Source organism: Trifolium pratense, linkage group LG4, assembly GCF_020283565.1.
Source record: "Trifolium pratense cultivar HEN17-A07 linkage group LG4, ARS_RC_1.1, whole genome shotgun sequence".
NCBI classification, from domain to species: Eukaryota; Viridiplantae; Streptophyta; class Magnoliopsida; order Fabales; family Fabaceae; genus Trifolium; species Trifolium pratense.
The window spans coordinates 10,688,504-10,831,059 of NC_060062.1; the positions used below are offsets into that span (position 1 = coordinate 10,688,504).

Genomic DNA, 142,556 nt, shown 5'->3' on the forward strand with positions numbered 1-142,556 from the left:
TGTTGAAAGTATGTTGTAATTGTTGCTGGTTTGATTTGGCTATGGATCTTAGCGTTATCCTCTTTCTCAGTTTCATATCAGTGGCTTGTTGCCTTGTTTGATGCCTATTTGCTTAAGGCACAATACTATTTGGTCTTCTGATATTGATTCTAGTTGATCCATTGCTCTTACATACTGATGATTGTTTGTTGGTATTTGACACATACTGCACCATACAAAGTTTTGAGCTACTGTTAGAGCATGGCTGAAGGGTTGGTTTTGAATATTCTTTGAAATATGGTTGTATCAGCTTATTGGAGTTGGTTATTTTTGAGTTGCTTTGCATCTTTGTCAGCATTGGTGGTAATGACAGAGATTCTAACAAAAGCCTTATGTGGATTTTGCTAAAGGAGCTGCTTTTTTGGACTTGAAGTTGGTTGACCTAGTTGGTTGCTTGTGATTTTAAGGACTTGGACATCATGATGTTTGCAGCAATGCAATTTTAGATTTCATTTTTTTACACAATAAATGTTTAGAATAACTGTACTTCAAACTCAAATTGGTAAATTTCCCAATGTTGAGTTTGAGGGAGGCTGTTAAGAATATAGATAGTTAATCAACTAGAGTTAGTTGATAGGTTACCAAGTTGGTTAGAAGATTAGAAAGTTAGTTAGGGAGTTAGTTACTCCAAGTAGCTCTATAAATAAGTCACTCTATTGTACATTTTACTCATTCTTTTATCAATCTATATTCATTCAATATGAATTCTTATGAGTATTATCCTCATGAATACTCCTATGCCCTCTACCTTGCTTACATCTATTATCTTCATCCCTATGATTCTATGATTTCTAACAATTTCTTATGTGGATTTGCTTTTGGACTTTATTGGCATTTTTGTAAGTATTAGTTATGAATCATGATTACAACCTATCAATTACCAAACACGACACTGATATTGACCTAGAGATATGTAATAATTTGAGAAAATGGAAGTGATTGAATTTAACTACATATATATTAGTGTCTGATGTTGGGCATCTAAAGTGTCAGTGCTACATAGAAGACTACAAACTATGTAGCCCGATTTTAAGATGAGATTGCATTCTCTGTTTTGAGTTTATGGAAATTTGGAGCAGTTGCTTTCAGTTTAACCTTAATCTATGTTGATTATAATAGTTAGTTAGTTAGCTTGTATTTGGAATCATTAAGAAATGAGTATGGGGGTAGTCGTGTTTGTAGTAATCCTTTGCCTTGTGAGAATCATCAAGAATACTTCCTGTTGTGTAAGAAGGGGGACTGGGAAATGGAATGAGTGAGAATAACCTTCACAGAGATAAAAAGAGGTTGAGATCTTGAAAGAAGCATGAGAATCGGTGAAATGAGAAGAATGAAAGCGAAACATTTGTGACTCGTGAGGATAAATCTAGGGTATACCGGTCCTTTGTAAAATTTAAAATGTCAACAAAAATAAATCTAGCCAAATTTGTAAGTTTGTCTAATGCATAGTTAACTTAGATGGATTTCCAATCAATGAGTTTCATTTATCAGGTACCTCATTTTTTGTTTGAGGAGTGCTAGCATCACACTCTTTAATTCTTATACCAACTGAATGTTGGTGCTTTTGGATTTTGAATAATTCACTTAATTAGTCTAAAAAGATTTACTTGGTGAGTCATGATATGTAGTGTTGCTAGCTTCAATATGTTTTTTTTAATATAATGTGTTGCACATTCCCTTGTTCTTAATAACTTTTGTACAAGGCTTACATATGCGACATTGGTGCTTCATAAGCTTGTTTGGAATTTTGGATATCTGATGCATAGTGTCTTGTCATTGTAATACCTATATACTTTTTTGCTCATTTAAGTTTTTTGACCTTGTATTTTTACTATGTATGATGTATGATTTTATTTTGCTTTTCAATTTGTTAACTTTAGTCATTCAGTTTACTAGTTACATCCATTGTTGTCTGATGATGAACCTTCATCCATATTATGTTTCTATTATTAATAAATTATTTTTAGTAACAAATATTGCTCACTAAATTTTTGTTTCTTTTTATTCGTTTTATTTTCTATGATTTACTTTATTTATTAACGTTTAGTCATTGTTTCATTATATGCTTTTAAAGTGTTGAGTTTTGATATTGATGTTCTTTTGCTTATTACCAGTTCCCCCATATGTTGTGGGAGAAAGTGAGTTGGAAGCTTCTAAAGAGGGACGCAAGCTTGCAAATTTCAAGTATGCTTGTATTGGATACTCTATCTACCTAGACAACAAAGATGCTTCACCTGACTCGCAAGACAAAACAGCAAAATTGCCCTTTTGCGTTGGTCTTGAGGTTTTATATCTTAGCCTCTTTTCCCTTGCAGTTTATCTTTATGAAAAACTATGTTTATCTAGTTTCAAGGGTATTGTTGGGTGTTGAGACATATCTTGTGTAATTTATTAATTTATATAACAGTAGCCAGTATCAATTTGTTATGAGGACCAAGTATTAAATTTAAGGTTATGACAGATGAAATAAAATTAAAAAACTATGGAGGGTGAAGGTTGGGAGGAGTTTTTTACAAAAGTAAGAACTTCCAATATTATTCCAATATATACTGTGGTCCAAATTTCTAACAGTATTGCACATGTTTCAGGTGGTCTCAGAGGTGAATTCTGCTACTTCACCTGTTGGCCAAGTTCCTCCTCATGCTCATAAAACTAACGGTATTAAATTTCTTGGTTTTTCTTTGTTTATACTCCCGTATGTCATTTCCTGCTTTTTCAATCACTCCTCATTAGCTTATTAAAAGAATCACAATAGTAGATTTAAAAGCCTCAGCATATTTGCACAATTATCATGAAGTAACTTATCCCAATATGTTAAGAAGCCGTGAATTGTGCATGCAAAGTCATAGAAGCAGTAGGGCATCTTATATCATATGTTGACTGCCTCTAAAGAGCCTTTCTATTTTGTGGTTTTTGGCTGGCTCTTTTCTCCAGAACGTGAACATGCTATCCGGAAACCTCCAAATACTTCAGCAGAAGAATTCTTAAACAGGCAAGCACATGTTTTCAAAAACATATTTGTTAAAGAAGCATACATGTAGTCTGGAATTAGTAATTCTAACACCTCGTTCTAAACCCGCAGGTTTCAAAAAAATGCTACCCTTGTGGCATACGGTGTTGTAAAAAACTTGAACAGAGTGGGTAACTATGTAAAAGATACCCTAGACGACATTCTGTATCGGCGACCCAAATGAAGCTGGCCATTACAATTTCTTCGCCGACAAGAAATAATTTCAATTCTACACATTGGCCATTTTGTCAATTTATTATTTGTTATCTATCAGTTTTTGCCACTTACTACTAAGTTATTAGTGCTGCTTTATCAAATGTATATTGTGTGAACAATCATAATAAAATTACATGACCATTCCAAAGTTTATACTAATTATTTTTCATTTTGGTTAACCCAAAGCTACTGAGTAAGTTGATTATGAATTTAATCAAAAGTCACATAATTGGGAAGTTACATAATTTTGTAAAAAAAGAAAGAAAAGAAAGTTACATAATTAGAAAATTCTATAACCGGCTATTTTGTTGTTGTAGCAAATTGTGGCCATTACGAGTCGGATTGAGATTGGATGACTTTGTGAAGGGAAAGTAATGATGATTGTAGTTAGGGGTGATCGCGGTGCGGTTTGGTTCGGTTTTGAGCATAAAAGTCATCCTAACCGCGAGATAAAAATGCATGCGGTTCGGTTTGGTTCGGTTGATTTTTAAAAAGTCATCCAAACCAAACCAAACCAAACCAATGCGGTTTGGATCGGTTCGGTTGGTGCGGTTTAAAACATAACGATTGTACCGAACAATTTTAAGTATAAAAAAAAATAAAAATAAATTGAAGTTCCAAAATAACATTGTAGTACCAACAAAAATTATTTATCCAAAATAACATTATAGTAACTTACAATTTCAAATATATAAAAAATTGAATTTTCAAAATAACATCACGGTACCGATAAAATTTGTTTATTTAAAATAACATTACAACACCAAAATAAAATTTCAGTACAAAAAATAAAAACAACTTGAAGTTTGATTAATTTGGTCGACTGACTTGGTAATTGGGCATGTATATTGGAATATAAATATATTTTCTTTTACGATATTGGAATATAAATATATAATAGTAACTTAATGCGGTTTTTGCGGTTATCCGCGGTTTTTGCGGTTTTGCGGTTTGCGGTTCAGTAAGAAAGCCATCCAAATACATCCAAACCAAATGCGGTTTTTGCGGTTTTCGGTTTGGTTTGGTTCGATTTGCGGTTTTACTTTTGGATTGGTTCGGATACGATCACCCCTAATTGTAGTGTAATTTAAGGTAATTTATGAGAGAGAAAGGATAATTAAGATGAGTGATACAGTAACATAGTTGAGAGATTTTACTCACCAAATCCTTGCCCATTATGAGTCAGATTGTGCAATTGTCCATTGATTTTTTGGCAAAATATTTCTTATTACCTCTGCCTCATAAAATCTATCAATTTTATGTTTTTATGTATGACTTGCGTGTTAAAGAGTAAAATCATAAGTCAAAACGAGTTTAGATGATTTCACCCCGTAAAGTAGTTAAATCATTTAAACTCACGTTTTCACCTACTGCAAAATATTTAAATTAGTATGTTTTCACCTAAGGTAATATCATATAGTATTTATAAAGGCTATTTTTTTTTTAATAATAGTACATGTCAATAATTAGAGGAGTAAAAATTTATGACACGTACTTTTTCTAATAATATTTATTTTTCAAAAAATAATGCATTTTTTGGTACAAACTTTTTGTAATAATATACTTCATCTGTTCTTTTTTATAAGGTTCGATGAATAACCATTAATATATATGGTGTATATTAGAGATCAATATATACATCAATTATTCTAAAAGTGAATTTTCGCTTATAGTAGGAAATGGAGGGAGTACATTAATAGTTAGAAAAATAATAATTTTTAGTAGTTGTGCGTTTTCAACAATATATCTTTTTTTATGCATGTGTGGCAAAATAAGAAATTGAAAAAAAAAAAAAAAACATGTGATAGACGAAACATATAAGTAATTATATTTTAATAAAATAGTAAAATATTACAAAATTTTATGCAATCTAGATATAATAAGTTGTTTAATAAACAATAGATGTAATAAAGGTTTCGTAAAAATAAAATAACGGGGGTTAAAATTTACAATACATCACTTTATATTTCAATCATATATAATAGTCATTCTTACATTACATGCATGATTTAAAGAGTCATTTAATACGTGAAAAAAAATGAAAGAGATATTATTATTTATAGGATATATTGATGGATATATATAGTTTTTGGTGCTATTTGTTGAAAAAATCAGGACTTTTAGACATGTATATTTTCAACCAACAATCTTTAATATTGTTCCTTCAAAAAAAAAAACTTAATATCGAAATGCATGACTATGATCATAATTAATTCATGAGAATGAGAGAAAATCAATTGAATGTGAATGATCTAATATTTAAAATTGATTTTTTAATTTAAAACAAATAATATATTAATTTTTTATATTTTCTTTAATTAATATTCATAACACTTAAATTTCTAGACTAAAAATAAAATTCTTAATTTCAGAGATATATATGAAGTAAAATTTACGAACTTAGAGTCGAGTTTATGTTTCGATTCCATCTAGACGAAGTGAATTGACGTAAAAATTTGATTCTGACAACCTTGTTACAAACTCTACCAAATACCCAAATGACCTTTCATCTCAATAATAAAAAAAATCATGATAAATTTTTTGATCTCTTCGGACAAACTCAATTTGAGTTTTTTATTTTTTATTTATCTAAATAGAAGCGTGTTTATGCAAAATTAAATTTTAAATTTCTAAAAATTCCGGCAAACTCAATTCAAGTTTTGCTAGAACTTGGAATAGAAATGTTTTCAGAAGAATAACTATTCACTCAATCTTTGTCTAACCATCTTTTTGTTTCTTTGCATAAAAATTAAATAAAAATCTTTTGTCTAAACATCTTTTATTATTCTTTTTCTTTTAGCGTAGTATCTTTTTGTTTTTACTTCAAACAAATCCTTATGTCTAATTCATAACTTAACCACAAAAAGAATCCAGCCAAGGCTTCTACAAAAACGAGCATCACGTCCAAAAAATAAATAGAAATAGTAATGGTCACGTTATATTCTTTTTTATTTTTTTGGTTTACAATATTAACAATGCAAATTAAACCTAAAATTTCATGCATACTATCTAAATCTCTTATTATTAGAACAAACCTAAAGGTTTTGGTCACGTTATATTCTATCTCAGTAATAAACAAAATTGTTTCATACAAGTTTTCTCCAAATGGATGTTCTAATATTCTATTCCACTAAACAATTTTACGCAACAAGTCAAAAAGAAAAGTCACATCATATCTTTATCACACTAGTAAATTACAGAAATACTAGTAGTAAATATGAACGCAATTAAAGAGGAAAAGATTTAACACATTGTTGAAAATGCACAAAATTTTGTGATGAAGAAAAGTTATAAATAGAAATGCAATTCATTTATTTTGATTCTTTGAGAAAGATATATATGTGCCTTAATTCCATTTTTGTTTCTACAATTAAAAAATTCCATTAATTAAATGTAATTGCATCACAACAATGTACAAAAACAAAATGTAATTACACACCACCATTATCCTATTCTTAATACGTGTCTATCTACCTTCTTATGAAAACTATATAAAAGGGCACAAAATAATGTAACATTGGTAACAAAATTTCACGTCAAACTCAAACCTCTCCTTAAGTCTTTGTGATAGCAACAATGAGTACAAGTGTTTTTCTCACTCTTCTTTTCTTTTCCCTTTGTTTCATGGTTTCTTTTTCTCATGCGCTAAACAATGGTTTTAGTGTCGAACTCATTCACCGCGACTCTCCAAAATCACCACTCTACCAACCTACTGAAAATAAATACCAACGTGTTGTCAATGCCGCACGCCGTTCCATCAAATTTGCCAATCATTTCTACAAAGATTCCCTCACAAATACTCCTAAATCAACTGTAATTCCCGGTAAAGGTGAGTATCTCATGAGCTATTCAGTTGGTACCCCACCATTTAGGTTATATGGTATTGTCGATACCGGTAGTGACATTGTTTGGCTTCAATGTGAGCCTTGTAAAAAATGTTACAACCAAACCACTCCAATATTTAATCCTTCCAAATCATCAAGTTACAAAAATATACCTTGTTTGTCTAAACTATGTCAATCTGTGAGAGATAGCCCTTGTAGTGATCAAAATTCTTGTCAATATTCTATTACTTATGGTGATAATTCACATTCACAAGGAGATCTTAGTTTTGAGACTCTTACATTGGAAACCACCACTGGCCGTCCTATTTCATTTCCTAAATCAGTGATCGGATGTGGAACTTACAATACAATGTCAGTTAAGACTGCAAGCTCTGGTATAATTGGCCTTGGATATGGACCATTGTCTTTTATAACACAATTGGGATCATCAATTGATGGAAAATTCTCTTATTGTTTGCTTCCATCATTGCTTGTGTCAAAAACACTTGAGTCAAACATGACAAGCAAACTCAATTTTGGAGATGCCGCTGTGATTTCCGGTGATTGTGTTGTGTCAACTCCTATAGTACAAAAAAACCCTTTAGTTTTCTACTATTTGACATTGGAAGCATTTAGCGTTGGAAACAAAAGAGTAGAATTTAGAGGGTCTTCAAATGGTGATGAGGGTAACATCTTTATTGATTCAGGTACAACATTGACACTTTTACCAAGTAATGATTATGCTAATTTGGAATCAGCTGTGGTAGAATCGGTGAAACTAGAGCGTGTTGACGATCCTAATCAAGATTTCAACTTATGTTATAGTGTTACATCGGATGAATATGATTTTCCTTTAATCACAGCACATTTTAAAGGTGCAGATGTAAAGTTGCATCCTATTAGTACTTTTGTCCCAATTGCTGATGACATTGTTTGTTTGACTTTTATCTCATCAAAAACCGATTCAGTATTGGGCAACTTGGCTCAGCAAAATTTGTTGATTGGTTATGACCTTAAACAAAAAACAGTGTCTTTTAAGCCTATGGATTGTACCAAAGTTTAATGAGCGTTGTAAACTTTCCTCTTTGAATCTATAATAAAATAATTTGCATTTTATTTAATCTCTTTTATATGTAGGTTAGTTGATGGAATTTCACTTGTAAGTTGTAACGTGAATAAGTGGGGTTCAAAGTTTTTTATTTATCAGATAATCTTTTTAATATCAAAGTAAATTCACCTTTGATTTTAGTCATCATATTATTTCTTTCTTTTTTTAAAGGAACTTCATAAGGATGGATGCGTAGAAACAATGCCATAAGAGTGTTCTTTTTCTTTTGATGCTTAGAAACATGGAGACTAGTGAAAGGTTGTTCAAATAGTATTTTCCAGAAAAACTTTACGTACACCTCAATTTTTACTTCCTACCTCTATAAATCCTACCAAATATATACCCAAATTACCTTTCATCCTAATAAAAATAAAAATAAGAAATCATGATCAATCAATTTGATCTCTTCTACATACTCTAACTTAAGTTTGTTTAAATAGAAATGTGTTTCGGAGGAATTAAATTTTAAATTTCTAAATATTTCGGAAACTCGACTCAAGTTTGCTAGAACGTGTAATAGAAATGTTTTAGAATGTTGTGGAGATTTGCAATGACTATATTTACATTCTTAAATTCTTAAATTTAAACCCTAATTTCTCTTCCCCCAAATTTAAAATCCCTAATTTCTATTCTCCCCAAAGTTTCTTCAAGCTCAAAATAGAGATGATGAGTGTTGGTTCTCTATATAATAATTCAAAGAAGGATCTCAAACATGAACAAAGTGTGGTGTCCGAGAAGATGTGTTATTTAATCAACCTATATTTTACTGATTAATTCTCTAGTTCTCAGGCGAAGAACCCCCTCCCCCGATAATTCATAGTTCAGTTGTAAGGTAAGTAAATTCTGGCTAAAAATTGTTTCCACTGGAAATTAAAGTTCTCTCTAACAATTTGTCCTAGGAAATCTCATTAATCGCTTAAGCTCAATGTCTTGGTTGACGTTGAATTTTGCAAAATATATCTATTGTAAATCTGTATTACCATAATTAATATCAATAGAGGAGTGCTAGCAACACACTTTTTAACAAACACACTCCAACATACTCTCTTTTATTGGTTAAAATTTATATGGGTCTCATAAAAGGTATATGGGTCCACATTTTTTTATGGGACACATGTGAATTTCAACCAATAAAAAAAAGTGTGTTAAAGTGTGTTTGTTAAAGAGTGTGTTGCTAGCATTATTCAATATCAATATAGTCCTTGTTTTAATGTTAATGCTATCAGAGTTGGCCCCAACTATTTGGATGCTGCTTAAATATTAAAATTGACCTATAATAAAAAAAACATAAAAAATTTAAAAAGAGTCATTAAATATTTAAATTGTAAGAAATATATAAAAATTATTATCATATATAACATAAAAAAAAGACATCATAATAATCAATGATTAAATTTGATGTTATTAAAAAAAAAAAAAGATTAAATTTGATGCAAAGATTGAAATCCTCTAGTGGTTGAGTTTTTGAATGAGTTATATACGTAATGGTTTCAATTCTCACGAAAAAAATTGCAATGTGGGGATTTGGACTAAAAACTTCGCTCACAAAAATACTAGTCTTCCACTAACATTTTTTTTGTCAAGTAGTCTAGGGGCTAGAAATTCCAACTTAAAAGTAAATAAGTGGAGTGTTCGAGGTTCGAACCCCGACTCCTGCACATATTGTGCGATGTCTCTACTAACTGAACTAAGTTCACGGGAACCAATCTTCCACTAATCTATTAATGTACATATGATATTTTATGTATATTGACAATATATAGCCATTATTATTGGACCTTAATATTTTGAGGCCTACAAAAATTTTAGACCCGATGCCGCCGCACATATCTGATTAAAAATTATTCTTACCAGGATTTAAATTTTAATTCTCTCGAATGAATAATCAGTGATTGAGCGAACTCATTAACTACTTAAAGGTTAATTCAAAGACTAATTAGTTTATTTAATCTTATTTTCTTATTAAATGTAGCCGAAAACTTTGTTACAACTTTGTTACTATTGTCAAAACATCTTTTGTTTGCTTTTTTGCAGGAAAATTAATAAAAAGCTTTTGTTTCTAAAGTATCTACTACTGATGAGTGATAGTAACACCGTAACACTCTTTTTGTTTCTTACTTCAAAAAATCCTTATGTCTAATTCATAGCTTCACCACAAAAAGAATCCAGCCAAGACTTCTTCTACAAAAACGTTATATTCTACTCAGTAATAAACAAAATTATTGCATACAAGTTTTCTCAAAATGGATGTTCTAATATTCTATCCCAAACTAAACAATTTTATGCAACAAGTCAAAAAGAATTTATAAGTCACATGCATCATATCCTTATCTCATTAATAAATTACATAAATACCAATCTCCTTATCCAAAAAAAAAAAAAGACATGCTCTCGTTCAAAAAATTGACAGACTAATTTCCTACAGGCAGGTATATATAGTTCTCAAATTTTCAAATTGTTTAATTCCTCTTTGATTTTTTATTTTTTATTGTTGAATTATATATATATATATATATATATATATATATATATATATATATATTAAAAAAAATTCCTTACCAAAAAAAATATATTAAAAGTTTTATTTTATTTAGAAATTTTTAACGTGTAATGACTAAAATATAATTATAAATTTAAAAATTTCAAGATAAAAGTAATGAAAATTTTAACCAAGAAATAAAATTTTGAACTCATTTTATTAGGAGTATTTTATAATGTTTTAAATATATATAAAAAGATAGTTAGAAAATACACATTGACTTAATAAAGAATAAAACATTGTCGTTTTTTTTTGTAGATACATATAGGTCATTTTTTATGAGGACGAAAAGCATACTCAGTTATAAAATTAAATAATCCTTAACCACTTTGTATACAACTAGAGCCGAGAATACCAACAATGAATTATCCAAGTGATCAGGGTTCGATTCTTAACTCATGCATATGGAGAAGATTATGTTGGGAGGGGGAGAATCCACCTTGTGTGCCTCACAGATTCTCCGACGTAGATTAGTCATCACTAACGGCGGTGGAAACTTCGTAAGATTATCATGGTAACAAAAAACAATCTAGAGCCGAGAATAATAATAATGAATATATATATATATATATATAGGGGTTTTCTAACTTAGACCCTAGTTAGGTCTAAGTTAGCAAGGTGCACCTTTTGAGTTGGACCAAAATACTCATTCTTTTAATTTTTGAAAGAATAGAGCAACAGGGGCATTTCTGTAATTTTAATAGACGTGGATCCAGTGTCGCGCGCGTACGGAAGGACCATGGTTACAGACCGTTGATTTCCATCAGACAGCCAAGATGTGATCTCATTAAGACTGTCTGATCAATCAGACAGCCCAGATCATCCTGATCTATCAGATCATCTTGTCTGCGCCACACTAGATTATATGCTGGAGAGAGAAAATTTTGCTTTTGAAAAAGGCAGCCACGTGTCAGCATATGAATGGGTCTGCGTGATTTTTTTTATTTTATACTTTAAACTCGATTATTTCGTCGTAAATTAATTTTTTATTTTTTATTTCTTATACCAAAATTCATAATTTTTTTTTCTCTACAAATAGAGACTTGGTTCGTTTGATTTGGACACCGAAAAAAAAACGCAATTTTTCACTACTTTAAACTCGATTATTTCGTCGTAAATTAATTTTTTATTTTTTATTTTTTATACCAAAATTCATAATTTTTTTTTCTCTACAAATAGAGACTTGGTTCGTTTGATTTGGACACCGAAAAAAAAACGCAATTTTTCACTACTTTAAACTCGATTATTTCGTCGTAAATTAATTTTTTATTTTTTATTTTTTATACCAAAATTCATAATTTTTTTTTCCCTACAAATAGAGACTTGGTTCGTTTGATTTGGACACCGAAATCCTTCTGAAACCATTTATATGGTAGAATGGTTTCAGAGAGTTGTAATCTGAAACCATTTTGCTGGTAGAATGGTTTCAGTAAGTTGATTACTAGTTATTTGCTTCTGAAACCATTTAGCTTGTAGAATGGTTGCACATAGTTGTATTCTGAAACCATTTTACTGGTAGAATGGTTTCAGTGAGTAATTTATTAATTGTGTTTGCTTCTGAAACCATTTATCTGGTAGAATGGTTTCAGAGAGTTGTAATCTGAAACCATTTTGCTGGTAGAATGGTTTCAGTAAGTTGATTATTAGTTATTTGCTTCTGAAACCATTTAGCTTGTAGAATGGTTGCACATAGTTGTATTCTGAAACCATTTTACTGGTAGAATGGTTTCAGTGAGTAATTTATTAATTGTGTTTGCTTCTGAAACCATTTATCTGGTAGAATGGTTTCAGAGAGTTGTAATCTGAAACCATTTTCCTGGTAAAATGGTTTCAGTAAGTTGATTATTAGTTATTTGCTTCTGAAACCATTTAGCTTGTAGAATGATTGCACATAGTTGTATTCTGAAACCATTTTACTGGTAGAATGGTTTCAGTGAGTAATTTATTAATTGTGTTTGCTTCTGAAACCATTTATCTGGTAGAATGGTTTCAGAGAGTTGTAAACTGAAACCATTTTGCTGGTAAAATGGTTTCAGTAAGTTGATTATTAGTTATTTGATGAGATTAAGGTAGTGAAAAATTGGGTTTTTTTTTTCTGTGTCCAAATCAAACGAACCAAGTCTCTATTTGTAGAGAAAAAAAAATTATGAATTTTGGTATAAAAAATAAAAAATAAAAAATTAATTTACGACGAAATAATCGAGTTTAAAGTAGTGAAAAATTGCGTTTTTTTTTCGGTGTCCAAATCAAACAAACCAAGTCTCTATTTGTAGAGAAAAAAAAATTATGAATTTTGGTATAAAAATTAAAAAATAAAAAATTAATTTACGACGAAATAATCGAGTTTAAAGTATAAAATGGAAAAAAATTAACGCAGCCAATCAGATCATGACACGTGGCCTGCCTTTTTCAGGAATTTCTCTCTCCGCGTCATCAAGCAACTACCACGCGCGGCTGTCGGTGCGTGTGATGCACGCGCGCTGCTTTTGGCCACTAACACGCTGCCACGTGTCCTGGGGGGGGAAAAAGAAGTGGGGGGTGCGTGTACTGTTGCGTAAAATTACAGAAATGCCCCTGTTGCTCTATTCTTCCAAAAAATTAAAAAATGGGTATTTTTGTCCAACTCAAAAGGTGCACCTTGCTAATTTAGACCCAACTGGGTCTAAATTAGCAGCCCCCATATATATATATATATATGGGGTTTTCTAACTTAGACCCTAGTTTGGTCTAAGTTAGCAAGGTGCACCTTTTCAATTGGACCAAAATACTCATTCTTTTAATTTTTGAAAGAATAGAGCAACAGGGACATTTCTGTAATTTTACATAAAAAAAAAACATAACAACACGCGCCCCACCTTCTTAAACAATTAATAGACGTGGATCCAGTGTCGCGCGCGTACGGAAGGACCATGGTTACAGACCGTTGATTTCCATCAGACAGCCAAGATGTGATCTCATTAAGACTGTCTGATCAATCAGACAGCCCAGATCATCCTGATCTATCAGATCATCCTGTCTGCGCCACACTAGATTATAAGCTGGAGAGAGAAAATTTTGCTTTTGAAAAGGCAGCCACGTGTCAGCATATGAATGGGTCTGCGTGATTTTTTCCATTTTATACTTTAAACTCGATTATTTCGTCGTAAATTAATTTTTTATTTTTTATTTTTTATACCAAAATTCATAATTTTTTTTTCTCTACAAATAGAGACTTGGTTCGTTTGATTTGGACACCGAAAAAAAAACGCAATTTTTCACTACTTTAAACTCGATTATATCGTCGTAAATTAATTTTTTATTTTTTATTTTTTATACCAAAATTCATAATTTTTTTTCCTACAAATAGAGACTTGGTTCGTTTGATTTGGACACAAAAAAAAAAACGCAATTTTTCACTACCTTAATCTCATTTTATTGTTTACTAAATACGTTACTTGTGTGTTGTAAACTCAACCAACTCACTGAAACCATTATACCAGGAAAATAGTAGATAATATTCTGGAACTTTTGGTATATTTTATGAAATTTTTGGAGACCTGAAACTATTTTTAGTTAATTAAATGAGATAAAACGGTAATTAAAAACTAATGTTTGCTTCTGAAACCATTTAATTGGTAGAATGGTTGCACATAGTTGTATTCTGAAACCATTTTACTGGTAGAATGGTTTCAATGGGTAATTTATTAATTGTGTTTGCTTCTGAAACCATTTATCTGGTACAATGGTTTCAGAGAGTTGTAATCTGAAACTATTTTGCTGGTAGAATGGTTTCAGTAAGTTGATTATTAGTTATTTGCTTCTCAAACCATTTAGCTTGTAGAATGGTTGCACATAGTTGTATTCTGAAACCATTTTACTGGTAGAATGGTTTCAGTGAGTAATTTATTAATTGTGTTTGCTTCTGAAACCATTTATCTGGTACAATGGTTTCAGAGAGTTGTAATCTGAAACCATTTTGCTGGTAGAATGGTTTCAGTAAGTTGATTATTAGTTATTTGCTTCTGAAACCATTTAGCTTGTAGAATGGTTGCACATAGTTGTATTCTGAAACCATTTTACTGGTAGAATGGTTTCAGTGAGTAATTTATTAATTGTGTTTGCTTCTGAAACCATTTATCTGGTACAATGGTTTCAGAGAGTTGTAATCTGAAACCATTTTGCTGGTAGAATGGTTTCAGTAAGTTGATTATTAGTTATTTGCTTCTGAAACCATTTAGCTTGTAGAATGGTTGCACATAGTTGTATTCTGAAACCATTTTACTGGTAGAATGGTTTCAGTGAGTAATTTATTAATTGTGTTTGCTTCTGAAACCATTTATCTGGTAGAATGGTTTCAGAGAGTTGTAATCTGAAACCATTTTGCTGGTAAAATGGTTTCAGTAAGTTGATTATTAGTTATTTGCTTCTGAAACCATTTAGCTTGTAGAATGGTTTCAGAGATTTGTACTCCGAAACCATTTTTCTGGTAGAATGGTTTCAGTGAGTTGATGTAAGGTAGTGAAAAATGAGATTAAGGTAGTGAAAAATTGGGTTTTTTTTTCTGTGTCCAAATCAAACGAACCAAGTCTCTATTTGTAGAGAAAAAAAAATTATGAATTTTGGTATAAAAAATAAAAAATAAAAAATTAATTTACGACGAAATAATCGAGTTTAAAGTAGTGAAAAATTGCGTTTTTTTTTCGGTGTCCAAATCAAACGAACCAAGTCTCTATTTGTAGAGAAAAAAAAATTATGAATTTTGGTATAAAAAATAAAAAATAAAAAATTAATTTACGACGAAATAATCGAGTTTAAAGTATTAAATGAAAAAAAATTATCGCAGCCAATCATATGCTGACACGTGTCCTTACCTTTTCAAAAGGCTTTCTCTCTCCTCCCATCCTTCACACCACGCGCTCTTGTCGGCGCGTGTGATGCACGCGCGTGGATTTTGTCCACTAATAGCGTGACACGTGTCCTGGGGGGGGGAAAAGAAGTGGGGGGCGCGTGTAAAATTGCAGAAAATTACAGAAATGCCCCTGTTGCTCTATTCTTTCAAAAATTAAAAAAATGGGTATTTTTGTCCAACTCAAAAGGTGCACCTTGCTAACTTAGACCCAACTGGGTCTAAGTTAGCAGCCCCCATATATATATATATATATATATATATATATATATATATATATATATATATATATATATATATATATATTGTCAAGTAGCCTAGTGGCAAAAATTTCACTTTTTAAGGTAAAATAGTGGAAGTGTTGTGGTTCGAATCCCGGTCCCTATATTTTATATTCAATATTCCAACTAACTAAGTCATGCTCACCGAAAAAATGAATATATTGTTAATAATAATAAATATATAGTTTTGGTGAATTTGTTAAAAAAATTTATGTGAATTGGACAACAAGACTCTCACCAGCGTGACCTCAAGAATATCATTAATTATCTACATTCTCAGTCTATAAAAAGGCACCAAAGAAAGTAATATTTGTAACAAAATCGTCAAACTCAAACCTCTCCTTAAATCTTTGTGATAGCAACAATGAGTACACATATTTTTCTCACCCTTCTTTTCTTTTCCCTATGTTTCATGGTTTCTTTTTCTCATGCACTAAACAATGGTTTTAGTGTGGAACTCATCCACCGTGACTCTCCAAAATCACCATTCTACCAAGCTACAGAAAATAAATACCAACGTATTGTCAATGCAGTACGCCGTTCCATCAACTTTGCCAATCATTTCAACAAAGATTCCCTCACAAATACTCCTAGATCAACCGTAATTCCAGATAAAGATGCCTATCTCATGACCTATTCAGTTGGTACCCCACCATTTAAGTTATATGGTTTCGTCGATACCGGTAGTGACATTGTGTGATTTCAATGTGAGCCATGTAAAAAATGTTACAACCAAACCACTCCTATTTTTAATCCTTCCAAATCATCAAGTTACAAAAACATACCTTGTTCGTCTAAATTATGCCCAAGTTATACATCTTGTAATGACCAAAATTCTTGTCAATATTCTGTTACTTATGTTGATGAATCATATTCACAAGGAGATCTCAGTGTTGAGACTTTTACATTGGAATCCACCACAGGTCTTCATGTTTCATTTCCTAAAACTGTGATAGGATGTGGAACCAACAATACAATGACGTCATCTCAAGGAGCACACGCAAGTTCTGGTATAGTTGGCCTTGGAGATGGACCTCTGTCTCTTATAACACAATTGGGATCGTCAATTGATAGAAAATTCTCTTATTGTTTGCTTCCATATGAGTCAAATACAACGAGCAAACTCAATTTTGGAGATGTCGCTGTGGTTTCTGGTGATGGTGTTGTCTCAACTCCCATAGTAATAAAATTTGCATTCTACGTTTTGACATTGGAAGGATTTAGCATCGGAAACAAAAGAATAGACATTAGAGGGTCTTCAATGGATGTTGAGGGTAACATGATGATTGATTCAGGTACAACATTGACATTTTTACCAAGTGATGTCTATGCTAATTTGAAATCAGCTATAGTAGAATCAGTGAAACTAGAGCGTGCTGATGATCCTAATCACGCATTGGACCTGTGCTATAGTGTCACATCAGATGGATATAATTTTCCTCTAATCACTGCACATTTTAAAGGCGCCGATGTTAAGTTGCATTCTGGTGGTACTTTTGTTCCAATTGCTGATGACATTATTTGTTGGGCTTTTTTCTCATCTGATGATTTGGGCCCCATCTTCGGAAACTTGGCTCAACAAAATTTGTTGGTTGGTTATGACCTTAAACAAAAAATTGTGTCATTTAAAGTGTAAAAGAGTGTTGTATACTCTGTTTACTCTTCTTTGAATCTATAATAAAATGATTTTCATTTTAATTAATCTCTTTTAATTTCAAAGTTAATTCAGATTATTTAATCACAAGGAAAGTTCAATCACTGTTACCCATTTTGTCCCTTCCCCTATTAGTCTTACTGTAATGTTGCAATACCACAAGCCTCAAATCTCTTTTTTTTTTTTTTTTTTTTTTTTAAAGTTGACGGGGATGAAGTTTTTTTGCAAGATTAATTAAAAAATCAAAGACTGTTACACTATTATTAAATATAATAACAGTAAAAAAATACTATTATAATTAATATCTTAATTATAAATCTAAATAATTCTAATTCTACTCTTTTTTTTTCCACCTAATGTGAATAATACAATTATTTATGGAAATATTATTATATTACAATAAAAAAAAATCAATTCCTATAAAACAATAGATTATAGCAATATATCTATCTATATTATTTCTTTTTAAACTTTCACCAAGTCTCATTCTTATGCTAGGATTAATATGCTTATTTGACATACCTCTATATAAGCTTCACATACTTTCTTGATTTCCTCAAAATGAAAATTCTGTGAAACTACAGAGACCAAAAACATATTTAACCCAATTTAAAATAATACTCCCTTTGTCCCTCTATCCCAATATATAAGACATATTTTATAAATACACAAAAATTAAGAAAAATAGTTTTTGCGTTAAATTTATCAATAATATATCTTCTCTTTTCAAAATTATCTTTCAATTATTAAGAAAGACAAATATTGATCTTTTGCTTTTCTTCATTTAATTAAAGACATTTTTGTGAAAATTTAACTAATGCACTTTAAACTTTGAAAAGGTTCTTATAAAATGAAACAAGAAAATTTTACAAAAAAATCTTATATATTACGGAGAGAGTAAAATTAAGTGATTAAATTTAAGTGGCACATCAGCCTAATTAGGATGCCTGAGACGAATTTAGTGATGATTAAAGACTCTATCATTGTCTAGACATCTTTTATTTCTTTGCATAAGAAATTAATACATTAAAATCTTTTGTTTCTTTGCATAAAAATAAACAAAAATCATTTGTTTCTAAAGAATCTTCCGATAAGTGATACTCCACTTTAACACTCTTTTTCTTTTAGTGGTTGTATTATTTTATAAATCCCAAGTCAAATGATAAAATACTTAAACATATTGTTGGATTAATTCTATAATTAATCAATTACAAGTTGACAATAATCAATTAATAAACTATTATTAATATAAATTACGGTATATTAATTGTTATTAATAAGCACTTATCAATGAATAGTTTGAATCATTTGATTGAGTTTTGTCTCTGGATGAACCATAATGAATTGAACCATTCAATTAAGCTTAATGAGACTTTTTTTCCTCATCTGTTTAATTATATAAACGTTATTTCATCGGACCGTTCAATTATATAAACGTTATCTCCCATTAGACGTTTTAACATAAGATAAAACATAACTCTCTAAATCTCTAAACGAATTGAGAATATAGTCAACTCTCTAATTCATTGGATAAAGATACACAACTCCTTTCCTTGATACAAAGTAGATATATTATAATTTTTCTTTTAAAAGTAGTATCTTTTTGGTTTTTTACTTAAAACAAATCCTTATGTCTAATTCATAACTTCACCACAAAAGAATCCAGCAAAGACCTTTTCTACAAAAACGTGCATCACGTCCAAAAAATAAATAGTAAATAGTAATGATCAAGTCATATTCTATCTCAGATATAAACAAAATTATTTCATACAAGTTTTCTCAAAATGGATGTTCTAATATTCTATCCCACTAGACAATTTTATGCAACATGTCATAAAGAAATTAAAAGCCACATGCATCATATCCTTATTTCACTAATAAATTACACTAATACGGAGTACTTACTAACGCACTTGAATTGGTATAGCAGTGTTGGCTTAAGTCCTTGGAGTATGCTTCTCTCAAGGTCTCAGGTTCGATTTCCCTTGATGCCAATTTTGGTGGGTTAAATTCATATAGAGCAGAAAAAATAACTTTGGCTTTAAATTGGCCCCGCGGGTCGGTGGGTCCTGTGACCGGATACCAATTTTAAAAATTAAAAATAAAATAAGGAGTACATACTAAATAGTGCAATTGCCATTTTCAACATTAAAAATACAAGAAGTTCACAATAAAAAGATAACAAAGTGTACAAAGCGCTAAAGAATGCCAACAATCAAACCCCCTTTAACCAAAACGAACACCTAGACAAGATAAAATGAGGTAAACCACCATTCATTCAAATTGTAAATAAAACATTTTTTACGAGATTTCAACCACCACCGAGATATAATTTTCACCTTATCAAAAATCACCTCAATTATATTGGTACTTCATTGTGATAGCAAAAACTCTATTATTTTATTCTTTTCAAATGTTCAACCAATTAGCCAACCACACAACATGGATTCCCAATGAACTTCTTTCTCAAACACAAAAGAATTACAAAATTGCAAAGAATAATTCTCCACAACATTTGGTAACGACCATAAATGTCCACCCAAGTCATAATTTTAATCCAAAGAAATTGAGCAAAATCACACATTTACACATGTTTGTTAATTCTTGTCACACGAAGTTCCAAAGTTTATTTACCGTAATATGATATGAGTCAACAATTTAATTCTTCTTTTTTTTTTTTTGACATTAGTCCTCCTAAGGAAAGTCCTCCAGCAATTTTTAATTCGACCGCGAAATTAAAAAAAATTGACAAAAACTTATTTCTACAAAAAATCGAACATTTTAATTCTTTATTGATGGAGTCTATGTGTTTTTTTTACAACGATTCAATCTTTATTGACAAGAAAATAATATCAAATGTTGGATTTTCACAACTAAATAATACTCCCTTCGGTCATTTTTATAAAGAACACTCCGGAAAAAAAAATGGTCATTTTTATAAGAAATTTTGACCAATTTTTAAATGTTTTAAATATTTAATTTCATTTATGCCCTTATTTATTATGAGATAAAATTTAAAAATAAGTAAGTTAGTTAATTAAATGTAATTGCATCAAATGGAAATTACACACCAACCTATTCTTATATGTAAACGTCTACATATCTACATTCTCACCAAAAGTCTATAAAAAGACACTAAAAGAAAGTAAAATTTGTAACAAAATTTCACCTCAAACGCAAAACTCTCCTTAAATCTTTGTGATAGCAACAATGAGTACAAGTTTTTTTCTCACCCTTCTTTTCTTTTCCCTTTGTTTCATTGTTACTTTTTCTCACGCACTAAACAATGGTTTTAGTGTCGAACTCATTCACCGCGACTCTCTAAAATCACCGCTCTACCAAGCTATAGAAAATAAATACCAACGTGTTGTCAATGCCGCACGCCGTTCCATCAACTTTGCCAATCATTTCAACAAAAATTCCCTCACAAATACTCCTAGATCAACTCTAATTCCAGATAAAGGTGAGTATCTCATGACTTATTCAATTGGTACCCCACCATTTAAGTTATATGGTATTATCGATACCGGTAGTGACCTTGTTTGGTTTCAATGTCAGCCTTGTAAAAAATGTTACAATCAAACCACACCTATGTTTAAACCTTCCGAATCATCAAGTTACAAAAATATACCTTGTTCTGCTAAATTATGCTCAGATTGTAATGACCAAAATAATTGTCAATATTATATTTCTTATGAAGATGGATCACATTCACAAGGCGATATTAGTATGGAGACTCTTACATTGGAATCCACCACCGGTGTTCCTATTTCATTTCCTAAAATCGTGATAGGATGTGCAACTAACAATACAATGTCATTTCAAGGCGCAAGTTCTGGTATTGTTGGCCTTGGAGGTGGACCTGACTCTCAGGATCTCATAGCACAATTGGGGTCGTTAATTGATGGAAAATTCTCTTATTGTTTGCTTCCATTGTTTCTTGAGTCAAATACGACGAGCAAACTCAATTTTGGAGATGTCGCTGTGGTTTCTGGTGATGGTGTTGTGTCAACTCCAATAGCAAAAAACTACCCTCCAGTTTTCTACATTTTGACATTGGAAGCATTCAGCCTTGGAAACAAAAGAGTAGAATTTGGAGGGTCTTTAAGGGGTGAGGATGAGGGTAACATCTTTATTGATTCAGGTACAACATATACAATTTTACCAAGTGATGTTTATGCTAATTTGGAATCAGCTATGTTAGAATTGGTGAAACTAGAGCGTGTTGATGATCCTAATCACACGTTAAACCTATGCTATAGTATCACATCTGATGGATATGATTTTCCTCTAATCACTGCACATTTTAAAGATGCGGATGTTAAGTTGCATTCAATTAGTACTTTTGTTCAATTGCTGAAGACATTGTTTGTTTTGCATTTATCCCATCTGATCGGACTGATCCCATCTTCGGGAACTTGGCTCAACAGAATTTATTGGTTGGTTATGACCTTAAGAAAATGATGGTGTCGTTTAAACCTATGGATTGTACCAAAGTGTAATGAGTATTGTAAAATTTGTCGACTCTTTGAATCTATAATAAAATAATTTGCATTTTATTTAATCTTGCATAGTATCATAGATAATTTACATTTTATTTTATACACACAAAAGCTCAAATGATTTGGTATCAGCACCATTCCTCTTAGTCTTAATTACTGTCACGTTGCAATACCGCAAGCATCAAATCTCAATTTTTTTTGTTTTTAAGCTGATGGGGATGAAGTTGTTTTGCAAGATTAATTAAAAAATTAAACAAACTATTACACTAGTATATATATAAGGGTAAATAGTGTTATACCCCCTGCAAAATAGGCGAGTTTTGCGTTACCCCCTGCAAAATATTTTTTTGAGATTACCCCCCTGCAATGTCAAGATTCTTTGCGTTACCCCCCTGGCTCAACAAGTGGGCATATGACATGGAAGAATCTTGACGTGGCATGACACATGGAAATTAATTTATTTTTTATTTATTTTTAATTGCCAACTCATTAATTAATGTGGGTTTTTAATTAAAAAAATGAAAAAAAAACTTAAAAGTTGTTATATTTTTATGAACTTACTTAAAAGAAAGTTTTTTTTTTTTTACTAAAAGTTGTTATTATATATATATAAAAAAAATTCTTATATATATATAATAACTAATAATAGAGTAAGCAAAAAAAAAACGAATATGAAAAAAAAACTAATAATAATAATAGTAACTAAAAAACTAATAATAATAATAATAATAATAATAATAATAATAACTAATAATAATAGAGTAACCAAAAAAAAAAATACTGCAATCACATAGTAATGCAAGAACAATCGCTTTGCCCTAACCCCCAAATTGAAATTGAAAACGAAGAACAATCGCTGCATATGAACGGAACGAAAAAAAAAAGTTTCTTTAAATAAAAAAATTTCTTTAAAAAAAAAAGTTTCTTTAAAAAAAAGTTTCTTTAAAAAAAAGTTTTTTTTAAAAAAAAAAGTTTCTTTAAAAAAAATGATTTCTTTAAAAAAAAAGTTACCGTAAAAAAAAAAGTTTCTTTAAAAAAAAAAAGTTTTTTTCATTTTTTTTTAATAAAAAAAATAATAATTACTGAGTTGGCAATTAAAAATAAATAAAAAATAAATTAATTTCCACGTGTCATGCCACGTCAAGATTCGTCCATGTCATATGCCCACTTGTTGAGCCAGGGGGGTAACGCAAGGAATCTTGACATTGCAGGGGGGTAATCTCAAAAAAATATTTTGCAGGGGGGTAACGCAAAACTCACCTATTTTGCAGGGGGGTATGACACTATTTACCCTATATATAATAACAAAAAACAAAAACTATTATAATTAATATCTTAATTATAACAATCCTACTCATTTTCACCCTAATTTGGCTATGTTTGGCAAAAATAGCTTAAGGCTGAAAAGCTAGCTGGTAACTTATGGTTAATGACTGATGGCTGATAGCTTCTAGCTGATAAGCTGATTGAAATGTTTGGTAAAATTAGCGGTTCAACTGACTGATAAGTGTAAAATGAAATAAAATGACATCTTTAATTCAATAAAAAAAATTTATCAACTTAATACTATTTAAGATACTTAGAATTTAATTAATATTTTAAGTTTTTTTTTTTACAATATTTTAAGTTTATTAATTCAATAAATATATCTTTCAAATATTATTATTAAACTAACTTTTATATTCGGAATTTTTTTAAAAAAATATTTTCCTTTCGGTTGATATAATTTATGAAAAAATAACAACAACAAAATATATTCACAATATAGTATAATGGTTAATTATAGTAAGATACGTTGTTTCAAAAAATGTTATAGTAAGGTACGTACCTATGAATTGATAAAAAAATAATACGTTTTAGCCTTCATATTTGAAAATAGATAATAAAGCAACGTTAAAACATACTATATACATATGTGATTTTAAAAGAAGCAACGTTAAAACATGCATTTACTTATTTTATTTTAAATTCTAATGATAATAAATTACAAAGGGTAAATATGGATTTTCGTTAAAATAATAAGAGTAAAAGAGGAAGAAAAATGAAAAGCTAAAAGCTATAAGCTCAGAAGCTACTTGAAATAACTTCTGAAAAGAAGCTAAAAGTCGGTAAAATAAGCTAAAAGCTCATTCTGAAAAGACTGTTACCAAACAGATCTTTTAGCTTATAAGCCATAAGACAAAAGCTAAAAACCACCTTTTTTGACTTGCCAAACAGACACTTTAAATAAAACAATTATTTATCGAAATATTATCGTATTACAATAAAGGAGAAGAAGTCAATTCCTATAAAACAATAGCTTATAGCAATATATCCATCTATCTATATTATTTCTTTGTAAACTAAACTTGAGTCTTTTAGTGAGTCTCATACTCTTTTGCAAAATTTAAATTAATAAAATCAAGTTATTGGATTTAAGTGGCAGGGCCGACCAAATATATTACAAGGCTTGAGATGAATTTAGTGATGAGATATTTTAAAGTCTATAAAAGCATTTTATTAAAATTATTTGGTTTTTGTTTAATATTTTTTTTAATCGCTAATGAAATCAAATTAATTAATAATTATTGAGACAATATTTTTTTTTTAATACAAAAAAAACATTAAAAGTAATTAAATTATTGAGACAATATTAATTTAGATGAGATTTTGTTATTTTTAACCCTAAAATTATTAAAATATCTCAAAATATGAAAGATTTGAATGTACCAAAAAAATAATTAAATTGAGGCCTTTTGTTAAATTGGGTTTTTTTTAAAATATACTTTTGGAGGCATAAGACGATTGTCTAGGGACCTTACCTTTAGGTTGACCTTATCAGGTTGACCTTATCAAGTGGTTAACCAGTTCCACCAAATTAATTAAAGGTGGGATCCTAGCCGAATTTTGGGTTACCAATGGAATAAAGAAAATACCAAGACTCAATTTACCTAAGAGTTCTTTTAGTAGATTTTGATTCTTAATTACATTAAGAATTGGGTTATCAAAATAGAGGGTTTTGGGTAAGATGTTTCGGAGGAAATAAATTGAATATCAAGAATGAATTAATCATGCATACATTTTTTTTACTCAAATTAAATGGATATATTATATATTATAATTATAATAATTACATATTAACAAAAGGTAGACGGACAACAAGCTACGCCGCTAAACCGACCTTTTTGGATAGCAAAACTCAATCTTTGAAAAACTACATTCATCGACCTTTTGAAGGAGCTTATGCATAGTAATTAATGTTGTGTCGTCTCTACAATTATGTAATGAAAGAGCTCTAGGCGACACAACATTGTTATGCATGACCTTTTGAACTCTGTTTAAAAGTTTACAATCTTTGGTGCTAGAAAGCCAAAAGTATCAAATGTTATCTTGGTGTAAATTTTATGTTTAAGGTCATACATTTGCATGGGTACTGACATGTAGGTTATGTGTATGAATTTATGGTGTTGTCGAGTTGAACAAATTCGCTTAGCAAACGGTTAGTTGGCTTAGCGAGTCAATTGTTCAATTTTCTAGGTTTTCTTTTGTGTCCAGATCGTTGAATGAGCTACATGAACTATGCGGAATCCTCATGTTTTTCCAACATGTTTTGTTCGTTCGTGATATGTAACCTATTCGTTGCAGCATTGTAGTCTTACATTTTTAGCTATACATTGAAGTAATTCCTTAATATAAAGTATAAGATTACAGCTAATGCTACGATGGATCACCTTCATAAGTGGTTCATCGTGGTCAAGTGATCAATATATATAATTATAATGAATACAAATTTTACAAAATTCACGATTGGATTGAAAGTTTATATCATATAGATCATCCATAAAAAAATTTAGAAAAAATGAAAATCATTTGATATGTTATATATTGAGACCTGTTAAGATTAACGATATTTAATAAAAACTCATAGACCGTCAATCTTAATGAGTTTCAATTACATATCAAATAATTTCAAGTTAAGTAGGACGTTACTTAGAATGATTTTTTAAAAAATGAATTATCTATACCATATAAGCTAGGTACAATGTATCTAGAGATTCTAAATAAGCTAAAATATCCATTTAAAAAAATGAATTGAATTACCTACCATATGTAATAAAAAGGTGAAACTTTTCAAAAAGATATTCTCTCCGGTCCTTTTTATAACAAACAATCCACTTTTTAGATTTATTATAAAATTAATGTATTTAGCCTATATTATAGTTCAGATACATTAATTATTAAATGAATCTAAAAAGTCAATTGTCTCTTATAAAAAAAGACCGGAAAGAGTAACCGTGTAAGCCACGTCATAATGAGTGTGAACATATACACAAAATTTGGCTATAAAATTAACCTTCTGCATGCACATCTCATTTCAAAGAGTCATTATTACTTATTCTAAAGTCACAAACACATACATCCTTTTATTCCCCCTTCTCTCTATTTTTCCTTCAACCATGTCGAACCGCCGTATTGAAAAGTTGTTTCATATGTGTATGCTTATTGCTGAGTTGCATCAGCTCAGCAAAGAGCTAGAATGCGAGAGAAAGTATAGTAACGAGCTGAGTCATATATCCAACATGATTGTGGCGCCTGAGAATCAGTGGGATTATCTCATTGATAGGATGACATTGGCTGAACTTCAATCATTCAAGATGGTTTTGGTGGAGTTAAAGAATCGTATTGCTCGAGATGCTGATAGACATGCCATTCAGGGTGCTCCTACCCAAACTAATCCTTAGATATGGATTAGATCCACCTTAGATGCCCATAACTATTAAACTATATTTATAATATATGTTTTATGTTTTTTTTTTTTGTCTATGGAATTGTAATGTTATTGCATTATACATTATTCAAATAAAGGGCATCATATTTATTTATATTATCGTATCTCTCCGAAATTTTATTCTTTTAAAGTCCAATAAATCCATTTCATTTCTTCATCGTTAATTTAATTATCTAGTTTGAACTACTTCAAAATTACAATCTAGTTAATATATATCTTAATAATAATATCTTCATATATATATATATATATATGGTATTTATTATGAATATATATATATTCCATTGGTTCACTTGTTCATAATTGTCTATTCATAATAAATACCATATATATATATATCAATGAACACATCATTATACCTTTATAAAATTTAATACATGATGATTTTGTGCATATACTACAAAATTTTCCGATACGCATATGAAGTACATTTTTGTGAATGGTATTAAATATTTAGTGGTCAGTGTAACACCTCAATTTCTACAAATTCTAATTTTGATGGAAATCGGTGATGTGGCGTGGTTATGTGTGTAGTTGAGTGTTTTTAATTGTTAATAAGAATATTAATTAATTAGAATTTATGAGTTAGTGTGGTTTGGCCTAAGTGGGGGAGGTGTAGATAGTAGGCCCAATTAGAATTAAGGGTAGTTTGGTAATTTGGTGAAAAATTAATTTGAGAGTATATAAGTTTGATTCTATGATGGAATTGGGTCATTACTCATAAGTTGTGAAGTCCCGATACTCCAAAAATGGTGAAGTATTATGTCTGATACGTACTCGATACCGATACTCGTTCGATACTCTCTGATACACGTATTGAAGAAGTATCAGAAATTAATATTATTTTTTTAAAAAAATATAACCGATACATGTCGGATACTTCTCCGATACGCGTATCGGAAAAGTATCGGACAATTAATGCTCTTTGATGATGGAAACGTAGGAAAGAAGACTGATACAATTCATGTTTCATAAGTATTAAATGTTAAAGTATGATGTTACCAACTATGTCTTTTTTGGGTAGTACGCATTTTTTTTATAAGCAAATTGTTAGTATATTATATTGTTACGTTAGTTTTTCTCACTTGAACCCTGAATCTCCAACTCGTTAACCCTTAGCGCAACTAGCTTAACCAGTTGAGTTACCCATCTCACTCCCCTTTTTTGGTAGTACTTAACTTAAGATATGTAATTGTCACTTGTCTGCTCAATTTGAGTAATTTGAATGTTAATTTTTTATCATTATCGATTTTAGTTATGTTTATATATTGTGCATTTATATATATATATATATATATATATATATATATATATATATATATATATTTAATTTTAAATTTAATGTTTAAATAACGTATTGCAGTCGTATCTTACCAGAAATTTTTAAAAAATTCCCGTATCGCCGTATCGATGTCGTATCGTATCAGTATCGTGTCACGTATCGAGATTTTATAGCTCATAAGTCATAACCTAAGATTAGAAAGAAAGGAAGAAAGAACGAATGAAAGGAAGAAAGAAAGCAAGAAAGAAAGAGAAGAAAAGAGAGAGATTTCTAGAGAAGAAAAAAAATATAAGAGAAGTCATTTCACCTTCCTTCTCCTTCTTTTATGAGGTAAGGGAAGTTTTGTTTATGGGTAGAGTAGGTTTATGAGATTAGAGAGTGATTCCATCTCTCTCTCCCAAGTTCTCTCATTCCTCTCATAGGTGTGGGTTTTGCAATAAAACCTTTGGGTATAAATTATTGCTCTTTATTTTATTGTTAATAATCTTGTTGATGCTTTTAATTTCATGAAATGAATCATATGATGAAATTCATGCTTGTTGTTGTTGTTCATTTGGGTTTTGGGGGAAAATGGGTTTATGTGATTATCATGGAATTTGATGAATGAATCCTCTATGTTTTGTGATGATTGTTGTTGGAATGATGTTTGTGCTGAATAGAAAAGACACATAAGCACACGTTTAACATTTTGTTGAGGTTCAAATATCATGGGTGATGATTAGGGGAGCTTTTGGTCAAATGGGATTCAATGGGTTTTTGGAAAATCAAAGATTGAATTTTTATAGTTTAAGAAAAACTGTTTTCGATAAAGTCTGAAGCAAAAACGTGAATATTTGACCCCTTTGTGCTCTGTATTGGTTTTTGACGTCAACATAAAATGTTGTAGATATTTTCCTTAGCTTTCCAACTCCTGTTTACGCGTCTCAATTGGATACTTGTAGCTCAGGTTATGGTATGTGCAGTGAACGGGTCAAAACATGCAAAATTCTGCTGGTGAGTGCTGCGATTTCGCCCCATGCGAAAATGGTAGTTCATGGAGCCTTTCTTGTGTCGTTGGACTCATTTCGTTAATCCTTTATGATCCCTAATACTTAGGCTACCTATCCCTAATCATTAGATGAGTTTAGGGAAGTTTAATTCACTATTTTTCATGATAAAACTTATTGATTAAATATGGAGGGTTATTTTGGAAATAAAACAAAGTTAGTAACCAATAACTAAAGTATTTTGGGAAGTGTTAGAGAATGGATTTGAGTGAGGTTTAAGACTAGCTAATAAGTTTTCTTATTCTTATGATGGTGATGATGTGTTATGATTGGTTGAGTAACATAATTGTTTATTTATGAATTCTATTGGTGTGTTAATTGGTGTTGAATATGTGCGAACGATTCATGTTTGATAAATGAACAATTGATGGTGAAATATATTTGGCGTATGTATTCTAATTAGTGTATGAATCTTGTTGATGAGTTTCATTGATGTAATTTAATGATGAATCTTATTGGTGTTTGAATCCTTTTGGTGTATTAAATTGATAAGTGCAATGTTATAAATGATAGGCTTAACTGTACATTTGATCCCTTACGTTTATTTTAGGTTTCAATTTGGTCTCTTACGTTTAAAAAGTATTAATTTGGTCTCTTACGTTTATTTTAGGTTTCAAGTTAGTCATTTCCGTCAATTTTGTCACATATGGCAGTCAATTTGCATACGTGGACTGACACGTGGCACTTTGACACGCTGACACGTGTACTGTTCAAACAATGTTAGTGACAAAACTAACGGAAATGACTAACTTGAAACCTAAAATAAACGTAAGAGACTAAATTGATACTTTTCAAACGTAAGGGATCAAATTGAAACCTAAAATAAACGTAAGGACCAAATGTGTAGTTAAGCCTAAATGATATGTTAGATTTCGGTAATATACCTCTGAAACTATATTGGTGGTGATTGGATTAAGTTATCCATAATTATTGGTGTTATATTTTTATTTTAATCTAATTGTTGAAACTTATTGTTTTGTCTATTTCCTTTTCCATAGATGAATGTATAAAAGTGGATGAACATGGAACTCTGTGAAGATATATTATCAAAATCTCTTTAATTGGGACTGAATTTATTTCAAGAGAATTATTAATTATACATGGAACTAATATAATTGAAATTATACTACGGGTATGTTTGGTAACATAAATAAGCTAGTTTATAACTTATTATATGAGCTTATAAGTTTGTTTCAAAAAATTAGAGGTGTTTGGTAACAAACTTTTTTACTAGCTTATAGCTTTTTTTCAGATGCTATTTCAAATAGCGTTTGAGCTTATAGCTTATAGCTTTTTACACTTTATCCTATTTTTACCCTTTAATTTAATAACTACACACTCTAAAAAAGAAACTACTCACTATCAATTATATCATTTTATATTTATTAACCACTTTAAAAATTAATTTTATCAAACACTTTAATTTCATCATAACGTAAGAAATTATGAATAATTATTTTATCATATTATATTAACTTAAAGATAACTATTACTTTAGCGAATGAAATTATTTTAGAAATCATAACAAATCAAGGTTTGAGATTAGCCGGATTGCATCCAGCATTAAATAATAAATAAATAATAATGAGGCATATTTAATTATTTGTAAAAATTAATAAACCAATTTCCACGTAATGTAAGAAATTAAAAACGATTATTCTTAACAGAAAAAATTAACTTAAAAATAATTATTACTTTATCAAATTAATTTATTTTAAAAATCACAATAAATTAAGGTCTGGGATTAGCTGGATGGCATTCGACCTTGAATGATAAATAAACAATAATGGGCAATATTAAATTATTTTCAGAATACAATAAATTTCCATACATCTAATGTAAAAATTTTAAAATAAATTTTTTTCTAAATAATTTAACATAAAGATAATTATTTTATTTTTTTGGTACATAAAGATAATTATTACTTTAAAAAATAAATTTTTTTTAGAAATCATAATATATCAAGGTATGGAATTAGCTGGATGACATTAAACATTAAACGATAAATAAATAAACAATGAGGCATATTTAATTATTTGCAAAAGATAATAAATAATTTCCATACATGTAATTAAAGAAATTAAAAATGATTTTTTTTATCAGAATATATATTAAGTTAAAGATAATATATTCTCAGCAAAAGAGCACTGTTTTTTTAACATTGATTTAGCTACCATATAAGCAATGACAAATGAGATTTGATGAAAATATCTCGATCTAGAAAATATTTTTATGTAGCTAAAAGGTGCAGCGTTTTAAAAAAGCGTTTTAAAAAAGAGAACCGCATATATTAAGCCACGTCACAATATGATTAATATAGAAAACATTTGGCTATAAAATTACTCTTTTAACATCCTATTTCAATGTGTCATTCCTCAAGTCACAAACACATTCACTCTTTTATTCTCTCTTTTATCTTTTTGTGGTTCAGCCATGTCGAGCGAAAGGACAAGCCAAGGTCGCAAAAAGATTGTGATAAAAAAGATGATCAATGAGATCCACTTGCAAGTGACTTTCTCAAAGCGTCGTAGTGGGCTCTTCAAAAAAGCTAGCGAGCTTTGCACTCTTTGTGGTGCAGATGTTGCACTCATTGTATTTTCTCCTACTAAGAAGGTGTTTTCTTTTGGGCATCCCAATGTTGATACGGTCATAGATCGTTATCTCTCGCTTGTCCCACCTCAAAACAATAGAACCATGGAATTAATTGAGGCTCAACGTTGCGCCAATGTGCGCGAGCTCAATGCTCAGTTGACTATGCTCAACAACACACTGGACCTCGAGAAGAGGCGTAGTGATGAGCTGAATCATATGCTCAAGATGAATCAGGCTCAGTATTGGTGGGCTTGTCCCATTGATGGGATGAACAAGGTTCAACTTGAAATATTCAAGAAATCTTTGGAGGATTTGAAGATACTTGTTGCTCAACAAGCCCAACGGGCTCAATTCTTTGAGACACAATTCTTTCAGAATCCCTTGTTCCACCCTGAATTGTTTGGCTTCGACAATATGGGAGGCCAAGGAGGATATGAACCCTCTGGATTCTTTTGATCTGAGGGTATAGATCCATCTTAGATGCCCTTAATTGTTAAATTATATTTTTAGAGTTTTGTGTGTTCATGTTGTTTTTATTTAACTCAATTACTGCACACAGACTTAACTAGTTTCATGTATGTGATTTAGTTAAGACTGAATCTTAGTGTTATTGGGATTTTTTTTTTTGAAGGAAGTGTTATTGGAATTTTTGTTGTCTTTATTATATGTATTTGGAATTGTAGTGATGTTGCATCATGTATTAGGACATCTTATTTATTTATATTTTCATATCTCTCCAAAATTTTGATCTTTGAAGTTTAATGAATCCATTTCTTTCCTTCATCATCTTTTAATTATCTAGTTGAGACTTTTTCAAAATTAAGATCTAACTACTATATATATATATAAGGGTAGAGCTGTCAAAACGGGCGGCCCGGCGAATTTCGGGCCGGCCCGATCGGGCTTCGGGCTTCGTCGGGCCGGGCTAAAAGCCCGGATAAAAAACGGGCTACCAAAATTAGTGTCCGAGCCCGGCCCGGTACGGGTAGTCGGGCTTTCGGGCGGCTCGGTTTATCTTTTTTTTTTTTTTTTTTTTACTTTTAGTGCTCAAACTCAACTATATAAATAACATTAATAATTCTCGCGCGTCCTATTTTTTACTCATCCGCTATAAATATTATATAATTCGCGCGCCGTATTTTTACTAATCCCCTATCTACGAGTTTCTCGCGAGCCATATTTTTACTCATCCACTACCTACGAGTTTCTCGCGCCCTATTTTTACGCATCCGCTACTTAGGAGTTTCTCGCGCGTCATATTTTTACTCATCCGCTACCTAGGACTTTCTCGCGCGCCCTATTTTTACTCATCCGCTACTACGAGTTTCTCGCGCGCCCTATTTTTATTCATCCACTATGTACGAGTTTTTCGCGCGCCCTATTTTTACTCATCCACTACCTACGAGTTTCTCGCGCCCTATTTTTACGCATCCGCTACTTACGAGTTTCTCGCGCGTCATATTTTTACTCTTCCGCTACCTACGACTTTCTCGCGCGCCCTATTTTTACTCATCCGCTACGTACGAGTTTCTCGCGCGCCCTATTTTTATTCATCCCCTACGTACGAGTTTCTCACACGTCCTATTTTTACTCATCCGCTACCTACGAGTTTCTTGGGTGCCCTATTTTTACTCCTGCTACTTAAGTAGCGGACGATATTTTATAATTTATATTACAAACTAATTTCAAATCACCCGAAATAAATTATTTATATTTATATTTTATTTTATTTTTAATTTTAATTTTTTCGGGCTTGCGGGCGGCCCATTCGGGCTAGCCCATATTTTAATCGGGCTTTGTCGGGCCGGGCTAAAAAGCCCAAAAATAATTCGGGCTAGAATTTTCAAGGCCCGAGCCCGGGAAAAAATCGGGCTTGGCAGGCCGGCCCATTCGGGCTAGCCCATTTTAACAGCTCTATATAAGGGGTCTTCCTCCCAATCGGAGGTTATCCCTTTGGAGCAACACAATAAATAAGGGGGTCTTCCTCCCAGGTATATGAGATCACACGATCAATTTTCTAACTTTCTATAGAGGAATGCTAATTTCTATTATTTTATTTTATTGACTATTTTCTATTAGATATTAACATAACATTTTTTACATTAAAAAAACATATAAATTCAACTCAAATAAAATAGCATTTCATCTAAAACGAGTTTACATTTGTACCAAAAAATAAAAAATATGACAACCTTCAATAGATTGATTCAAGTGGTGAAAACTTCGTATAGTTAATGAAAACATTATTCAACTCTCTATCTTTCGTGTATGAAAAAAAATTCAATTGGGAAATGAAAACTCACATTATGTGCCCACCAATTTTTTCACGGAGATGCTAAATGGCCGTCGAAACTTCATATACTTTTTTTTTTGTTGATAAATTAAGAGAATAGCGGATATCAAAGGAGTTCTAGAAATACAAATTAAGGCACACCTAAGATCTTCATCGTTTATCATAGTCTCATGTAATAATAATAAAAAAATGTTTAAATACATAAAAACTGGTGATACAAGCAGGTGATACAAAATATATAAATCAGCACAAATTGAATCATCCTAACTTCTAATTTAACCTAACCGACAAAATAGAATATCTAAAAGAGCGAATGAACCGACCGTCAATCCGGAATCAATCCATGTGCCCATATATACTTATAACATAGTGCCTCTGATCTTTAATATAAGAAAAATTTAAGTAAATTGCATAACTAATGTAATTAACTTATATTATAAATCAGATAAATTAATTATTATTTTTTGACAGGTTAAATTAATTCCTCTTATTCAATAGAATAATGCTAGCAACACACTCTTTAACAAACACACTCCAACACACTCTTTTTTATTGGTTGAAATTCATATGAGTCCCATTAAAAAATGTGGACCCATATAAATTTATCAATAGAAGAGAGTGTGTTAGAGTGTGTTTGTTAGGGATGGCAACGGGTGCCCATGGGTGCGGGTTTGACACTTACCAAACCCACACCCGAAATCATCACCCAAACCCAAACCCAAACCCAAAAACTGTTCGGGTGGCAAAACAACACCCACGCCCACACCCATTGGGTTCGGGTTTTTTCCACCCAAACTCAAACCCGCATCATATTTGAAAATAATTTGCAAATTTAAGAAATTAAATTCCAACATAGACTTTGAATTAAATTACAACTAAAATTAAGGTCTTCCAAGAAAATTCAAACATAGACTTTCAAGAAAATACAACATAGACTTTCAAGAAATTAAATTACAACTAAAATTTAAGGTCTTCCAAGGAAATTGAGGGAGATTATGGGGGTAATTAGGTAATTATAAAATATTTCGGGTGGGTGTATGGGTTTCGGGTGTGGGTTTGACTAATACCAAACCCACACTCATATTTTTGGGTGTCACCCGAACCCAAACCCAAACCCAGTCAAATCGGGTTTCGCCCGTTGACTTGGGTTTGGGTTCGGGTGGGTCTCTCGGGTTTGGGTTTTTTTGCCATCCCTAGTGTTTGTTAAAGAGTGTGTTGCTAGCCCTCCTCTTATTTAATATATTAAAAAGTATATATAATAAAAAAAAATTAAACAAAAAGAAGAAAACAATAACAGTTCATCAAAAAAAGAAAAGAATACCGAAACAGAGTAAAAAGGTTAAATTCGGAATTCCATCTTCTCAACTGAATCATCATCGAATCTCCAAATCCTCTCAATTCCAAAAATTAGGGTTCAACATTTTCACAATCCCAATTTCAGCGATGAAAGAAAGTAACGGTAAGAACAGTATCGAAAAATCAGATCAAGATCAAGATCTAGGGTTATACTTTTTGGAATTGTGTAGTAGAAAAGTGAAAGAAGAGTTAAAAGATTACAACGGTGATGGTGATGGTGATGATGATGAAGAGAAAGAGGAATCACCGAGCGAGCTCAATACTATAAATAGTTCAGGTGGTTTTGTTGTTGTTGCTACGGATAAACTTTCAGTGAAGTATACAAGTGTTAATCTTCATGGTCATGATGTTGGTGTTATTCAAGCTAATAAATTTGCTCCGATGAAAAGGCTTGTTTATTATTTTGAGATTTTTGTTAAAGATGCTGGTGTTAAAGGTCAAGTTTCTATTGGGTTTACGTCTGAGAATTTCAAGATGAGAAGACAACCTGGGTGGGTAATTTTTTTTTTTTTTTGATAAATTCTGTTTATTTTATTTTCAATTTTCATTTATGGTTTTTAGTTTTAATTGGAAAATTTGGGTTGTGTTTTTGCTCTGTTTAGTTAGAGTAGCATTGTTTGTGTGGATTAATTTTGATGAGGATATGTTTGTAATTGATTGGTTTGAGCTATGAAGCACGGACACCGATACTGATACATCGACATCGACTCTGATAATAATATTATTTGAGAAAAATACATAATTTAATGTAATACGCATTATTTTAGAAAAGTACATAATTTAGTGTAATCATATGTGTTAGTGTCATACTCCTACATATGTCTGATGTTGGGACGCGGTTAATTTGAAGAGTGTTTGTGCTTCATAGGGTTTGAGAGAATGCTTTCTGTTTTTATTTCATGTTTTCTCTTTCAATTGGACGTTTGGCTTGTGTTTTAGCCTTGTTTACAATAATATTCTTTGTGTGGATCAATTGGATGACGATGTGTTTTTTAATTTACTTAGTGTTATTGTTGGTGTCTGTGAACCACGGGTGTAGATAAATTACTCTGATAATAATTTCAGAAAATAGAAGTGATTGAATGTATCCACATGTGTTGGTATCGTATACTGATATGGGTCGAACATTGGAGACACCTTCAATTTAAAGTGTTATTATTGTTGTTGTCTACATGATTTGAGAAAAGGTCTTCTATTTTCATTTCTTGGTTTCTCTTTCAATTGGAAGTTTAGCTCGTGTTGTAGCCCTGTTTACAATAACATTGTGTCGATTAATTGGATGAGGATTTCTTTTTTGAATCAGAACGAGGATATGTTTTTAATGTACTTATTGCTATTTTTGATATCTATGAACCACATGCATAGACATATGACTCTGATTAGATTGCCTGCTTATTTTCACTATGTTTTCCGTAACATTGTTTATGTGATTAGATTGTTTTTAAATACGTTATTGTAATTGTTGTTGTGTTTTGATAATAGGTGGGAGGCTAATAGCTGTGGATATCATGGGGATGATGGTTTCCTTTATCGTGGACATGGCAAAGGAGAAGCTTTTGGTCCAACCTATACCACTGGTGATATAGTTGGTGCTGGAATTAACTATGCTTCTCAGGAATTTTTTTTCACGTAATCTACTTGTTCCTTTTCTTTTTCCCTTGAATCCTTTTCAGAACCGTTAGGGTCTGTATGTAGTTTGAGGATAATTTGTTTGTTCCCTCTTTGAAATTTTCATTTCCTTATGTTGTCAATTTTAATTGAAAAACTGTCCTATTGTTTCCATTTCTTGTCTGTTTTCGCTGTTTCATGCACATAATTTGTGAACAGAAAATGAAATGTAAATGAGGATTTGAGAAAAAAATAAAATCAAAACAGGTCGATATTTTTATTTATTTATAAGTAAAAGGGAAAACAAGAAACAAAGATTATCAATGTTTTCACAAAAGTAACTTGCCCTTAGTTTTTCATGTGGCTGCATGTTAGCAATGCCTTAATTTTGCATGTTAACAAGCACTATCGACTTTATTCTACGATTGATTGATCTTTTTTGCTTGTATACACAATTCTTCCCATTTGTTTTGATGACAATATCATTTTTACTTCTTTTGTTTGATGCCAGTAAAAATGGGCAAGTTGTTGGCACAGTTTACAAAGACATGCAGGGTCCCCTTTATCCAACCGTTGCTGTTCATAGCCAGAATGAAGAGTATGTTGTGCTGCTGTATTGTTTTTTTGTCTATTGGACTGGCTGCATGCTTATTTATTTGAGTTATTTATTTATTTTACAAATTTATAGTTAGATATCTATGTTCAGTGTATATTGTAAAGCAATCTATCAGATTTTATTAGTCAATTGCATTCATTTTTTTTTTGTTAATAAAGGTAGAACCTTGTTATTCAATTTTCACACAGACTGTGCATGTAGTTTAACTTCCAAACACCAAAATGAATCATCATTTTCTTTTCTCATCTCATAAAGCTGAACAAGTGTGTCAATAAAGGTCTTCATGGTATGTGAAAAATTTAAGGAGGGGAGTGTAATTTCTTCTGATGTTTAATTTATCTGATGTTTAATTTATCTGAGAATGACTCTTCTAGAGTGTGTTTGGATGAGGAAATGTTTTTAGGTAATGTAAATTTTGAAGGGATTCAAATTCTTCTATGTAAATTTAATTGTTTGTATAGTAAATTTGAAGAATTTTTAAAATGATGGGAATTTATGAAGTATTTTATTCAAGATAAATTTAGAGAATTTCAAATGACACATATAAACTAGGAAATAGTCCATTTAATGAAATAGCCCATTTGAATTTCATTAATCTATACAATGTGAATGTCAAAGTGGTTCTTATTATCCTTTCAAGTTTTGCAAGATGGTCCCCATATTTTATTCAATATTTCAAATAGTCCATTTAAATTTTCAAAAATTGCAGCTTGGTCTGTATTTTTCAAATTAAAAATTTGACCTAAAACTTTTCAAATTTATAAAAATATCCCAAAAAGTTGACAATAAAGAATTTTATTAATCTATCTAAACAAAAAAATTTAGAGATAAAAGGAATTCAATTGAAGCATTTGAATTGCCTAGAATTCTAAATTCTCTAAAATTTACAATTACATAATCCAAACACTCCTAGATTTGACTCCCAACCTTAGCAGTTTTATTTAATTATTTTTAGACCGGGCATTTTGATAATCTGCATGCACTTCTTAATACATGCTTATTTTTCCCTTGCTACCATTTGAAAGGTTTTTCGAACAGTACTTCTGTTTAATTTCAATTAGCAGCTTTTTTGATTATTAGTTGAGGTGTTTAATCTTTCAGGAGTGTATTTCATTTATCTCTAACAGGGTACATGTCAACTTCGGGCAGAAACCATTTACCTTTGACCTAAAGGTAAGAACCTTTTTCTATATTTTGTTTATCCTTGTGTATATATCTTATCTTACAGCATGCTACCCTACTTGCTAATGAAATAACAGGGAAAATTTGTAACTTCGTATTTAATGAAGAGGTCAAACCTTTAAATTTATTTCCAATCCAGTAATTGAATCTAAGATTAAGATAATACTAGGGTGGGATGAGAGATTCAATAATTTCTATGTGATTTTCTACTTCCACTATGATCAATGTCACATAACCTTTTTGTTTTAAAATTCACAAAGTTTATAAAGACTGTGCAATACTGCAATATACTTCTCTTTAAGTCTTTATCTCTGTTTCTCTTAATTATTTATCTTGTTGAATTAGGAATTTGAAGCTCAAGAAAGAATGAAGCAGCAAGTGAAAATAGAGGAAATACCTGTGGCACCAAATGCCAGTTATGGGTGAGAGAACATTACACCTAACAATTTTGTTATTAAACCTCGTTTTTTATAACATTTTATATAGATTAGTTTTGTTAGTATTCAGTTTCAGTTGTTTTTAATCTTAATATAAGCTTACTATGAGTTCTTAAGGCTCTTTTTGTTTAAAATTTAGTGCATATTTCTGTTTTATTGTGCACAGCTTTTCAATGTTCATATGGCTGTTGGGTGCTTATAGTAATTTCATTAGTCAAATAACAACGTTCTAAATATAACAAGTGAATATCTGAAAGTGTAATATGTGGTTCGTAGAAGCTCAGTGATCTTCGTAGTTTGATAGTGCCAAGTGAAATCGAGTTAAAGTACAATGGGGGAGTATTTGTGAAGTGTCTGACATGAATACATGTTTGAAATGAATATGACTATTATTTTGAAGTGTTTGTGTTTGCTTTATGGCTTTATATTTCAGTTCCAAACAGTGATCATTAGTGTTGAAATGTTGAAAGCGGGAGAATAGACAGTGGAGTAGCAGTATCTCTCAGATTGAGTACTTTTTATAGTATGGTCTAGAATCAGATCCTATGTTAATAGAAATTTAGCTGACAAACATAACTAAAAGAAAGATGAATCACAAAATCTAAAATGATTTAAAATGTTACATGACTCAGACTGCTTTTATTCTCTGAACACAGACCATGACATAAATTCAAATATTCAATGCAGACGCAAAAACTTAGTATATAGTAATTTATAAGAAGCCTTTCTCTTAGGCTAGGGAGGAGGACTCCAATGTTGCATGCTGTCACTTTTTGTGCTTTATGAAGGTTTGAAATTAACCTATTTCACCTTGGCTGTGTGATATTCATGACTTTTTTGGGAATTAATACTAATATAACAAAGTAATTAATATGTATTAATATTTCTGAATTAACATTGCTTGTTGCCAGAATTGTCCGTTCCTACCTGCTACACTATGGCTATGAAGATACATTGAATGCATTTGATGTGGCTAGTAAGAGTACAGTTCCTCCTATAAATATAGTGCAAGAAAATGGTATTGATGACCAGGAAACAACGTATGCATTGAATCACAGGAAGACTCTACGGCAGGTACTTGTTTTTTTCACAGCTTTTGGGTATCTATCTATAATTAGGGAGAAAGACTTGCTTAGGCACGACACCAAATATGACGTGTTAGGCACACATACATGATTTCAAAAAATTTGAAGTTAAAATAATTAATTAATATAAGATGATGTGACTAAATTATTTAACTTCTATTTTTGTCTTTTTTGTGTGTGTGTGCCTAAATGTATTATATTTGGGGTTGTGCCCAAGTAAGAATTACTCATAATTAGGATAGGAAACAAGGGAATGGTAGTAGGAATTTTGTCGATGTTTTCTGAAGTATGTAAAATTAGAACTCAAATTGAGCCTTTTCCTGGTATATACATGTTGAATGGGAATGTTCTGATCCAGTGACATGGAGCTGAAAAATGAAGAATTTTATTGTGTTTGATTCTTAGTTTAGACCGTAAGGTTAACAATTTCTAGCACCAAGTATAAAAATTAAAAACAATATTTCATTTTTTTTCTTCGTATAATTTTGTTGATTACTTTCAAAATATTTCCATCATCATGCTCCAACAACCATTTTTGCTTGTAATCATTGTTGCTGGCACTGGTCAAGATTCCTGTGGTGATACTAATTATGAGTTTGATGTTGGCTGGCTAGGGAAAGGTTATGCAGCAGATTACAATACCTTTTATGTGTTTTATATTTAAAAGTTTTAAAATACAAGCTAAATGAGTCCTCTTACAAGGGGAGTCCCCAATATCTTGATAAAGAAGTGTCATTACTTGGTTTGTTAGAACCGTCAAGTTATAGTGTCTGTATCCTATCAAGTAGTGCCTGTTTTGTTATTGATAGGCATTTTATCATTGCTGTCCTTTGTTTTATTCTCCCTCCGGTCCTATATATAAGAGAAAGTTTATTTTCTAGATTCATTGTAAAGTTGATGTATCTAGACAATAATGTTGTTGTCTAGATACATCAACTTTACAATGAATCTAAAATGTAAACTTTTTCTTATATATAGGACCAGAGGGAGTAGTTGGTCTGATATGCTTGCTGCATACAGTTGCTGATTTACGAACTTACATGGATTACCTCTTTTGTTTCAATGAAGCTAATCAGGGATGGGGAGATTGATGTTGCATTTGGTAAATTGCGTGAATGGTATCCCCAGATTACTGAGGTGGGTTCTCAGATTTTAATGGTTGTCTACAAAGTTGTTTGTATCCTGGCTCTAATATGACTCCGATTATACTGATTATTATAATTGCAATTAAATCCACCACGGGGTATTATGCCATCTATAATTTGTACTAGAATTTGCTTCCAGAAAAATCCTAATTGAAGGAATCTTTGTAGTGATTGTTAATTGTGATGTTCTGTTTTATAGTTGGAACCATAATATAATGGAAGTTATGTTGTGCTTTGTTATCCTCTGATGGTGCTTTTATGGAGTTTAAGAAATGATCACCTGCAATATATGGTGCTTTGTTGAATAAGATCTTCATGTTAAAATATTTTGATCCTCTAATTATATCTCAATTTTTTTCCCTTTTATGTAAAAGATCCAAATATCATAGATCAAATTATATACAAAATACTTGATTTGACATTTCTCCTTCATCTCTCTTTATTTACCATGTGTCATAATCATAACAATCAATTCTGGTTACTGCAGGACAATACATCAGCTATGTGTTTTCTGCTTCATTGCCAAAAATTCATTGAACTAGTTCGGGTATATTACTTTTTTATATACTTTTTTATATTTAGTTTTTGGAACTATTGGAATCCTGTCCTTTATTCTTGTACAGAATTTGTATATCTGCAATTAGACTTCTGTTTCTTTAACATTTCTTAGCTTGATTGATATTGTTTATTTTTTGTTTTGTTAGTTACTCATAAAATTTAATCATAAAATTTAAATTTGTCATAGTCGTATAGCTTTATATATAAATTGTTTAACTTTAAGACCTTGATATTATTGAATGTGATATTTAGGTTGGAGAACTGAAGGAGGCTGTCACATATGGAAGAATAGAATTGTCACGGTTTTTTGGGTCGCCAGTCTTTGAGGAGTTAGTTCAGGTGTTTTTTTCTTACCAATAATTAGTACTATAATCAACTCACTACCGATATTATAATCATTCTAATCTTATATCCCATTCGATAAACATGTGCAATTTCATCTCACTTCATTACAATGCGAGTTAGGATTGTCCAAGGTTATATCATAGTTTTTGTTTTGCATGTCTATGTTTCCTGTTTGTCTAATAATTGCACGATAGTACATTTAACTTGAGATTCTTTATTCTACTAGGAGTGCGTTGCTTTACTGGCCTACGAACAACCATTAGAATCTGCCGTAGGTTATCTCCTAAAAGACTCGCGGCGTGAAGTTGTAGCAGACTCGGTAAATGCAATGATATTGTCTACAAATCCCAACCTGAAAGAAACGAAAAATTGCTTACACTCTAATCTCGAGAGGTTACTAAGACAGCTCACTGCGTCTTGCTTCGAGAGACGATCATTGAGTGGAGATCAGGGAGAAGCTTTTCAACTTCAAAGAGTGCTTAACGGTGGTAAAAAGAGCTAATGCCTACATTTCTATTCATCTTCTGACTCTACTGTTCATATCACCCTTTTGTTTGGTTTTAGAACAATGCCAAATGATCAAAATTGATCTTAGGGTCCCATATACTGTGGAGTCCCCATCTATGTACATGTTGATTATCTTTTTTAGGGAGTGGATGGTTTGTGTATATTCATGTAACCTTGTAACTTTTTCATAATAAAAACAATGGAAATTAGATATTGTGAACTATAGCTATGATTTCAATTTTTAAAAACAGATGAACATGTTCTGGTGCATATCCAAAATTATGTATCATTAGTACAATTGACTTGTTCTGTTGGCCATTCCTAAATATGACTACTCTTTTTTCTTTGTGTAAATTTGTAATTCAATTAAGTTATTTTTGTTCCAAATGATAGCTTCTTATTTCCACTCTTTATTTTGGTCATTTTTCTGTTTTAAATTTTAGTTATGAAATTAAATTGGCATCTCAAGTGTAATTTCTTGATATATTTTCTATATACAATTTTTGAAATACAGATTCTAATTGGTTGACTAATTATCAGAGTAATATACTAATATTATTTAAATAAAACTACATAAGTAAAACAACATATAGCAAAAATAATGATAAAAACATCAATAGTGATAGCAGAAACAGCTTGATCACTAAGCTTCATATTCTTTCCACCAAGTCTATCAACCATATCTGGAACAGGTTCATAATTGATCAATTCTACCTCATAAGGATCCTCAAATTTAATTTTCAATTTCTCTTGTTGACGACTTGCAACCTCTTGAGCTAGGGACCAATCATAAAATCTTCTACTTTCATCATTGCTGAGAACAGTGTAAACCTCTTTTAATTTCATGAATTTTTCTGAGGCTGTTTTTAGAGGGAGTGAAGTTGTGTCTGGATGATATTCCTTTGATAGTTTCCTGAATGCTACTTTGATTTCTTCAGCACTAGACTCTGGTGGTACTCCTAAGAATCTGCTTGTTTTCATCATTGTCATCATCGATTAATCTATTAGTTTTGTCATGTCAACAAACATTTCTAAGGAAACAATATCTCTGGCAATTGGCAAATTAAGCAAGCAACTAAGGTACACTTTTTTTTATTAAGAAAAGAAAATTATCATGCTTCATAATGAAAAACAGAATTTAATAATAGTATCTTGACTAAAGTATCTATCTCTTAGTGGGAGGCCCCTTATGATACGGAGTTCGGCCATAAGATAAATAAAATTTGACCAAAAATTATTTCAGTCTAAATTTGATCCTCTAGTTTAGAGGTGGACGACGGAGTGTGTTTTCTTTTGCGCCAAAATACAAACCCCGACGCTGAATGCGTCAACCAATTTATAACTTGCTCAAAGCGCACTTGCATGATACTGATGATGGTTTTTGTACGGATTGTGTTTTGACACATGATATAGAATGACTCTCCGCAACAAATTATCTAGGCTCTTGCAACCAAAAACCAAACATGCTAGTTATACAGTACTTTTAATTTTAAGGTTCTCATAACAAAAAAGAATGACAGTCAAAGGTGTTCTATAATATGCCAGTAGACTTATGTAGGATTTTCAGCCACATGACTAAAGTGACAAATTTAATGAAGATAACTAATACAAAAAGGAATGGTTGCAATGATTTTGGAGTTCTCACATGTAATTTGACAATTCACCAGAAACAGTAGTAACTACTAACTAACACAAACATATATATATTTCCTCAAATGATTTTTACTTTTTATTTACTCAATTAAAAAAAAAAATAGTGCAATTTTTTAAATGTTTTTCATGTTGTCCTTCACTTAATATTTAGTTTTTGTCTACTTTTTGAAGTTATAATAAATTTTGAAAAAATTATGAATTTAAAAAAAATCATAAGTACTAGTTGTGAATATTTTAAGTAAGATATAAAGAAACTCACTCATAATGAGAACCTTGAAAACTAAGCAAATCAGCAAAATCTTCACCCAAAAGCTTCTTAGGTTGTTTCACATCTTCATTTGTTTGTTTCTGTTTAGTGTTACCTCCAATCCAACCTTCATCTTCATTTTCCCAATGAATTCTTGTGTCAACTCCAGATGGTGCTTTTTGGGGTCCTTGAGAGTCCTTAGAAGCATGAACTTGTAAACTATAGTGAGAGTTTGTGGATTTTGTTATCCTAAAAAACCTTACTCCTTTTATTGTTTTGATGTTTCCTAAGATTGGGTTGAATAATAGAATCTGTGGAGAAGGTGTTGTTGTGGAAGCCATGAGAATGGAACAAAAAAGAATGGTTAGATTTTTGGGAAATCTTAGGATACAGTTCATGCCCCATGTTTTGTTCTGTTTTTTTGTGTGGTTCACACTAAATTTGGGGCATGGATTTTGTAATATTCATTTTAATTATGATGATTTTAACTATATTTCAATATAAATTATGCGCGCAGAAAATACGATTCACACAAAAAAAATCGCTAAATCAATTTTATAGAAATAGAAAAGAAAGAAGAGATGTTGTGAAAAATAATACCGTGGTACAATAAAGAAAAAATGGAAAAATGACGTGGAAAAAAGAGAAAGTATTTGTTCAAAATATTATGAGTTAATTAATTAGTATATGTTTGGTTTCAATTCTAGAGAAGACAGAATTAATTCTAGACGTGTAGAATTAATTCTGGTTTGTTTGATTTCTTAAAAGTAGAATTGATTCTGCTTCCAAAATTGATTCTACTTAAAAGCTAAAAATCATAGCTTCTGATTCTAGAATTAATTTTTACCTTCAAATTCTTTGTTCAACTAACTTTTATATGAATATACACAAACATAAATCAATTCTATCAAACTCAATTTTATCTCAATCAATTATGTCAAACAAACACATAAGAATATCTCAACTAATTTTTCAAAGAGATGCAATATTTCAAATAATTAACATATCACATATAAAATGTAATTGATTTCATATATATATATATATATATATATATATATATAATATGATTTTTTCTTCTTCTCAAAGTTCAAAGTGCAAGAGAGCTAACTTCATCATCTTTCCAAATTCCTTCCTTGAACTTATGCCATCTAGAAAGCCCACAATCCATTCTTGTCCGCTCACACATGATGCATGGTTTTTCCATGCAAGTTATAAATTGACGCAACTTTGAAGCCTTTTCACAGATAGTATTACGATCAATATGACTACTAATGGGTACCACAAAATAAGAATGTGAAACGTTGAGTACTTCTAAATATTTTAGACTCTCTAAAACTAAAATTAGAGCTTCCTTTACTAACATTGAACATCGAACACTCAATACTTTCAAGTTAGGGAGATAGGTAACAAGAGACAAAGCAAATCTGTTATCTAAACGTCCCATAACCTTGAGTTCTCTAAAGTTCTTACAATTCTTTGAAATTTCTTGAAAAACATATGTTGGATCTTTTAGGGGAGGCATTGTCATTGACTCTAGATCATTCCAACCCCTAATAGCCTTTCGCATTTCTACTTTCTTGATTCTATTCCAAGAGACAAAAACTATCCGTCTTACAAGTGGACACCTGTCACAAGATATACAATACAATTATTATCTAATTTAAATAAACTAAAAGGTCTTAATACTAACATAACACATTATATCATTTTAAAATTACTTGCTAACTATCACACTTGATTGATCTAGTGGTGTTGACTTGGGTCCTCGGACTATACTCTTTTAGTGTCAATTTCGGTGAGCTAGTCTATACAGAACAAAAATATTCAGACTTTAAGTGGGACCCCGTAAGTGGACAGTCGGATTAGTCCCTCGAATTAGTTCGTCCTAAGACCGAATACTGAGTTTGTTTTAGTGCAAATATCTACGGTCGGCTATCAGAATTACTGTGACTGAAAGTGATTTATCAAAAGTCACACTCAGTAATTTTTGCAAAATTACGAGGAATCGCCGTGATTCTGACATACTCATGATATCCTAAATTTAGGATATCAGTGAACTAAACTCTTCAAATTGAATGAAAAAAAAATAAAAAACTCTTCAAATAATATATATATACTATAAATAAGAATTAGAATTAGAGATTATTACATACCTTCTAGCTATGCAGCTGAATTGATCATTGGACAAAAACAAGTTGTAATGAAAAAGCAAAGTCTTGATATTCCCTTGACTGAGATTCAATGCAACAAACAACAATTTATATAAAAAATTGTCACATCGAGAATTAACCCAAACATAAGGCTCAGATTTAGTCTTAATAAAATCAGATTTCAACATAGAAAAATCAAGTGTTTCCCATTGATCGTTGTTAGATTTACCCCATGCTCGAGTAAAATCAATAATAGATGAAGTTGATTCAAACATATCATCGCAATGCTTAAAAATCTCAATGAAAATATCTTCGTTCAAATTGTTCAAATTTTTCATAAGAATGTTCGATGTTGTTGTCACGTCGTTTTCTACCCAATTCCTTCCCGTTTTTGCAATTTCCATATTACCCAAAATTATAGCCAATCGTTAAACGCTCTAGTAGGGATTGAAGCTGAATTAGGGAGAACCACAATTTGACCCCGCAACTACGATTGAAACAAGACTGAAATCACTTAATGTCAAAACTGACATCTAAATCAGATTAGATGTCCAGATTAAACCAAAAACTTATTGTTATAAGTTTGAGCCAAAAGATATTCTAAGAAGTTTAGGGGGCGATGGTGATTATATAATGAACATGACTTATAATTTTTACCTAATATAGATATCACGAACAAATAACAAACTTTATTTTTTTTTAAGCAATAACAAGATGATTTTGTTTTTTTAAAAAAAAGATTTGGTAAGATAAAATTTATTTAGCAAAAGAAAACAAGTTTGTTATTGGATATACCAGTAGATATGTTTGTTTTTTTGAAAGGTATACTAGTAGGATTATTTTAATTTCAAATTTTCAAACTAATCTAGTTGATTCGGCAGGTAAAAATTGATTTTTTTTTAGTCAAAAAATTTGTTTTTTTTTGTAATGACCAACATAAATTATTAGACAAAAAAGAAAAATAAATAATTGTTCACCGAATCTTTTGAATATTTGTTGTTTCAAAATCTTGTGGATAATACCCAATATATTGATTGCATCGGATATTTTCTGATATAGGGTTGGATAGGTTTTGAAATTAAATAAAAATTGCTATGTAATGCCTAATATATAACAACTGAAGTTTTATTTGTTTTTCTTTTTCTAGGCTATTTTTTTTAAGAATATTAATTTAAATAAGTGTTTGAATATAAAGAAGATTAGCTAGGAGTTCCATCTTCAAAAGTTATATTTAAGAATATGAATCTAATCTACTTTTTTAACTCACTTTTTTATATAACAATTGATTAGTTAAATTACATTTCGGTGGTTGAAAGTCTATAATGTGAATCTTGATTTAAACTCTTATGTGGTAGTTGAACCCTTTTGTTTGTATGAGCATCGATTAAACTTTTTTGTTTCTGTTGTATTTGATCTCTTGCTGATATATTCCATTTTTGCTTGTTAAAAAAAATGATGAAGTTATACTTAAGAATAGAACTTTTTTGTTTCTTATATTTATAGAGAAGGAAATACTTGTGCAAATAGATTAGCTAATGCAGATTTTTTGGTTGATGGGTTAGTCTGGTGGGATTAATTACCAAACTGTTCTAGAGAGTTTCTTTCGAGATAGAGTTGGTTTGCCTAATTATCGTTTTCGCTAATATTATTTTGGTGGGTTTGGTTTATGCCCCCCACCTTTTTTTTTTCTTTTTCATTTTAATAATACTTTTGGAGGGTAGGTAAGGAGTAGTAGTGCATTAGGATGCCAACATAGTTTAAATGTTGATGAATTTATATAACAACTGAACTTATATTTAAGAATATGAATTGAATATACTTTTTTATTCAAAAAAATTAAATAAATCTAATCTATTTTTTTTAAAATAATAATAAACTTTTTCTATAGTTTATTCAATCCAATCTTTTTTCTTTTGTAAAATATTCAATCTAATCTGCTAATTGATGTAATACACCAATATAATCTTTCACCGAATCTAAAAAAACAAAGAAAACTCTCTACATTCAACAAAAGGAAAAAAACTTCCGAATCTATAAAATTAGAAAAAGAAGAAATCATTAATACTGTAATATATAGTGACAAAATTTAAAATTTGGCCCGAATTTGAACTCAAGATTCTACCCTTCTTCATATTTACAATATGAGTTTTCTTTTTATAAGCAAAAAATAAATTATAAGGAGTACATTAAGTGTACCCAACGCTTATAATTCACAAAAATATCATTAGATGCTTTGTAAGCACGTTACCAGAGCATTACACCAATCAGAAAAAACAAAATAGAAGTTATTAATTCCTATTCGACCTATAAACCAAAATCAAGAAATAAAAATATATAATCCACTAGGGAGGACGCATTAGCCAAATCTCCTCGAAATATAAGTTGTTGCTAATCAAATTACATGACATCTCTTTCTTCTTATTTTCCAATAGCGAACCAAACATATTAAAATGCTTCCAACCCCCCTTCTCCGTAATTTTTAAACAGGTTTGACATAGCTTTCTTACCAAAACTTTCAGGAAAATTGGTGAAAAAGTATGTTACTTGCGACGTTTCCCTCTCCCCATTCTATCGTTGATTTGTTGCGATATCAATCCTGGGTTGAATGTTGTCTCTTCTTATCTTGTGCCTACATGAAAAAAATTATTTAGCATGAGCAAGATTGTAAATTGCGGCTGTGTTCGAGGCCATATTAAGAATATTGTGATTTCGATTGTTATATTTGCACTATAGATTTCTGTCGTTACACTGTTAGTTAATCATCAAATTGAATAAATCTTATTAAAATTATTTATACTATGATATATAATAACTTAACTTCTTATTATTTTCATCACAATTTCATGACTTTAATTCTTTCTTTTTTTTTAAAATTTTTTTTTAATGAATTTGCTTCTTCGGAAAAACAAATTAAGTACTAAATTCAGGCCCTTTCTATGCAATGGAGTTAGTTGTGGTTGTTTCTCTGATTTTAATTCGCTATGTCAAAAATAATTAAAAATAGTAACAAACACTATTAATACTGTTTTGTCGTGGCCATTTTGGCATTATTGAAATAATGAAATATTAACACTACGAGAAAAATGGTAATTTTGCAGATGCAAAACTCATGTGAAATGCATAAAAATTCCTTTAAAAAAATACATAATAAAAGATTAATTTTTACGGTTACGCGCAGAAAATATAATTTTCACTAAATTTTAATTATCTAAATTATGGCATGGCCATTTTTCATAAGTTTTGAAAATTTCTCCATCCTAACAATTGCCTTTTGTGAATCACTAATTCCTTAACCTTAATTACCTAAGCTACAAACTTGTCATATAGTTGGATGCTTGGAGAGACCAAAGAAAAATATTCTCAATAAATATATAATGGCAGCCGGCTTTGGCCTCTTTTCAACCATGCAAGTTTGTTACAACTAACTAAAGTTACCCGGTGGTTATTCAAAATCATAAATCGTCCAATAATAAATCTAAAAAATAAATTTTTATTTATATTTTATCATGGAGGAAGTATTTGTTAAAATTAAATATATATGCCCATTCCTTCAAAAAATAATACAATAAAGACATAAAGCATGAAATTAAAAGCTTATAATATTGCTGTATTATTAATATTCCAAATTATTATATATATAATTATTTTATCACACATATATATTATTACAACATTATTATTGAAATTTAGAAGAGTGATCTTTGTGTATATGTGAACAGATATATTCACATCACATCCATTATTTAATCAGAAGTACAAAGTGGAGTTCCATCTGCTGTGTAAATGGTACAACCAGTTGATGCAAGACAACAATTGCATGGTGGACTGAGGTGTTGATCACCTGAAGAAGTGCAAGTCATATATGAACGTTCATCATAGCAAAATTGGGGACAAAATTTTTGAGCATCAACAGTTTTCAGATTGCCTCCCAAAAGAATTGCACCTGGATCATAAATACAAAAGTTATATTTTATTATTTGATCAATTTATTTTTAGAAAAAAAAGGACTCAGAAACAATTTCACCAAATAATAGGTTTCAAATATCTTGAGCACATATTAAAATATAAGAGAAATATTTAAAATAAATTGTCTCAAACATAGGGTGCGTTTTATCTGCCAAAAATAAAGGAACATACTGGACAATTTTTGTTGTACTCTGTGTGATTTGAAAACTGGTTTTGGGACTCGACAAAATAGTTAACAATGGATAGGACTAAAACAAGAATTTTTGTCTCTCACTGAGAACAACTTTTTGTCCATAGTACAACTATAAAAAATATAAAAATATTCATTTTATTTTCAAATATAATAGCTCTATCTCTCTCCGATACAACTTTGTCATGTCCTATACTCCCTCCGTCCCAATTTGATTGACACAGTTGACTGTTGTGCACTATTCACACATGTTGCTTTGACCTTATATTTCTACTAATAAACAAAAATAAATATTAGCATATAAGATGTTGTTTGATTCGTCAACTGCTGGCTTTCTCGGAAGGTTTCTGTTGAGGGAATCTATCCCGTAGGCCCAAGGAAGGATTTTTATAATTTTTACTATTATACAATTAAAATATTAATCGTCAAAGTTATGCATCGGCATGCGTGAAACAGTCAACTGTGTCAATCAAATTGGGACGGAGGGAGTACTATGTTATTATGTCATGTACTATTCTATTCAATACTTGTTGTTTTGCGAATCAAATTCAGCCTACTTATTGAAAAATTAATTTATTGCCCATCCTAAGTTGGAGAAAAAAAAATTGTTGACTTTCTAAATAGGGACCAAAAAACTGATTTTGAAAAAAAGGGAAATTAAAAATGCATTAAAAATATTAAAATAGGAAGACCAAAAACGCATTTAAGCCATAAAATAAATGACCAAATCTCAAAAAAAAAATCTAGATATACTAGTGATCGAGATGTTTGCCTCAAGTTTGGGACATAAGTACTCACAATCTTAGGGTTCAATTTTAGTGTAATAAATAACCACAAATTATACTATAAATTGCTAAGACTACTTAAAAGAATATAAGAATAAAAAGAAAAAAAACTTTTTGTTGAAAGGAAGAGAGTTGATGGGTTTTAAGATTTACCACAAATGAAGACAAGAAGGATGGTCTCAACCTTTAAAGCCATGTTTGTTTGCAACATTGGTGAAACTTATGTCTCATATTTATAGCAAAAAATAATACTACTATAATAGCATACGTGTACGAAAGGAAATCATGTGTTGATTATTTATATTTTGTACAAAAGTCAAAACACGTACGTATTTTTTTCATTCTTATATCAAAGGAACCACTTTGGGCAATTCATTCATAAAGTCATTTTCTAATTTAATTTTTGTTATTAAAGTTATGATTTGTCTAAGTAAACTATATTTTTTTTTTGTCTATAATGAGTTTTTTAGTTTAGTATAGTAAGAATTTAACTTTATAAATTTCAATTTCAATGGACAAAATTCAAATCCATGCATATTGTGATTAATGTCAATATTATTTTAGAATTTTTCCTTTCAAATGTATTTTTGTACATTATATTTTGGAACTATTCTATCACTATCCGTTGTTAATGAAAAGTTAAACTCAAACAAATCTTGATAGGTCGGATTTGTTTGTTTTTGACTCAATGAAAAATATTACTAGTAGCTTGTAGAGAAATTAAATTAAAAAAAGACAATACTTAAACAGAAAAGTCAAATTAAAGCCTTCACACATAAGGTTCTTGAAAGAAATTAAATGAGAGTTTGGTTAGAGTTTTTTATATTTGAGAAGTCAAAGAAGGAAGCAAGTTCCACAAAGTGTTCTCATCATACATATGAAATTAAAGGTGTACCATTAAATTACTTCGTCTCTATCTCATTTTCACGCGACGCCCTCTCCTTTTAAGACCATTAACCTACGGTGATGGCCGACAGTGAGTTGCCGGCCACCTCTCCCTCTCCGGGACACTTCTCTATTTTTGAAAGGCTACTTCTCGTCTTAAAGAAAACCAGGTCACATTAAAACAACTAAGAGATCTTTTTCTGCAATGAAAATCATCGATACTAAGTTGTGAAACAAGATGATATTAAAGTCGATTTTTAGCGGATATAGCGTGATTGTTTACATTGAAAGAAAAACCAGTGCAAGTATTAGTTTATATTCTATTATTGATGATTTCATATGTCACTCGGTAAACGTAGAGTGTTATTTTAAGGTATGTAATATTCTAATAATTGACTTTGTGCTTATTACGACTTAAATTTTTATATACAATATAATTTTTGTATTTAATTTAAATAATATAATTTATTTTAGTGGCCACCCTTTTTTTTCTAGTTCCGCCACCGAACATAATGACATCAAAGAAAATGATTTTGTCTTTACTTTTAATATTTGAGCAAAATCTTTAAATAGTTAGCATCGACTATATATTATTATACTCCCTCCGATCCTAAATATAAGAAACAAAACATTTTTTAATTCATTAAAAAATATATGTATTTGGTCTATATATTAGAGTGGGTGTAGCAAGTAAGGTTGGCTTACGTGATGAACAATCTGTAGAGTAATTAAGGAGTTGGCAAAATAGAAAGTCCAATTAGTTAGGCACGTGCCAATAACTTGTAGAAGACTTAATAACTAGTACAAATTTACAACCAGCCTAAAATGTTTTCGTTTTTTCTACTAAAAGCTGGACAACAAAATAACCAGTATTCGTCAAAAAAAAAAAAAAAAACCAGTAATAGCTTCTTCTAGCAACGTGGCAAAATGGAGATTACAATAGGATGAATTTGATCTCCTAAAAAAATACTCCTTCCGTTTTAAATTACTTGACTTTTTAGGAAGAAAAAAAACAAGGAATTAAAAAAGTGTATTTTTGCACCTTATTTTCCTATTATACCTTTATTTTAATTCATCAATATTTTTTTTTGCACACACTTTCTCTTTCTAATAAATTTAATATTTTATGTACCAAAAAAAACTTAGTAAAAAAAGCAAAATACAATAAAAAAATTTAAAATAAGGAGGGTATAATAGACAAAATATAACATAAATTATCAAAAAGACAAGTAATTTGAAAAAAATAAAATTTTCTAAAAAGTCAAGTAATTTGAAATGAAGGGAGTAAGGATTAGTCAAAATAATTTTAGTTGTATTGTGATTAATTTTAAAACTATTTATGAGAATTAATTGAAATTCTTGTTTTTATTTGATCACATGGCAATTATTTGCCCTAAGTATAAGTTGTCTAAAATATAAAAATAATATGTTATCCACCAAATACTGTATATGAACAATACCTTAAAAATTTGTCTGCGATAATTTGTTCCGTGTTGTTTGGTCTAATATTTATCTTTTTGCAAATCAAAGAGACTCATAGTGTTAGAGTGACATATTGAATAAATAAATTTGTTCAATGTGATATTTAAGATAAATGAGTCTATCACTTGATAGACTAATAGTTTGAATAAAACTATTCTCTTGAACTTAAGTCCTAATAATTTAGGGTTTTATTAAAAGTTAGGCCATAGAAAAGAATACCTATAAAATAAACTACAAAAGTTTGTTTTTTTTTAAGATACTACAAAAGTTGTTTTTTTTGACGAATACTACAAAAGTTGTTAAACTCGCGAGTATTTGTAAACTTATGGAGAGTCCATAGACTCAATTAATCAATTTGTAGTTTCAACTCGTAGAGTCTATGAAAAATAAAAAACGGCTTTATAAAATTTCTATAATGACACAAACATAATTAAACACTAATTATTATAACATAAAATTTTGTTTAAATGCAGTTTTATTCCTTTTATTTTGATTCAATCTGAAATTTACTTCCTTATTTTAAAATTTGAAATTTTAACCGCTTTATTTTATAATTCTTTGAATTTCCCCTATAATATTTAACTAATTCTTTAAATTTTACCCTCCTATAATATTTGAATTTGAATAATTAATGAGATTGATAATAATACAACACATCAATATTATAGGGAACAAAATCTAAATATTAAATAGTAGCAAAATAAAATTTCTCTTTATTTTTTATCACACATACATATTACAACATACTTATTGAAATGTAGATGACTTATTTTTGTGTCTGTGAAAAGAAATTCACATCACATCCATTTTTCACTTAGCAGTACAAATAGGAGTTCCATTTGCTCTGTAAATTGTACAACCAGTTGATGCAAAACAGCAATTGCATGATGGAGGGACATGTTGATCACCTGAAGAAGGGCAAGTCATATATGCAGCTGAAGAATCACATATAAACTGGCAAACTTTACCATCAACAATTTTCAGATCATTGCCTCCTAAAATAATTGTACCTGGATCATAAACATTTGATCAATTTATTTTATATTAAAAATATTAATTGCACAAACGGATTATTTTATTTTTGAGCTTATAGTTTATAGCTTATAAATTTATATAACTATAAACAATGTGTTTGATAAACATTTTTCAAAAAGAACTTATAATTTATTTTTCAAATAATATTTTAAGTAAATTATGAGCTTATAGCTTATAATCCACCGCCATCATGCTACCATTTCAAACACATGTAAACACTTGTCAAGCCATGCAGCTTTATCACCGTTTGATTAAACACTTGTAAGCACATGTACAGAAAAATTGAAATGTTTGTTAAGGTAAGCAACTTCGAAAATTTTGGTGTCCCAAAAAAAAATCACACTTGTTGAAATCACACGGTGAGTTTAGTTTGTTTTATAGGCAATGACAGCTGCCATGAATTTTAATTTTTGTTTTAAAACTTAGTATGAGACCTTATGACCGACTAATTTAAGGGAACTAATCACACCTTGGCCCACTTGCGGGAAACTCATTTAAAATCAGAGTTTTTTTTGCTCTGTATGGATTTAGCCCACCGAAATTGGCATCAGGGGGAATCAAACTTGAGACCTTGAGAGAAGCATACTCTAAGGACTCAAGTCAACACCACTAGACCAATTCCAAGTGGGTTTCAGCTGCCATGAATTAATAAATAGTTGGTGAGATGAAGTTATGGTATTGGTGGTCCACCGAAAAGGATATGACGAGTAATAAGGTATATGGAAATCAAACGTCTCTTTGAGAACATCCGATAAAATTGGAACAATACAAAGAAGATTAATATACACGCGTAAGGATGACACGCACAATTGAGAAATGGTAAAAAAAATTAAGTTTATGCTTGTAGGTAGCGCACATTCATGAAATATTCGGGACAAATATTTTCGTGAGGTTCAACATTTCTTTTTTATTAAACTTTCGATAATAGTTTTTCAATTTTAAAATTGAACTTTGTAGTCCTTCTATTTTTATATTTGTTGTAATCTTGGTTTTCTATTTTATTAAACTCACAAAAATAGTCTTCTTGATTTTAAAACCGAACTTTGTAATCCTTTTAATTTGATCAATTTGATGTTAAAAAAGGTGACTTTCAATCTTAAATATTACAACAAATCATCTTTTAAAACGCCAAAAATCAATACTTTAAAAAAACATAGATTCAGACCAAAATTACAACAAATATAAAAACAAAGACCAATAAATTTAATTTTAAAATAAGAGAACTGTTGGCTAGTTTACCTGTGTATTTTTTCTCATTTTTTAAAGCTCCAAAATGTGTCATTAATCAATTAGTGAGGATCCAACGGAATTTTTTATGGGGAGGTGGTGTAGAAGATAAAAAATTGTGTTGGGTAAAGTGGGATCAAGTCTGTCGAGCCAAAGAACAAGGAGGTTTGGGTGTAAAGAATTTAGAGCTTTTTAACATAGCTCTGCTTAGTAAGTGGAAATGGAGGTCTATTAATGAAAAAAATGCAATTTGGGCAGATTTATTGCACTTTAGATATGGCTGTTTGCCTGCTATATTATTAAGCAGTGAAGCAAACTTATCTTGTTCGAAGGCCTCTTTATGGTGGAGGGATGTCTCTAGTGTAGGGGAGTCTATCATGCACGGCTGGTTTCGCTCAAATACAAGCTGTATTGTGGGTAATGGTTCTGACATTAGTTTCTGGAATACACAATGGCACGGCAATTTTCCGTTAGGAGAATTATTTACTAATCTTTTTGCAAAAGAGCTGCGCCCGAATTCTTTGATAGCCGATAGATTGTCTAGCAGCAGAGAGGGTTTGGTGTGGAAGTGGGAGTGGCGCGACGTTCTAACGCAGGAGGAGGAAATTGATTTATTAAAGCTTAAGGAGCTGTTGGTGGACATTAATTTGAACCCGAATTGTGCTGACAGGTGGCGATGGATTCCAGGTGATGCAGGTTTGTTCTCGGTCAAGTCTTGTTACAATTTTCTGGTACAATTTGTCACGGTTGAAAATCTTAATCCATCAATGTTGGAAGCTGTTAAAAAATTGTGGAAGAATGACGTGCCTTCGAAAGTGAATGTTTTCGGTTGGCGTCTTTTATTAGAGAAATTACCAACGCGGGATGCATTAGCTTCTAAAGGTATTATCACAAATCCACATGAAACTTGCTGTGTCTTCTGTTTTAGGCATGTAGAGGATTGCTCTCATATTTTCTATCATTGTAAGTTTTCTCAATTGGTGTGGTCTGCCATTTTCAAATGGTTGGGTTGTAGTATAACCATAGGCGAGGAAGGATTAAATCACTTTTTTAAGTGTGGTGATCTTGTGAAGGGACATCGTGTTCGACATTTGATTTGGTTAACTACCAATTGGTGTTTATGGAGATTGAGGAACAATGTCATCTTTCGAGGAGAGGTGGCTGATGTATCTAAGTTGATCGATAATATCACGGCAATTTCGTGGATTTGGTTTAGTGGAAGAGCTGGTCGCAAGTCCACCTTTTCTTTTGCGGATTGGTGTACTAATCCTATTGCTTGTTTACAAAGCATTTAATCTATTGACTTGAATTGTAAGGGTTTGAGTACCCCTTGTACTCCTTTATAATTCAACTTTGCTTATCAAAAAAAAAAAAAAGAGAACTGTTTTTATGAGTTTGATAAAATAAAAGTACAGAAAATACAATTAAGACTATTAAGAAAGAAAAGAGAAAAATGACTGAAATGAGGGATCTCTCGTCAAAACCCCCACAAAATGGCTTAAAATACCCCCATAAAACAGCGAGGTTTTTTGTAGCGGGAGTCCCATATAAAAAATAATTGACCAGATCTCAAAAAAGTATATCTAGATAAACAAGTCATATGTTTGCATCAAGTTTGGGACAAAAGTAGTCTCAATCTTACTCAGGTTCAAATTAGTGTAATAAATAAACACAAATTATATTATAAATTGCTAAAACTAATTAAAAGAATATAAGAATAAAAAGAAACAAAAACATTTTGTTGAAAGGAAGAGAGTTGATGGGTTCAAGATTTACCACAAACGAAGATAAGAAGGATAATCTCAATCTTCAAAGCCATGTTTCTTTGCATCACTTTGTGAAACTTATGTCTCATATTTATAGCATAAAATAATAATAGCATACATGTATGATGTATGTGTTGATTATTTATTTTTTGTCGTAGCAAAGTCAAAACATGTATTTTTATTTATTTATTTTAAATTTTTTAGTATTAATTTTATAGTTTGCAAAGGGAATAAAATTCTGATAATCTAGTTGATCACATAGGTTTATCTGCCAACTCTGCTCCCTGAGCCGAAAACTTTGTCCAACGCTGAAAGTTCTGGAGATCTTTCTTTCCTCTTTCAATTGTCTCTAAATGTAAAACAAAGAGTAAAGAGACGAGAGTAAGTTCAAGAATATGATGTAGAGCCTCTACCCCTTAAAGAGGATTAAAAAGAGCATCTAAATTATGTTGCACTTCTTGTAAGTTCTAATCTTATGTCAAGCGCTCGTATATATTAATAAAAAAAAGAACAAATATATTTAGAAAGAAGAAAAAAAAAGAATATTAAAGACACAAAGCATGAAGTTTAAGCTTATATTAATTTTTTTTATTTCCATATTACAATTTATTTTTTATCACACATATATTACAACATGTAGAAGACTGATTTTTGTGTATGTGAAAAGAAATTCACATCAATATTTTAATTAGAAGTACAAATAGGAGTTCCATCTCCACTGTAAAGTGTACAACCAGTTGATGCAAGACAACAATTGCACAGTGGACTGAGGTGTTGATCACCTGAAGAAGGGCAGGTCATGTATGCTGAATCATAGCATATTAGAGGGCAAACTTTACCATCAACAATTTTTAGATTGCCTCCTAAAATAATTGCACCTGGATCATAAACACCTAAATTAGATTTTTATTTTTTTAATTTGATCAATCCATTTTTATATTAAGAAAGAAAGCAAAAAAGAATTCAAATAAGGAATTTTTCACCAAAAGTTGGATTTCATCTTGAGCACATAAGTTTAATTTATGTTTCAACTTGTCCCTTATGTTTAAAAAGTTTTAAGTTGATTTCTTATGTTATTGATGTCAACATAAGTTTGTCATTTTTTCATAAATTTTAAGTTAATTTCGTTAAATTTTGAGTTAATTTCTTCTAAAGGATTCACATCTCATAAGTCATTCGTGTACCCAAATCTATTAGTCATGTAGACAATTTAATAATTTTCCAAAGCATTCATAACTATTTATCCAATTCAATTTGTCAAATTGGGTCGATCGAAATTGGTTAATTTAGTCGTTTTTTTATGTAAGAACTCTTCTCTCCCGACCCCCCTCATTTCTTTTCTACCCCCAAAAATCTCATTTTGTCCCTTGTGGTTTGAAAAAATTTTGCCAACAAACTTCGGTTTTTACGAACCGAAGTTTTTAAACATGGAAAAAAAATTCGGTTTATATAAACCGAAATAACATATACCCCCCAAAAAGAAGAAAAATTTATGTGAAAATTCGTGTAGAGCTACCTGTGGTAAATTTAACATATCTCTCTGAATATAAGTCGTATGCTAATGATTTTTAATCTAGTGTAAAGAAGACAAAATTTACTACAAGATTGACACCGGAATTGTTAAATTTCATTAAGTATAGTATGAGAAAATCTACCAGTAATTTTGAGAAAAGTTTCTGCTCTGTTTCTGTACTAGTACCCATTATTTGGTCAAACTGGACCAATTGGATAGTTAACCCTCAAAACAAAATTTATATTTGTATTCTTGACACCCTAAGCTTTCCAACGAGTGATCGTTTACTCAAACCGGACATCGTTTAGTATTTCAAATAAATTGTGTAATTTGAGGGTCTCATGCAGAATTTATGCATGAAATCTGGAAAAAAATTGGAACACAATATTTCGGTTTATATAAACCGAAATTTTTTAGCATGACAAAAAAATTCGGTTCGTATAAACCACAGTACCCCAAAGGCAAAAATGGAAATTCAAGAAATAGAAAAGAAATACGGGGGTCGGAAGAGAAATCATCTGTAACCCACCTCTATGGGGAAGGACTTAAAAGATCCAATCGTCTCAAATTTAAGGATCCCTTAAGAGATTTTAATTCAACACCTTAAAATTATAAGACTCTTAACCTTGAACAAACACCTCGTGTATGCCAATAAGGATAAAGAATATTAGAAACTAACAAAATAAACTTGTGATCAATTTAGTACTCCCATTAAATTTGGGGCATAAGGTAGTCTCAATCTTAAGCACGGTTACTATATTTTTATCTCTATAACAAATTTTACAATAAATTGCTAAAAACTACTTAAAATAAGAAGAGACAAAAAAAATTGTTATAAGGAAGAGATTAGATAGTTAAGATTTACCACAAATGAAGACAAGAAGGATAGTCTCAACCTTTAAAGCCATATTTCTTTGCAACACTGATGAAACTTATGTCTCATATTTATAGCATGAATAAAAAAAATAATAACATACATTTTTTATTTTACAAGAAATAAAATAATAACATACATATATGAAAGGAATCATGTGTATTTGATTATTTATTTTTTCTAACAAAAATCTGAAGTCTAAACTAATTAATCACAAGCATTTAAGGGTGTGCATGATGACGAAGATATTCGAACCCACCTTGTGTGATTCGAAGGTTTCCCGACAGAGATTAGTCATCGCTAACATCAGTGGAAACTTCGTATTAATATCATGGTAACCCAAAAAAAAAAATATATATATATATATAGTAAACTATTATATTTTACCTTATTTCAACATCTCTTTTTTTTAAAAATATTTAAAATAAAATTGTAGAACGAATGATAACTATTATTAATTAAAGTGGCTCAAATAACAATTTTACAATTGTTTTTAATTTTCTTAGATAGTTTTTCTATTGTTATTTCCCTTTCTAATTTAGAAACCCTGGTTTCAAAGTTTTATAGAAAATGTAGCTAGCTTTTCATTATGTTCTAGTCTACCTTGTGAACTTATATAATTATATATGTCATGTCTAACCGTGACACATATATCTATAACTTTTACTACTTGAATTAATTCGTCTTGGCGATGTTGCCTTAGTTTAAGGTTAAAAAAATTTTCGGATTTTTAGAGTACTTACAAAAATAATTACATTTATCTTTCTCTAAAAGTACTAATGGGACTCGAATTCAGGACCTCTCAAATTCAAGACATGTTTTTTTACCACTAAATCAAGCCATTGGTGTTTATACGTCATTCTTTGGATATTAATATCTAAAAAAATAAAAAATAAAATAAAAACCGATTATACTTAGCTTGGTCAAGAGTGCTAAGAAAATTGATTTCGTCTAATAAATTCTTTTAAGCTATAGTTTCGTGTAAGAGTACTCTACACTCAATCGGATTCACACGATTCAATTTAAATTAGTCTATAATGTGACTTTTTTTGTTGACATTTTCTAAATCAATTAAATTACAATTAAATAGTCTCCAAAGATATCTTTGTTCATAGAAACTGCGAGATTGGTCCAGCACAAGAGAGTGATAGAGGGAATGTAGATAAAAAAAAAAAAAACTCATTTACAAAGCTTAATGACAAGAAGAATAGTCCCAATCTTTAAAGCCATTTTTGTTTGCAAAACTTGTGAAACTTATGTCTCATATATTTATAGCATAAGAAGATAATATTAATAACATACATGTATGAAAGGAAATCATTTGTTGATTATTTTTTTATGGATAATCTTTCTTGTGTTGATTATTGAATAAAAAATATACGATGATGATGATGAAGATAAGATTTTCATTTGTTGAACAATAAAATATGATAAAAAAAATAATATATATGAAGCCAAAGTCATATCAACTGATTAATGAGCTTAATTAAAACTAATACACTATAATAATTTAATGAGTCTTCCAACTTTTAGATTTCATTAAATATATTGTACTCTTTTTCCCTTTTCCTTGATTTTATCTCTTGGGGTTGTCTAGGAAAGGTTTTTAATGAGGCAGTGATAGGTTCCTTGTATTTTGTTTTCTTGGGTTTTGGTCTAGTCCCCCAAGTTTGTCTGTTTTTCCTTTTTTTTTAATAAATTTATTAGGTGATGCAAATTATAGGTGATGATTATGGGGTGTCAAGTGCCAACATAGTTTAGATGTCATAGTTATCATGTGATGCCTATGCACACTAATGTTTTATAAAATAAATATAAAACTAATACACTATGTAAAAAAAATATTTATGCATTAACCTTTTATAAAAAAATCATTTTTTTATTTTTGAATCAATAAAAAAATATCATTTCAAATCTTGAAAATTGCAAAAAATAATGGTCCGTCGGAATTATTCTAGCACACCTCTAGGGCATGTCTATACGATGGTCTGCCGTAGATCTATAGACTAGTGTGACCCGGTCCAGAGCAATATTGGACTTTGGACCAATTCAAAACAGTTTTCCTCCGAGCCTTTAGCCGGAGGCCAGGATGTTTTCTCTCCCGACCCCCCTCATTTCTTTTATACCCCGCAAAAATCCAATTTTGCTCCTTGCGGTTTGAAACGTTTTTGCCAAAAAACTTCGGTTTATATTTACCGAAGCCAAATATTAGACCATTTCGGTAACTGCGAACCGAACATTAGCGTTTTCGGTACACAGAAAACGAACGTCAGCTTGTTCGGTACCTGCGAACCGAAATGTGATAGATTTCGGTACGTTGGTCGCTGGAATTAGGCCATTTTCGGTAGCAGTTTACCGAAATAATTGTTTTGGTACCTGCGAACCGAAATGTCCCAGATTTCGGTAAGTGGTTACCGAAATTTATCAGCATGTCATATTATTTCGGTTCGTATAAACCGCAGTACCTCAAGGACAAAAACGGAAATTCAGGAGGTAGAAAAAAATTGAGGAGGGTTAGGAGAGAAACCATCGGAGGCCAGATACAATACAAGTAATGTCGTCATATAATCGTTCTTAGTCTCGTGTAAGAGGGTCCACACACTATTTTGGATGAGGCGGCATCATTTTTGTGGGTCTACCGTCTACATATATTGTCTAGTTTTGGCGGCACTTCTTAGTGAGAGAGCTCACTTGTTCTTCTTTGAGACTGGCAGTACACCGAAAAGAGGTAGACAATTAATGGGAATGTGTTTTGGACGTAACGTGCCTTGGTAATTGTCTTTGGGATCAGAGTCTGTCAAGATATTTCATGATAGGCATTTTGGATCGTAGGCATATTTTTAACACCGCTGCATGACCAAACTTTTGAATCGTAGGCATTATCAATTAAGTTAGAAAACAATTTACTATCTCATCTAAACACTATTGGATTATGTATTTATATTTTAACATTTACTATCTCATCTAAACACTATTCGGTTGTGTATTTATATTTTTGTTGGCCTTGTTTTATGACTTCTTTCCTGTAGCAAGCACCAGGTTTAATTTGTATTCAATGATTGAACCAAAAAAGAATGAAATATTAAAGAAATAAAACATGAAGATGAAACTTGTAGCTGTTGTATTTTTTCATATAGTACAACTTATATAAGGGGCGGAGCCCTTCATGGGCTGGACAGGGCCATGGCCCGCCCCAGAATTTTTAATATTTTTTCATAGGTATACTATTTAGCGGCGGTTGTAAACCCCCGCTAAATAGTCTGTGTAGTTTGTTAAATTTTGTTTTGCGGGGGTTTCAAACCATAAAATCCAGTATTCTTTAACAGGTTTTCATTTTACGGGGGTTTCTAACCCCCGCTATTCTTTAACAGGTATACTATTTTTACTTTAACAGAATTCTTTAATTTATTTTTTTAAGCATCCCTTCTAATTTTTTATTGTTTAATAATTTATAGATGTCTTAAAATGTGTAATTTATTTTGTCGAAGTATTCAAGTATATTTTTTTGGAGAAAAAAGTACTCAAATTTTTATTTAAAATAGAGTTTGTGCATAAAAATTCATGTTTGATCAATCTTTTGTTAAAAAAATTTAAATTTTTGTTAGAGAGAGAGATGCATAATATTATAAACACAAATACAAAAACTAATTAAAAAGTATGAAGTTTACACATTTGACATAAAATATATTTCATAATATATTTTTAAAATTTATTTAATAAACATGTTAATGGTCCACCTTTTAACTATTTTTGAGATATCCATACTAGACAGACTCTCAATATGATATGTCTTTTTTTTTAGTAATTTCTTTTGCATATTCGATTTATATTTGTAGCGGCCCGCCCCAATTTTTCGGGCTAGCTCCGCCACCGCTTATATTATAACTTATTCACATCACATCAATGTTTCATTAAGGATGATCAGCTATTCAGCTCTACAAATTAAACTTCCATCGATTCTGTAAAGTGAGCAGCCACTTGGTGCAAAGCAACAGTTGCATGGTGGTTTGAGGGGTGTTCTACTTGGTGGGCATAGCATATATTCTGGAAAATAGCACACCTCTGGGCAAAATTTTCCTTCTGCATCAACAATATCCATATTACCTCCCAAAAGAATTGCACCTAGATAAAAAAACAAAATAGTTAGACAATAATTTTATTGAACGAGAACGCTGATCACCCTCACGCGGGAAGATGAACATTTAAACGCGCTGAAAGGGTAGCAACGGGATATAGTTAGACAAAAAATGTTATAATTTGATCATATTGAGACTTTAGTCACTAGACTACTTGACAAAAAAAAAATGTTATTGTTTGCAATTAAAGCAAACAATTGCAAACAACCACTTCATCCGTTTCTTATTAAATATCGTTTTAGCATAAACAATTTCAAGCAAGATAGTGGGACTGATGTATTCTTTTTCAAATTCTACCTTCATTTAATTTAATCCATCATTTACTTTATCTTTCTAAATAAATTTAGTATATACACACTTTTCTTTTTCTTTTTTCTTTTTTGGTTTTCACCATCAATATCTTGCCCACTAGACCTCTAATATCATTTGGGATCAGTTTTGGCATCAAGTGGTTCCAGTCCTCTCTCGGTCGCAGATGCGAGGATCGAACTGTGATACTCCCTATCAAATTCAGCGCCAACCACCAATAGACCAACTAATGATTGATAATTAATACAATTTTTTCTCTCATTAAATTTTATGAAAAATGTGAAGTGAAATTATTGAGAAAGGGTATAATTAACGAATTATAACTTAAACTATTAAAATAAAACCGTTATGTTCTTACACTCAAGTGAATATCTCATCGAAGTTTAGGCTTTATCTTGAGCATATTTTAAATAGATTACAACAATAACAACAAAATTAAACTTGCGAGTGAAAATAAAGCAACTCTCTTTTGTCGGAGGATTTATAACTACAGATGACAATGAAGAGAGTTTGGATACAAATATTTAAGTGAATATTTAATTCCATATCAGCAATGGCGGACTCAGGAATTTTCTCTGGTATTCTCGGTCTTGATTAAACTAAACAAAGTAGAGTATAAATAATAGATTTCCATAAAAAAAAAAGTATAATAAATATTTTTAAAAAAAATTAGAGGAAGAACCAGAATTGATTCAAGATTTACCACAAACGAAGACAAGAATGATAGCTGCACCTTTCAAAGCCATTTTTTTCAACAATGTTGTATTATTTTTTATGAGAAACATTGTTGAATATGTCTCATATTTAATTATAGTGAGAAATAATTATTATAAAATACTACTTATTTAATAAAAAAATATTATTTTGTCCGAAACAATTTATTACAATGAAACAAAATAAGTATAAAAAATTGTGGTAATCATGTTTTGTCCATTAACATTTAGAGAGAGAATCAAACCTCCTCGTCGCGGCCATTGTGGTAATCATGTTTTGTTCATTAAGATTTAGAGAGAGAGAGAGAAAGAGAGATAGAAAGAGAACGCAATATTACACACTAATGATTTATAGAGAATGTTGATGAGTGGGAATGGTTGTCAGATCCTGAGGAAGGGTACACAGTACATGGCACATATATCTTGTCCCTAACTGGTTCAAATGAGACTGAGAGGAACATTCATGGTGACCTCATTTGGAACAAGCTAGCTCCAACGAAAGTGTCTACTTTTGCATGACGTCTTCTGAGCGACAGGTTACCTACGAAATATAACTTATTTGCTCATAAGTGCCTTTGTAACGACTCTTTTTTTGGTCCGGTCGGATGTAACACCGTAGAGAATTTTCAACATTTATTCTTGAAGTGTCCGCTCTCTAGTGCGGTTTGGTATGGTATTATTTCTTGGTTAAGGATTTCGTGCGTTCTTCCTGACAATGCTATAGTTTTGGCATCTCAGTTTTGTGGGGAGCATAACTTCTGCAAACCATCCAGGAATTGCCTTCAAGTAATATGGGTAGCAAGTTGGAAAGATCGTAATAATTGTGTTTTTCACAACAAAGCATTTTCAGTTGATTCATTGGTCTATAATATCAAAACACACTTGTGGTTAGGGGTGTGCAAAAAATCCAAGTAACCTTAACCAAATCATTAACCAAACCATATCCAAAATTAATAACCAAATCCATTTTAAAAAAAAACCAAACCAATCCAATACAAAAAAACCAATTCTAAACCCTATCCAATTTTTTATAATTGGTTTAAAATTGGTTTTTAAATTGAGGCCCAATAAGGAAAAAGCCCAATAGTTTTTTTTTTAAAAAAAAAAAATTCCAAATTCAATTAATTATATAATTTAATAAATAAATAATTAATAAGGTGGTGGAGGAATTGGTCAACGCGGCGGTCAACGCCGGACCACCGGCGGCCGGCACGGCGGAGCTCCGGCGGCGGACGGTGGCGACCGGCGATTTTCCGGCGGTGACCGGCGGACGGCACGGTGGTTGACGGCGGCGCTCCGGCGACCGGCGCGGTGGTTGGCGGTGGCGCTCCGGCGGCCGGCCACCGTCAACCACCCTTTAATATTTAATTATTTTTTATTTAACAAAATTTATTTATTTTAAAAATAATTATAAAAAACAGATTTTTGATGATTTTTTTTTTTAAAAAAAATCTATATTTTAATTATTTTGGGCTTAAAAAAATCTGTTTTTTTGGGCTTAGTTTGAAATTTGTTGGGCTTAGAAAAAAAACTCTTATGAATTCATTATAAACCAATAATTCATAAAATTAAAGAAAAATTATGTTTTTTCTATAAACAATAATTATTAAATATGTTCTTTTAATCAATTAAACAAAAAAAATATTGGCTTAATTATTGTAAAAAAAAAGTTTAAATATATAGGAATTAAAAGTTATAATAATGCATTTTTAAAAAAAAATAAAAAATAAAATAAAATTTAAGATGAATCGGTTATAAATAAGTAACCTATTTTTTATTATAAACCGGTTATAAATTGGTTCCGAACCAATTATAAACCATATCCAAATTAGTTTTGCAAAATAACCAATTTTTCATTAAAATGGTTTTGGATATAAACCAGAACCATAAATATGGTTTGGTGTGGTGTGGTTTTTAAACCATGCACACCCCTACTTGTGGTGGTGGTTTAAGGCCAGAAAATAAAATGATTTTGTTTTGATTTATATTTTTGGTTGTCCAATCCTAAGTATTGTATAGGTATTGTGGCCAATTAACCTTCGTGTTATTTTCATAGGACTATGTTTGTACTTTTTTAGGCATTCCTTGAGCTAGAGCTCCTCTTTGGAGCCTCGTCGTTCACTTTCGTATCATGCCGCCGATAGTTGCACGACCACCTTTGGCCGATCCTGCTCAAAACAATTCAATATCTTATTGCATTCATCTGAATGAGAAACCAGTTGCAATTCTTTCCCCTCCTCTTGATGGTCGCAATTACCATGCTGGTCAAGATTGATGAAACGCGCCCTCATCATGAAGAATGAGTTTCTAGTTCATACTAAAACTTTGCCATTGATCAAATACAATATTCTAAATGTGGTCAATTGCAATATAATTTTTTTTTAAAAGTCTCTGCAACGACATGCAACTGCAATTATATTCGTAATTTAAAACCATGGTCACAAATTCTCAACCACTAGAAGAGGTAAGAGCATGTAAATTTTACAAACAACTAGTAACGACAATAAAATAAATGAAATTAAATCACCACTAATAATTCATAGAATAAACTTTTGAGTTCTCCTTATGATGAATTGTTCGGGAGAACCCGAGTTCGATTCCTAGTGAAAACAATTCTTGATCAAACTTTACTTACCTCGCGGCCGAACACTGAATTATCGGGGCCCCTCCCCTTGGAACATGAGGGTTAACACCAAAAGAAAATAAAAGAATCAAACTTTTGAGTCAAAGAAGCCCCATTCTTCTCTTATAGTCACTAATTGTTAATGTAAGAGGATGCTTTCTCCCATCATTTTCAGGTACTTGGTAACCAACCGTTGCTTCTATCTTTTGTTTCCTTGCAAAAAACACATCTCTTCTTTGTTCTTGTCCTTTACCAAATTTCTTAAGTTCAGCCAATGAAATTGATACCTCAAAATCATGCAACATATTTGATTCTGTTCCAACATCCACAGGAGCAGTAGTATCAATCAACTTCCCTGCATCAGCAGCTTCTTTCAATGATTCTTTTGTAGCCTCAACACCAACAATTTTTTGTTCATCTTTTTCTCCTTTACCTTCTTTATTCTCTTTTCCTTGATCTTCATTATAGTAGTTTCTTGACCTTGTCCACCTTCTAGAAAAAGGATCATACCCTTCCTCGCCCGCTTTCAAATTCGCGTTCATATTTCTATGCTCGGACAAATTTTTATAATTCTCAACACGATTCTTTCTGTTCATCTCATCAAGCCTAATAGCCTTAACATTGTTCTCTCTCGCACGACGCAACGCTTCTAATTCCGATAACTTTGTTTGAATCCTCTCCATCCATGCCTCGTCGTTTTTGCTTTCCGCAACCTCGAACTCCCTCTTCAGCCTATCCTTTTCTACTGCAATATTCAACGGCCTAGACGGTGCAGTTTTCTTCTCCTCCAACATTTGTTTCACCGTAGCGGCCGAGTAAACATATGTGTTTGTTCTTTTTATAGCTTCCTTCTTTTCCTTTACATTTACCTTGCTTGGTCTATAGCTACATGTTCTCTCAACTTCTCTAAGCCATTGTTTGAATTCTTTCTCTAATGGTGTAGAATCAGAAACTACAGCCACTTGAAATTTAGCAGCAGAACTTTCACTTCCCCAAACACAAATTAAGTACTTATGTGTCACTCTATTTTCTACCTTGTAGTGTTTATTAGGATCACCACTTTCAACCTTTTGAACCATGCAGAGTCTATAAACAGGTACATTCTCTGATTTTCCTATACCAATTCTCACAAAACAACCAACCATTAGTTCCTCAAAAAATGGTTCATTTAACCATTTAACAAGCCTTGATCTCCTTATAGTAATTTCCTTTATATCCTCAAATGTTGGTTTATCTAAATCATCGATGTTCTTATCATCATCACTGTCAACTAATTCACCATCATCATCCGAAGAAGAAGATTCTTTTTCGCTTTCAGATCTCACAACACTCTCACTTTCACTTGAGCTACTTGGATTATTTTCCAAAACTTCTGTCTTTTTCTTCTTCTTTTCTGATTTTCCATGATTCTCCACGCTTTGTTGCTTCATCCTTTTAGCACGCAGTTCGCTTAATACATCGCCTTTTGCAGCTGTTTTCTCGGCGTTTCTAGCAGACGAACGAATCTTGGTAGATGAAGGAAGAGGTGGTGGTTTATTATTAGAACTAGAAGCTTTTGCAATTGTTTTATTCTTTTCTCTATTCATTTTCATGATCATTTTCTCTTTTAACTCTTTGTCGCCTTTCTTCGTTGCTCTTTCAGACAAAATCATTTCTCTTTCGAGTTCTGTCATCTTAGTAAGCCTTTTTTTGTCATCTTCATTCTTGTAAATATTTCTACCAATATCATCAGATTCTTCACTGCTATCATCTTCTCTAATACCATTTTCATGATCCTTCGATTCACGTTCTTTTCCTTGGCTTTTACCTTCATCACCAACATTATTATTTTTATTACTTCTTTTGGTGGTTTCCAATTCAAACCTCTTCTTCAATGGAACATTGGATGCACTTGTTGTTGTTGACCTTTTGTTTACATTACCAACACCTTTATCAGAGTCTTCCTCTTTGGAATCACTTTCATCATCAGAGAACGCTGCATCCTCGTGTTTTGTTCTTGTGTTTCGAATCTTTTGTCGCTTTCTAACCGGAGAATTCTTCCTACCGGCTGCCTCTAGAAGCATGTTTTCCAAGTCTGCCATCCTCACTTTTCTGTTGTGACTTGCAGTCCAAGTTATGTTAATATGTATCAGTGTTCCTGCTTTGCATGACACCAACAAATTTGTAATTAGTTTTTGATATGGAGTTTCGAAAATCATTGAAATTTGGCTTCTTTTTATTTGGTGATGATAATGTATGCCATCTAGTTAGAAACATTACCATATTGACATGAAACTATCGAGACTAATCTCAAAATAATTGAGATTCATTTAAAGGATTCACCTCTGCTAATTAGGGAGGCCAAACCTATCACGATAAATATCATCCCGATAAAATTGGCAAATAATTCCATCAGTTAAAGTGTTAAACCCAACAAGCTGAAATCCCCTATTAGGCAATTTATCAACACAGTCATTACCCTCCCTAAGAATATAAGAAACTTTGAAACGAATGCCTCTAATACGATTTAAACAATTCATACATTTGTTATGAAGATGGGACAATATATACTATCCATTTAAAGATTTTTTACACTATCAACATATCATAATCATCGAATCATTGAAACGCTTAACTTTAATTATAACTTACATCTATAATCAATTGTAACTTTTTGATGGTGTAAAACCTTTTACGATCACATTCTATCAAAATTAAATTCATTAAAATATATGTAAATGTTGCAATATGAAGAAACACATGCATTCAATAAAAATAAAAAAATGAAACAGATATGCTACAAAATAAAAATGAAAAATGAAGGAACCTTACCAAGAGGCAAATGTATAATGGAATACCAAGATCACAAGGAATGGCTCAAGTCATAAAATTCAGCAAATAAAGTAAAAAATTGTTGATTGTTGCATAGGTTATATTGTTATTACATTCAGCAAGAGTAATTTGAGGTGTCCTATCATCAGTGGATACCTTTTGCTGTGTTTTTAGTCCCTCTGCTGAGATTTGAGATACGATATTCATGTAACTAAAACTTGTGTATATTATTTAGAACTCCCTATTTTTGACATTCTAACTCCTATAGTTATGTACAAAATGCACACGTATTGTTTGACTACTTTTAGATCAAAATAGTGAAAAGTTATATACTGCTATTATTATTTTATTTTTTTATAAAATACTACTATTATTATTGGTTAATTATCATATATATATATATATATATATATATATATGCCAACAATTTTGATCTATGGTTTCTCTGGACTTTGATTTTCTTAGCTTTTTTTTAATACTAATTTTAAAATTATATAGAGTGTGGTTTACGTTTGTAATGTATTGTTTTTAAAAAAAATAAAAAAATTAAAGAATTTTGCTTAAGAAAAGTTTAAGTCAGAATTAAAAACAACACAACAAATTACCTTTAACTTATTAATCTAGTTTTTTAAATGAATATAATATTTTAAATTTATACGCAAAATTCTTTGTATATATATACATCTATTTTTATGCAACAATGAAATTCAAAAAAAAAAAATTGTATTAAGTGTTTGTGTGTATAAACATTTTTTGTAATACTAGCTCGTGGTTAACTCAAATAGATTGTGAGGTTGGGGGATTTGAAGTAATCAATAAATTCCACCTTATGTAAATAAACATTAATTATTTTAAAACTTCATAATTTTATCATAAGTTTTTGTTTTTTACATTCTAAATAGTTGGTATGCGGTGTTTGGGTCTTGTACACTTTGAATACTGAATTTGATTTCTATTGATCAAAAAATATAATTTTAAAAAAGTATAACTCTGAAAGAGAATGACAGGACATATCCTTGTAATTGCATCATTATGAAGTTGTAAAATGCTAGCCACGGCTCAAACCATATGGTAAACGTAAATGAAGACTTTCTAGGCAGATCTGAAAATATAGACACAGCCTACTCCACAACTTATAAATCTAAAGAAGAAGAAAAATAGCGATATGGCCTCGTTGGCCACAGTGATCTGTTTTAGGCACAAGACCATCAAAGAAGGAAGAATAGAGATATGGCCTCCCCACTTGGTCACTGCTATAGTAATTTTCGCATGACAGGGCAATGTTTTGCCTCATCAAGCACATAACAGAAATAAAAGGGCAATAGGGCTTTTTTAAACTTCTCAATCAGAATCAACATTAGTTTGTTATGAAATGGACATGAGTCGAATAACCAATGTAAAATATTATGCAAGAAGCAACCGAAGATTGTAAAGTTTAACATAGCATAAATGAAGGCATTTTAGAGAAAGAAGCTGACCTCATGAGTCTGAAAGAAACCGGTCCAAGCAAAGCTGCAACTGAATCTGCTGTTCCAATAAGAGCAACGAAAAGGAGAAGAAGAATGGAAACATGTAGGACAAAGAGAGTGCAACTTTTCTTTCTTAATAGTAGATGTTAAAACAACAATTTTAGAGCACAAGACAGTACTGCAACACAAATGTTTAAAAAGAATGACTTTCAAGTTCCCCACTAGTTGTAAATTTTGTAATTCATTATGCAACAGCATCAATTTATATTCTAGTAGAAATATCAATGCCATGTGAGAGCATTCTTTTGGTATTTTCATCAGTTTTCAGTTCGATGATATCAAGTTCACAGCAATAAATATCCATAGAGTGATGAAATCATTCACGAAGCATCACAGAATGAAAATAATATTGCTACCAGTTTACCAAAAAGCAATAAGAATACATTATATTCAACCTTTGGAAATGATCATTCATTTTTTCTTTCCCTTTCCAGAAACAATAAGAAACATTTTAAAAATAAAATAAAGAATAATTTATTTCCATCTTTTCCCACTTTTTTGAGCAACTAAATTTAACTGGCCTGGGAAATTCCATCTTCCTGCAAACTATTGTCTCTCATTAGTGATGTCAGATGCTTCAAAGCATGCGAAATTTCATCAGAACTAGGATGCGATATATCACCTGCGACAAATGAGTTTGTCTTTTGCCCCACTACAATCCAACTACACCCAGGCATCTTTTGGATCTCTTTCTGTACCATTGTTCTCCTCAAAGATCTAGCTTCATCCCAATGTCCTAATGCAGAATACATATTAGAAAGAAGTACATATGGAGAAGAATTTTGCGGTTCTAACTCAATAAGTTTTTCGGCTGCTCTCTGTCCCCTTTTTTCATCCCCGTGTATTCTGCAAGCACCTAATAAATTGGCCCAAATCATAGCATTGGGTTCAACATCTAGTCCATCGATGAACTCTTCAGCTTCTTTGAGAAAACCCCATCGACCAAGAAGATCAACCATGCAAGCATAGTGATCTACTCTCGGCTGAATGCCATAATAGTTTACCATGTTGTCGAAAATTCGTCGACCCTCAGAAACCAATCCTGCATGGCTACAGGCAGTGAGCACTCCAAGGAATGTGACATCATCCGGCGTAACAGATGATTGATTCATCTCATCAAAGACCTTCAGTGCCCTTTCTGCATAACCATTTTTCGCAAACCCAACTATCATTGAATTCCAAGAAATTGTGTCCTTTTTTATTGCCAATTCCTCAAAAACTTTAGCAGCATTTTCTACATCTCCACATTTAGCATACATATCTACAAGGGCACTGCTGGTCAATTCATCTAAGTCAAAACCAGTGTGGAAAATCAGAGAATGAATCTCTTTACCATCTTGCAGTGAGGATAAGAGCGCACAGGCTCGCAGAACGGTAACAAATGTTGCTTGGTCTGGTAAGATATTGTTGTTACGCATTTCTCGGTACAACTTTAAGGCCTCATCAGTGCAATCATTTTGAGTATGTCCAGAAATTAAAGCCGTCCATAGGACAAGGCTTTTAAGGTTAGATAACTCCGAGAAAAGAACATTTGCTTCTGTCATCCTCTGTGAGTCCATATACATGCCCAACAAAGAGGTACCTAAGAATTCACTACCACATAAAAGACCACTCTTTAATATAGCACAATGGATCTGCATCCCTAAAATTACCTTACAAGGATCCTTACAACAATCTATAAGGCTTGCAAATGTGATTTCAGATGGTTTCATTCCCAATATCTGCATCTCATGCAGAAGATTAATCGCTTCTTTTGTATCTTTTAGAGCATATCCTGCAATCAGAGCATTCATGGAAACTACACTCCACTCGGGCATGCTAGAATAAACTTTACGTGCATCTTCAATTACCCCGCACTTGGAATACATGTCAATAAGAGAGCTTCCGGCAAAAAGGTTTGTCATTAAACCCAACTTAACTGAAAGGCTATGGAATTGCGTTCCTGCTTCTAGTGCCTTAATATTTCCACAAGCACTAAGAATGCTTGCCATAGATACCTCGTCCGGTACTATGCCATTTTGAGTCATTCTCCGAAACATGTCAAAAGCATCAGTTTCCTCTTCTTCTTGCACGTATCCAACAAGAATGGCATTCCACGAAATATTGTCTCGATATTTCATGCGCTCAAATTGTTTCCTGGCTTCCTTCAAAGCTCCAGCCTTAGCATACATATCAACCAATGCATTGTTCACGCATAAATTATCCGTAAACCTTTTCTTGATAATAGTTGAATGCAACTGGCGACCGATATCCAAAAATTCAAAGCAGGCGCATGAACTCAAAATGCTAGAGTACGTAAACTCATCCGGCTCATTTCCACACTCCATCATTTCAGAAAACAACTTCATCACACCAATTAAACAACCATTCTGCGCATAAACTCCGAGAATGGTATTCCACATAACAACATTTCGTTCACACACAACATCAAACACTTTCTTTGCATCACATAACATTTCACATTTGCCATACATATTAATCAAAGAACTCGCCACATAAACACTTGACTCAAAACCTAGTTTAACAGCCTCTCCATGAACTAACAAACCATAACCCAAATCACCCAAACCAGCAATTGCACTCAAAACACTCGCAAGCGTAGACCTCGACGACTCCACATCATTCTTCCTCATTTCACGATAAAACTCCACAGCCTCTTTATAAAAACCTCTCTTACCATGACCAGAAATCATAACATTCCACACAACAACATTACTACAACTATCCATCTCCATCTCATCAAACAATTTACACGCATAATCCAACTTCCCTAACGCAACACAAGCATTCAAAACAGTAACAAACGCCAATTCATCTAAAACAAAACCACTCCGCATTTTATCAAACACATGGAGTGCGTCTTCATACAAACCAACACGAACATAACCACTAATAAAAGCAGTCAACGAAGCCGTGTCAAATTGTAATAATAACGAATCTACAGCCAACGCAGAATCAAACAATGTTCGAGCGGAACTCAAACATTTACATTTGGCGTAAAAATGAATAAGGTTACGTTGAATTAACGAATCCAATTCGAAACCATTTTTAATTATAGAACTATGAAGTAACTTCCCAAACTCGAGGTTTTCGAGTTTTGTACATGATAACAATGTGGTTGATAAAATTGTATGATTTGGTTGTTGAGATGAGTTTATTAATGAGGTGTAAGTTTGAAGAACTTTCTGGAATAAGCCTTGGCGGGAATAAGTTGAAATGAGAGAATTAGTTGAGTTTGTTGTAACCGTTTCGAATGCCACGTGGGCATTGGAATGAGAATGAGTAAGTTTGGGATTGTGGAAGACATGATGGGGTTTGAAGAATTGGGAATTTTGAGAGTGAATTATGAGAGTATTACATTTTGTTCTAAGTGATTTGTGCATCTATTTCTTACTTGATAGATAGCTACAGAGGAAAATGTTGTGAATGAGTGTAAGGTTTTTGTGATTTGTTTGTGGTGGATGAAGGATTCGTTTGTCTGTTTGATGCGTTCGTTGTTTTTGGTCGGTTTTAGATATTTGAATTTGACAGTGCTACTTGTTTTCTTTTGCCCCTGCAGCCGCGGGAGTTCAATCACAAGAATTTATATTCGGCGCTTTATAAAAATGATTAATTGCAGTTTCGGTCCCTATTTTAATTATTTTGTAGATTGGTCTTTTATTTTAAAATAGAAACCAAATTTTTTTTTGAACAAGCCAAAATGAGATCTTTATATAAACAAAAGTCTACTCAGCACAAGACGTACCAAGGAAGACTAAGTAAGGTTACAAAAAAGTCAAAATACAAGGACCAAAAGAAACTATACAAAGCCCAAACAAAGCATAGGACTAGACCACCAACTATGACAGTTCAAAGCTAAAGTACTACTCGTCGCATTCAACCACCTAAAAGAAAAAGTCTTGATCTTGTCCAACATATGATGCACTGTGTTTGCTGAGCCTCTGAATAAACTGTAATTTCTTTCGGTCCACATAACCCACACACAAGCCAGCCATATAAGCTGCATGAAAGAACGTCGTGCTCGAAGACCACCTGCTGAGTATGTAAACTGAACAAAATGATCTGGAATAGTCTGAGCTGTCACCAAAGAAGAGCCAATCCAAGAGCTAACAAGAGACCAAAGAACACCAAAGGTACTGCAAGAAAGGAACAGGTGCTGAGCCGTCTCAACCTCTCCGCATCTAGAAACACAATGATGGGCCGCCTCAGATAAAATCCCTCGAGTAACCATGTTTGCTTTGGTAGGTAACCTGTCCCGCAAGAGTCGTCAGGCGCAGATGGAAACCTTCAAAGGAACCTGACGATGCCAAATAAGACCTGACGCATCATCCAAAGTAATTGCATCCTGTGTCGTCAACAGCTGATATGCACCCCGAACAGTTTAAACGTCATCCAGGTCAGACTGCCACTTCCACCTATCTGGAACATGGTCCTGCAAAAAGAGGGTAAGAAGTAAAGACTGACACTCCCCCAGCAACTCCTCCTCCCACGCCCTCAACTGACGCCGCCACACCCACGCCGCTCCTCCAATCCCCCAACCCTGCATAAACATCTCAGCCACTAAAGCCGATTTGTTTTCTGCCAAGTCAAACAACCGCCCAAACCGCTCCCGCAATGAGAAAATATGCAATTAAATCGCTCATCTCATTGAAACCTAAAATAAACATAAGGACCAAATATGCAATTAAGACTTTATTTTAATGAGGTAAACACAGTTTACGAGTTGCGTCTACGTTTCGATTCCACATAGCTAAAACGAGTTAACGTAAAAACTAGATTTTGACAACCTTGGCCACTATTTTTGGATATGATTTCCAATAAACCTGCATTATTCATGAATCATATGGGTATACTATTGGAGATTCGGGAACTAATGGGTATAATACAAAGTTTTGGACTTTGATATATAATTGTTAGGGGGGAAAAATCCAATTTGTAAAAATCGGTTTAAACATGCTATATATGAGGTCAAAAACACATTTTCCATCATGGGAAAATTAGAGGACTTGTCCACCTTAACCGTCACCTTTGTTCTAAGTGCTTTGTGCATTTATTTGTTACTTGATAGGTAGCTATAGAGGAAAATGTTATGAATGATGAGCTTATAGCAAGTACTGATTGATAAATTAGTTTAGAATGGACAAATTAATTGTTAATAAAATTAATAGTTGAACTATTTTATAAATATGAAATGATATAAATTTTTAATTTTTTTTTTAAGTAAGATATATCGATTTTTTTTACCCATGAACGAAAAGGTAGACAGACAACAAGCGCCCCTAAATCTTTGTGTCATGGTTTAATGAGGGATACAAATTTATGTTTTTGCCCTGTCCTCCCAATTTGTCTAGTCACTAAAACAGTTTTACAATCAAACACAGTATAACTGGAGTTGCCTTAATCAGTCTCTTATTTTTTTAGCAGATTAAACACACTTGTAATTTAGTTGTTTAAATAATGGAAAAGTATAAACTAATATATAAAAAATTTAAGTGGAGTCATTTAAACCACCAAATTAAGTGGTATATGGATGTGTATGCAATATAAGAGTCCTTAAAGAATTCATCACAAAATAAGGGTGAATTTCATGATGAGGATAATGAAAATGACAACAAGAATGGGGCTCTATATTTTCTTCAACAATAACAAAAAGAGAAAACTTATATGCATTTCTTTAGATGCAGTTTTTCCTGTTCCTCTCACAAAAAAGTGGTTATTTATATTTTTTAATTAAAAAAAGAAAAAGAAAATTGTTTTTAAATAAAAATAACTTCCCCCATGTATCTAGCACAATAAGAACTGTGTATATGGAACTGTACATAAGTTTGATCCTAACAAAAAAAACAAGAATGGGGTGGATGAGATTGAAGTTTTCAAAACATTGGATACTCACATAAGTCTCCTAAAACACATGAATTTCAAGTAAATAAATTCAACTCAAAACTTGAATTGCCTTGATATTTTTTCATTTTGCATTCAAGTCCTTCTAATCATACACACGTGACATGTACATCTTTGTCAATTATAAAAACATAATAAATATATCAAAGACATATATACATGCATGTAATTTTACACTGTATCCAAATTCTCCACACACTGCAAAAAAATTGGTGGTTGTAATTTGTGAAGCTTCTTTATCTTTCTCCAGTTTGCTCTGGGGTCAACCCTCCCTTTCCACAACTGGGGCAACTGATTAACCCAAATCCTTGGCAGCCAAAACATCTATACCAATATATATTATAATTAGAAAGATTTATTAAATATATTTTTAATCTTCATAAACTGTTTTTTTTTTTACGGTAATCTTCATAAACTTATATTTCTATCATGTTTATTAGTTTCTTTTCATCAATGTTTGGTCCCTAAAATGACCAAATTAAAGTATAAACATTCTAAAAAAATTGTAGTTACTAAATATTATAAGGGGATATTTTAAGGCAAGTGCCTCTAAACCTAAAAAACAACATTTATCATCGTTGATATTTTGAACATTTTTATCGACATCATCCACACTAGACCCTATCCATCATAGTAGAATTTGTCAAATATTTTGTAGACATACATTTTATTTTACTCTTTTGAATATAACTAACTACAGGGATCAAATTCAAAGATTGATACTCTTATAAATGAATATTGGGCCTAACTCATCCTTACAAAACCGGCTTTTAAGGTGAGGATTGCCTCTAGTTTATAAACACTTAATCAAACCATCTCTCAACCGATGTGAGACTTCTTAACACACCCCCTCGCGTCCAGCGCTATTGGGCTTGATACGCGGATATAAATGGTAGGTGGCCCGATATCGGGTGGCCCGACAAATCTTGGAGAGGCTCTGATACCAGGCCTAACTTATCCTTACAAAACCGGCTTGTAAGGTGAGAATTACCTTTAGTTTATAAACACTTAATCAGTCCATCTCTCAACCGATGTGAGACTTTTTAACATATACATATATGATGATAGTATGAATATCAAGGAAGAATAAGAACTTACTTCCAACGCTCAAATATATTTCCATTATTTTTATTCGTTCCTGTTCCCTGTCAAAGTCCAAAGCAAATAGTCTTTAAATTTAAACATAGTTAAAATGTCAACATAAGCAAATTTTAAATCTACTTTTAACAATGTACCATAAATTATGACATCATTAAAATGAATTATTTTAATCATATAACTTTCATAAAAGTCACATATTAGATTCCAATTATGCATTTACAAATCCGAATTCAACTAACAAATATCAATATTATTAAACTAGACACATCTCGATTTGAAATCGCAATTTCACTTATTTGAGTTTCAATGGTACCTTGCATCCTGTACATTCAATGGCCCCTTTGCCATTGCAATTTTTACAACTTTTTTTAAATATCTGCACGAGTATGGAAACTTGAAAGTCAATAATAAGCACCCAATTAATATGAAATGGATTTTTTAATCACTTTTCCTTATATTTTGTTAGAAATATATACAAGCCACAGTTTAAACTTTAAACATAAAAAATATTTCAAGCAAAGATGGAACATTTTAACCATATAGTTTGTGTGAGCTAATTAAAGTACAAACCGAATCAAATGAAAATCCTCCTCCAGATTTTGAAGCATAAGTAGTGACTGTGCTCTGTCTTCGTTGTATAATTGGTTGAAGTGGTTTTTGATGAATAAAAGGTGATGGAGTTGCCACGCCATTGCAGCAACAAAGAGAGATGAATGACATTTTTTCTTGTGATGGTGTGTGTGTCTTGCAAACAAGGTGGATAATAACAGGAATTTCATGTATGTGTGGTTGTTCTTTTTCTTAAATTATTTAACGGATCTCGCTAACGAGTGCCTCGGGGTACTATTTAAGCATTCTATTTAAAAGAAATTTTTTATTTAAAAAATGGACAAAACTTACATGCATTTCCATACATGCATTTCTTACTTTTCCACTCACAAAGAGGTGGTTATTTGTGTTTTTTCATTTTGAAAAAATAAAAGAAAATTATTTTTTAATAAAAAAAACTACCTCTTTGTGAGAGGAAAAGTAAGAAATGCATGTATGGAAATGCATGTAAGTTTTGTCCTTAAAAAATTAAACACTCTAATTTTCAATGCGTTGACTTTACGTATTTCCATAAAAATTCTATAAAAAACTTACTATTTAAGGGATTAAATAGTGCCCTGAGGGCACTATTTAGTATTTGCCTTATTTAATTGTTTCTATTTTCATATGGATAATAACAATTTTTTATTTTTAAGGGATACAATTTTTTACTCAAAATATAAATGAAGATAGTTCATATATGGTGCGTTTGATCTGCTAAAAAATAGGGAACTGGACTGGACAACTTTTGTTGTACCCTAATTGATTTGAAACTGATTATGAGACTGTACAAATTAGATAGCAAGGGACAAAACAAAAACAAGATTTTTTGTCCCTCACTAAACCACATGACAACTTTTTGTCCACAGTACAACTATAAAAAATACGAAAATATTCATTTTATTTTTGAATATAAAAATATTATCGTCTTATATCTCTCCAGTACAGTTTTGTTCTGTCCTGTATTATCTTATACTAATCTGGCTAGTTTTAATCAAACGGACTCATAAATGTTATTATACGTGTTAATTTTCTTATGTTACTTTTTTGGTGGCTCTGTTTATGGTATTTTGAAGCGACAAATCAATAACAATCATACTAGGAATATGAAAAACATATTAATTAAAACTATAATATTTTCAACTTTAACAATTTTCTTAACTTTAATAATTTTTTGGCATGTTTTAACCGTTCAATTATTGCAACACACAGACGATTAAGACAAAGTAATCATGCGTTAAATATTTGTGGTAAACATTTTATAGCTCTAAATTAATTAATGAGTTATACACAGTAGAAGAATATCTCGTATCTGTCTGGCCATATTTTTTATTCTGCTAGTGTGTGTAAAAGAAAAATCTTGATTTTTCATAAATATCTCTTCTTCCTTTTTTTATTTTTTTTATTTTTATAATTATAAATAGTTAGATTTTAGAAAACAACAAATTAATTAACATGGAGATGTTGAACCCGTGTAAAAATCTCTAAATTGAAAAACATCAAATTAACTAACATATGAAAATCTCTAAATTAATTAACATCAAATTACTTATACCTCTTTAAGGTAGATTTTCTAAAGTTTAACAATATGCTTTTGTTCATAGACAAAATGACAAATATCACCGAAACTCACGTATAAATGTGAAATGCCGAAATCAAATCTAACATATAAAGATGTTTAACCTACCTAACAATTTCAAGATTGACAATTGAGTTTAACATGATTTTTTTTAAGTTTCACTTAATTTCAGTTATGCTCAGAAACAACATCAATTTTAGATTAAAAAAAATGGACAATTTTAAATAAAAATAATCACTTTCATATATCTAGCATCGTTTGTCAAAAAATATTTCTTCCAAATGTGACATTTTCTTAGTATTAAAATAAAGAAATTCTTTGACCCAAAACAAAAAATAAAGAAATTCTTATATTAAAAAATTAAAAATTAAAATACAAATTTCAATTTGTGAAAAGAAAAACGAAATTCAAAGAAATTGATTAGAATTGTCCTCTTCCCGTTTTCCATATCGACCCTCCCACGAGTCTCAACCATCACGCACGGTGGCACCACCGTCCCGTCATTCATTTTACAACCATCTCTCCGTCACCCCAACCACCGTCAAATTTCAACCGGAAAACTGATTGTAGATATGTCGAAATCGGAAAATTCTGAGTTAACATCAAGCAAGTCCAAAACCATGGGATTAGGATCAAAAGTTCATCCTTCAAACGAACCTCCAGAACTTGATCCTGATTCATACGCTCTCGAGAAGTTCAAACTCTACGAAACCAGAGCGGTAACAAAATACTCAAATTCAATATTGTTTTTTATCACAAACTTCAATTTCATTCATTCATTTATTTTTTCTTTTGTTTTGTTTTGTTTTGAATTTTAGAGGTTTTACCTAATTGGAAGTGATCGGAATAAGAGATTCTTTCGTGTATTGAAAATCGATCGATCGGAGCAGTCTGATCTTAATATCAGTCAAGACCCTGTTTTGTACTCGCAGCAGGAAATTAAGAGCTTGCTTCAGCGAATTGCTGAAGGTAACCGAGCCACCGGCGGCCTCACTTTCGTCGCCAAAGTTTTTGGAATTGCAGGTTAGTATTGTATTATGCTAGCTTTATGAGCACATTAGTTTAGCTTATTCCCACTTTGTTGCTATATTTTATTGAGTTGGATGAAGATATAGGGATAGTGGGATTGACTTATTTGAGCTTATCTACTGGCATAAGTTTTGTTAGACTGTTTGGGGATATGACAATTTTCATAGGTTGCTTTCGGCTGTTTATTTTCATAAGTTCTCTACTATAGCGTATGAAAACAGCTCATAGTATATAAAGATAGCATATGTAAGATTTTACATACAGTTTATCATGATAAGCGTTTTTGCTATAAGCTGTTTATCCAAACAGGCCCATAGTATATGATAGAACATTATGGCGTCGTTTGATCTATGTAGTTGACCAACTTAGTGGGATAAACCTAGTTGTTGTTGTTGTCTCTCGTTTAGTTTATATGAATTTATCTAAATCTCAGTTTCAATATTCATCGGACTGTATGTTATTATATTTAAATTTGGAAAGGAACTGTGTTGTTAAGAAGAAATTTGTACAACATAAACTCCAGCAAAATTTGACAGTCTGGATTTCCTTTATATTATGATTTTGATGAATTAAATACTTTTCTATATATATACTTTTTTTGTCCTTAATCTTTAGTTTAAGGTTCAACTTAGTCTGGCTTATATACTAAATTAGTTATTTTTGTCGATTCTGTTACTAAGACTGTTAACTGCGACATTGTTATGAAATGATGCCTTATCTATATTTTTAGTTTTGGTCTAACAAATACCATCACAATTACAAATGTTAGTAACGGGACTGGGAACCTATGTTGTTAATCCTAGATAGTTTCGTGTAGCACCGACCCCCTAAATGCTATAGTGGATAGCAGGACGGCCGCAATCGCAAAGACTAAAAATCAGTGTAAGTAAACATAAATGCTCAAAAATAGAGAAGTACACAAAATTAAAGAGACCATCATACTTAATAATTAAAAAACCTTAATACTGATCAATAAAACAGAAACAGAGAAGAACATAATATAACTAACCTAAAAGTAGGTAGAAGAACAGAACATTACCCTTAAAAGAGTTTGAATTGACATTTATACCCTTAAAAAAAAGACAATGGCTTTTAGAAAATGGATTTGAGGAATTTTTCCCCGAAACCCTAATAGCGGATGCGGTAGCAGTTTGGGGCCGCAATTAGCGGCCACGACAACCACTATTGCTGATGGTGGTTTGTAGGCCAAAAGCGTCACGCCGAACCCTACCACCGCTGCGCTATTCCGCTACAGTGGCACCATTGACAACATAAACTGGGATTGGGAACTCATCATTTTGGTATAACTTTTTGTCACATACCATATATATGAATAAATTTATATTTGAAAATATAACTAATAATTATAATTATAATTATTCTAATTGATTCTCTTGTGTTTTTCTAGGCTGCATCAAGTTTCTCGAGTCTTACTATTTGATTCTCGTTACTAAGCGGAAACAAATTGGTTCTATATGTGGGCATGCAATTTATAGCATCAAGGAGAGCCAATTGATAACAATTCCACATGTGTCAATTCAATCTGATTTAGCTCACTCTAAAACTGAGCTAAGGTAATTTGACTGCATCCGATGGTTGCAATTAAAATTTGTATATCTTTATGCATTGAATTCGGAAACAACTTAACATTGCTTACTCTCACTGCAGATACAAAAAGCTTTTGTCCAGTGTTGATTTGACCAAGGATTTTTTCTTTAGTTACACTTACCCTATAATGCAAAGTTTGCAAAAGAATGTCTCGTCCAATCAAGAAGGAGGGATGCCATATGATAATATATTTGTCTGGAATGCTTATTTGACACAAGCTATCAGATCGAGATGCAATAACACCATATGGACTATAGCTTTGGTTCATGGCCATTTTAGGCAGGTTTGTTGCTTCATTTATGTAGTCTGTCATTGATGATGGTTTGTTATTTATTTGTCAAATGTAAGCTTATATACTCTTGTTTTGAACACGCTTCATCATTGAAGATCCACGATCAGTTTAAAATATTTGTAAATTACTGATTGTCGAATCAAGAGAAACATTGTCCGAAATGTACTACAATTTGGAATTAGGATTCTTGGGATAGAATAGACATGTGATTTGGATTAAAGCTTTGTTTATGTTCATTTTTGGCTGGTTTGTTTTTATGTCCATACAGGGCGTTTGAATTGATTGAACTTTTATGCCTCAAAAGAGCTGTTTGATTGTGATAGATATTGGTTCAAAGATTAAAAGAACATAGAAATAGATTATGTTACAAAGTGCTAAGAGACTATGCAAATATCTTTAGAATATCTTGATATTTTCTTAGAATATCTTTGATTATTTCTTAGGATTAGATTCTCATTTTAGATTATCTTGGTCTAGCTCTATTAGTTCTGTATTCCTTAACTAATGGAAACTGCCCTTTAAGCTTACCACAGACATATATGAATCTTATACGTAAGACATACTTCATTGCCTTTACTTTCCCTGTAATTACTTGATTTAATTGTCCTGTCAATCAGTTTAACTGTTCATAGCCTGTGTCATTGTATAACCAATTTAGGATCTATGAAATGGCAGGTTCGCCTATCAATCTTCGGGAGGGACTTCAGTGTTTCCTTGATTTCTCGACGCTCTAGACATTTTGCAGGGACACGGTATGTTCTTGTTCAAAAAAAAGATTTAAATTTCTTCCTTAAAAGTGTCTGGCTAAATTTGTTGACCAAATGATTTCTATAATATATCACTTAAGACTGCTTCTCCCCCTCTCTCTGATTGAACGTTAGTGGAACCACCTGGTACACTGAAAATGTTTTGAACTTGTCTCATTACTGCAGCAATTTTCTATGGAGTTTGAGTGACTATTCAAGTGGTAATGGTAGTGTTTGATTGATTGAATGATAGTTACAGATCTATCGGAAATTATTAAATACTGGTTATAGACCTTGTCGAACTTTAAAATAAGCTGCTTCTGTTTTCTGGGAACTGAAGGATACTTTAATCCTTCAATATGGTTCATGTATCGGGCGTCGTTGTAAGTTATACTCCTATCCTATGTTTTCAATAGTAGCCTGTAGTGGTGCTATCGCGACGGAGCATGGGCAGCCGTCCCCACCTTCTGCGCGGCACCTCAGAATAGAGTCACGTCCGCATTCGTAGAATGGAATGACATCGTGTTTCACGGTCATAACGATACTCCTGGAGCACGATTCAATTGAGAAAACATCACCTATGTGAGTTTTTGATACGAACCAGCCTTCTTCTAAACGTTCTCCACCACCCTCACATGCTGAAAAGAAATGAAAAAGAAGCAAGAAAGAAGATACGAGAAAACAAGAAGGATGAGGACGAAAAGATGCAGGGGCACAACAGACAGGTGGCAGTGGGCAAGAGAGAAGAGGCTGCATGTTTTTTTTGAAGAAGATGAAGTTTTAGGGTTTAGATAAGAGGACATATCCATTTGGTCAAGTATTTTCTTGATGTCTAACAAAAAAATGTTTCCGATGGTAATACTGTAAAATCTCAATGATTGGCCAAACATTCGGACGGGCTGGGATGCCCTCTTTCTCTTGATTTACTGTCTAACCATAACATTTTGTAAAACAATACTTCAAATAAAACATAATAAAAAATACTTAAAAGATACTCTAACATAAACAAATATAACTTATTTAGTATATATTTACAGTATTAATTATTTAATAAATATAATAAATATTAGAATAGCGGCTTTCCCGCTTCATGCTAAACCATTTCTCAGATTTGGAGTTGGCCGCACTGCATCGCTATCCGAGTTTAGCAACATAGGTTGTATCCTTCATTTTGTCTGCAATGCATTTGATGTTAGAATGCAGGCGGTACATTGTTAGACCTATAATTTCTTTATGGGTCATGCTCACAAGTGCCCTAAGGACATTGTTTAAGAAACCTGTAAAGGGAAATTTATTCTTGGAAATACAAGTCAAACACTTGTTAAAATAACAAATACATCATTTTCTATTCAAAAGTTATCCCTTTTGTTCCTTAAAGTATGCCCTAAGGGTACTTGCCAGCCTTTTTATTTATTTATTATTTTCTAGATCCCAGGACTGAAATAGTATTAATTGTTTGGAACTTCTTTTGTATGCATATTCCAAATTCAACATCGTAACAATCAATTGGTAGAGCCAACTATAAGGATCACACAATACTACCAGGCTCTGATTTAAAACCAAATTAGATATATAAACACATATAAGGATCATACAATACCACTAGGTGATTTAAATCAAATTAGATATATAGACACATATATCGAGACCACTACATTGCAGAAGTAAACAGAATAATAAAGTCCTAGCTTTGCTTTAATTAGGCACATATTATAAAAATGAATTTGCTTGCATATAATCGATCTCCATGAATTACATTATTTTATCATGTGATAGGGTTCCAAATTCATTGTGACTCAATTCTATAGGTATAAGAATGTGTTTTTTTTTTCTTTCAAAATCTTTAACTATGTAACTTGGGGAGTTTGTCAACTTAGCCTCATAACGTGAAGGCATTATTTATTATTTACTAGGACACAATACTTCACAAGGTCTTTAACTCTCTATCCTTGTTGTTTGAGTATCTCCATCTCCATCCTTAACTTCAGCACGCATGTAGCGCTTTTTTTTGCAATTTCTATAAGCATTCCGCTTATATCATGTTCTGATTCATGAATTACATTTGTGTTGCTTTCAAACTAAAATTTTTGGTTAGCATAAACACTATTAAGTTTTACCTCCATAGGCAGTTATTTATTGTGATTTGTCCAGGGAAGGATTGAAGGAGGAGGAGCAACAGACCAGGTTAGCCTTTTATTCCCCCTTTGCAATGCATACGTCTATATAAGGTTCTCCTTTATGGGGCGTTGGCGAAGATCTGCTCTGTTCAGCATTCATATTAATATGCGTCAAAAAAAATATTCATATTAATAATATGATGATATATTTCTCTCTTTCCTCCTGAGAGACTACTCTTGGCTGCTTTTGTTTCTTGCCATGATACGTTGCTCTTGTTTCTCACCTCTTGTAGTTTACTTGTCCCTGTTTCCTACTTGTTCCACATTCCTCATGATTCTGAAATATCTTGTTATTTGAGAAAATCCCAAGTCCCACACTTCTAGAGCAATGACCTAAATAGAGATTATAGAGTGTAGAATTGGGGAGTAATTTTTTGAATATTATATTCAAAAAGTAATGAGAGTACAATCACTAAAATATAATCCAAAAATATTGTTTAAATAGACTATGCTTTACCTAATGGGTCTAATTAACGGGTCGAATACAATCTGTACAAATAATAACAAAATACAAATTATAATTTATATTACTACATAAAGCTTGGGTAATAACCAAAATCTAATATGGTATTAAAGCTTATATTGTCCACACACCAGAGTCATTAGCCTTGAGTCTAATAGGGTGTATTGGAGAAAATTCAAAGTCTCACTCTCACATTGCCTAGAGATATGGCATATATACTTGTATTTGAAAGTTGAGACAACCTCTATTTGATGCCAATTTAGTCTTTATTATTCTCCTATTTGTTCCCCTTTATGCAAAACATTGCATATATTCAGTGGCCTTTAATTGTGATTGTTTTGCATAACTCAATTTATCATTCCTCTATTTTTTTCCTTAAGTTGTCCATTATTGCAAGGAAAAGTGAACTATGGTCTGTAACTATTTAGGCAATAATGTTATGATAAATGGGTGTAATGTGAAGTGAAGCCTTGCAGGCTTCACATTATTTGGTGTCACGTAACTTAATGGTTAACACCATTGTTGTGCTTTGCACTGAATCTCGTATGTGCTGAATTCTGCGGTACTGGATTGTTTTCATAGTTATTATTATTATTATTATTATTATTATTATTATTATTATTATTATTATTATTATTATCATTATTTTTATTATTATTATTATTATTATTATTATTATTATTATTATTATTATTATTATTATTATTATTATTATTATTATTAATTCACCATCACATTTTAATTGTTCTGAAGTGTTCTACTATGTAGGATTGTAGATTTGACATTTAACAACGGTTGTAGAAATTAATTTGTCTTTGTGGCCTTTCATCTAGATTAGTGAAAAAGCTTACATTAATTGATTATGCATCGTTGGTTGAACATTTGTTCTTTATGCTTCTTTTCATATTTAGCTGTTTTGTCTTATTTGAAATGGAATATGTAGCAGTAGTTAAATGTGATATATTCTTTATTGTCCTGAATTATCTGTATTTAGATATTTGGTGTACACAAAGTGTCTATGTGGCTATAATAAAAAAGGCTGAATCAATTTTCTTCATCACAAATTATTTTTGCAGTTACCTGAAAAGGGGAGTGAATGATCGGGGAAGGGTTGCTAATGATGTTGAGACAGAGCAGATAGTCCTTGATGAAGAAGCTGGCTCCTGCAAGGGAAAAATGAGTTCAGTCATACAAATGCGTGGATCAATACCGCTTTTCTGGTCACAAGAAGCATCAAGATTTAGCCCTAAGCCTGATATAATTCGTAAGAATAGTGTTGGGATCAATATTTATCCTTTTCATTGTTAAATCCTACGCTGTTATAACACTTTTCTTTCAATATTTTTGTCTACCCCTGTTTTGACTTCCAGTGCAGAGGTATGATCCAACATACCAGGCAACAAAATTTCATTTTGAAGACCTTGCTACAAGATATGGCAATCCAATTATTGTTCTTAATTTGATTAAGGTAATTTCTAATATAAAAATAATAATGAAGCTCACAAATATCAATTTACTTGTTATTTGACTTTTTTTCTTTGGAGAAAAGACCAAACATTCTGTATCCCGGTTAAAAGGGAAGTTATTCCATTTCCCCAGTTCAGAATAGCACTTTCCCATGCTGCTACAAAATTACTTCTGATTGGAAATTTAAATTTTAGTCAATCACTTTTTCTTGTTCATAACAACTAACTAACCTTTAAATAAAAACTGACCAAATATCTGAAAGAAACGAGCACTGCCTAAAAATGAAGCATCTAGAATTTTATCGAACATTCTTTATCTTTACCATAGAATCTTCTTTCTGATAGGATTTTCTGCTTTGCTTCCTTGCAGTTTATGGTCCATTCTTTTATATTTGTTTCTTGGTACTCATTAAGACAAATAAGAGAGATCTTTTGAGCTAATGCTGATAGTTTTCCTTTTGAGCTAATGCTGGTAGGATCCCTGATCCTGCAGTCATGTTTTACTCCTCTCTCAATTTCTTTTAACACAAAGGTCATAAATTTTGAAATGATACTGCGACAACAATATCATAATATTATTATTATTTCTTCTTTTTTTTGGTATATATAATAATATTATTTCTCTTTCTCTTTCTCTCTCTCTCTCTCTCCTTGTTATGTAAAACCCATAACTTCAACAAGAATTAATGTTGATTCTTACTTCAATTTTGTTCTGGGTTGAGTAGTGTTGAAGTTATGATTTTTACATAAAAGGAGAAGAGAAATAATAAGAACTTTGAGTATGATAATGGTACAATGTGATTGGTAATAGCTTGATCGTTGCTTAATACATACGAGGTCAAGTGCTGTTATGAAGAAATAAGGACATCAAGAAACAATTCATGATAATAACTCAGCAATATGGAAACTTATTTTTGGGATATAACTATTAGAAAAAACCCAAGTCCCACATTGAATAGATAAGGTCTGAAATGAGTGTACAGTGACACTCCTCACCTTACAAGCCAGTTTTTTAAGGATGAGTTAAGCCCGATATAAAATTTAATAAGAACCTAAGATATTTTAAGATTAGAAATTGATCCTATGAGATAAAACTAGTTTTTTTTTTTTTTTTTCCTTTTTGCATATGTATTTCTTCATTTAAATATTCTCTTTATACTTTTTGTTGCTTATTTAAATGATAAAATGCAGACAGTTGAGAAAAGGCCTCGAGAAATGATGCTGAGGCGTGAATTTGCAAATGCTGTTGGGTATCTGAACCAAATTCTACCAGTAGACAACCATCTTAGGTTTATTCACTGGGACTTTCACAAGTTTGCAAAAACGTGAGGATCATAATCTTTACCATATTGTCCTTCAGTAACAGTCTTTTCCTTTTTTTCCTGCAATTCTATTTTAAATCTAATTATTCCCTCTTCTGTTTTCAAAGCAAGTCTGCCAATGTTTTGGCAGTTTTAGGAGCTGTAGCAAGTGAAGCACTTGATTTAACAAGTTTTTACTATAGTGGCAAACCCAACATCGTAAAGAGGGCAAACAACAGTAATCGAACAAGCATAGGAAGGTAGGGTCCATCGTTCGAATTTTCTTCAATACTTTTTTTTCTTCTTGTTTCGCATTGATGTTTTAGTTGAATCATAACTGTACTGCTAAACCATCGTCATTTTTCCCCCAATGTTTTCTCCATAGATCACACAATGCCATGATGTCTTAACATGAATCGAGTCTTTAAATCTAATTTCTTCTAAATTGAATGACCTTTTTTTTTGTTGCTTTTTCTTTACCACAGATAATTGGACTACTCCCCATTTTATCGACCCTTTCTGCTAACGGCTAAAACTGTGGGGACATTAAAAACATTAAAATTTACGTAGTTTTTAAACTTAGAAGGACCCAATTTTATAGGGATGAAAAACATATTTAACCCTATTTTTTATGTATACAAGAGCAATATGTTGCTTAAGACAAAAACTTCTATTTACATTTCAACATCTCCTTATATAGGGATACTTCGCTGAGAGATCTGACAGCTAGTTCTGGGGATCTTGCAAGGCTTGGAAACAATAGTGAAATGCCAAATTCTATGGCTAATCGAGATAGAGAGACTGACATGAATCATCAGAACAAAAATGATTATTTTAATAGTGATGCACCGCATTTTCAGAGTGGAGTTCTCCGTACCAACTGCATTGACTGCTTGGACCGTACAAATGTCGCTCAGTATGCTTATGGCCTTCAAGCTTTAGGACGCCAGCTCCATGCAATGGGTTTGAATGATGTGCCAAAAGTGGATCCCGACAGTAGTATTGCAGCAGCTCTAATGGATATGTATCAAAGTATGGGAGATGCTCTTGCGCAGCAGTATGGTGGCTCTGCAGCTCACAATACTGTATGACATATTTTACATGATTCTAAATTGGTGTAATTTGTAGGAAAACTTATATAATTTTCTTATATGCTTCTTATTTTGCTGCTGTTTTCATAGATGTATTTTTATTTTTTTTAAATATCAGGTGTTTCCAGAGAGGCAGGGAAAGTGGAAAGCAACAACACAATCAAGAGAGTTTTTAAAATCCATAAAACGATATTACAGCAATGCTTACACAGATGGAGAAAAACAAGATGCAATAAACTTGTATTATTCCTTCCACCTGTTTTATGTTTGCTAAATGGAATTTACATCTCATGTTTAATACGATTGGTTATTTTTAGGTTTCTGATAGTTAAATACTTCGGCCCGTTGTTAATTTTGTCTTGAGAATGGTCTAAAATACTGATGACTTTGTTCCATTGCCAGATTTTTAGGTTACTTCCAACCACAGGAAGGAAAACCTGCTCTCTGGGAGCTTGATTCAGATTATTATCTCCATGTATCTGGAATTGGAGATGATCTTATTCCTGAGAAGTTGTGAGTCTTCCTTGTTACTTTCTTTGTTTAGAGCAGTCCTCTTTGTTACTTGATGACTTATGCAGAATGTCTATTTCCTTTTTATTTTCTTTATATGATTTAGTTTATTCATAATTGTGATTTTTCTCAATCCCCAAGTGCTGGGATTCCCTTATATGTACATCGCTACAGTGTTAATATCCCAAGTATTGTATCATCAAATACTCAAATATGAGAAATGTATTTGTTTCAAGTTGGTATCAGAGCACAAGGTTTTGATCCAGCAAAGCCGTCACCCTAAATTCTCTGGTTACGGCATATCCTTGGTCTACAACCGATAGTTGATTAATATAGTCTTATTGGTCACCACAGCACAAATGACCTAGAATGATCTATTCTCCAAGCAACGATGTCTGCTGTTCTCAGAAACTTTTCCTGGAGAAAACCATCCCATCAAATTTCACCCCTTTCTGATTGGTTCGTCCCTATAGGACCCATGTCAAATGGAGCTTTCAGGCGTGATTCTTCTCCACGGATTTGGGGATGTCGCTGATTAGAGGCACCTCACCTGAATTTCCCACCATTTCTCTACTTGGGTCACTGTTTTGGCTTTCATCTGAACCACTTTAGTCCAGTTTTCTGTTGTTTTTTTATTTGTTCTTGCCTAATTCGTTGGAGCCTTTAGTTTTTATTTTTTTCCCTCATGACTGAGTATGTGCTTTATAATGAGTATCTTCAACTTAAAGTGGCCACCATGTCTCTTCCTTGCTACTATTTCCCACATCGATAATTCTGGTCTTTCTCATATTATGGGTATTGGATCTCAGATTTTGGATTCTAATACTTTTGATCACATTGCTAGTAATCCTTATCTTATCTTTTTTTTTCCCTAAATTATCATTTACTAAAACATTCATATCCTATCACTCCTACCAATGGGTTCTAGTCCAATCTTTAACTAAATGACTAAACATATTGAGATTGATTGTTACTTTATTTGGGAAAAAACTCGTAGCAATAGTTCTTCAGTTCTGTATAATGATCAACTAGCAAATATCTTCACCACATTCTTGTGGGTTCTAGTTTAGCATAATATATGTTACAAGCTGGGCGCAAATGACATATGCTGGGGATGATTTTGTTGATTTCTTTCCTTTCATAGGTGTGATTTTTCTCAATCCCTTTGTTTTGGGATTCCCTTTTATGCATAGCTTGTGTGTGATAAGCAACAAATAATCAGACATAATAGTTTTGGTATTTTTAAGTATTGATATTAAAATCTAATAGACCCTTGCAGCCAAGGATGCTTTACAAGCATATTCTTGCAACTTCTAAGGCCCAAAGAGAAAGTGAATCTTTTTTTTTTTGAACAGCAAGAGAGAGTGAATCTGATATTGGGAAACATTTCTGTCGTTGGCTGGCAGGATTTGATCTTCTTTTCCCGTATTTTGTTTGTACTTCATAAAAAATGACCTCCCTTCTGCTAGAAATTATATATGTCAAATTCTTCCATGATGCTTCTATACTATGTTAAATTTGATCTTTGCCATTTTCGTACTTTATATATGCTTTTTATTTACCTCTTTTGAACTTCAATATCTTAATTTTTCAGTTCTGAACCAAATCTTAAGCCCTCTGGGAGAGATGGAATGGTCTTCACCCCCGTACCAGCTTGCAGAGATGATTTCTCACGCATAAAGCTGACATCATTTGACAAGTTAATTGAAAAGACCTGTAGTACAATTAAAAATGTAAGACTTTCACGTGAACCTGATCAGAGGCCAGGTGGAGTTTCTGGAAACAGTGGTGTAGCACCTGATGCAGCGTAATATCTCTTATTCTTTGTGTCTGTTTGATGATTTATTTTGCTAGAAACCTTAAAACAGAGTTTTCAGAGGGAGCAGTGAGAAAATAAGAGAAAGGAAATGAAAAAGAATATTCCGGGAGTATTTATTGAATTATAAAGAACCTAAGGAAAAAACTCCCATTCTAAAGGCTTCTCTTTTATAACACAGCTTATGCTTAGTGCTCAAATCTGAATTTCTGAATGCCTTCGTTCTACCTTGCTCCTGTTATTTAACCCCTGTACTGAACTACCCATCCCTTTCTAGATTTAAATTGTCAATGACTAAACTGACAATCAACTGTCTTGCTAACTCAGACCCTGCTCCCATTTATTTGTACTATCAACTTCCCTCTTTTATTGACCTGATTATAGAGTGCTTTCCTTTGCTCATTATTTCTTTATGTGCACCTGTAAATACTAGAATTTTTCCTGCCATTTATTTTAACACCAGGTTCCTCTAGCTCTGCTTGTTGATTTATGACGACAATAGTTGATATTGTCCCTTCGTTATTGCTTCTTAATACTTACATTGCTTAGTGGAAAATGCTGGATTTCCCTACACGCTTTAACACTCTCAACTCCATAGTATTCATAGGAAGCTGATTCTTTGTTTTATTCAACTCCTGTTGACATTGAACAGCATCTAATACAGAGGAGCCATTGATCAGTTTGTCAAAATAAGTATAATCAATGGTGAAGAGAATCTCTCTTGTTTCTATATATATTCCCTTCATTTTTATACGTGTAACTTCCTTGCTTAAAATTTAGTTGCAATGTCAGTTTTGACTTCCCTCCAAACCATCTGTAATTTTAGGTGGGAAATAGTGGGCGGAGTGTCAGGCTGTGAGATATAATATGTTCTTGGTATCTTAAGGTGATTCTTGTTGATTCACTGCCCGTCTGTTGTTTTTATCCAGTGAGATACAGCTTAAAAGCCCAAATTGGCTTTTTGGCCAGAGAAAGTATGAAGAAGGTCCCTCTACTGCAAAAGTTGTTTCTAGTGAAACCGGAATTGGGGGATGTAATGCTAATGACTTTTGCAACTTGAATTGGCTTTCCTCTGACAATGATATGAATGAAGGGGATGTTTTCCAAAGGTATGTATCTAAAATGTGCACTATCCTTGCAAGGCTTTGATGCATCTTCTATATATCCTTAGATGTTCAGTGTCCCATTTTGTTATTTTTCCTACTTAATAATGTCTTCACCTTAGGTAATGGCTTACCTCTTAGTATATTTATTTAGTGCATTGTGATTTGTGAGCTTTAGACAGAGTTTGTAACGATTTACATCATATCCTTAATTTTTTAGGTACTTTACAATGACCTCAGCAAACGAGGCCAACGGTTGGTATGGAGGTACCCTCCTTGGTGATCAAGATGAAAACAGTGATATATATAAACATTATGCTGAGTTATGTCAGGTATGTAGTGAGATATTGAGCATGCCTACGTCACTTTGAATCTAACATTATTAACCACTATTCTCTAATCATTGCTTGCCTCAAACAAAAAGTGCAGTACACAGAGGACCCTGCCTCTTTAGTTTAACTACCTGCTGAGTTTGTTGGTGTTATATTTTCTTTATTATTTTGGTGAAAATTCAAGTGCTGTAGTAAAATAAATATACTCTCCATGCCAAGATTTATGATTTAGCATGTTTAACCTATTAGCAATTGTTGAATTGCACCCATTAGGAGAGTTGTTCCTTAACTGGTACTCTACATCATTGAGGAATTTATATGCGCTCACCAAATTTAGAGATATCCTAGATCTATTCTTGTGTAAATGGCAAAGTTTCTAGGAAAAGTTATTATATGATGTATGTACCCAAGAAAGGTATTTTAAGATTTTCTTAATTTACTTAAAATAAATTTCTATGCCGCCTACCCCAAAAAAGGTCGTGATGAACCTTGGTAAAGTAATGAGGGGCAAGTCAAAGGTTAATAAATCCTTGGTCTTACTCACGTTATGTTCTGTTTGTTTATCCAACATGCAAGAAATGTATAAAAGACGGAAATCAACAGACAAAATAGTCATAAAAATATGTAACAGATAACAGAACATGTAGGATGTTGTGTTATTAAATCATATGCAGTCAAGATTCAGTTTTTCTATCATTTTACCCACGCTGTCTTCTACTTCTGCAGGGACCTGCCTTTGAAATTTTCCAAGATGATCAAGAGAGAGAGCAACACTACGCGGATGCTCTAAGCACGAGTTCGTTTGAAATTCTTAATGAGGCCGATGTTGCAGTAGAGATGGAAGCAGCTCTAAAGGAGTATGACCAGGTTGGTGCTGAGCTTGGGATCATTCCCTCATCTTGTAAATTCTTTGCTGATGATCCAAGTTGGTTGACGAGGTGGTTAGTTGGGGAAGAAAAAGTACCCAGGGTATGATTAATTTTTTGCCTGTATTTGGAATGTTTGATTTTTGTACAATTCGACTTTTGTTTGGTTTCTTATGTAAAGCTATAGTTAAATATGTTTTGGTCCTTGCAAATATATCACTTTTTATTTAAACTTTATTTAGATTCATTTAATGATCAATTTGACCCTAAATTACATTCTAAGAATCAAAATGATGGTTTGTTTATGCTTGTTGAAAAAAAAATGGTTTGTTTAAAATAACAATCTTGGAAAATTCATGTCTAATAAGAAACAATAAACACTCAATACAACCATAAAAAAAAAAAAATCAATACAAAATGGCAACAATGAACACTACAAATTTGACTTAATGAATTTGCAAATAACTTAGTTGCACCAAAACTGCTTAAAATTAAGGATAAACTTCTATGAGAGACTTGAAGCCAAATATGGGAGTAATCTTGTAATTGGTGAAGCCAGCATCATATAGGAGTTTCTTCCATTCTTTCTTGTTTCTTTCTTTCCCATTATGTAGAGTCATCATTACCAAGTCAAAGTTCAATTGCAGCTTGGTTAATTCATGATCTTCACTTGTTTCATCAATTGATATATCAATGATTATTATCTTTCCTTTTTTCCCTTTTCCAGAAATAGCTTCTTTGCAGTTCTTCAATATCTTTAAGCAGAGCTCATCATTCCAATCATGCAAAACCCACTTTAAAAAACATTTTAGATTTTTGTACATTTTGTTAACAAATATGCAACTATAGTTTGTTTGAATCTTTTAATTCAAGGTTATATAATGAGATAAAAAAAATGGTTTATAATGTTGAAAATGAGGATCGAACCTAGTACCTCATGCATACTATTCAAATCCCTCTTGTATTTGTGAAATATGTCTTATATATTGGAACAGAGGGAATATAAAATGTGAAACCTATATTAATTTCACTAATAAAAAAGTGAATATTATAAAAAGAAAAATGCTAAACAGTGATTTGGTACGATAGTTAATGATATAAAAATTGTAATATAATCTTAAAAGTAATACATTTGATGTTTAAAAGGTTAAAAAAAAATCTACTTTAAACTTTTACTTTTATTTATATTTTTGTTTTCTTAATCATTGATTCAGACAAAATCTACTCTAAGTTGGATACAATGGGAATGGGGTCAGCTAACCTCACTCTTCTTTGAAAAAATATACCAATAATTTGACATTATAATGCATTGACCCCACTATAAATCACATGATATGTTGTCCACACACAGTTCAATTAACTTTACTTTACCCTACGAGCAAAAGCTTTCCATATTTTTTTTAAAAATCAAAAGTATCCTCCGTCCGTGTGCAACCGTAGAGTTTAATTCTCTCAAAATAATTGAGATTTATTTAAGGGGTTGGCCTCTTCCAACAAATATTTTTCCATACGCACCGGCCGAGGATCGAATCCAAGACCAAAAGACTTTCTGTTTCTTAATGCATTGCCTCGTGTCTTTAACTTTCAAAATAATAAATACTAATTTGGGGGACATCAATTTCATTTTTTGAAGAAAGGGACATCAATTTCATTATCTATTAATAATAGAAGTCCAATTAAAATCAGAGTTTTGCTATGAACTAACACACCACAGAAAATAACATAAACGGACACTAAAAGAATTGAAACTTAAAATATTACCAAACTCCAAAGTCTAAAGTCCCAAACTTTAAAAAATTGAAGAACATAAACACACCTTAAGCAGAACATAAACATACCTTAAAAATTGAAGAACATAAACATACCTTAAGTAAAACAGCATCTGCAGGAGGAATAGATTTGAACATATCACCACCAACAAAGTTCAAATTTTGAGTTCCACATAAATTAGCCACAACTTGTGGCTGATCTAAAACAGTGCATTTAATATGAGGAAATGCTTCAAGAATAAGTTTTGACACAACTCCAGTTCCACCAGCAACATCAACCAAAGACTCCAAACCCTCAAACACATGATTACAATCCTTAAGTGCAAACTTCATCATTTGAGAATCAGCTGCCATGGCTTCTTGAAACATACCAAGTATATATGCTTCAGAATCTTTGTTAAGAAAGTTAAAAAATGTTTCACCATTTGCACTTTCATAGAGTGCTTGTTCATTCTCTTCTCCAAACCATTTCTTAGAAGAGTGCCACATATCCATAACTGATGGATGAAAAAGTCCATTGATAATTGTTGTAAAACAAGGTGACTCACCATTGATGAGAAGCATTGAAGGAGGTGTGAGTGCATAAGTTGTTTCTTCTTCTTCTTCTTCTTCTTCTTCTTCTACTTCTTCATCTTCTTCATCGTCTCCGTCTTCTTTGGCTTTCAACACTGTTGTTTTCGCGAAGAAACCATTGTGTGTTAACAATCGCATGAAGCGATAAAAGACACTAACTTTAGAAGGGTGGAGTTTCAAAGATGAGACTAATTCAGAAAGAGTCATAGGCTTTCCATGTTTGTGGATTACATCTATTACACCTAGCTCCACTGCAGATTTGAGTGCCATGGAACTTAAAAAGCTGTATATATGTTTGAATAAATGGATTTGAGCTTGATACACATGATTTTCTTCATTGCCATTACTCTTGAGATTCATTTTTAATTTGGGATAAATTCAATTTTGGTGAGGGTTTAGATGCATTAGGCGCATGCCCTTATTATCCTTGACATTTTTTGATGTATGCAAAGTTTGAGGGATCAAGATTCCTCCTCAAGTTGGAAGATTTTTTTTTAACCCTCTGGTTCCCGAAAAAAGGGGGACTGGTAATTTAGAGTTCGAACTCGGGTTTTACTGAACGATCCGTATTAATCATTTGAGTCAAATGTCTTGTTTCAAATTGAAAGATCGTTGGTTTAATGAATTAACACAATAATGCACAACTTTGAATCAACGGTTGGATTTTAGAATCTTATTATACATTTTTCACACCATATCAAATCTTTTTCTTCTTTTCACTTCTCCTTACCCTCACTATCAGCAAGCCACGGTCATAAATTGGCTATCAAATGTGGTTGGTCCCACATTATAATTCGAATAGAAACCAACAAACCATTAGCAATAATTGATATGGAAACTATGCGACGCACGCAAAACCGCTGCCTTTTCCATTTTATCGGCGCGATTTTGAAACGTTGCTTAAAAATCTGTTGCCTAAACTCTAAAATGTTGTGGTTCTCTTCACAACTTAGGAACTGCTTACATTTTCCTAATATGCAATGTTTAACATTAACCGACACAATTTCATCGTCACCACAATATACACTCTTTTCGGTTTTAAATAAAAGGAAAAATAATTTTTCAGATTTATTGAATAGTTAATGAATCTAACCTTTGATATAGACCATATTCATTAATTATTCAATGAATCTTAAATATGATTTTTTTACTTATATTTAAAATCGAAGAGATTATGATAATACAATACTCCTATACAGATCCTACACCTCAAATAATAGATCCCCACCCACACCACACCTCACATCTATGACATGCCAATTATCAATGACCCCGTGATTGAATAATGATAATTGTAATGTGATAGTTCCTCCGGTCTCATATATAAGTAAAAGTTATCTTTTTAAATTCATTAAAAAAGTAATGTATCTAGTCCAAATCATAAACAAAATACATCTCTTTTCGAATGAATCTAAAAAAGTAATTTTTGCTTATATATATATATATATATATATATATATATATATATATATATATATATATATGAGATCGGAGAAACTACCATAGTGTACTACACCACTACTACCACACTATTTAAAAATAAACTCTACTTATCTTTCACATTTCACGTGCAAGTTACCGGTTTTGTTCTTAAATTGTATGCCTACAATTTTAACTTTTGTGTACTCTATAGTGTAAGTTAGATATATCACTTTTTTAATAAACAAAAATGACCACATAAGTATTTAACTACTTTACATATTTAATTGTAAAAAAAAAAAAAAAAAACTAGTTTCCATATTTATATCGATATTCCACCATATATTTACTTTCTCCATTCTATGATCGGACGATCCCCAATGTCTAACCGCTTGATTGCAGTAAATTTATGATTGCATGAAATCCGAGTCTATTTCCAAATGCTTGGTGTGTAAGTTTTGCCCTAATGTAAGACCATAGATTATTGCTATCTCTTTGATGTTTATTTTGTCTATTTGTTGTTTTAATAATAGTAGAATTCATGTAATGTGAATACTCCGATACACATAAAATGAAAAAGATCTTCACTCATGAAAATTTACCCATCCTTCTAATATTCGCAATGGATGGGTTGAAGACCAAACTATGATCAAACTGCTAAAATTTATACTACAAAATTATTATGCATTGATTTTTTGGATAAAATGTATTTTTTGTGCCTATAAAAGTAATGAGTTTAGGTTTTGTCTCTATAAAGAAACACTTATTTTCATCCTAAAATTTTTCAGTTTTGTTTTTAGTTTTTTAAAATTATATTTTTAGTTCTTAATAATCAATATATGCTTATCTATTATTATTATTATTACTAATATATTAAAATCGATTACCACCAAAGTTCCTAAATTATCCTTATTGCTTTTAACACGTTGCAAGTTTTATATCCTTCATTATAATTTCACTAAAAAAAATATATAGAAAAAATATAAGATAAATACAAAAAAAAACAAATATATAAAAAAATATAAGATAAATACAAAAAAAAAATGTTATGCATAAAAATAGGAACAAAACAAATTATAGATAGAAATAAAACAGAACAATCTATACTCATAAAAATACGGAAAAAAAAACACTATAAAAATTTTAGTCAATAAAAAAATGGTAGAAAGAATATAGTAAAAATAAGAAGAAACTATATAAAAATAAGAATATAGAAATAATTAATAAAAAATACTTTATATAAAAAAATAAACAATATTTTTCATAAAAAAAAAACATAAATAATATTACTATCAAGGTTACTACTAACAAATAATAATAAAGTTAATTAGTATCAAACTTACTAAAGTACCATAAATATTCTTAATAAAATTTATAATTTTTATTAAAATATACACGAACCATTATTTATCAGGGAAACATAAAAAATTGAATTAATAAATTTACAAGAAAAAACACAATAATTCCACTTATATTTTAACAATATTATATAATAATTTTTTAAATATTTAATTTTAAATAAATTTTCTACCATAATATAATGACAAACTTAAATATCGAATTAAAGTCAATGACCCGTGCGAATGCAAGGTATTTAAACTAATTTTAATGTAATATTATGACCCTTTATGTTATTTAAGATGTGTTTCTATTATATTAAACTTTTTTTCGGGCATATTATATTAAACCTATATAAATTTATATTATATATGTTAAAAAAATATAAAAAATATTTAACCTTAATAAGTAAATTTTTAAGGATGAAAATATATGTTTTTTTAGGATGAAAATAAAAATTCTCTTATTTTATCGAAGGAAAAACATATTTAACCTTAAAAATAAAATTGAAAATGCATACGTTTATTAGGGCTGAAAGTGTAAACAGTGGCAGCACAGAGAAGAAGAAGAAATGGAGGACATTGAAGATTTGCTCATCGGAACCGGCGCCGGAACTCCACCGGGCTTTCGTTCTCCGTTAACCTCCGCTACCGTTGGCTTTGAAACGAAGAAGAATCAACGCTCTTCACTATTATCTTCACCTTCCCCTTCAATCCCCGGCACTCAGGTTCTTATTCTTATTCTTCATCTTTTTCTTTTTCATAATTTTTCTAATCATTTATTATTTTTTGCAGACTATTTTCATAAAGACATTTGGATGTTCTCATAATCAGGTATGTTCAATTTGCCATAGTAGAATTATCAATTATGTATTATTAAATTAATTAATTAATAGTAATTATGATTAATTGAGCTTAGTTAGTTGATTGATATTAATTAATTGTGTTTGATTTGAACAGAGTGATAGTGAATATATGGCTGGTCAGCTTTCAGCTTTTGGTTACTCATTGAGTGATAATCCTGATGAAGCAGATCTATGGCTCATAAACACGTTAGTTTTTTTACCTCACAAACACTCTTTGGTGTCGTTGTTATCGTTGTTGTTTTGATTAGTTTTTGTGGGATTACTAATACTATCACTTATACTTAGTCACGAAATTTGTTAGGTTATACTATTTTTGATATGTAATTTATAGATAGAATAGGATTTAGGGGATATGGAAATTTGGGGCATGGTGATATTGCCACTTCTTTAAGTTTGAAATAACCGTTGACATTGTTGTCAATTGCGAATTGCGGGAAATACTGGTTTGTTCCAATTCCAGTCTGCTATACTACAATGTTATTGGGTTCGGTTGGTATAGCTACTATTTGACAACACTTTGTAGTTTGTGTTGAATAGCATATCACAGAACAATAATGATTTGTTCAAACTTCAAATTGTTCAAATTCCACTACCCAGTTCCAGTTGAGTTTTACTGTAATGCTTTGTACACACTAACAAGTTAAATGGGGATTTAGACAATTATCATTTACTAGTCTCAGATTTTGGCTTACCCTTATATTGTAAGGTGTGAAAACATGTCTTTTAGAATTGTTGCATTAACTGATTATTTGATAGTTTGATTAGAAGGCTGAATACCTGTAGCATGGTTTTAAATTGTGACCGCAGTTATGCTGTGAACCTTACGTTGTGGTATAATGCGCCTGATGAGGCTGAAGTTGTAGTTGTTATGTCGTTCTGGGGACTTCAAAATGTTCTATATTGTGGAAGCAATTAAGTTTGGTGACCGCAATTTAAAACCACGATCAGTGGTGCACTTAATTTCTGTTGCCGGCTCCAATTTTTTAAGAATAACATTTGAAAAAGTTTTAGTATTTTCTTTTAGATCGTTATCTATATTCTTCATAGCATAGAAAAGAAGAGTAAAAAAGTAATTGATTAGGTTACCAGAAAGTAGTTACTAATCTATAATAAGCATTGGTTTCGTATCTGCATGGCTACTTGCATACGCTTTACAATATATTTAACCCTAAATTAATTGTTGATACCTAAATGGTTCTCAAGGGTGCTTTTTCTTCAAGGTAATCAATCTATCATATTTAACTTCATATCTTTTCCTATTAGAATCAGTTCTGTTTCAAAGGATATGGAAATCGAGTGATTAAAGAGTCCATTTTATTTAAGTAGACAGGGCTGTCTCCATCAGTTTGATGATGAACAGTTTTGACACTGGAGCTCGTTGGAAGTTTTATTTTTCTTTCTTGCAATTGATTTATCATAGAATCTAGAACTAGGTTATTGTTCTAATATCTTATGTGGTTAAAAGTGATTATGTATGTGTATTAGCATGATTAAATAATCAAACTGAAAATGTTTTATAAGCCACTTTCCATCAACTATGTTAATACCCCTTTGCTTTGGTGTCAATGTCTCATCGTGTTATGTGATTCATGTGTAAGGACTATGGTGGAGGCAGGTACATCAGTGTATTAGATAGGGTGGACATGTATTTTATTATCTGAAGCTATTAAAGTGAACAATATAGCATGAATGCACAATATTTTAGAAAACCATATATACTTATGAAAAAAAAATCATGTTCTTCATTTACTGGCGGCAGTTGCACAGTAAAATCCCCGAGTCAATCTGCCATGGATACCATCATAACAAAAGGAAAATCTTCAAATAAACCACTAGTTGTTGCTGGCTGTGTCCCTCAAGGTAGTCGCGATACAAAAGAGCTGGAAGGGATCAGCATTGTAGGAGTCCAGCAAATTGACCGTGTTGTTGAAGTTGTAGAGGAAACTTTAAAAGGTCACGAAGTGCGGCTTTTGACCCGTAAGACATTGCCAGCACTCGACCTTCCAAAGGTGTTAATTCGAACTTTTTATAATTCCTGTTCATTTCGAATGAAATATATTTTCTGCTATATGTAATATGTTATTTAAATCGGGTGTTGTATTATGCCTTTCAACCTTTGTAACAGGTGAGAAAGAACAAATTTGTTGAGATTCTTCCAATTAATGTCGGATGTTTAGGTGCTTGCACTTATTGCAAGACAAAACATGCTCGGGGTCACCTTGGGAGTTACACAATAGATAGCCTTGTAAGTACTGTAGTAGTGAGCTATGTTGTATACTCTCACTCCCTCTCACACACATCTGCATACACACTATTACATTTTCCTCACCTCTCTCTCTCTCTCTCTCACACACACACACACACACATGCGTGCGCGCGTGCATCTACTATTTTATTTTCCTCATCTCACACACATGCACACATTATTTCACTTTCCATACTTCTATTAATCCTCTCTGTGCAGGTTGGGCGTGTAAAGTCTGTGGTATCTGATGGAGTTAAAGAAATATGGCTGAGTAGTGAAGATACCGGAGCATATGGTAATTTCTAATATTGGTCAGATTCTTTTAATTGCTTTCACTAATACATTTGTAGATCGGATTTGAAGAAATTTCCTTTTTGACTAGTGCATATACATCCAAGCAATTTGGTTATGCAAAATGTTCTTAAGTAGAGTTTGGGTCTTATATCAAGGGTTTCTTAGGTCATGACTCATGATGTTTTACAGGTCGCGACATTGGTGTCAATCTTCCAACTTTATTAAATGCCTTAGTAGCAGAATTACCAGCTGATGCAAGCACTATGCTGCGTATTGGAATGACCAATCCACCTTTTATCCTTGAGCACTTGAAAGAGATAGCAGAGGTTCTACGGCATCCATGTGTTTACACCTTTTTGCATGTGCCAGTTCAGTCTGGAAGTGATGCTATTTTGACTGTAAGTCATAAGAAATCCTGACAATATTGTGGATAGTGATATTCTTAATAGTATATTGACTAATCTGAATATCTCAGGCAATGAATCGAGAATATACTGTGAGTGAGTTCAGGACTGTTGTAGATACCTTAACTGAGCTTGTACCAGGGATGCAGATTGCCACTGATATAATATGTGGATTTCCAGGTTAGTGGATGGTCTTTCTTACATGTTTTACTAACCTTTGAAATTTCATGTGCGAGAAATGTCTAGAGTACAATAACACTTGACGTTGTCAATAGTTTTATATGAAAACATGCAAATAGTTGTTCTAAGTTTGAGACTCTTGTACAACAATATAATGATAATAAATGACAAGATAGCTGATGAAACCTTATAATTGGGGCGTCGTTTGTTGTCACCTTGAATTGTAAAGTAACATTCTCTTAATCTGGAAAATATAGAAGTATGATTTGGAATTGTTATAGATAATCTGGAAAGTATTTTATGGATCATACTAACTTACTTCTTGGGCATTTCAGGTGAAACCGATGAAGATTTTGAGCAAACTGTCAACCTTATAAGAGAATACAAATTCTCTCAAGTTCATATTTCACAATTTTATCCTCGACCAGGTGCGTATAAGTGTTATGTGAACTATTCTTTCTTTCCTGACAAAGAATACTATGATAAACATTTTTCTAATTTTTATGAAGGAAAAAAATGTAATGTGGAGATCCTATATTGTTGCTGATACAACACAACAATCTGCCTTCTTTTTCCTCCCCTAATCTCTCTATCCAGGTTACCACTGGGCCAAAGGCCTAATGGAATTTGGATGGTCAGTATATATAGTAAATATTTATTCAATAAACTACCATAGACAGCCTAAATTGGTGCTTATTTATAAGCAATGTTGGGAAGTTTATTGAAATTAGTTAAAAACAAGTTATTAGATGAATAAATTATTTCTGTAAGTATAATAAAACACTGATTGGTAAAAGTGCTTATGTTATGAAGTTCAAACAAGCTTTAATTTAGTTCTTTTTTTAACTTAGTTCTTCTGGATCCCCACTTTGTGTAAGATGCTTATGCCAGAGGGTATCTTTCACTTTGAAATATTTTCCTTATCTTCAATAGACAATATTAATGAAAAATAATGAATAGGCACACCTGCGGCTAGGATGAAAAAGGTTCCAAGTAATGTGGTGAAGAGAAGAAGCCGTGAACTGACGAATGTCTTTGAAGCCTTCACGCCATACTCTGGGATGGAAGGCAAAGTGGAAAGAATTTGGATTACTGATATTGCATCTGATGGAGTGCACTTGGTAAGGAAGTGTAGTAAACCTTGAATTGTGATTTGACGTTTATTCCTTTTAAATTTATTCCATTTATATTGGGATTTATTTGAATAGGTCATTATGTTTTTGAAACCCTTTTATTTGTTTCTAAACTTTTACGGTCTTGATAATTGTACAATGTTTTTCGAAATACAATGTTTGAGACTTTAGTTGGTTTAGCTTGAAAAGTGTCTTACTTTCATACTTAGAATCTTCAGCACTTTAGTGTTGGGAGATATCTTCTCCCATATCATAGCCGTGGTCTCAAGGGTGCTGTCTAGGATGTGGGAGATTATCACATCCTACAGTCAGATTTGTTGGCACACAGGTGATTGACAAGATTCGCTCTTTCATCCTAGAATCCAGCCTATAGAATCCACTGGTCTCTTGTTGAAAAGAAAATGAGGTTGCGATGGGAAGAATTTTCTTTTTTTCTACCTCAACCCTTTCTTTTGTGTGTGATGTGTGCATGTAAATAAAATGTGAATTCTTTGAAGCAACTTACTCTAAACCTGTGACATCTTCATAATGTTATGTATTTGTTTATGATATTTTTCATCTGATTAATTTTTTTTCAATGCTAAAGGTTGGTCATACAAAAGGATATATACAAGTTCTCGTAATTGCTCCAGACAATATGCTTGGAAGTTCAGCTCTGGCCAAGATAACATCGGTCGGAAGATGGTCGGTTTTTGGGGAAATAATTGAGACAATAAATCATGCAAGTGACAATAAAGCTTTGAACAAGCAGGTTCCTAATCAGCATATGTCTTCTCTCTGTTGTAACCAAACCAACACTTGTGTAACCTCGGAAGTGCCAGAATCTTGTGCTTGTGGAAATGTTGACAGCTGCTGCAGTCAGAGTACTCTCGAGACGGCCGATAATTCAAGAGATACTGTAGTGCTGCCACAGAAGCAAAACAGCAAAAATTTGTTTGGATGGATACTAAGGAAGCGAAAGAATCTGCACAAAAGGGTTGAAAGTGAACTTGCCTCAGGATCTGATATAAAGCAAGAAAAGAGCATGAAAAAGTGGGACTTTGTTGATAAGGCTCTTTTGGGTGGAATCTCTATCAGCATCTTGACAATTATTGCTTTATTAGTTTATCTTAGGGTTAGTGTTATTTGGTCCTAATAAAAAGGCTGTTATTATTTACTTTTTAAAATTTTATCTGGAATCATTTTTATTCCAAAGTTTTGACTTACAAATTGATCGGATTTTATCAAGTATTCGCACATGTGTTGTCATGCAAAACCTCACCACACACCACACATCTTGCTTCATGTTTTGCGGCTGTTGTATTAATAAATATGAATATGATTCATACACAAATCCTTTTACAGCAATGTTTGACTGGTGTGGTTCACAATAACAGGAAGTACATATATCATAATTTAATTATAAAAAAAAAGAAGCTATTACAAGGATGAAGGAATGTTTATTTTGATAGCTGAAACTGAGAATTTGGGATATACATATAATGAAAATGGAAGTGAACTATGCACATTTTACCTATACCCTATTTAATTTGGGTGTAATGGTGCAAGTCTGATTATTCATAAGTATTTATTTGTGAACAATAATAATTCCACAACAGGTGAAAAAAGATAGAATACAAGCTGAGTATCAAAACATTGCATCTGATTTCGAAGGCAGTCTCTTGAAGAAATTAACTGGTACTGATGGCATCTTGCTCCGAAACCGAGGATGACGAAGCATGAAGAGTCCAACTATAATTGCTATTACTTGGAATGGAGTAATGTAAATGAATACAGCCCAGATCAGCGAGAAGATGATGAAAATAGCTGTAGCTCTTGAGTCTCTCCAACTTAGTAGAGCTTGAGCTCTTTCTCCTTGAGTAGCTAAATCTCCAACCACAGTTTGTACTCTACCTGCAACACTTCTCAATCTGTCATACCTCATTCTCACAATATCTGAAGGTCTTGTAGTTGGAAAAGTGTCAAATTCCTCATCCAATTCATCTGGATGACAAACTTCTGCTTGTGAAAGCCTAGCATCCATGTGAGGTGGATTCCTTGGTCGGAACCGGTAATTCCAAATACCAATCACAAACAAGTAAAGAAAAATGGTTGGCAACATCAACTCAGGGTAGCAAACAAGTATAATTAACAAGACATGAACAAGACAAGTTGTAATTGGGTTTCTCCAAGTGCAAATGTCATTAAGCCATTTACACACAGCTGTAAAACCCGAGAGTAGCGACATTATGCGATGGAAGTTTGCTTTGCTTCTCCTTAGACTCCACATATGGTAATCCACATCAAGCATGTACTCGACTGATTCACGTCGAAGCGGTGGCTCAGCTCTTGCTAGCCTTGCTGCCACAATTTGCATGGCCTGATAGCGGAGCCAATCAATGTGCCTAACAGGTATCGGTTGAACATAATGCATTTTTGGAAGCAAAGGTCTACTATATTGAGCTACCATATTAACCCAAGCTGTGCAAGTAAACCTCACAGCCAGATGAAGCTCTCCATTCTTCTTCAGGCCATTAGGTTGTAGAACCAATAGAGGATAAAAATGAGTATATACTCTATCAGTTTCAAGAGTTGATAACCTAATTCTTACCTTTCCAATTCTCTGATCTTTGTGGTCACTGCTACCATTGAGGTGGTGATTGTCGAAAACACCAACTGTGATCACAGTGCATGGATCATGAACCTCCCATGTATACTGCTCATTCCATCTAGGGGACAGTGTGTCAAGCAGAGTTCTTGTTCTAACCCATTTGTTGCCATATTTGGCCACACAGTATGCATCAGTAGTCCTACCATCTTTTCCCTTCATAGGTAGCAAATTCCGCGCACTAAGTATCCCAACTTCAAGATAACCAATGTTTTTCTTCCTCAAGTGTTTCGAAGATGGTTGAAGATCGCTGCTGAAATGCGTGGACTCATCAAGAACATGATACCCCGCCTCAAGACAAATTCGGAGATGAATCTTACTCGAAAATTTCTCCTTCTTTCTCTCTGTTTCTTCCTCGCCGACTGCACTAGGCCTATGAAGATTGAACCAACGAGAATCCGGTAGCTTTCCAGTCTCCATCCTTTGTGGAACATTTCTGACTGACATAATCTCCCTTCCCAAGATTTCAACATTGGTAGGACCAAATTTGTCCTCAACTGTCACAATTATAAAATCCTCAAAAGGTTCTGCTGCCACAAACATAAGCTCCTCATTCCAAATAGGGTTAATACCTCTCATTTGAGAAGGCCCTGTGAATCTCATCTGATTTCCTAGCTGAACTCTAACAGAAGCTTGTGGAACTCTTCCTTTATCATGAGGAACCAAATCTTGAGCTTCAATAACTTCAACTCTAAGATAATAAAGCTTAGGCGTAAAATACACCTTTGACCGTGTATTCGAGAGGTTTGAGTGACTAACATTATGAGCATCAGAATGCCATGCCTCAGGAAAAGACTCATCAGCTTGTGTTCCCATCCAAACAGCAAGCATGATTTCACCATCCTCTATCTTCATCCCCTTTTTATCTTCCAATCTATACCACTGAGGAGCCAAAGGACTATCGGGCGGAACCCTAACCGGCACCTCATTGAGATCAAACATAATCCTACCAACAAAATCATCTTTACTGATAAGATCTTTATCCTTCACAGTAACTTCAAGTAAATTTGATTGCAACCTATCCTTTGAAAAGGCGAAGATTTGCTTCCAAACAGGATGCTGATTCTTCTCCAAATGCTTTGTAACACCTTTGTAGTTACCAAGTTTCACTTCAACATAAGGATCAAGACTACCTGAGATATCCATCACAGGTAGTTCTTTTGCTTTCACAACATTCACATACAAAAAATGCATTTGTTCAACTAAATCATAAGTTGTTGATACCTTATTCCCTCCTTTATACCTCAACCTAGCTGCAAGTGGTGGAGCTGTTTCAGTCAATGCATATTCTGGATTCTGTTTTGGGATCTGCATTAACATAACATTTGGTGGCCCTGATTTTGCAAAATCAACTCTTGTTTGAGTTTCTGGTTGCACAAAAGATTGAAACTTTGGAGCTTGATGAACAGGAGGAAAAGCAGAAGCAGGAGCATGAGCATGAGCATGACCATGACCATGACCATGACTATGACCATGACCATGACCATGAGAAGGTTTCTCAGTTCCAATGGAATGAAAAGTTCTAACTTCTTTTTCTTTTTTCTTCTTATTCTTCTTCTTTTTCTCACTATCACTAAACATTTCTTCATCTTCCATGTTTATGTTAGTGTTTATTTCTTGCAAAGGGATTTCATCATCATGGTCAGAATCATGTTCTTCAAAAAAAGAACTAGATTTTGTTTGTGAATGTTGTGGAGGAGGGTGAGGTTTAGGAGAAGGAGGTGTATTAGCAAAAGGGTCATGAAAAGCAATCATTTTTAAAGCAATATCTCCTTTTGAATGTTCAAGAGGGTATCGTTTGATAATAGATTCAGATTCAGATAAAGGAATAGAATTACCTGAGATTCTAACCCTTCCAAGAAAGTTTTTTTTACTACTTGGTTTTTCCTCATTGTGATTGTAAACAGAAACTTCAACTGTTTTATGAGCAAGATCTCTTGAAGTGTTTATGTTGAAAACAAACTTTTCATTAAAATAAGGATTGAGGTCTTTGTATTTGGTTTGTGTCTTCACTTCTTGTTCATCAAAGGTTATTTGAACAAAAGGGTTAGATGAACCTGTTCCATCTTTTGGCATGAGGTCACTAGCATCATGAACTTCCACCACCAATTTGTTCATCATGAATGAATTATATGGTATGATAAGTTTATGATTTTAGTAAAGTTTAGAATTTGGAATAAGAAGGTTAAATAAGTGTTGGAGAGTTCATTGAGTAATAATAATGTTTTATTTTAGAGAAAAAGGAAGAAAAAAAATGATATTTTTAAAAGTGGAGAGTGAAGGAAAGAGTAGGTTGTTGAAATGGAAAAGAAGAAAACATAAATGGGAATAGGAGAGAGGGGCCAAGAGTAGGAGGTAGTAGTGGTGATGAGATGCTCATTTGGAGTGTGAAGACAGAAACATTTGTTGAGGAGAGAGAGAGAGAGAGAGGGAGGGGATATGTACTAGTACATGATATTTGGTGGCCCCTTTGATAAATTCATAAGGTTTTGATAGGTGGGAGATTCTAGTGGTACCTTCCTTTCCATGTTTGATTTGCTTAGGGTGAGTGGTTTTGGTGTGAAAAGTGAGTATACTCATCATATTAACTTCAAAATTAGTTACTTATACACTATTTAAGTAAAAAAAAAACATGATCATATATTTAAGTGATTAAATGATTTGTCTTTGTCCCTCAGAAAAGCAAAAGGCAATTTTTTTTTCAAAATAATATTTTTGTCCATTAAATATCATACACAATAAAAAATTATTCGATAAATTAAAACTTTGACATTTAACATATGTTGTTTGGTTTATTGCTTACTTTTTTCAAATTAAACAAACTCTTTTATAAGTTTTTATATTATGAAAATGTTTAATAATTTGTTCATTGTCAATGTTTAACATTATTAAATACTAATTTTCTAAATTTAAATAAAATAGATTTTAACTTTTGTTTATATTTAAGTTCGAAGAGTTTCTTAAAAAAAAAAGTTTGAAGAGAGTATGTCACTCTATGTTAACTAATGTACTACACATGCATATACCGGTGATGTCTAGTGAGATATTTTATTAACGATTATTTATTTATTTATAATTTTATGACAAAAATGTTTAAAAATGGTACCAAAGATATTTATTAAATTTTATTATAATTATTATATTCTCTCAATGTTGTGTTAACTTCTTTAACATATGATTAATGATTTTTTTTTTGTTTAAAAAAAAAGATTTTTTTTGTATAAATTATAATTATTAAACTTTAGTTTTTTTATATAAATTATAAATATTAATTTTTATTATAATTTTTAAACTTTAGTGTTGTTTTTTCATAAAAAAGAAAAACTTTAGTGTTGTTTTGTTGTTTCCATTATGATGACGTGTGATTAAAGATGAGGATAATATTTAGGTGGATGAAATAAAATAATTATAAACCGATCAATGGCGGTGGGCCAGATGGAATACAATTTGAACATTCAAGCACTATAATAAAATTTAATTTAAATTTTAAAAGAAAAAGTAGAATTCACTTTTTTCATAAGATATAGATATAGGATATTTCCCTTTCAAAGTATTTAAGGTGGATCTATTATTATTCAACAAAACATTTTATATGTCTTAATGGTCGGCAAGCATAATAGTCCTGTTTTTATCAAAACAAAACAGTAACATTACCAAACAATACGGTGTTTTTGGTAAAGATAAACAAGAATTAATAACAACAATTTTTTTCTTCATACGTTTATGACTTTTTAAGGCAAATTAAGTTGGCAAACCTAAAAATAATCAAATTCAAGGGGCCTTTGAGAAAAATAGATAGTCTAAGAAAATTTTTCTTTAGACTCATTAATATCTTGAAAGGCTACCTAAATTTACAAAATCGGATTTTAAGATACATGTGGATATAAATAGTAGGTGGATAGATAAGAGAAATTTAATAATAGGTTGTTCAATAGATTTTGAACGAATGATATCATCTTAGAATTTAGATTGAGAGTGTATTTGATCTGCTAAAAACTAAGATATTGGACATAACAACTTTTAGTTATACTGTATTTGATATGTTAATAATCTTTTTCTTCTCCAATTTAAAAAAACTAAAATATGGTGACAAATTAAAGAAATGAAACGTAGTTATATATTACATCTAGAAGATACAATTTTTTTTAAAATGAAAAAAAGTTAAAATGAGTTGGGTCGTGGAAATAGCTAGAATCGATGTATAATTCAAGGTTGAGAGAGAATAATGAATTAATTCTATTTTTTCGTCAATTAGTTTAATGGCTAGAAATTTCACTCTTAAAGTCGATAACTATGATGATCGGAGTTTGAACACCGACCTCCTGCATATATAATGTTTTCCTACCAGCAACTGAACTAAGTTCACGAGACTAATGAGTTAATTCTTTACTAACTGAATCAATTTACATTAAACGCAACGTATTAATTAATATATCTTCACAAGATATAAGATATATATATTTCCGAATCCTAAAATATATAGTGGATATGACTCTTCATGCATTCAAGGATTGCCCCAATTGCTGGACGAAAATGGTACTATCAATGGATAGAGATAACAACATGTGATGCAGCATGAACTTGATTTCTTGAATCTTTGATCATCAAATTATCGTGGCCTTTGCGTATGTTACTTGCATTTGACACGGGATGTTTGTAATCATAAATAAATTAAATTTAAGTCTTTTTCATATAGAATATATTACTGTAGTTACTTTAGAAGTCGAGGTTACATCAGAGACTCTACTTATTATGGAATATTTCAATAGCCAATAAACTACCATATTGTGGAATTTAAGTTTTGAATTTGGCAATATTGTGTGGGTCGCATATACAATTCATTGTCATGGTAGCTAGCATCACCAAACTAGGTAGTATTTAAGGTTAAAGTTAGAATTTTGATGGGTTTTTCCATTTCTCTTTGGCTGCATTTTTGGAGAAGGTGTTAGCACCCCTTAGAGTTTATTCAATTCACCCTCTCAATATTTAAATGAGGAAAATGCCAAATACCCCCTAAAAACTGTAAAACGTCAATCAAATTGCCTCATCCTTTGTTTGCTCCGTCTATTTTGAGTCTTCAAAATCACATCGTTTGAACCTTCAATCTCCTTGCAACCAGGTAATAACAAGAAACCAAAATAGCAAAACTATCATCGCCAGAATCATTCACATCATCATTATCATTGCTTTCAAAATCAGAACCAAGAGATCCTAACCACCCAATGAACCAATCTGAGTCAATAGATTCATAACCAGACAAGAAACATCAATCACCAACATCATACTCTTTATCAATTCTTATCTCATCCATATTTTTCTCATCAAAATAGACCGAGTAAACGGAACAGGGGACAATTTGATTGACATTTTACAATTTCAGGGGGTGTTTGCCTATTTTCAAATCTCAGGAGAGTATTCGACGAATTTTGATATTTCAAGAGGGTATTTCACATTTTATTCTATCTAAATTCATCCTTTCATCTATTAGAAAAGATATTACTTAAAACTCCTAATATAATGTTAGCGGATGATTATTTTAAGATTGTATTTTTCCCACACTACAATAATAACAATAATAATTTCTTTGTAAAAATGAATGAGAATTCAAATATCATTATTACAATTTCACCAACACAAAATGGTGGCTAAACTCCGTTTTGAATTTTTCTTCTCAAAAGATTTTTACTAAGACGATGTTATAAATGTAAGAGAGTATGGCTTATAACTCATGAAAAATAGTAAAGAGAGACTATAATTCAAGCAAGGTTTACTTTCCATATATTTCCTAGAAAAACTCGTGCTTTCTATAATTTCATAATTACTATTTTTATTGGCTGGTTAACTCTCCTTCATTTCCTCTCCTCCTAAAGAGGAAATTCATTACTCTCCCCCTTCTGATTTAGGTGGAGCGCTCCACCAATCCAACGGTTCTTCTGTAAAACTCGTACTTCTTCTCCGATAAGTACTTGGTCATCATCTCAAGTGAAAATTAGAATTCTTGTTCAAGTGGATTGCGCTCTGACTATTGCAATGCACGACATACTTATCTTGTTCTTGCCCTAATTCATGCAAGAAACGCTTCATCCATAATATTTCCTGGCAAGCTTCGATTTTTGCAATGAATTGTACCTCTATGGTAGACAAAGCAACACAATTTTGTAGTTTCAACTGCCACGATACAACTTCCACTAAAAATGTAATCAAGAATCCAGAAGTTGATTTCCTAGCAGGGGCGTCTCCAACTTTTTGGAGACCCCGTGCATTATTAAAAAGGCCCTAATAAAAGAAAAAAATGCAAAAAAAAAAAAAACCCAAAAGAATTATCATCGATTTAAATTAGAAATAACATCAATAACACTTAAAAATAATCATTTTTCAACCCACTTGGGGTTGGTCGAGTGGTGTTGACTTGGGCCCTTGGAGTATACTCCTCTCAAGGTCTCAGGTTCGATTTCCACTGGTGCCAATTTCGGTGGGCTAAGTCCATACAGAGCAAAAAAACTCTGGCTTTAAATGGGGCCCCCGCAAGTGGGCGGTGGGATTGGTCCCCTTGGATTAGTCGGTCCTAAGGCCGGATACCAAGTTTTCAAAAAAAAAAAATTAATCATTTTTCACTAATATAAAAAAAGTTTGATAAATAGGAAAATCTCTATTACACGCTTATCCATTTGATAAAACTATAGTATAACAATTAACTATAAAACGTCTAAAAAATTTATTCACAATAGAAAAAATCTCTTTTAGGATATTTTGTAACTAATAAATCATTCATTTTAGAATAAAATGAATCTCAAATATCTACACTCTACAATCTTTCATTTGAAAGCATACGATCTCTAATTTTATACCTCTCATTTACTAATACTACTACTCTATAATTTTTTTTAGATGTCTCTACTAATACAAACTCATTTTGGAAATTCCTATATCACTATGTTAAGTTACTTCCTAAATGTTGTCACAAATATCTTGATCGTGTGATTTAATTGGATCGATAAATCTGTAACATTTTGTAAATTCTATCTGTAATGTTTAATTCTAGCTAGTTTTGTTTCATATGAAAAGAATTTATGTAATTTAACTTTAATAAAAAAAAAGTCAAATATCTTCAAGTACTTGGCACAAATCATTCGGCTCTAACTCGTTTTAGTTTTTCTAAAGAATCTTCGTCTATCTTAGGGACCATAAATACACTCGATATAGCTAGGTTCATACACTCAGTGTTTCACACCAATTTCTAATTACAATGATTTCATTTAGATCAATCATTGAGATGTAGATGTCGGTTGGCTTTCATATAAATCTTCTAGCATTAATTTCCTTACTTATTCTTATTATATTTAGAGATTAAATTAAAAAAAAAATCCGGAGTTGGTCCAGTAGTATTGACTTGAGATTTTGAGGTGTGTTTCTCTTAATGTCGAGGATCGATTCTCTCTAATACCAATTTTAATGGACTAGTCCATACAATGCAAAAAAAATAAAAATAACTATGACTTTAGATGAGGCTCTACAACTGAACGATATGATTGATCATCTTTAGTCGGTTTTTGATACTGAATTTTAAAAAAAATAAAACAAAAGTAATTGTTTAGAAATAAATTGTGGGTTTAATCAATCAATTGTTAGCTAGCAATAATAATAAAAGTGAAAATATGAAATCTTGAAAGTGACATGTTTTGTATGGTGCATTGGTGTGCTATCGATTATACGTGCTTTTGTTTCTTAAATTTTTCGGTAGCCAAAGTTGGCATCGTGTCGCTGTATTCCACATGCAAGTGCACATGCCAATTTTTGGTTTGGTTCATCACTTTCTTCTTATATATTTATTTATTATTTATCTATCTATTATTTCCTTTTCAGAAGAATGTTACTAGACCAATAGAATAAAATATACTGGAATAAACGTCTCTGTTTGTGTGTATCATATAAGAATGGGAAATGGTTCTCTCCCGTGAGAATCCAACATGAGAGATTAAAGTGTATATCTTCACCCTGTATAATTTTTTAAATAATTAAAATAAGATGTGATAGAAAAAATGAATGGATGAGATTTCAATGGAGGGTAATGTCATGGGAGACAATCCCCTCCCTATAAGAATGAAGAGAAATACTTGCATACGCAAAGCCTAAACAAATTTTTCTTAGGCACACTCACATAAATAAAAAATAAAGATAAAATAATTTAAATAATATTAATTGATGTGATTATTTTATTTTTGTTTTAATTATTTTGATTTGTGAGTGTGTGCCTAAATCATGTGTCTATGGAAGAATGCCTCTAAGAATGAATTACAGGCGGATTCTACGGTGGGAGACCTTAACAGGTCTCTCACCAATGCACCATAACTTTGATGGATTGGATGGAGTTAGGGATGAACATCATGGATAAACCAAAATAACCGTCCATAACCAATCCATAACCAAATATCATAACCGGATAAAAAGTTTCCGATCTTCTTTCGGGAAAAAATATCTGATATTTTATTCGGAAAAAAGTTTCGATTTCAGACAAAAAACAATTCCAAAGTTTTTTTCGAAACGAAAAAAAAGTTTCCGATCTTTTTTTCGGGAAAAAAATCTAAGATATTATTCAGAAAAAATGTTCCCGATTTTTTCCGGAAAAATGTTTCGATTTCAGATAAAAAAACAATGCTGGAGTTTTTTTCGAAAAAAAGTTTCCGAACTTTTTTCGGGAAAAAAAATCTGAGATTTTATTCAGAAAAAAAGTTCCCATTTTTTTTCAGAAAAAAGTTTCGATTTCAGATAAAAATAATTCCGAGTTTTTACGGAATAAAATTTTTCTATCTTTTTTCAGTAAAAAAATTTCAATTTTAATTTTCGGAAAAAAAGTTCCCAATTTTTTCGGTGAAAAAAGTTTTAATTTCAGATAAAAACAATTCCGGAGTTTTTTTGGAAAAAAAGTTTCCGATCTTTTTTCGAGAAAAAATTTCAGATATTTTTAGGAAATTTTTTTTTCTTTTTTTCATGGAGCAAATGAGATGCATGATATTATATAATACTCACAGTAAATCATAATATCATGCATCTTATTCAATCAATTTCATCCAATGAATAAAAGATATGATGCATTAATGAGAGACATATTAAAGTCTCCCACCCTAGAATCCGCTTGAATTACGTATGTTTTTATAAAGGAAAATACTTTTTTTATCACAAAAATATACTAAAAGTTGAGTCAAAGAAAAATTAATTAATGTATTAAGTCTAAATTTTAGACTAAATACAAATTAATAATTAATTTTAACTATTCAATACTTATAATAATTTTTTTTTTAACAAGCCAAAATGAGATATATATTAATAAAACAGCATCTCCAGTAAAAGGTGTACCGAGAACGACTAAAAATATTTACAAAGAATCACGAAAAGAACCATAAAACAAATCATACAAGACTCAAACAAAGTAAAGATCAGACCACCAGCTATGGTAGCTTGAGACTAAAGTCACATTCGTCGTCTTCAACCACCTATAGGAAAACAGCTTGATCTTATCCAACAATTGATGAGAAGTACTAGCTGAGCCGCCGAATAATCTATGATTTCTTTCCGTCCATATAATCCAAACACAAGCAAGCCAAATAAGCTGCATAAAAGACCGTCGTGCACGAGAACAACCTGCTGAAGAAGTAAACTGGACAAAATGATCACCCAAAGAAGTGTAGTCCACCATAGAAACGCCAATCCACGATCGAACCAATACCCAAAGAGAGCCGTATGTGCTGCAGGAGAGGAACAAGTGATGAGCCGACTCCACATCCAGAAGCACAAGAAATAGTTATAGATGATAAGATGTCTCAGGAAACTAGATTGGCTTTAGTAGGCAACATATCCCGCAGTAAACACCATGCTAAAATAGAAACCTTCAAGGGTACCTTTTTGTGCCAAACAAGATCGTAACAAGCATCCAAAATAACTGAATCTTGAGAAGTTAGAACCTGATAAGCATCACAAACAGAGAAACTGTGGTCAAGATCAAGCAACCAAAGCCATCTATCTGGAATCCGAGCCTATAGAGAGACACCAAGAAGTAAAACCTGACACTCACTCAACAACTCCTCCTCCCAATCCCACAACTGCCTCCGCCACACCCACGCCCCCTCCTGTCTCCCACCCTAAAGAAGTCATCTCAGCTACCGTCCCTGATTTGTTCTCTGACAAGTCAAACAAACGTCTAAACCTCTCACACAACGGACTCTCGCCCAACCAAGGATCAATACAGAATAAGGTATCCGACCCATCCCCACATTTTTTGAGATACTCTCTCCAAACCATCCTCCCGCAGACCCTCTACCACCATCCCGAATCCTCGCAATCTCCCTCCACCACGAAGACCCCCGACTATCCCCCGCTTTCACCCTACCTCCCTCCACACCATATCGAGCCTCTAGCACTCTATACCATAGACTCCCTCTATCCACCAACAACCTCCAACACCATTTCCCTAACAAAGCTAAATTAAACTCTCTCAACTGCTGAACCCCCAAACCCCCATACTCCTTTCGCAAACAAATAGTTTTTCAACTAATCCAAGAGGTTTTCTGAGGGAGCTTTGAAGAAAGAGCATAGAGAGGTTAAGACAGACTCAAGCAGTATCAGACGTCCACCGAAAGAAAGAAAGCGATTATTCCACATAGATAATACTTATAATAAAATTATATACTGGTTCGCATTTTATAGGTAGAAGTCGGAATTTGAAAATATATATATATATATATATATATATATATATATATATATATATATATATATATATATATATATTTGTACAATATGATCTCACTTATATAGTATTATTGTCTATTTGTCTTCATAATTAGTCAACTCATTACATTACAATAAATTATAAAATCAATAAGAATACTAAAAGTATTTTACGAGTATTAATTAAAAAATCAAAAGAAATAACTTTATATAAAATGGTGTCGTAATTAATACGATAATATAAATAAAAGTTAATTTTTTTTATATCTAATAAAAAATTATATATTTTTTATGTTATAATCTTGATTAATTCTACTTATTTAAATTTTTGGATTCATCCCTGCACGAGATATTATTATCTCTAGAGATCAAAATCTAGCATCTCTTTAATTTAAAGACTAGCTTTTATAAAAAAATAAAAAAAATATACCCGTTTAGTTTTACTTTTGTTTTTTGTGTTGGATTTTAGTTTTAATTAAATATTTTCTTTGTTTCTGGTGTCTACTTTAAGAACAATATATATGTGTACCAACAACCGTTTGTTAGAGTGCATAAGATAACATAATATTACACACCCAATAAAATAATTTTATAATATTACCGACGGTATAGTATTACAAGTTACAACTATATTTCGATAAAAAAAAATACATACTATATTACATATTTTGTGTAAAAGAAAAAAATTATATTGCATATTTAATTTTATAAAAAAAAATAAATTTACTACAAGAAATTTGATTTCTGGCCACGCTTTTTTTCGTTACAAGTCGTTCGCAAAAATCAAATTTCTTGTAGTGATTATAAAAAAAATATCGCATGTTTAGATCGACAGCAAGATATATTTTAGAAAACAATTACAAAATATAATAAATCAATTTTATCAAAAAATAAACATAATAAAAAATGTTTGATTAACAATTATATATTATTTTCAGATTTATTGTAGAAAAATAGAGCAAAAGAGATTTTTCATTGTCATATCATCATATGCAGGTTACGGCCCCAATATATAGAGTAGTTTATAGTTACACGAAGAATAAAATCTAACCAAATTAACAATTAGGAGAAATTATACATGAGTCAACAACTATTAGACCGCAAACACTAATCGATACAATATTAGTTAGAGAATAAACCACATATATCTTAATCCTTAATTTCTATACTCCGCCTCAAGCTGGATCAAGAGGATTGAGTGATCCAAGCGTGGACAACAGATGATGAAACTGTGTGTTTGGCAACATCTCAGTGAATACATCAGCAAGTTGATCATGACTTTGTGTATAAGCAATTTGAATAACATGATTCTGAACTTTGGTGACTTATAAAGTGATAGTCAACTTCTATATGTTTCGTTCATTCATGAAACACGGGATTCGCTGCGATGTGCATAGCTTGCTTGGTTGTCATAGGAAGACTAGTTGGAAAACCAAGATCAGCAAGAAGACCCTCGAGCCATATCATTTCGCAAGCAGCAGATGCCATGACATGATATTCAGCTTCAACACTAGAACAAACATGTTTTTTGCTACGCCAAGAGACAACATTACCACCAACAAACATACAATAACCAGTAGTTGATTTTCGATCAAGTGCATTTTCAGCCCAATCAAAATCACTATAACCAGTTATTTGTGTGACCGTTCTTAGCTAGGACAATCCCACGTCCAATTGACCCTTTAAAATAACGCAAGATGCGCTTGACGATAGCCAAATGAAAGATATTGTAGGAGAATGTATACACTGACAAACAAGAATTACTGCATAAGTTATGTTAGGTATAATAATGGTAAGATAAATAAGCTTACCCACCAATTGCTGATAGTCATTAATATCATGTAAAGGTGCACTTGCAGTGTCAAGATTCAACTTACTATCCAATGGAGTAAGAGTTGGCTTACAATTCGTCATCTCAACATCTTCATGTAAGTCAAGAATGTACTTATGTTGGTTAAGAAATAGACCTTTACTGGAACCTGCCATTTCAATTCCAAGAAAGTAGTTTAAGTGGCTGAGATCATTGATAGGAAAACGAGACTACAATGTGCTCTTGAGTTGAGAAATAGCATGATTACTATTTCCAATAAGAATAAGATCATCGACATAGACAAGAACAACTAATGTTTCATTTGAGATATCAAATAATGAAGAATATGTTGCACTTCTTAAGAAACCCAATTCTTGAAGAGAAGAACTCAATTTTGCATGCCATGCATGTGGTGATTGTTTTAAACCATAGGTAGGTTTGTGAAGTTTGTAGACCATGAAAGAATCTGAACTTTGTGGATCTACTAGAAGTAATTTCATGTATACTTCTTCTTCAAGATCTCCATGTAAATAGGTATTCTTTACATCCATCTGGCTCAATGACCACCCACAATTTACAGTAACAGGTAGCAAGGCACGAACTGTGGTCATTTTAGCAACCGGAGCAAAAGTCTCCTTATAGTCCACTCCAAATGTTTGAGTAAACCCTTGGGTTACAAGCCGAGCTTTATGTCTATTAACTGTTTCATCTGGAATAAACTTTGTTTTATACACCCAATGACTTCCAACAGGTTTTTTCCATTCAGAAGCTTTACAATAGTCCAAGTTTGATTTTCGGACAGAACTTGAAGCTCTTCATGCATAGCCTTTTTCCGAACTTCTTAATTGTTTGCTACATAGAAGTTTTTTGGCTCATGTACACTAGAAACGGCAAAGAGAAACGCTGCATGACTTGAGGATAATCGCTGATATGTAACATACTTAGATATTGGATGACAAAGTGAACAAGTAACCAAGTCTTGGAGCTTTGATGGAGCACGATTTCGAACAAGGTGGGCCTGTGAAACACCTTCACATATAGGAGACAAAAGGCTCAACTTGTAATGGTTGTTCTTGTGAGAAATCAATTAATTGAGGTTTTGAATCAGCCTGAGCTGTATTTTTTTCTAAACTTTTACCGGCAAATTCTGATATTGAAATAGGAGAAAGGTTGTCATTGCTAGCTTCAACTAAAGTAGGAGATGAAATTGAGTTAATAGATAATTCATAACCTGCACAAGGCAAAGCAAAAAATACCCTCCAAAGAATCTTGAAAGTTAGTATAGAAAGGAGTTGTTTATGCAAATGGAACGATTGTTACTCATACCATGTGTACACTGGGTTGCTAGTATGTAAATTTGTCCGTGTTGAGGGTTGGTTCATTCTCCAATTTGATGATTATTTAGTTTTTTTTTCTGTTCTTGAGGGTTATGTTCGGCCCCTCTTGTACTATATGTGTGTGTGTGTGAGCATTTAACAAATGATTAAGGTTTACAAAGTGTGTCAGCTTTTGTATATCTTATATGCTCTTAATTCAACTGAAAAAAAATATATAAATTACTTTTGACAATCATATATTAAAATCATCTAATAGGTATAAATTTGGTAGTAAAAATTTGACTTTGTAATTTCAAAAGAGTGTGGAGTTTAAATTCCATAAAAAACAATTATAAAATAACAAATAAAAATGTATCCTTTCTTCAGCATTATCTTAAAAATATACATAAATATAATATTGCAAATCATAGTTTAATAATTTTTTTGAAGTTATTGTTAAAAAATTATATAGTTTAGTAAAGTTGATTATCGTAGATTTCAATCTTATAATATTCGCAACAGATGAGTTGGAGACCTAATCAACTACTAAAATTTATGCTACAAACATATTCGGTATAATTCACAAAAATCAATATTTATGTATGTATTTAATTTTATAATGGTATAGTGACATGTTTATTGATAAGTTATAGTGTTTAATTATTAATAGAAAAACCGCATAGAGGTGAATAGATAGAATATAGAGAGGTATTAGTATTATTATTATTATTATTATTAGAGGTGAATAGATAGAATATAGGGAGGTATTATTATTATTATTTTATTATTATTATTATTATTATTATTATTATTATTATTATTAAGAGATATAGTAACTAGATCGTAATTTTGAAGAAGTCCCAGCTAAATAATAAAAATTTTGGAGATATATTGAAATATAAATTATAACAATATTCCCTTTATTCGAAAAATGCAACACTACTAGATATAATCTCTCAGATCAAAATGATCCGGAGGGTCCACCATATTCCCATCCTTGCATATTATTGAAGCCCAACAAATCAGGTTGCAACATTGGATTCTGAAAAAATTCTGCCGGCATCATTTGAGCTTGTTCAGTTTGGGTAGGAGCATCCAGATTTACAAGTTGATCAGCTTGTTGACCAACATGTTTATTCACCTCCTCCAATGCAGCCTTCAATAATTCAAGTTGAGCTTGGTTCAAGTTCAACCCATCAATGGGAGATGTCCACCAAGACGGATCCTCAATTATCCTGCACAAATGACTCAGATCATCACCGCGGCGTTTCTCGATTTCCAGTGCATCATTGAGCAGAGTCAGTTCAGCATTGCGCCCACGCGCACTAGCATTACGAGTAGCCTCAATGAATTGCCTTATGCCATTGATTGGAGGTTGGACCCCTGAGAGAAAACGTTCTATGATCGTATAAACGTCCGGGTGACCAAAAGAAAATACCTTCCCACTAGGGGAAAACACAATTAGTGCAACATATGCACCACAAAGAGCAAAAAGCTCATTGGCTTTCTTGATGAGGCCATTGCGGCGCTTTGAGAAAGTGACATGCAAGTCACTTTCCTTGCTTATCTTTTTCATGTCAACTTTTTGTCGACCTCGGGTTTTCTTTCCGCTTGACATAGCTGAAGCACAAAATTAAAGGAGAGTAGAAGGGTGGATGTGTTTATGACTTTAAAGTAACAAATGACACATTGAAATAGGGTATGAGGGGGGTGATTTTATAGCCAATTTTTTTTTTTTTTTTTTTGTATATTCTTACTCATATTATGACGTGGCTTAACACACGGTTCTCTTTTTTGAAAGGTTGCCCCTTTTTACTATTAAAATACTCATTCTGATCCTTATTATAAAATAAAAAAAATTGCTTTTTAGATTCATAGAATGTTTAATGTATCTAGACCATATTATAAACTATATACATCAAACATTCCATGAATCTAAAAAACAAATTTTTTCTTATAATATTTTTTGTATCGAGATTTCATCAAATCTCATTTTTCATAGCTTATATGGAAGGTAATTCAATGTAATCTCATTTTACATTAAATTATGAACACCTAAAAATATATTATATAAATAATTATAACATATTATAATTTAAAAAGGAAAATCATAATTTTTTAAATAATTTATTACATTACATGTATGGAAATGTTATTATTTTTTATAAATAATTAAATATGGCGCATAATTGTTTATTTATCATTTAACGTCAAATGCCATCATGCTAACCACAAACAATATTTTCATATAAATAGGTATTCCCTCCGTAACACTTTAGAATATATTTATTTTTTTGGATAAATGGAAATAGAATATATTTATTGAGCATCACATATAATTTAGTGACCAATTTTTAAATTTAAAATATGCTAATATAATTATGTTTGATATTAATTTATATAAAAAATAAGATAATACTCTCTCCGGATCTTAATACAAGAAAAATTTTACTTTTTAGATTTGCTGAGAATTCAATGTATTTAGCCCATATTATTGACTAGATATATTAAATTCTCAATGAATCTAAAAAACAAAGCGGAGGAAATAATTTAGAAGTTTGAGGAAACATAATTTTAAATGATTAAACTTTTGCTCCCTCCATCCTTAATTATAAGAAAAAGTCAACTTTTTAGATTCATTAAATAATTGATATATCTGAGTTAACTTTTTAGATTCATTGAATAACTGATGTATTTGACTTATATTATAGACCAGATACATCAATTATTCAATGAATTTGAAAAATAAACTTTTGCTTATAATTAAGGATCAAGGGAATAATGGAAAAACCCCAACCCTTTGACGCGGAGCAGGACAACCATATTAAAACAAACGATGACAACCACCTATGGAAGAAAATCGCATGGAAGCTTGAACCGCTCATCGCGGTATAAGAAGAAGTGTGTTCTAATGTATAACATATATAATAAGGAATAAGAAGATTGACACAAAAATTTGTCCTGATTCATTTATTATGGGCTAATCCGATCCGATCCTTGAGATTATCCAATATGATTCTTGAGATTCTAGACCATATTGGATAATCTTTGGATAATCTTTAGGTCACTTGACCTATAAAAGTTTTGCAAAACCTCTTCAAATTGAAGTGCCTCAATCCTCTTCAAATTTAACTTTTTGTGAGAGAAAGTTTTAGACATCAGTGGCAGAAGAGGAGATGCAGAGGAACAAGAATTACACTAATTAACCATTAACCATAAAACAAAAGTAAAAGTTTTACTATGTTAAAAAACAACTAAACACAAACAAAAAAAACCTATGAGTCTGAACCAAACCAGTAAGATACAAATCTAAAGACTACATTCATTCCATATATCAACATATATCATTACAAACACAACACTTAAACAAGTACTAATTTAACACTATTCATTTGGTTAAATTAGCAACTATAGTGAACATTTTGTGCCAAATAAACCAAATGCCAAGTAAGAGACATGAGATTGAGGATGTTTAGAAAGGAAGAATATGAATTCAATTTCTTCAGCTTGTTATTAAGCTTCATTATCTTTGTTCTAACAGCATCATCATGTTCTTTCCTTTCTGTGAGAGATTCTGTTCTTTCTGTAGTAGCAACATTGGTAATAGTTGCTGTTGTTGATGATTTTTTGGGATCAGGTGAATTTTGATGCTCAATAGTTGTTAGATCTTCTCTTCCTCTTCCTTCTTCTTTCTCCATTTTCATCCTTTCAAACATTAACTGATCATTGAAAAAAACAACAAATCAATGTATAAGTCATTATCAAGCATAATAAGTTTCTAATATTTGAATGTTAATTAAGATAAAACTTTTACTAAAATAACTTGAGATGCAGTAAAAATGCTTCAAATCTATCAAATATCCCCTAATCTTGAAGCATTAGTGAAATCAAATTCTAAACAAAATGCTTCAAATCTATCAAATATCCCCCTAATCTTGTTATTAATGCTCGAAGGAGAAAAGATTTTCACATCAATTTGGAACAAAGTTTCTATGAAAGTAAAATAAACTAGCTAAATTGGTATAGTTTTTTTTGTCAGGGAGTATCATAGTTCGAATTTCTGTGTCCCTACTAACTGATCTATGTTTCATGGAGACAAATTAACATAGAATTTGAATCAATCAAATAAATTAAACCGCCTAACCCAAAAAATGAGAAAATAGGATTCACACTTTTACAATATCACTCAACCAAATCACACCATTACACTTCAATAATTAAGTCATACTATTTCGGTTTCTTATGTAATTTTCTGTCAAATTACACCACTACACCTCACCTAAAGTTAGTTATGTGACATGACAGAATGTTTCATTTCTATTGGATGTCAGTTCCCAAAAAAAATATGACTACTTGTGATCATGAATTGAACATAGACATAATAGTAAGAATCAAAACTCAAAACATGGAAGAGAGTACATACCTTAGTGGCTCTAGGCTCCAAGTAAACAGAATTAACAAAAATAGTCAAAAGAGAGCCCAAAAGATTCCAAGCTTGCAAAACACTACCACCACCCTTATTATGTCTCATTCCATGTCCAAAAACATGTCCCAACAAAGCAACCAACAAACAATAACCCATAGCTCTAAAATAAACAGGATAAATCTTACTCTGCACAACAGCAAATTGTTGTCTAGGCATAACCCTAGACAAAACATAACTAGAAACAAAAGTTATCCAAACACACATTCCATACCCACTTGCAAATCCCAACAAATTAGCCACACTCATCATAGATTCAACACTTTCTAATGATAAAAATGCAATCTTTTTCACTCCTTCTTTTGCTTCTGTCATGTTATTCACTACATGTTCCTTAAGCGTTTGACCCGTTTCTTTCCCTTTTTCTAATGACCCTTTTGTGTATTCTTCAACATTTTCTTTAACATTTTCAACCGCATCAAAAACATTGTTACCAACTTGTTTTGTGATTTGTTTCTTTTTGTCTATTGTTTCTGAAGCTATGTCTTTTGTTTTCTCCATAGCGTTTGTGATTTTTTCTTTGCATTTTCCATATGCATCACAAATAAGCTCTTTAGCATCTTTAGCATTAGGAGTATGAAGATTATATTTTGATGATGTTGATGAATCTTGTGAAATTCCTTGACCCATGTTTGGAAGAACAGAAGCTGTTTGTTTGATTCTGTCTTTGGTGTTTTCTATGAAACCTCCTGAATCTATGTTTGTGAAATCATTCTGTTGTTGGGATTGTTGTTCGGGAGGTGAGATTGAGATTTTGGTGTTTTGATAACCATCTTGATCATATTCAACAACAACAACTCTGTGTCCTTCTTTGACAATGGTGTTTGGTTGTTGTTGTTTTGGATTTGGAGAGAAAATGCTTGCTGTTGTGAGTGAAGTTATGAACAAACTCAAAGCTAAAAGGTTCATCATTGTGATGTTTGTGTTTTGTTTTTGTTCTTTGATGTTGTTTTGGTCTGATTTGGGATTGAAATTTGTTTTTGGTGTTTTTTTCTTTGTTTTTTGAGGATTTTGAGGATTTGTGTTGGGGAGATTTGTTCGGTTTTATGAAGTTTCGTTTTGGGTGGTGGTTAAGTGCCACGTTGCGTTTGTGAAGTGGAATGGGAGAGTGACACGTGTGATGAGAGTTTGACTGTTGGACACCTGTCATACTTCGTGTCAATTTGGAAGGATTTGTTCGGTTTCAGGAAAGGGAGCTTCTAGGGTGAAGTCACAAAACTCACTTCTTAAAAGAAGTCAGGTCAACTGTCCAATGGAAAGATAGTTGATTCCACATCAGCATTAGTGTGTAATGAAGGTTTATGGTGAGTCTTTTAATGAAAGTTTTACTTATTGCATATTAGTCCTTGTTTTAATTAAAATTATTGTAATAATTAAAACTTATTTTATTTAGATTTAAATCATAAAACTAATATCAAACTCTTAATTTATTTTTTTAAAGTCCAAATTCCCTCATTATCTCTCATCTCCATTCATCATATGTTCATCATTCATCACCCAAAATCCTCCATTTTCATTGAACAACAACAAAATGAAACTTATTCTTTTGATGTCTGGATAATTGCAAAAGCAAACCCCAGATCTAGATCTGTAGCCCAAAGGAGAGTGAACTCAAATTTATTTTGTATCAAGTTTGACAATTCCAAACACTTTTTCCTTCCATGTTTAGATTTGTCATCAAAGTGTAACCAAAAAAAGATTTTTCATCCAAAATCGATTATGAGATTCAAAATCTAATTAAAGTTATGATTTGAAGCTACTGCGTTTACTGGAATCGAGGCTGGTACAACGCGGGTTTGAAACCGGGTCGGAGTGACCCGGCTGAAGGTTGAAGAAGATTAATTTAATATGTTTACGCTACGTTTATAAATATTACATAACGCATATGCAATAACATCACGATCACTTGGCGCAGCGGTTAAGGCGTTATTCGGTTCCCAACATGTCGTGTGTTCGAATCCTGTTGGAACCGTTTTCGTAAATTATATTTTTTTAAACAATATTGATAAAAATACAGCGAAAAAAAATTGCAAAACACTGGTATAAGCAAGATTCGAACAGGAACCTTAGACAACAAAATCAACAACACTTACCAGCTTGGCAGGAAAAGATTCTTGTTAAGCTTATACAATCCATATGTACATATTTCTGTTAAGTTGTGTTGTACCATTTTTACATTTTAATCATGTCTATACGGATTAGAATTAATTGATTATAACGTAGTTGCAGCATATTTAATTAAATACAATTATAGTATTTTTTTTTTACAATAAAAATTATAGTACTTCTCTCTTTAACAATAAGACTTTTCTAAAAGATTTGTAAAGATTAAGAAAGTGGATTGTAGTATTAAATTTGTTGACGGGTTAATATTATTTTTACAATTTTATCATTCAAATGAGATAATGAGTTAATATATTTTTAGAGTTTTTATTACATTTTGTAGTTAATGAGTTATCATTTGAAGCACGATTAACCCTGACGGACGGTTAAACTCTGATTGAAGATGATGAATTAAAAAGTATATAAATAAAGTAAAATTTAAAAATAAAGTAAGATCATACTCTGGTTCAGTTGAAGCACTATTAACCCTAGATTTTGACGTAATATTATACTCTGGTTCAAATTGAAGCACTATTAACCCTAGTATTTGACTCGTAGTTATAATTTGGCTGAAGTTAATAACTTAAAAATTATATAAACAGAGTACAATTTTACTAAATAAAATATAAAATAACTTAAGATTATACTCTCGCTCATCTTAAGCACTATTAACCCTAGTTATAGATTGAGCATTACACTCCAATTTAACTGAATGCACTATTAACTATAAACTTTGGTTGAGGGTTATACTCCGATTGAAGTTAATGACTTAAAAACTAAATAAATAGAGTATAATTTAAAAATAAAGTATATTTTTATTTAAGATTGTATTTCGATTCAACTGAGGCACTATTAACTGTAGACTTTACTATGCATTCGGAGTCCGATCGACACTCTTATTACAGTTTGTATATGCATTCGGAGTCTGATCGTAAAAATTCTGATTCTCAATTATTTTTCAGTCCAATTAGGTGGTATTGATAAAATTATTGAATGGTCGGATTGATAAAATTTGAAATCTGCAGTCAGTATCAGTAATTTTAGTCAAACTTCACATCCCTTTCATATAAACTAGGTTTCCTTCGACACTCTTATTGCAATCTGTTTATGGATTCGGAGTCCGATCGTAAAATTTCCAATTTTAGATCGTTTATCAATCCAATTAGGTGATATTGAACGGTCGGATTAATAAAATTCAAAATATGCAGTAAATGTTGGTAGTTTTAGTCAAATTTCACGGCCCTTTCATATAAACTAGGTTTGCGTTGACACTCTTATTACAATTTGTCTATGCATTCGGAGTCCGATCATAAAAATTCATATTCTCAATCCAATTAGGTGATATTGAACGGTCGGATTGATAAAATTTGAAATCTGCAGTCAATGTCAGTAGTTTTAGTCAAACTTGACAGCCCTTTCATTGAAACTAGGTTTCCTTCGACAATCTTATTGCAATCTGTCTATGCATTTGGAGTCCGATCGTAATAATTTCAATTCTCAATCGTTTGTCAGTCCAATTAGGTGATATTGAACGGTCGGATTGATAAAATTCAGAATCTGCAAAAAATGTCAGTAGATTTTAGTCAAACTTCACTGCCCTTTCAGAGAAACTATGGTTTTGATGACTTCCTTATTAATTAAATTTATAAAAATAATATTAACATTTAATTCAGAATAATCAATTTTGATAAACAATAAGCAATTAATTTTAATGCATACATTACATGATTAAATTTAAAATTGACAAATATTATATATTAATTCTAACAGCACAGTGAAATAGACATATTCGTCTTCCATTCCTTCAGCGCGCGCCAATGCCTTTTGGGCCGTTCATTGTTTCTTTTTTGGGCTTGGCCCAACCACCTCTCGATTCTATTTCGCGCTTTCGATAGCCTCCTAGTATAACCAAAACTGGACGCGTTCTCCATAGCTCTCGAAACGCTCTTTGGCTTCGACATAATTAGCTCTCGACACCAACTTTGAAAGTTCTATTTTGACAATATAACCTCCAAATAAATATTGGACCCACCAATTATATTTAATTGATAAATACCAAATTTATATCCAACAGTATCTTTTAAAAAAGGAAAATGCTAACTGGTGCCCCCGGGGCACTGGTTAAGGTAACTAAAGGTAGTAATATTATCTTGAAACTTGTGAAATCAACATCTTAAAAGTTTAAATTTTTGTTTTTTCAATGTCATTTTTTTCTTTTCTTTCCCTTTTTTCTTTAAAAAATAATTTGTGATGTTTGATGAATAATTGAAATTAAAGAAAGGAAAAAATGGAGTTCGGTGAGGAAAGGAGAGTAATTCAGAATCTTGTGCAATATGGAAGAAGAATAGTCTTTTGTTCTCCAACTCAAAGCAAAACAAATACTCCATACACAATCAACCTCTTTGTATTCTCTTTAATCTTAAAAAAAACTTGGGAACCGGAAAAATTAGCTTAACTCACAAAGCAGTATTTAATAAGACAACTTTGTCAGTATTGGGAGAAGAAAAAACTCACTAATTAACCATTGAAATGATTAAAAAATAAAAATAAATAAATTGTGAGAAAGACAAAATAATCCACCGATTTAGTGATTATGTTAGATAAGTTAAAGGTAATTTCGAAAATTAGGGAGTAATCAAATTTATTATAGTAGTAGTAGAAGATAAAATTAATTACCGTTATTTTCCTTAGTTCACCTCGATAAACATTTTAAAATCTCTAATTTAAAGGTATTTAGTGTCATTTTCAAAATTAATTGTCCAGATTTTATTTTTTAAATAAATAAATAAATTCAAATTAATTAATCAATGAATCACATATTCCAAGTACTAATATCAACCAAAGGTCAATGTTTGGTTAGTAGCAACTTTGAAGAAACCAAACCCCTCCTTCCTTCTTTTCAGCTTTACCGAAAAACTCAAAGATCTCATTTTCATTCTTCATTTTATTTTCTTCGAAATAGTTTTTTTTTTTTTAAACAATTCAAAACAGGTTTTGTTATCTATTAAAAGTGCTTCAGTTGAATCGAATTATAACTCTCAGTTAAAGACTTGCAACGTGGTTAAAAGTAATAAGGATAAATTAGTAACTTTGATTGTAATCGATTTTAATATATTACTCCCTCGTTTCAAATTACTTGTCGTTTTAGAGAAAAAAAATTGTTTAAAATTACTTGTCGTTTTGATAATTTAAGGTTATATTTTGTCTATTATACCCTCATGTAAATTTCAAATATTTAGGAGTAGTTGTTGAAACTGAAATTTTTTTAATATATATATTGATTTTTTTTTTAATTGCATTTGAATTATTTGTTTTTTTTTTTTTTAATGTTATGCAAAAGTGGAAATTGAATGATTGGAGGGATTAGAAAGTGATATAGGCGGGATAAATGAAATTTAATTGGGTAAGCGGCATAAATGAAATTTAAGTGCTATGTGATGTGATTTAGGCGGGTTATATTGAAATTTAGGTGCCTAAATGTGTGCAGATTATATTTTGTTTTAAGTTGTCCATCGTGTACAAGTAGCGATTTATATTATAATCGGTACGAATTTTACAAAATTTATCGTTTGATTTAAAGTTTATATCATATAGATCATCTATAAAAATTTTGAAATTTTTTTGAAAATCATTTGCTATATTATTGACACTCATCAAAATTAACGGTATTCAATAAAAACCCATAAACCGTTAATTTTGATGGGTCTCAATAATATATCAAATGATTTTTAAAAAAATACAAAATTTTTATAGATGATTTATATGATATAAACTTTTAATCCAACGATAGATTTTGTAAAATTCGTATTCGTTATAATATAAATAGCTACTTGTACACCATGCACAACTTGATGGACTTGTTAATGTTAGACAAAGTCTTGTCTTAATATATACTTCATCCGGTCATTATTATAAATAAAAACCACTTTTTATTTCATTGATAAAGTAATGTACCTGATCTATATTATTGACTAGATACATTACTTTCTGAATGAATTTAAAAAGTGATTTTTTACTTAAAATAGTGACTGAATGGAGTAAAGGATAAATGATTATTTTTTTTTTATTATCTACTTTTTACCACTTTAATTCACTTGTTAATTCATTCACTTTAATAATTAAAAGAATTTAACATATAACATAGAATTTAACATAATTTCAATTCTCAATCGTTTGTTAGTCAAATTGGGTGATTTTGAACAGTTAGATTGATAAAATTCAAAATCTGTTGTAAATATCGGTAGTTTTAGTCAAACTTCACGACCCTTTCATAGAAACTAGGTTTCCGTTGACACTCGTATTACAATTTGTCTATGCATTATGAGTCCGATCGTAAAATTCTGATTCTCAATCGTTTGTCAGTACAATTAGGTGATATTGAACGATCGGATTGATAAAATTTGAAATCTACAATCAATCTCGATAGTTTTAGTCAAATTTCACGGCTCTTGCATAGAAACTAGGTTTCCGTCGACACTCATATTACAATCTATCTATGCATTCGGAGTCCGGTCGTAAAAATTCCAATTCTCAATCGTTTTTCAGTCCAATTATGTGATATTGAACGGTCGAATTGATAAAATTTGAAATTCGCAGTTAATATCGGTAGTTTTAGTCAAATTCACGGCCCTTTCACATAAACTAAATTTCTATCGAAAATCTTATTACAATATGTCTATGCATTCAGAGTCCGATCGTAAAAAATTTATTTCTCAATAGTTTGTCAGTCCAATTAGGTGATTTTGAACGGTCAGATTGATAAAATTCAAAATATGCAGTAAATTTGGGTAGTTTTAGTCAAACTTGACGACTCTTTCATAGAAACTAGGTTTCCGTTGACACTCGTATTACAATCTGTCTATGCATTGGGAGTCCGATCGTAAAAATTCCGAATCTCAATAATTAGTCAATACAATTATGTGATATTGAACGGTCGGATTGATAAAATTTGAAATGCGCTGTTAATGTCGGTAGTTTTGGTCAAACTTCACGGTCCTTTCATTGAAACCAGGTTTCTGTCGACACTCTTATTACAATCTATTTATGCATTCAGATTGATAAAATAATTTGCCAGTCCAATTAGGTAACATTAAACGGTCGGATTGATAAAATTCAAAATTTGCAGTATATGTCAGTAGATTTTATTCAAACTTCACGGTCTTTTCATAGAAAATAGGTTTTCGATGACTTTCTAATTAATTAAATTTATATAAATAATATTGACATTTAATTCATAATAATTAAATTGCATAAACAATAAGCAATTAATTTTAATGCATACATTACATGATTAAAATTGAAAAATATTATATATTAATTCTAACTGCACATAGAAATAGAAATATAAATATATATATATATACACAGAGTGGATACGCATATCAAATACTACTCATAGCCAAGTGGTTAACTCATTATCCTAATTTCTGCATGTTGTGTGTTCGAATCTTGTATATACCAAAATCCTGGGTTTTTGTTTTAATTTTCATATGTGGCTGTTTTTTAAAAAATTAATTCAAAAAACGTGTGTAATGGGAATCGATCCCACAATCTTGGGACTAACAGTTAAGCACAAGAACCATTGTGGCACACAAACAAGTAATGTTGGTTCCTGCATTACTTGATATTTATAAAAGCAGCGTTTATTAAAATATATTAAATTAATCTTCATCTTCAACCTTCAGCCGGGTCACTTCAACCCGATTTCAGACCCGCGAATCCAGCATAAAACCCGACGGTTTCAAGCCATTTAAACGTAAAAAAATAACAATTAATTATCAGAAACATCACAGATCTATTATCAGACGATGATTTCATACCAAAATCTATTATTTTTCATACTATTTAAATGATTTCATACGAAAATATATTATCGGAAATCACAGATCTATTACCATTTAAATGATTTCATACCAAAACATCACGGATCTATTATCGGACAATTAATTACCCATTTAAAGTTTCATCCTTTTGTGATGATGAACTCAGATCTATTATTTTTGTAAAAAAAAATTATGTTTTTTTTTTTTTGTTTTTGGTAAATCCATAATTTGTTTTGTTGTTGATGAAGTTGAAGATAAAGAGGAGGATGAAGAAATGTTTTATTTTTACTTTTATTTGTAAACCCAGATTCGCTGGATTATAATGGAAGAAGAAGAGATGTTATTTTTTTTAATAGGAATGAAAGAAGAAGAAATTTGTTTCTTTGTTTATTATAACAATTATAACTATAAAATTATAAGTTAAAAGACAATATAAGTTTGGGATAATTTTGTAAGTTTTAATTTGTTAGGGACTTAATTGTAAGGAGATGTATGGTAAGCCTTCTATACCATATAATCCTATGTGGCAGTTGACCAATTCAACTGTTTGATTAATTGGCCACAGTGGCAACTTCTTTCAAGAAGTGAGTTTTTTGACTTCTTCCTAGAATTTTCCTTCAGGAAAAGTCGAGATGCTTAAAAAGGAAATTTTATTTCATTTCAGTTGCTCTGTCATCGGAGAAGTAGAATACCCTATTTTACATGTTAAGATTTTCAAAAAAATATCCTGAAATCGGGGTAATTGACGTTAGATTTAGTAAGAATGATTATGATTCGATCTCTCATAATCTATGAAGTATGGATTCTGATATGGACATCGCGACACGACACTGATACCAACATAAGGTATTTTTTTTTTGACATAAGTTAGACATAGGCAGACGTGAAACACGCTTGCCTGACCCGCTAATAGTAAATAAAATAAATTTTTTATCATCAACATGTTTCTCGTGTATAATAATTTGTTTAAAAATTGCATAATATTTAATTAAATTTTTTTTATCAACAATAACTTGTTCTCCATGTATAATAGTTAATAACATGTTCCTCATGTATAAAAAATTTGTAAGGACCAAAACATGCCGATTGTTTTTATACGGCTTAAAAACAAAACTTTGTAATTTTATAGAGACAATAACACATTTAACCCTAAAATTAAATCTGACATTGAAAGAAGAAAAAGTAGGATTGTTCTGGTAAAAAACAAGGGGGTTTGTATTATTGACCAAATGGTGTGATTACACTCAGTTCAATCCCAACAACCCTGGGAGTTTAGTAAGTCAGAATTCGATCCCTTTTACAGATGAAAATATCACTATTTATAGACCATTAAAGCCTTCTTCTCCAAGCTAGGGTTCCTACAAATCCGGCCTTCAGCGCCTTTTCCGGTGATGCAGCGTGAAAGTAGGAATAAACCTTGGTCTCCAAGCCATGGTGGTTTCAAGGAGTTGGTTTCTTCGTTCCCAAGTTAATCGCTAAGACAGGGAAGGATGAAGATATTTTATTGTCATATGCAAATCCGTCTTATGGGCGTTATCCGTCATTACCCACCTCGCCAAGGCCTTGTATCGCCAAATGGGCGTTTGGAATTTAATTGTTTTGGGCCTGTTTCCTTTCTCATATTCATTGGGCTAGTTTGATTTTGCCTTTAGGCCCATTGCCCAGTCCACAGCCCCCCAAGCATGAAATCCGTAGGAATGAAATGCTTAAGTACAATTCGAATTTCCCTCCAAAATTCTTGGCGCGCGATATACCGCGTTTTTCTCCCACTCTCTGGTGCACGTTCTTACATTCATGAGCAACTCTCATTAACCGTTTTCCCACCTGCTGCCGCCACGATGAGACTCTCCGTCTATAAAAGTGGTACTTTGATGAAATAATTAGTTCATCCCTTCTTACCTGCAGAATTCTAAGCTTTCCTTTCAGAGTTATGTCTCCCAAAAATCCTTCTTTCGAATGTGGTCAATCCCCGGCTTCCCCTGTCATTAAGCGGCTCCGGCGTATGTTGGCCTTAAGCACGGAGGACTTGATGGATGATTTTGGCGAATTCTCAGAGTTCGTCAAAGAGCTGAACGATTATTGCTGGAGGCTGACCAAGGAAGAGAAGCGTTTTCTTGACAGTGTGCTGCGGCTAGAGAAAGAGTTGAAGGATAGTGCATCCTTTGTGATTGCTGTGGAGAATGTCAAAGAATGCCATGCCGAAGTTACCGAAGCTGTCGACAGCCAGATAGAGATCACGAAAGAGACCATGGGTGTGCAGGAGGAAATCCTAGGGATATGCTTCAACGAGGAGCGGAGAGTGGACGATCGTTTGGCGCTGCTGAACAAGGAGATGAAGCCGCTTGTGAAGAGGAAGAGGGCTCTCCAAGGCGAGATTAGGGACGATGTTGCTAAGCTGATTTCAAGGCGCCATTCTTTGATGGACCTTTTAGACAAGCAGAACGAGCTGAGAGAGGATCTGAAGCCCATTGACGAGAATATGGTGAAGGCGAAGAGGGTGAAACGGGCATTGGAGGAAATGCACCGTATCGCCGTTGCCGATGCTGGTGAATTGGGGAGTTCTACCATGCCATGAAGTCTTTTGTTTGCTCATCTTTCCGTTTTGTGCTTTTCTTTCTAGTATTTGTAATTTGCTTCCGGATTTTGGGATCTTTGTTATTTTTATTCTGTTTCTTTGCTTCCGTTATATTTCTTTTGTACGAACTTGAATGCTTAAGCAATTTCCTTTACCTATGTGTTGCTCTCTATTTCTGCTAGTGTCGCCCTCCTCTAAAATCTCCATTAACTTAAATGGGTCAAACATTGACTCCTTGGAAAGATAAAAATAACGGTTCTCAAGACAGTCAAACCAAAGTAGTTGCGACCGTCCAAGCATTAATTACGACCGTTAATAACGATGTTAGGGTTGGGCAAGATTGGCTATAAATATCAACTGTTATTCTCATATTTCATCAACTTGTTTTGAATCTTTATTATGGAAAATAACAATGCAAAAAAACCTGTTGCCAGAAGCACCCCGCCTCAGCGAAGGAAGAAAAGGGTAGAGGTGTCTACCTCCAACTCCACTCGCTCCCGAAGGTCTAAGGATGTAAAAAAGGTGGAGGTTATCATTCTTTCTTCGGATACTTCCGATTCTGGTAGTGGCGATGAGGATTACGTTTCGTTTCTGGAGACCTACGTTCCTCCTGAGCTTCGTGCTTCTTCGTCCAGTGAAGAAGAAGGGTCCCGGGTCACCGTGGAATCCAAGATGACTTTCCCTGAGCCTGTGCAGAAGGATTCGGAGTCTGATTGATAGGATTTTAGGATTTCTCCATGTAACCTTGGTTTCTCCTCGTTGTACTTTCCATTTTCTGCTAATAATAAAGATTTTTCTTTCTTGCTTTGAGTAGAATGCATTATTTTATGTCTTGTCTTTCCTTGATTTTTGGCTTTTTCTCGTTTGGCGTTGTTTTGGATATCTTTGTCGCGCCCCTAAGGCGAATCAAACTTTAAAGAATGGCGCCACTCTCCCCGCCTGTAGGCGTCGTGTTTAGTTATCTGACGATAAATCTTCTAAGGTTTATTCTCGAGATACGCGCTTTGACACGTATTTAATCCGACGACGCGTGCGTTACCTCTTGCTTCAACTTCTGGACTTCGAACAACCGAAAAGGTTTTTCTCTTTAAATAGTACCTCTGTTTCCTTCCCTTCGCTTGTTTCTTCTCGCAAATCCGTACTCTTTTTCGCATATCCTTCTTCGATTCTCCAGCAAGCCTTTGTTCAACGCTACGTGTTAGGACGCTCCCAGCTTTGTCAATTTCTTTGAGGTATTCTTTCTTTTATACCTTATTCCTTTTCGCCGATTTGGCCTGTTTTGCGTAGGAACCCTAGTTTTCTGATTTAGGTTTAGGAAGATGGTTATTTTGAGAGAGTTAGACGATAATGAGGGGAGGGTTCCTATTTCTGCTCCTAGTTATCTCGAATGGGCGCAACAAGTTCGCGCCCATTATACTAGGGCTAATGGTGTACTTAATAGCCGAGGATTTTACTCGGAATTATGGGGTTTTGATGTTGGGAGTAGTAGTAGTGATAGTGATAGTGATAGTAGTAGTGTTGATAGTGGTAATGACAGTGATTGCGTCATAATCTCCCCTTCCTCTTTCACAGGAAAGCGGAAGAATCCTTGTCGAGATCTGGTTGTTGCTGGTTATACTCTCTTCCTTGGTCAGCCTCCAGCACGGAAATGGTGAGGAGCTTTAGGAAAGCCGTCAAGCTTTCAGCCCCCTCTCATGAAGACCTTATTATAACCGAACCCGTCAGAGAGGACGAGTTTGTATTTTCCAAGAATGACAACCCGCCGCATTATTTCTATCTTTATACCGGCGTAATACAACCCCTTAACATTTGGTTACCTTTTACTTCCTTTGAGGCGGAGATATTGAAGGTTCTCAACGTCGCCCCCACCCAACTCCATCCTAATAGTTGGGCCTTTATCAAAGCCTATGAGGTAATGTGTTCTGGCTTCGAATTGGAGCCTTCAATTGGCGTTTTTTTCTCTTTCTACCACATAAAGAACTTGAAGCCGCAAACTTTGGTCTCTCTTAGCAGTCAACCTAACCGTCGCCTTCTGAGTCTATACGCTTCCAACTTCAAGAACTTTAAGGATTCTTTCTTTCGAGTTCGTAGTGCTGAGAAATTTTCTGACTTGATGTATGATGAGGTTGATGATCCTCTATTCCCTTTCTACTGGACTGATAACCCTAGGCTTATCAAGGGTGCTATCTTTGAGGCCTTAAGCGATTTTGAGCAAGATACCGTCAACTTCCTTGACTCCTATGCCCTTATGGATACCGCCGATATCCTTAGGTGTGAGGGTAATAGCGAAGCCCTGACAGAGTATTTACGTAAGTAGCGCATTTGGTATTTTTCTACTTCTGTTTAATGTTGATCTCGCCTCATTATTAACTCTTGTGTTTTTTTTTTTTTTTTTTTGTCTCTTTTTACTTTTGCAGAGAGAATGAGGACTATTTCTAATGAGGAGAGGCTGGCATTCTTGGCTAAGGCTCGCCAGCAAAAGGCCAATCCTGTTGTCGCCCTGACTGATCCACTGAAAAAGCTGCAAGTGGAGGAAGCTGCTATGAAGGAAGGGCGGAGCAAGAAGAAGCATGAGGGGCGTATCCGTGTCGAGATCCCGGGAAAGACGGCCTCTGGAGTAGAGGAGACTGAGGGTGTTGCTCCTCCTCCTCCCAAAAAGCAAAAAGTTGAGAAGATTACTCAGAAGGCTGGGGGCGCTGACAAGGGCAAAGGTGCGGCTTCCAGTTCTTCTCAGCCTCCTTCTCAAGACGCTGAAACCGCTGCGCCTCTTTCCTGGAGCTCCTTCGATCCTCTGGAGTTTATTGAGAGAGGGGTAACCATGGTGGGTGACATGACTCGCTTCACCAACACTTCGACGGAAGACCTAAGGAAGAAGGCCTTAGAGTATGAAGTCAAGGGTACTCTTCTTAACTATCTACTGACAAACCGCCAAGAGCAAGAGGTTCTAGAGGCGAGGCAAAAAGTGAAGATGGTTGATGATAACCTCGCTGATATTGAGAAGAGGTATTCTGAGACCAAGGCGAAGCTGGAGGGTGACATTAAAAAGTTGAAGGAAGAGAAGGAGGGCGAGACAGAGAGGCTGAAGAAAGAATATGAGGAAAAACTGTCCAAAGTTAAAGAAAGCTATGCCGCTTCGGAGGCCAAACTCAAAGAGAATGCTGCTGCCCAGGCTGAGAAACTCTCCAAGCTATCCGAGGAGAAAGATGAAGCGGTACAGTCTGTAGGGACCTTAGCTGATGAGAAAGCTAGATTGGAGAGTGATGTCACAGAGCTTCAGCTCTATGCCGCCAACCAATATGACGAGGGCTTTTCTTTTGCTATAGAACAGGTTAAGCTTCTTTTTCCGGATCTCGATGCTAAGCGCCTTGGCGAAGCTGATGCAATGAATCAAATTGTTGACGGCAAGCTCGTTCCCTATGTTCCTCCTCAGTGAATGATCTTTTTGTAATGATTTTGTTTCTGCCCTTCTGTGGCTTTTTGTAATTATTTTGTATGCCCTTTTTGTGGCTTTGAACAATTTACCCCTTGGCTGGGTCCTTTATAAATTTCTTTATTTGCCTGATTTCTTCTCTTCATAACTCTATGGATTTGCATTACGTTGAGAGGTAACGCCTTTTGTCGTTCTCGCTTAGGAAACTTTATCCTTGCACCTGCGACATCTTCGATTTTCTATAATAATTGTAAATTGATACAAATAACTTTATACCTGTTGTTTTTTGGTGGTTGCAAATGATTTGGCGTTGTGATGAATCGCCTTGCTTTGGTTATGTATAAGCTTTTTCTGGCGGCGTCAATAATCTCGCCTTTCTTCACTGTATCTTTTTCTGACGTACCCCACTCGTAAGACTTACAGGTAACGCCAAGGCTTTGCAACCTTTTTATTTTTCTTTTTCTGACGTACCCAACTCGTAAGACTTACAGGTAACGTCAAGGCTTTTCAACCTTGTTTAATTTTTCTTTTTCCGACGTACCCAACTCGTAAGACTTACAGGTAACGCCGAGGCACTGTAACCTTTGTTTAATAATTTTTTTTCTGACGTACCCAACTCGTAAGACTTACAGGTAACGCCAAGGCTTTTCAACCTTGTTTAATTTTTCTTTTTCCGACGTA

The 142,556-nt window shown here is 32.0% G+C and overlaps 18 protein-coding genes, 1 long non-coding RNA gene, 1 other non-coding gene and 2 pseudogenes across 26 annotated transcripts in view; 9 read left to right on the plus strand and 13 right to left on the minus strand.

Annotated features, from left to right (window-relative positions):
* Window positions 1-3,424, plus strand: part of LOC123924635 — a 5,454-nt gene extending 2,030 nt beyond the window's left edge. The window contains exons 2-5 of the mRNA XM_045977588.1: window positions 2,154-2,323; window positions 2,628-2,697; window positions 2,974-3,031; window positions 3,122-3,424. Of these exons, the coding sequence (XP_045833544.1) occupies window positions 2,154-2,323; window positions 2,628-2,697; window positions 2,974-3,031; window positions 3,122-3,233 (410 nt within the window). The 3' untranslated portion in view covers window positions 3,234-3,424. The remainder of the gene's footprint in view (window positions 1-2,153; window positions 2,324-2,627; window positions 2,698-2,973; window positions 3,032-3,121) is intronic.
* Window positions 3,425-6,841: 3,417 nt separating this feature from the next.
* On the plus strand, window positions 6,842-8,152 carry LOC123919575 (aspartic proteinase CDR1-like). The gene has a single exon (XM_045971521.1). It carries the CDS (start codon window positions 6,842-6,844, stop codon window positions 8,150-8,152), a length of 1,311 nt encoding a protein of 436 aa, XP_045827477.1.
* An 8,114-nt stretch (window positions 8,153-16,266) lies between these two features.
* Window positions 16,267-17,538, plus strand: LOC123922098 (annotated as a pseudogene).
* Window positions 17,539-20,731: 3,193 nt separating this feature from the next.
* LOC123881853 lies at window positions 20,732-22,058 on the plus strand (annotated as a pseudogene).
* A 9,529-nt stretch (window positions 22,059-31,587) lies between these two features.
* On the plus strand, window positions 31,588-32,296 carry LOC123924731 (agamous-like MADS-box protein AGL62). Its single transcript, XM_045977699.1, has one exon. The coding sequence runs from the start codon at window positions 31,588-31,590 to the stop codon at window positions 32,200-32,202; it is 615 nt and encodes a 204-aa protein (XP_045833655.1). The 3' UTR covers window positions 32,203-32,296.
* Window positions 32,297-35,325: 3,029 nt separating this feature from the next.
* On the plus strand, window positions 35,326-43,101 carry LOC123920462 (ran-binding protein M homolog). Its single transcript, XM_045972714.1, has 10 exons — window positions 35,326-35,886; window positions 36,878-37,024; window positions 37,515-37,601; window positions 38,747-38,792; window positions 39,147-39,223; window positions 40,150-40,312; window positions 41,392-41,460; window positions 41,956-42,015; window positions 42,279-42,365; window positions 42,598-43,101. Exons 1-10 carry the CDS (start codon window positions 35,483-35,485, stop codon window positions 42,871-42,873), a joined length of 1,416 nt encoding a protein of 471 aa, XP_045828670.1. The 5' UTR covers window positions 35,326-35,482; the 3' UTR covers window positions 42,874-43,101.
* A 277-nt stretch (window positions 43,102-43,378) lies between these two features.
* Window positions 43,379-45,199, minus strand: LOC123920463 (NAD(P)H-quinone oxidoreductase subunit T, chloroplastic). Its single transcript, XM_045972715.1, has 2 exons — window positions 44,791-45,199; window positions 43,379-43,845 (listed from the first exon to the last, which is right to left on the minus strand). Exons 1-2 carry the CDS (start codon window positions 45,174-45,176, stop codon window positions 43,434-43,436), a joined length of 798 nt encoding a protein of 265 aa, XP_045828671.1. The 5' UTR covers window positions 45,177-45,199; the 3' UTR covers window positions 43,379-43,433.
* Window positions 45,200-45,868: 669 nt separating this feature from the next.
* On the minus strand, window positions 45,869-47,335 carry LOC123922099 (F-box/LRR-repeat protein At3g48880-like). Its single transcript, XM_045974843.1, has 2 exons — window positions 46,935-47,335; window positions 45,869-46,406 (listed from the first exon to the last, which is right to left on the minus strand). Exons 1-2 carry the CDS (start codon window positions 47,333-47,335, stop codon window positions 45,869-45,871), a joined length of 939 nt encoding a protein of 312 aa, XP_045830799.1.
* A 3,206-nt stretch (window positions 47,336-50,541) lies between these two features.
* LOC123920465 (proteinase inhibitor PSI-1.2-like) lies at window positions 50,542-52,089 on the minus strand. Its single transcript, XM_045972716.1, has 2 exons — window positions 52,026-52,089; window positions 50,542-50,874 (listed from the first exon to the last, which is right to left on the minus strand). The coding sequence occupies exons 1-2, from the start codon at window positions 52,081-52,083 to the stop codon at window positions 50,675-50,677; spliced, it is 258 nt and encodes an 85-aa protein (XP_045828672.1). The 5' UTR covers window positions 52,084-52,089; the 3' UTR covers window positions 50,542-50,674.
* A 2,829-nt stretch (window positions 52,090-54,918) lies between these two features.
* On the minus strand, window positions 54,919-58,345 carry LOC123920467. The gene is made up of 2 exons (XR_006813674.1): window positions 58,278-58,345; window positions 54,919-55,249 (listed from the first exon to the last, which is right to left on the minus strand). It is a non-coding gene; the product is annotated as an uncharacterized LOC123920467 (long non-coding RNA).
* LOC123882646 lies at window positions 56,007-56,105 on the plus strand. Its single transcript, XR_006799957.1, has one exon. It is a non-coding gene; the product is annotated as a U6 spliceosomal RNA (small nuclear RNA).
* A 467-nt stretch (window positions 58,346-58,812) lies between the features above and the next one.
* On the minus strand, window positions 58,813-60,698 carry LOC123920466 (proteinase inhibitor PSI-1.2-like). The gene is made up of 2 exons (XM_045972717.1): window positions 60,646-60,698; window positions 58,813-59,145 (listed from the first exon to the last, which is right to left on the minus strand). Exons 1-2 carry the CDS (start codon window positions 60,686-60,688, stop codon window positions 58,952-58,954), a joined length of 237 nt encoding a protein of 78 aa, XP_045828673.1. The 5' UTR covers window positions 60,689-60,698; the 3' UTR covers window positions 58,813-58,951.
* Window positions 60,699-64,579: 3,881 nt separating this feature from the next.
* LOC123920611 (proteinase inhibitor PSI-1.2-like) lies at window positions 64,580-65,845 on the minus strand. Its single transcript, XM_045972903.1, has 2 exons — window positions 65,803-65,845; window positions 64,580-64,776 (listed from the first exon to the last, which is right to left on the minus strand). Exons 1-2 carry the CDS (start codon window positions 65,843-65,845, stop codon window positions 64,580-64,582), a joined length of 240 nt encoding a protein of 79 aa, XP_045828859.1.
* A 2,443-nt stretch (window positions 65,846-68,288) lies between these two features.
* LOC123924562 (protein RTF1 homolog) lies at window positions 68,289-70,516 on the minus strand. The gene has a single exon (XM_045977504.1). The coding sequence runs from the start codon at window positions 70,514-70,516 to the stop codon at window positions 68,537-68,539; it is 1,980 nt and encodes a 659-aa protein (XP_045833460.1). The 3' UTR covers window positions 68,289-68,536.
* A 2,771-nt stretch (window positions 70,517-73,287) lies between these two features.
* Window positions 73,288-76,158, minus strand: LOC123924561 (pentatricopeptide repeat-containing protein At3g09040, mitochondrial). Its single transcript, XM_045977503.1, has one exon. It carries the CDS (start codon window positions 76,156-76,158, stop codon window positions 73,288-73,290), a length of 2,871 nt encoding a protein of 956 aa, XP_045833459.1.
* A 2,481-nt stretch (window positions 76,159-78,639) lies between these two features.
* On the minus strand, window positions 78,640-80,557 carry LOC123923210 (protein PHOTOSYSTEM I ASSEMBLY 2, chloroplastic). Its single transcript, XM_045975894.1, has 4 exons — window positions 80,348-80,557; window positions 80,091-80,153; window positions 79,775-79,821; window positions 78,640-79,000 (listed from the first exon to the last, which is right to left on the minus strand). Exons 1-4 carry the CDS (start codon window positions 80,495-80,497, stop codon window positions 78,913-78,915), a joined length of 348 nt encoding a protein of 115 aa, XP_045831850.1. The 5' UTR covers window positions 80,498-80,557; the 3' UTR covers window positions 78,640-78,912.
* A 1,666-nt stretch (window positions 80,558-82,223) lies between these two features.
* On the plus strand, window positions 82,224-96,981 carry LOC123919688 (phosphatidylinositol-3-phosphatase SAC1). 2 transcript variants are annotated; one of them, XM_045971674.1, is made up of 17 exons: window positions 82,321-82,663; window positions 82,763-82,967; window positions 84,382-84,547; window positions 84,642-84,864; window positions 85,549-85,625; window positions 87,771-87,803; window positions 89,336-89,523; window positions 89,630-89,727; window positions 90,917-91,050; window positions 91,155-91,286; window positions 91,727-92,111; window positions 92,236-92,357; window positions 92,520-92,630; window positions 94,222-94,434; window positions 95,373-95,552; window positions 95,767-95,878; window positions 96,605-96,981. In XM_045971674.1, exons 1-17 carry the CDS (start codon window positions 82,517-82,519, stop codon window positions 96,851-96,853), a joined length of 2,775 nt encoding a protein of 924 aa, XP_045827630.1. In that variant the 5' UTR covers window positions 82,321-82,516; the 3' UTR covers window positions 96,854-96,981. The 2 variants fall into 2 exon arrangements, with proteins under 2 accessions (XP_045827631.1, XP_045827630.1); XM_045971675.1 differs by lacking the exon at window positions 87,771-87,803 and having other exon boundaries at window positions 82,224-82,663.
* Window positions 96,982-97,105: 124 nt separating this feature from the next.
* LOC123919691 (isoflavone 4'-O-methyltransferase-like) lies at window positions 97,106-99,729 on the minus strand. The gene is made up of 2 exons (XM_045971678.1): window positions 98,610-99,729; window positions 97,106-97,538 (listed from the first exon to the last, which is right to left on the minus strand). Exons 1-2 carry the CDS (start codon window positions 99,444-99,446, stop codon window positions 97,236-97,238), a joined length of 1,140 nt encoding a protein of 379 aa, XP_045827634.1. The 5' UTR covers window positions 99,447-99,729; the 3' UTR covers window positions 97,106-97,235.
* Window positions 99,730-102,339: 2,610 nt separating this feature from the next.
* Window positions 102,340-108,311, plus strand: LOC123919689 (threonylcarbamoyladenosine tRNA methylthiotransferase). Of its 2 annotated transcripts, XM_045971677.1 has the most exons (11): window positions 102,340-102,570; window positions 102,638-102,676; window positions 102,803-102,894; window positions 104,468-104,717; window positions 104,834-104,953; window positions 105,173-105,248; window positions 105,437-105,645; window positions 105,723-105,831; window positions 106,167-106,259; window positions 106,792-106,952; window positions 107,551-108,311. In XM_045971677.1, the coding sequence occupies exons 1-11, from the start codon at window positions 102,415-102,417 to the stop codon at window positions 108,097-108,099; spliced, it is 1,854 nt and encodes a 617-aa protein (XP_045827633.1). In that variant the 5' UTR covers window positions 102,340-102,414; the 3' UTR covers window positions 108,100-108,311. The 2 variants fall into 2 exon arrangements, with proteins under 2 accessions (XP_045827633.1, XP_045827632.1); XM_045971676.1 differs by having other exon boundaries at window positions 102,360-102,570; window positions 104,834-105,248.
* Window positions 108,312-108,383: 72 nt separating this feature from the next.
* On the minus strand, window positions 108,384-112,192 carry LOC123919687 (FT-interacting protein 7). 5 transcript variants are annotated; one of them, XM_045971672.1, is made up of 2 exons: window positions 111,083-112,075; window positions 108,384-111,046 (listed from the first exon to the last, which is right to left on the minus strand). In XM_045971672.1, exons 1-2 carry the CDS (start codon window positions 111,730-111,732, stop codon window positions 108,592-108,594), a joined length of 3,105 nt encoding a protein of 1,034 aa, XP_045827628.1. In that variant the 5' UTR covers window positions 111,733-112,075; the 3' UTR covers window positions 108,384-108,591. The 5 variants fall into 5 exon arrangements, with proteins under 5 accessions (XP_045827628.1, XP_045827626.1, XP_045827629.1 ...); XM_045971670.1 differs by having other exon boundaries at window positions 108,384-111,052; XM_045971673.1 differs by having other exon boundaries at window positions 108,384-111,042; window positions 111,079-112,075.
* Window positions 112,193-124,329: 12,137 nt separating this feature from the next.
* Window positions 124,330-125,104, minus strand: LOC123919692 (agamous-like MADS-box protein AGL62). The gene has a single exon (XM_045971679.1). It carries the CDS (start codon window positions 125,078-125,080, stop codon window positions 124,424-124,426), a length of 657 nt encoding a protein of 218 aa, XP_045827635.1. The 5' UTR covers window positions 125,081-125,104; the 3' UTR covers window positions 124,330-124,423.
* A 1,662-nt stretch (window positions 125,105-126,766) lies between these two features.
* On the minus strand, window positions 126,767-129,010 carry LOC123919693. Its single transcript, XM_045971680.1, has 2 exons — window positions 127,886-129,010; window positions 126,767-127,181 (listed from the first exon to the last, which is right to left on the minus strand). Exons 1-2 carry the CDS (start codon window positions 128,855-128,857, stop codon window positions 126,864-126,866), a joined length of 1,290 nt encoding a protein of 429 aa, XP_045827636.1. The 5' UTR covers window positions 128,858-129,010; the 3' UTR covers window positions 126,767-126,863.
* Between the last annotated feature and the right edge of the window lie 13,546 nt (window positions 129,011-142,556).

Coding starts and splice junctions, on each gene's coding strand:
- LOC123919575 (XM_045971521.1), top strand. CDS start 6,842: ATGAGTACAAGTGTTTTTCTCACTCTTCTTTTCTTTTCCCTTTGTTTC.
- LOC123924731 (XM_045977699.1), top strand. CDS start 31,588: ATGTCGAGCGAAAGGACAAGCCAAGGTCGCAAAAAGATTGTGATAAAA.
- LOC123920462 (XM_045972714.1), top strand. CDS start 35,483: ATGAAAGAAAGTAACGGTAAGAACAGTATCGAAAAATCAGATCAAGAT. Junction 41,461..41,955: donor GGTATCCCCAGATTACTGAG/GTGGGTTCTCAG, acceptor TGGTTACTGCAG/GACAATACATCAGCTATGTG. Junction 42,016..42,278: donor AATTCATTGAACTAGTTCGG/GTATATTACTTT, acceptor TGTGATATTTAG/GTTGGAGAACTGAAGGAGGC.
- LOC123920463 (XM_045972715.1), bottom strand. CDS start 45,176: ATGAACTGTATCCTAAGATTTCCCAAAAATCTAACCATTCTTTTTTGT. Junction 43,846..44,790: donor TTTCAAGGTTCTCATTATGA/GTGAGTTTCTTT, acceptor GAAAACAAGCAG/ATTCTTAGGAGTACCACCAG.
- LOC123922099 (XM_045974843.1), bottom strand. CDS start 47,335: ATGGAAATTGCAAAAACGGGAAGGAATTGGGTAGAAAACGACGTGACA. Junction 46,407..46,934: donor TTCAGCTGCATAGCTAGAAG/GTATGTAATAAT, acceptor ATCTTGTGACAG/GTGTCCACTTGTAAGACGGA.
- LOC123920465 (XM_045972716.1), bottom strand. CDS start 52,083: ATGTTGCAAACAAACATGGCTTTAAAGGTTGAGACCATCCTTCTTGTC. Junction 50,875..52,025: donor CCTTCTTGTCTTCATTTGTG/GTAAATCTTAAA, acceptor TTTATGATCCAG/GTGCAATTCTTTTGGGAGGC.
- LOC123920466 (XM_045972717.1), bottom strand. CDS start 60,688: ATGGCTTTAAAGGTTGAGACTATCCTTCTTGTCTTCATTTGTG. Junction 59,146..60,645: donor CCTTCTTGTCTTCATTTGTG/GTAAATCTTAAC, acceptor TTTATGATCCAG/GTGCAATTATTTTAGGAGGC.
- LOC123920611 (XM_045972903.1), bottom strand. CDS start 65,845: ATGGCTTTGAAAGGTGCAGCTATCATTCTTGTCTTCGTTTGTG. Junction 64,777..65,802: donor CATTCTTGTCTTCGTTTGTG/GTAAATCTTGAA, acceptor TTTTTTATCTAG/GTGCAATTCTTTTGGGAGGT.
- LOC123924562 (XM_045977504.1), bottom strand. CDS start 70,516: ATGGCAGACTTGGAAAACATGCTTCTAGAGGCAGCCGGTAGGAAGAAT.
- LOC123924561 (XM_045977503.1), bottom strand. CDS start 76,158: ATGCACAAATCACTTAGAACAAAATGTAATACTCTCATAATTCACTCT.
- LOC123923210 (XM_045975894.1), bottom strand. CDS start 80,497: ATGTCATTCATCTCTCTTTGTTGCTGCAATGGCGTGGCAACTCCATCA. Junction 80,154..80,347: donor GAGGATTTTCATTTGATTCG/GTTTGTACTTTA, acceptor ATACTCGTGCAG/ATATTTAAAAAAAGTTGTAA. Junction 79,822..80,090: donor TTGAATGTACAGGATGCAAG/GTACCATTGAAA, acceptor GGACTTTGACAG/GGAACAGGAACGAATAAAAA.
- LOC123919688 (XM_045971674.1), top strand. CDS start 82,517: ATGTCGAAATCGGAAAATTCTGAGTTAACATCAAGCAAGTCCAAAACC. Junction 92,112..92,235: donor GCTCTGCAGCTCACAATACT/GTATGACATATT, acceptor TTTAAATATCAG/GTGTTTCCAGAGAGGCAGGG. Junction 92,631..94,221: donor GATCTTATTCCTGAGAAGTT/GTGAGTCTTCCT, acceptor TTAATTTTTCAG/TTCTGAACCAAATCTTAAGC.
- LOC123919691 (XM_045971678.1), bottom strand. CDS start 99,446: ATGAATCTCAAGAGTAATGGCAATGAAGAAAATCATGTGTATCAAGCT. Junction 97,539..98,609: donor CAGATGCTGTTTTACTTAAG/GTATGTTTATGT, acceptor TGTTTTTTAAAG/TGGGTTTTGCATGATTGGAA.
- LOC123919689 (XM_045971676.1), top strand. CDS start 102,415: ATGGAGGACATTGAAGATTTGCTCATCGGAACCGGCGCCGGAACTCCA. Junction 105,832..106,166: donor TATAATATGTGGATTTCCAG/GTTAGTGGATGG, acceptor TGGGCATTTCAG/GTGAAACCGATGAAGATTTT. Junction 106,953..107,550: donor CATCTGATGGAGTGCACTTG/GTAAGGAAGTGT, acceptor TCAATGCTAAAG/GTTGGTCATACAAAAGGATA.
- LOC123919687 (XM_045971669.1), bottom strand. CDS start 111,732: ATGATGAACAAATTGGTGGTGGAAGTTCATGATGCTAGTGACCTCATG.
- LOC123919692 (XM_045971679.1), bottom strand. CDS start 125,080: ATGTCAAGCGGAAAGAAAACCCGAGGTCGACAAAAAGTTGACATGAAA.
- LOC123919693 (XM_045971680.1), bottom strand. CDS start 128,857: ATGATGAACCTTTTAGCTTTGAGTTTGTTCATAACTTCACTCACAACA. Junction 127,182..127,885: donor TGGAGCCTAGAGCCACTAAG/GTATGTACTCTC, acceptor TTCAATGATCAG/TTAATGTTTGAAAGGATGAA.